We start from the raw sequence: 123,105 nt of genomic DNA, 5'->3' as shown, positions 1-123,105 counted from the left end.
TAGCGCAAAGAATAGACGCTTACACGGCTGCTGGTGTAGGCACCTCGCGGTACTGTGCCCAGAAAAAGCGCGACGAACTCATCTGATTGAAACATTTTGATCCGCTTCTTTGACAGAATGTAGACATATTCGCCGCGCATGCCCACTTCACAGGATTACGCTAAACGATTGCAACGTGTGACTGTCATGGAGAATACGTATCATTCACAATAAACGGGAAATCTAAGCATTACATGCTTTATTTGGGTAGGAATGCGGACCATGTGCACTAACTGTGCAGATATATTTGAACCGTTTGATTTCTAACCAGTGGCTGATACCGCGTATATATATATATATATATATATAGAGAGAGAGAGAGAGACTTCCGACTCCCCTGCACCATTATTCGAACAACGCATCGAATTTATGCAAGCGGAATGAGCCCATTACTCTGCCATTTTGAGTGTAGGATTACATATTTTATTTAGTGACGAAGGTATTGGATGAATGCGTCCTTTTATCCGTGTCGGTCTGTTATTGAATAGGCCGCAGACAAAATGCTACAATAACGCCGGCTGAGGAGATATCTCTGGCCGTGAAAACCGTCGCAACGAGACCCCTAATGGCGCGGAAACTGTCGCTCCCCGTTGATGCATGTTAGCATACGCGATGGCAAAACGATAGCAGGCCGACTTTAAAGACCGAGGATTCAACCGAGCTTCGTTACGCGTTGTGAGTGCAGCAATACACGTGACTGTACGTGTTACGAGTGCTGCCCGAACAAGCAATGGCGCTGAAGCCCAACGTTCGGACAGGGGCCCTTGTTTTCTAGCAGAACTTGTTGTTGTGCGAGTTGGTGCATATTAGCGAACACTGTTTAACTGCGCTAACAAACGAACCACAGAGACAGCATGGGACAAGGACAAGGACTTGTTTTCGCCAGGGCAGGAACCCTGACAAAGTCCTTGACGAAGACACGTCAATCCTCTTGTCAAAAACAACAACAACAACAACAACAAAAGAGAAACGTTGGCTTCATTGACATTGCCGTGTCCTACCAATGTTGTTCTGCCAACTTCGAGCCTCCAGCTTCCTGAGAACCTCTCTTCTGTGACATGATACACACATGATATGACATGATATATACTATATATATATATATATATATATATATATATATATATGTCAAAACGGTAGGGAAGAAATGGGATGGTCCGAAACAATATTACTAGTTCGTAACTAACGACTTGATTCTGTGAATTTAGAAAGGCGCTGAATCTGAAGTACAGAAATGCACACTCACTTTCTCAGCACGAGCGGCGGTATGCTCTGACCCTTGATGGTTTCAAGGTACTCGAATCTGATCTCGCCGCCGAGCTCTTCCCTGGACAGGAGGATCTGCACGAAGAAGCGGCTCTCGTCCGACATCAGCAGACGCACGGTCGCGTGGGACACGGTCGCGTTGATCACGTCGTACTTGTCGAAATCCAGGAGTTCGAAGCCCTCCGAACCTGCGTTTCAGCACCGCGGCTATATAATACCTCGGGGTGCTCGGCCATCTGAACGCGGGGAATAGGTGAAATCGCAGTGCTCGACTGTCGCTCAATACACGTTTTTGACAAAAATCTGCTGCACAGAAAAGCAAAAAAAAAAAAAAAAAAATCTAGATTGTACCCAGTTGTGCGGTGCCCATTTTTTTTTTTTTTTTGGTTCGGGCGCTTACTTGAAATAAAGAAAAAGTTGTTGAAATAAAAAGAATAACGAAGAACAAAACGACAAACTTTACAACTGCACAATTGGGAAACGATTACAACAGATATGGCGCGATAGTGGGAATAAGCAAACGTGTCAAAATTAGAAGCATACCACCACCGAAATCGTGAGCACTATACGGAACAGGTGTAAATAGTTGAGCAATTTCCCGTATAGGCGGCGACCTCAGATATTTTTGTTCTTTACAGGCACCCGCCGTGGTTGCTCAGTGGCTATGGTGTTGGGCTGCTGAGCACGAGGTCACGGGATCGAATCCCGGCCGTGGCAGCCGCATTTCGATGGGGGCGAAATGCGAAAACACCCGTGGTACTTAGATTTAGGTGCACGTTAAAGAACCCCAGCTGGTCGAAATTTCCGGAGTCCCCCACTACGGCGTGTCTCATAATCAGAAAGTGGTTTTGGCATGTAAAACCCCAGAATTTTTATTCTACAAAATACAATATATTTAGTCCTGAAAAAAAAAAAAACGTATTTTAAGCGTATTCTGCCTGGAAGCGTCTTCTGCATTCAACAGAGATAAATGACACTAAATTAATTTCTCGCCCTTTTCTAGGTGCTATGCACAAGCCTAACGAAAACATATCTTTTTTTTCGATAGCCCGATTTCGTACCTTGAGACGCTAACACGGCCACAACGGTTAAGCGCCAGATTAGGCGCTCAAACTCGTGACGGGAGGCGTTGGCAGAGGTGGCCTCTCTGTCGGCCAAGGGTCCTGCAAAGTGGTACTACGACATAAGGCCTTTTTACGTTAGGTCACTATATGAGTGCAACCAGTGCAACGACTTCGTATAACTTGCACATGGAACAGTATATTATGTTCGATTGCATATACCGGAGGCACGTATGACTCAAGAGGCTTCAGACAAGCGGGTGCTCGAGGTAGGGCGAAAGGAAAAGCGTAAGTAGCCAGTAAAGTTGAAGCGCCTCACTTTTATCAGTGCTGCACAAAAACAGCCTCTCTGCGGGCACTTGTAAGCAGTCTCAGAATAGCTGAGAAGAATTATGCCTATCTATCCTCAGGCTATCTATCCTCAGCTTTCTCAGGCGGTCCTAGCTTCTCACCTTCCCCTAAGCCAAGTGCGATGAAGAGCTATACAGCCAAGCGATATCACATTGGGAACTAGGGGGTTTTTGCATCCGGCTAAATAGCCAGGTGATCACACTCCGACGTCTACGTTTTCGCTGGAGGGGTAAAATTGCGCTGGCGCGGAAGACTTTTAAATGGTCTCGGGATGCCATCACTGAACGATGCCGCACAAATCGGCAGACTCCAGCTTATCTCGGCGAACAGTTCTGGCCAATCACTACTACGCTCGAAAGCCTTCGCGAAATTGCACTTACCGGCCATTGACGATCGAGGCTGGGCGCAGTTTGCAGCTGGACGAGAGAAGCTTCCGAGCAGCGGTTGACAGCAGCCACGGCCGCCCCGATCGACGATTCTTCTTCTACTTCTTTTTCACACGTGCACCACTTTCACGCGTCGCCATTGTACAGAATGAACACCAAGAGAAGGGAAGCGCAGTCGAGGACGGCAGAAGGCTAGGTGGGGCGATGAAATTAGGAAATTCGCGGGTGCTAGTTGGAATCGGTTGGCGCAGGACAGGGGTAAGTGGAGATCGCAGGGAGAGGCGTTCGTCCTGCAGTGGACATAAAATATGATTATGATGATGATGATGATGATGATGACGACGACGACGCTGCAATGATGGTTGCGTCTTCCACGTGCAGTTTCAGTCTTTTGACACATGACGACCACGACGACGGCAGAAGCAAAACAAGCTTAAGACAGACAGACACAACAAGCAGAAGTAGATAAACAAGCAATAAGATTGCCCGATGCCTAGAAAGTTGCAAACGACTGTTAAAAACACATATCTTGTTCTTGTGTCCAAACACTGGCTCATGCTCACTATGGGGGATTGACCTGGAAGCAGGTGGTGTCAACTGATTCAATTAGGATTGTCGTTCACTATTTTTCTATTGTAAATTTTACATTTGTACTTTTTCATGCATAAATTTTGCTTATGCTTTTTTGTGTGCTAATTTAGCTCCTTTTTCGTGTTCCTAAAGACAATTCCGTACATTCTCTACTTTGTAACTGGTTGCTATTCTGTTTTATGTTTTAAGAGTCATTATAACTTAAACCTTAAACTCTGAAATATGCGGACGTATGCTTAAGATTGTGGTGACTCGACAGCTGCGTAAGCTTGTGCGTCACGGGCATATTACGCATATTTTAAATCAATAAACTGAACTGAACGCTGGGTCACCTAACGCAAATCGGGCAAATAAAGAAATAACCACAAGAACGGCATAGCATTGTGATCGTGCTTATAACGATAAGCTGTAAAAGTTAAGAAAGAAACGCCCAAGTGTCGCGACATTCAACACAATGGCGACACACTGCAGCACTTTATCGTCGTCATGAGCCATTTAAGTCCGCTGTTGGACTCAATTTTTCAAGGCGCCCCTGCCATCCGACAGCAGAACTTATTGGACGCCCGACTGCTTTCGTAACTTAGAATGAGAGAAAGCTGAGCTAGTTGGTAAGGATTCATTACGCAAAAAAGGTGAGGCGTGCAGACAGGACACAAGAGAAGTGGCGTTCGTGTTGTCCACTTCTCTTGTGTCCTGTGTGCACGCCTCACCTTTTTTTGCGCAATGCTTTCGTAAAGTCGTCGTTACACCTAATTTTGATCTGGCAGCAACTGTGCTTCCCTTCTTTGCGAATCCGCCTTAAACTTCAATAACCTTTCTGCTCTTTTCTCCCTAGCTGCCCACCCGTTTAAAGCTTGCATCTTTTACAACGGCGGATTGACAATACTTGATCTTTCCCGCTTCAGTTCATCATATGGTATACTATTATTCTTTCCCATTCAGTCTGTATCTTAGACTTACATTTTCATTCTTGTGCTAGGTGCACCTTTCAGCCCCAACTACGGCGCCAAAACGCTGGGAGCAGTGGTCTCCACTGTGTTATGGCGGGGATCAGAGCTTAGGAGTCGTCTTCGTGATGCAGTGAACATGCGATAGGTTAGTGATGATGATCGTGCGGCATGAGGCGATCGCATGTGCGAATGGCTTCTCTCGTAAAGCCATTTCGTTCGACTCTATTTAAAGGCGCCGCCTGCAGTGGAGACAGAAAGAAACATAGTTGTCCTGCTCGACAGAAAGTGACGTATTGCGACGCCGTCAAATACCGCCATGTGTTACTTAGTTTGAGCCAATCAAAGAAGGCGTAGCTGTCTGCGAGCTAATTATGGACGACCAGAGCGCGAATTCAACAATGTCGCGAAATTTGACGCCGTCTAGAATGCCACAAGGAGCTAGAGAGAGAGACAAGCGTGATGTGAACGATAAAGTGGTAAAAGTTATCACGGTTCAACGTGATAGCTTCTGAGGTGCGCGCAACCTGGACATTTACATGCATCTACGATACATTTGACAATTTTCCGAATGGCACCTTTGACAGACAAGCATACGTGTTTTTCATGTGATCCAGTTGTTTCTTTTGCTTTGCTACTATTTTTCTGTATATTTTATCCTACTAGCTGTTTAGAATGTTCTTTTGCTCTTGTTTCTTTTTTCTTTCCACTGCCATTGTGTGGTGAACGTACAATGTGGTGCTATAGAGGCCTATAGTCAGGCGACCTTTAATGTCGCCTTTAGTCTCCTGCACCACGACAGTCATGTGTTGTCAAATAAAATAAATATGATTAAGTGCGCCCAGCATAGTAAGCAGGATGCTCTTATCATTGTGCAGCGTTCAGAATAGCACGGAAGGTTAAGGTAGACAAGCGCATAGCGATGCATTAGATTCATAATTTAGAACTGAGGTTGAACAGCGCGAATAAAACTAAGACACGAAGAAACAAATACCACAGACAAGCACTGAAACGGCTCTATAACCTTTAATGCGTTGACAACAAATCTGTAATACACTGAACAATGTCCCCTCGTATCATGACAATGTCTCACTCCATTAAACTCCTCGAATATTTAATTATCTGGTTTGTCCACTTCACGTCCTATGTACTGCAGACGGCACTTCACAGCAGACTCAAATGAATATAAATAATAAATGACCGCATGGGCACGTAATATACGTAATATTTGTCTGATACTAAGATTACAATGAATGTTCTTCATAGTAGTCAATTTGCTCGACGTTGTATTTCATTGTACCTGGTGCCAAAATGGATTGAACGCCTTCAGCTAAGGAACGGTAATTTACTAATCAAAAAGCGCGAATCACTATGGAATAAAAACGAATTATAAGCAGCTGCTAGCTTTCACAAATAGCACTTCCACGGAGTCCCGTTATAAGGAATTGACTGGCTAGAAGGACGGGTCTTCTTCCGCCTGGTCGAACATCTTGGCGATCTCCATCTGCTCGTTCTCGGCCCGCTGCGCCAACAGGTAGAGGCAGCCGCCGAACGTGATGAATACCACTATCAGTGCCAGCATGGCGGCCGACAACCAGAGGAACAGACGCAGGTTGGTGGATGTCTTCGGCAGCTTGATCTCTGCACGATAATAGAGAGTTTTAGGGTAACGTACAGCAGCGGACGCAAGGAGTTAGCATTAGCGCTGCGCGCTCCACGCCGCGCATGCGCTGCGCGTAAACGGTGCTGGAGCAGCTTATGTACAGGCGCCGAAAAAAGTGGTGTACTCCACGCAGCGGGAGCCGGAGCAACGGCAAACTGCATCGCAACGCCATCTACAGGCAGCATCTGGTATCGACACAGCCAATGGGCGCCCTTTATTATCTGCAAGCATGTCGATCCCAGATGCCGCCTGTAGATGGCGTCGCTATGCAGTGTGCCGCTGCTCCGGCTCCCGCTGCGTGGAGTATACTACTTTTGTCGGCGCCTGTACCTACGCTATTTCCGGAAGTTATCGTTCACCGCTAAGAGCTTTATACTAGGGAAGCATGGCGTCGGCCGTCGATGTGAAAGCCGCGCGCTTCGCATCTGTCGAGTCATCGGCGCGCACTGTATTCGTTCGCCACTAATGCTCATACTTGCTTGATGTTGGTATAATCGTGCTTCGACGGCGGAATATATTGGTGATAAACTGGCGCTGTTATCGCAATACGTTATTCGAATAGCGGTGTATGTAGGCTTAACGAGAGTGACTGCTCATGCTTGCTGTAGTCGCATAGTGACGGCTCCAAGGCATGTATCTACTTTTTCTGGTTCACTCGCCCGTTTCAAAGGATATACGTCCGCTATACTCAAGCCGAGACGCGTCACGTTTACCGCGGCGAAACAAAGTGATCTGTGGTCGGTGCTTTGAATCGGCTTCACTTGCTGACACACTTGCCGATTCAAAAATGGGTTAGCTCGACATTTCACATGGGTTTTGCGCGTCAGTACTTAGTTTCTTTACATCTATACGGCGCCGTACATGCTTGCGCTAGTGTTAGCGTTTCGCTTCTTGCCGCTGTTTCAAGACTAGTTTGTGTCACGCAGTGTAGCCAATCTCAGCGTTAGCGTTGCGTCGCGCGCTAACGCAAGCGTTTTACACTACTAAAGCACTCCACTCACTCGCTTTCGGCAACGATTGATAATTTTAGTGTGTCCGGTATCCCGGTTCACGGAATGGCTTTTACGTAGTACCGGGCTACCGGACGCCGGTATAGCGACATCGTGTCAGGCTTCGCCTTCGCCTAACCCAATGCCGTATCGACACGTCTTTGTAGTGTATTTGTAAAAAAAAAACATTTTAAAAGGCAACGTGTTAACGGTTACACCGCTGCAGAAAATTTACGCCAGCAGCGAAGTAGAATCAGCTTGGCTGGTGTAAAACTAGCTCTGCGTCACCAAGTAGCGCCACCAAACCCACCGCTTGCGTTTACGCGCGCGTTAACCCAGTAATTCGCAAACGCGATGGCGTACCTGCCGCAACACCATAGGCGTCTGCGTGCGCCCTTTCCAGAGATAGGTTTTTTGGGGCTCGACACAGTACTCGAGTGCATTTCTAAAGTATTAGAGCGGAAGTCTTTATAGGTGTTCGCAGACGCCTTTCACATACAGCGTTAGCTTTTATGACCTTTTCGCAGCACTGATAAGTTACTGCTTAGTGATACTGTTATCTAATGTTACTGTTATTTGATAGTTCCAGAATCATTTATAGATACCTTTTACAGCAACAGTACCCGAGGCTCCTTCGAACCAGTCGTAAATCATTACTTTCTGTTTGATGAGGTGATTGCGGAGGTGATTGTGGGCACGTTCTACAGACACAGCATTTTCAGGCTATATCTCCAGTACTCGTGAACCACCAGTTCTATTATACGTATAAGATGGACGCGGGCACTCACCTACGCACACAAGTTCTCTGCTGAGCTCCTTGCCCTTCGGACATTTGCAGAAGCCGTCATCGCATACCTCTCCGGGGTAGCACTGGGTGCTCTCCATGCAGGCGCGGTCCACTGTCGCGGTGTCTGCACGTGGGTAGCACAGGACAGTGCCTAGAATTAGGTAGCCTATAGGCTATAGAATACAGATTAAGATCACTAACTCCATTCACAGGCGACATCTAACACACTCGTTCGCTACCGTGTAGTCTGAACTCGCCTATACTCTGTAAACACTCGCGATTGAAGTTCAAGGATACCAATTTTTCTGTAGGGTGTCCATATACTGTCAGTACATCAGACATTCCCCATAGGAAAGCAGTTGACGTCGCATAGCCGTACCTGCCAACTCATCCTAATATTTTCCTGAGGTTTACGAATTTCAGTTCGTTCTGCTATTTTGCGAATGCTACGTCATGCGTTAAGAAAAGATAAATTCAATTCGCGAGAAAGGTTTAAAGGTTTTGAAACAGAGGCGGATGCGAGATTGCAAAAAAAGTATGCAGGGGAAAAAATAAATTGCGATGGTACTCACGCCGCTTTCTATTTGTAGCGCAAGACACCATTTACTACAGCAGGCAGCCTAATTGGTCCGAGCAAATTTATTCAGGCGAGCTCCTCCTGAACCACGCGAAATCGGCGTCATCAAAGTCGCTATAGAAGTCACTGTGACCTAGACAAAAAGCACTAAAAAAACATGTTACTTGTCAGTCACTGTTGTGCCAAGTTCGCTACTGCTCGTGTCCTGCGTGTAAAGCTAAATCATTGATAACAAAGTGCGTATGTATGTCACCAGTGGTGTGGGCTCAGGGCCAATTAAGCTTTTAAAAATGTGTGCTACATACCCCCATCCCCACCCCCCTCCCGGCCACGGAATTTTTGCGAACTTTAAAGTTCGAAGGTTGGCAGGTATGCATAGTAACGCTACGCACAGATACATACACACGAGAAACAGTGCACCCGTCTGATGCGGGCGTCTCAGCGTGCGCGCAGTGTCAATGTGCGCAACAACTTCCTTTTTCTAGCGAGCCCGATCAATATGTTCTACATGAGTATACCGTCTCGAGAAATTGCCTTTTGGGGGGCAGACTCCTTGTGGATATTATTTCTGGACTTTCATTTCAGAAATGTGTAAAGAAGTTGCTATAGACTCGATAAATAATTGAATTGGTGCAATTTTACGACTCGATGCTGCACTGTTTGCCACGGCGGAGGCCGCGAAGAGGTGGGCTGTGTATTAAAGTTCACTATATATATATATATATATATATATATATATATATATATATATATATATACGCGACCATATAAAGGCAACAGACAATGAAGCCAAGAAAAGCATAGGGGAAATTAGCTGCGGTTTAAGTTGAAAGTTGAAAATATTTATAAAAACGCAAATGTGTGGACGAAAAGATAACTTGCCGCCGGTTGGAGCCGAATCGACAACTTTCGCATTAAGCGTGCGTTGCACAATCAATTGTTACGGCGACATCTACCAATACGTCCATTAACTTGGGTAAACATGTTTACAAAATCTAACCCTGACAGTGTTTCCCAGCGCCACTCAGAGCCATGGTGGGCGGATGTGGAACATCCTTTTTGTTTTGCCCGATGGCGTTCCCTAACACGTGAATTTGGAACAGCAGACACAAGGCACAAGGTGTTAGACGGTTATGTCTAGCGATTAATTTCCTGCTCTACTGTAGATGAATTGTAGGCGCCGTGTCAGTGATTTACATTTGCTAGAATGTGGTTAGGAGGAAGATTTAACTCGGGGCCAGCTCCGATGCCGCCTATAATCAAATGCAACAAATTAAATTCTGATTTACGGCCTGGAATGTTTTGCAAGAATTATGGAAATTTGGTCAGTTTAGAAAAAGATAAAAGCACGACGTTTACAAATGAGTATATATGCAACAAAGACACATATCTCAGTTCTCCAACCTGCATCTGGGAGAGCATATAAAGTACGAAAATATTAATTTACAGTTTATTTGAAAATGTTAGAAAGCTTGCAAGGGCTTTTCAAAGATTCTAGTCGCATATCCATGGTATCTTGCAGAGCTGTATATAATAGATTAATTCTGTCCGCTTTAGATGTATTACGTGCCAGTTATAGAATTGTCTTATCTTCTTATTGCTGAGTTGTGAACTAGGTAGATTTCATCTAATTTTGCTATTTTACATAACTCATTAAAAAAATGAGACGTAAGTAAGCAATTCGCTTGCGGCGGTGTCTAAATTTTGATTTCTTTTCTTTCAAATGCAACAAACCTAACAAAATTCGACGCAGTGTTTTCCCATAAAAACGACTTTCCCGCTCCCGCGTATCTATATGGGATCTCACGAGCTAATGCTTTCTCTTGAGTCATTTAGTGACTTTGGGTTAATAACCTCAGCTTGTAGACAGCTTGTGCCACCTTTCCCCCTCCACGATATTGACTTTATTTGTCGCCGAGGGTGTGTGGCAAATAAAAAAAAAGGATTACGTGCATCACGGGCAAGGCGATGCGTAACACAAGGTAGACCAATGCGTGACCTTGTTTCTCGCAGATCCAGGTGTTGCCGTAGATTCGCAGCTCGTATCCCTTCTGGCACCGGCACAGCGAGGTGGACAGGTCGCACTCGGAGTACTCGGTGGCGCAGCGACCGTACGGACACGGTCCCAGGTTGCCTGAGAGAAAGGGCGAGTAATCAAATCTGGCCGGTTAGGATGTGCTCCGGGGGACCATATGCAAGCAAGAGGCGCGTTGGGAAGGACGGTAAACGAAAACTAGGCCACGACTTGGCACCGCTAGTTTTCCTAGTATGCGTTAGCGTACTTAAAATTGTGGTGACTTAAGATGTCTAAGTATGGGGAAGCATACTTAAGATTGTATGGTGACTTAGATCTCTAAGTGTGCGGAAGCATACTTAAGATTGTGTGGTGACTTAGATAAGATTGTGTCGTGACTTATATCTCTGAGTATGCGGAAGTATACTTAAGATTGTGTGGTGACTTAGATAAGATTGTGCCATGACTTAGATCTCTAAGTATGCGGAAGTATACTTAAGATTGTGTCGCGACTTAGATCTCTAAGTATGCGGAAACATACTTAAGATTGTGTGGTGTCAACTTAGATCTCTAAGTATGCGGTAGCATACTTAAGATTGTGTGGTGACTTACATCTCTAAGTATGCGGAAGCGTACTTAAGATTGTGTGGTGACTTAGATAAGATTGTGTCGTGACTTATATCTCTGAGTATGCGGAAGTGTACTTAAGATTGTGTGGTGACTTAGATCTCTAAGTATGCGGAAGCATATTTAAGATTGTGTGGTGACTTAGATCTCTAAGTATGCGGAAGCGTACTTAAGATTGTGTGGTGACTTAGGTAAGATTGTGCCGTGACGTAGATCTCTGAGTATGCGGAAGCATACTTAAGATTGTGTCGTGACTTAGATCTCTAAGTATGCGGAAGCATATTTAAGATTGTGTGGTGACTTAGATCTCTAAGTACGCGGAAGCATACTTAAGATTGTGTGGTGACTTAGATAAGATTGTGCCATGACTTAGATCTCTAAGTACGCGGAAGTATACTTAAGATTGTGTGGTGACTTAGATCTCTAAGTATGCGGAAGCATACTTAAGATTGTGTGGTGACCTAGATCTCTAAGTATGTGGAAACATACTTAAGATTGTGTGGTGACCTAGATCACTAAGTATGCGGAAGCATACTTAAGACTGTATGGTGACTCGACCGCTGCGCGCACTTGTGCGTCACGGGCAAACTGCGCCGTACCGTAGTACCTTATTTCACCTCAGTAGGGTTGCACCACAAAGCGATATGGATTTACTAAGGCAAGACTCCTCCTCCCCTTCCCCCTCTGCTTCACCATGGTGGTCACTGCCCAGTTTTGCTTTAGGACAGCGCATAGTGCAGCACTTTTTAATGTATGCTCTATACTTTCCCTCCTCAATATGAATCCAGCGAAAGCTTAAGCAAACATTTAATATTATTAACTAGAGTGTGCGGGGGGGGGGGGGGGGTGATCGCTGTCTACTCGGTCGAGGTTATGACGTCAGTGCTGACGTCAACTGCGAGTCTGCAAGCGCAATCTACGGAACCTCGATGAGCTCGTACATGGTTCCGATGTTAGACAGCCCAACCGCGAAAACCGGGGAAAGCAGTCAAAGAAAGCCATCGCTTTAGATCTGCGTTCACCGCGGCAGGGCCAGATGAGATTATAAACGGCGACGATTGTGAAAAAACGACACAGCGCGTGTGTCGTTAAAATATACGTGAAAGACGCCGTGGTGTACCTCGCGGAAAGCTAAAAAGAACGACACTATGTAGCTCCACGAGGGTTCGCTTTAAGCGGTATACCTCCCATACGCATTCGAAACTTGTGTTCAAAAGATCCGCATGGTCGATCCAGAGAGGACACTGAACCCAAATATAGTATAATAAGCAAGATGCAGATCGAAATAATGTATTAGTGCGAAATGCGAACGCGGAGGAACCTACGGTATAACCAGGAGGCTCGTGTAACTTCCTGTCCTCTTACTTATAGGTCAAGTCCAGTGTCCTTTTTTTTTTTCATCTTTTCTGCACCGATCACAGCTTTACAGATACCCGCCGTGGTTGCTCAGTGGCTATGGTGTTTGGCTGCTGAGCACGAGGTCGCGGGATCGAATCCCGGCCACGGCGGCCGCATTTCGATGGGGGAGCGAAATGCGAAAACACCCGTGCATATTTAGTTTTAGGTGCACGTTAAGAGAACCACAGGTGGTCGAAATCTCCGGAGTCCTCCACTACGGCGTGCCTCATAATCGGAAAGTAGTTTTGGCACGTAAAACCCCATAATTTTTTTTTAAACAAAAGCTTTACCGATTGGATTGCAGGACCCCAAAAGCAAGGCCGTGTCCTTGGCGCAGCGACAGCCCCGGAGCGTTGAACCAGGTCGAATGCGCGCGCATTGCGCGTGGAGCCAGAAGCCGCAGTCCGCGTCGGTAGTGCATACTGCGGCAGGACGCGAGCGCGTGTCATTCTCTTCGTGCGCGGGTGCACCTGCGTAGCTTGTACATTTTTATTGCGAAAGCAATACTGCTCGCACTTCCGGCCCATCGGTGGTCGTGGCGCCTCCTTACACAGCTGCGCGTCACGTGACTCTGTGACGTCACGTCAGACCGAGAGACGGGGCCCCAACTCGCGGCATCGATGGTGGAGGCGAAGCCTTGCGCGCCGTGCTGCGGCGCTACCGAGAGAGGGCGCTCGCTGGTGTGACGTCACGCTAGGAGGATAAATGGGGCTACAGCTCGGCTCCTCGCAGTGGTCGGCGCGCTGCCTTGCGCTATGTCGGATGATGTATAACTATACGTTTAACAAAGGGCAACCATGTCCACATCATCATCCGAACCAAGGCGCAGCCAAGGGTATTGCTTTCGCAATCTTCCAGGCTTAACCAAGCTAAGCCTTCAGCCAATCTTTTTTAGCACCTTGACGTGTGTACCGTGCGTGCAAGAAGCGTTGAGCAGCCCGGTGCACCAGACCAGGAGCAAGTATTTACCAACAAACACACTAGCGCCGTAACTTTGATAAATTGCACGGGCTATAGTTACTTCGTCCGCAAAAGTGAAGCCGGAAGTAGTGACGTCGGGCCAATTTGGGATGAGTTATGGCAGTAGCAACAGCTACCCTGCCGGCCAACAATTCAAAATTTGCTCATCTCTACCGCCTTTGCAACATCTGTTCAGACATTGCACATTTATTTGTTCATTCCTTCGTTTGTTTCTTTATACCAACCATCTTCTATGTTTCTGCTTGCTTTCACTCAGTGTTTAAAAGAGCGCTGAAACACGTTTCTAACGAATCATAAGATGGTCTTACTATTAAATTAAGTCGTCCCACGAACCCCATACCGCAAAATTCTTTTCGAATCCTTCTACTATAAGTCGAGTTATCGTACTGCTACTGCTCCGCTAGCGCGCTGGAAGCTACACAGCGGAGAAGCCAAGAGGGCAAAGCCCCGGTGAGAGCTTGAGTCACGTGGCGGCGAAAGGGCTCGTCGCGACACCCCGCGGTGACCGCGGCAGACTAGGCTACGCAGTACGCACGTTGCGATCTCGGAGGCCAAGTGCAGCAGACGCAGCTACGCGCAGTGTCAAGATGAAATTATTTTTGCGTCGTTTTGAGATCGCAGACAAGCGGGTTTTTCATTTATTTAACTCAAAATTAACAATTATGCACTGCTGAGAATACTCTCGCGATCACGAAATCAGCCAATTGTCCGCCAGATGCTTCCGATGACGAGCTTGCGGATGCGAGAGCAAGCGACCGTTTACTGCTTTTTACGTGAGATTGCGAACATTCCCTGCTGCATACAGTGCAATTATATTTGGCTAACATGTTCACCAGAGCCTCGTAAACAGATCGGTAGCGTTTATTTTACTGTGTTCAATAAATGTTCTAGGGCCATTTAATTTATTACTCCATTAATGATTACGTAAACACTCTTTTTCTACTTTTCTACACATCTTCCTGTTATCTTTTGTTTATTCATTACATCCTTCGGTAGTTATCTTATTCATTGATTTTTTTCTTTCATATGTAACAATTCATTCTTATAATAAGGAAGAGAGAAGATGGAGTTCCAGTAACCTTTAACTGTCCTTTATTTGTCAGTCAATCAAATAAATTAAACAGTCAATCACACAAATCTATTTTCACCGAAAACAGTACGTTCTTAATTCGAAAATAGGTGACCAGAAACAAAATCCGCATCTGCGCAACTTGATTAAGCTCTAGCCACCCGTAAAGCAGCTGGGACACTGCGATTTGCTATATGGTTCAGCTATACGAACACACCAACAGTTATAAAAATAATCATACAATACCTATTATACACATGGGTACTTACAAGAACAGTTACATGGTATGCATATTTCAACGTACAATTACACACATTAGGAATTCAATAAGTTGCCCAAACAGGTGAAATAAGTTTACTTATTAGTGGCTAGGACCTCAACATCTTTCCTGCATAGCTGATTTAGTATGGTTGCCAGCGCGTATTCAATTATTTTCCATAATGAGTGCGGGAGAGAGGAACGTAGCACGGCAATTCGTACTTCAAAGGATAAAAAATTGTATTTTTCCTAAGATTCCTCATCCTCGCCTTCCATCGATCCTAGTGCAGCTGTTTTATTACTCTACATTATTATTGCGATAGCACTTATAGCGACACTGCAGGCGAAATTCCACCGTCGGCGTCGGCGTGATGTTCCGTATAAAGTCCCCGTATAAAGTGAGATATGTGCTCATGCGTGTCTGTGCGCGCGTGACACCGTGCTCGTTATTTAGTTATTGTAAGCGAACGCTTGCAGTTCGTATGGCCGATATAAAACTACTAACCTTACTTCGTATAGCTGTCTAACAATTTTGCTATCGCAATCAACGGGCGCGTTAAGTTACCGCACCCTCCGAACTCCAGAGCCACGCACTCGAACGCGTTTGGGCACGACGCCTTTGCAGCGTAGCTTAACGGCGATATTTTAGGCGACTGCGCCCGCGAACGCCCAAGCGTCATCTGGTGTTGGGCTGCTGAGCACGAGGTCCCGGAATCGAATCCCGGCCACGGCGGCCGCGTTTTGATGGGGGCGAAATGCGAAAACGCCCGTGTACTTAGATTTAGGTGCACGTTAAAGAACCCCAGGTGGTCGAAATTTTCGAAGTCCTTCACTACGGCGCGCCTCATAATCAGAAAGTGGTTTTGGCACGTAAAACCCCACAATTTTTTTAGCACAGCGTCATCTGACGAGGGTTACGTCGCTTCCGCATTCGCTATCGCACTTAGCGCGCTTTGTGAACGTGGAACCACTGACATAAAAGTTGTTACAGCGCAAATACACGCAACCACAAAGTATCAAGGAACGGGACACAAGCGCTTGTGTCCCGTCCTTGATACTTTGCGGCTGCATGTGTTTGCGCTGTAACAATTTTTATGTCAAGTATGCACCAACTCGCCCAGAAAGAAGTTTTAATGATGCACCGCTGACAAGCCACTGCAGTTCTTGATCCACGATGGTGAGCTCGAAAAACTGGACGTGCGGCGACGGAGGCAGCAACAGCGATCTGCGTTTGTGAGGAGCAAGCTGTTCGCTCTGCTATCAGAGGTACCGCACACCGCAGGAATTGTGTCTGCTCCGCGGTATGCCGACTGTGTAATAATTCATTACATTGTAAATTTGCATTGCCAAGGCTGGAGTGATAAAAAAAGTGACGTCAAAATCACCGTTGCGCACAACGGAGCATCCCCCATTAGATTATACGGCAGTCGGGCCACTAACATGACGTCATTGATACGAATGACCAGGCCTTGTGCTATCTAGGTGGTGCTGGCATGAGCCTCCGCGCACCATCTCCCAGGCTGGTGCGCCTAGAGCTCGCTCCCTCTTCGCGCACCGGAATTCGCCTTCCGCCGCTTAAGTTTACTTGGAGCGCGCTCTACCGACTTGAGAGAGTGCGCTTGAGCTCCTAACCCTAACGCGCCCAGTGTAATTCGCTATAGTTTCGCATTTCCGCCGAAGCTGCGACTTTTTCCCCCCTCCTTCATTCAATCCTTCGTGACTTTTTTTTTTTTGCATGTGCTCTCAGCGATGTCTTAGTGTGCTCCGGAAGTTTCGAGAACGTGCTGCGTTACCGTGGCGCTCGCAGACGGCAGCGCTTGCGGTTCCTACGCCCAACGAGCCCGCGGGGCAGACGCATCTCGTGTCCTCGCATATGGAGCCACTGGTGCAGGTGGAGTCCTCGATGCAGCCTGCGAGCAGTCGACGACACATAGCGTACGGTGGCGCCATTGATTCACGCAACGCCGCCGCGTGCTGTGGCAAAGCCTGACGTCAAGAATGCACTGACGCTGACGTCGCATTCCGCGAATGCATATATATATGCAATATATGCAATATATATATATATATATATATATATATATATATATATATATATATATATATATATATATATATATATATATATATATATGTAATATACACTAGAATCGTGCGCGTAATGCGAATATGCGGGATTGTTCAGCTGCGGCAAGTTTTTTTAAATCCATTTGCATTGCCATTAATTTATCATTTCTTTAATTCAATTAGTAAATTAGTAAGCACGAGCAATTATCCCTATGTTGTCCTTGGTGTCTTTGTTGGCATCATGTGATACATATATATATATATATATATGTATATATATATATATATATATATATATATATATATATATATATATATATATATATATATATATCAGGGTGTCTACCAACCGGAAAAACAGGAAATTCGCAGGGATTTTGGATAGTCCGAAATACTCAGGGAAAACTCGGGGAATTTGTGCTCCTATCAGGAAAAATTAGCTGTAATTTTATTTAAAGGGAAAGAAAGTCACCGTAATGCTGGCTCGAGTGACAGAGACGAGTCGTAACGAAACATGTCTGTCACCGTGTCGTCCACTGGAGGAGTTGCCAGTGTATACAGTCAACGACCGGCTTTCCGGACGCCCGATAAATCGGACGGCTTTTCGGCACCACCACGTACCTCGTAGAGTCAATGTATGTAAAAAAGTCTGAAATTTCGGATGCAAGGACCCTTCGCCGTCTGATTTTCTTGCGCTTTTGCCGTGACCACAGGTCCGAAACGGCAGTAATCAAAGCCACCACCGCGGCAACGCTAGGCCTAGCTACTTTGACGTTCGCTATTAAGCTTCTTGCCGTTCGGTGCCGTGTTTTTCATTGAAAGAAGTCACCGCTGTCAGCAATGTCACCGACTCCGCCTTTGTGGTCCTCGCGATTACCTTCGAAGCTCGGAATGTACGACGCGTTGCATAATGCCGGTTTCTGAAAGTTAGCTTCGTTTCAGTACAGAACTGTTACGCGGTGAAGCACACGCAAAAGTATTGCGATGAAGCGTAACAAGCGGGGGAAGGGACAATTGCCACGGGGACACAGTATGTATTCCTTAATTATACACGCGTGCACCCGCATCTCCTATTCCAGTACGAGCACCGGTATGCCTAATACGTGTATTGACAGGCCTTCAGCGCCTTTTCGGATGTGCCTAGGGTGATTTGAGCTCTTAAAGGCAGTGAAAAACATGAATTCATTTTTTCAAACAGCCCGACTTTTCGGACGTTTTCGCGGCCCCTAAGGAGTCCGAAAAATCGGACGTTGACTGTAAAACTGACCAAGAGGATGTCCCTCATCTAAACGAAAATAAACTTTTTAAAGCAGTGAAACGCAACACTGAGATGTTGTGCGCGGGCTAAAAGTGTGTTAGGACAGTTGAGGTCGACTTTCCAGCTGTTGAGGAAGAATCTCACTTGCGACAAAGTTCGGGCCTCATACCAATGAATTCGCTATCAATTGCTAGAAATAGCTCATATTCAAAAAAATATTTGCTTTTTTATGCATCTCCTTTTTATTCGTATTTGAGAACGTTCGACTCGATTTGTAATGGGTTTTACCATTTTCGCTGTGCATTCTACTAACCGATCCCTTCTGCATTCTTTTTGAATAAAACAAACACTACCTCCTTACTATTCAAACTGTATTAAGTCGATTTTTAATTTTTTTAACATGCTTACTAGAGAGTGACAGCATCACGTGACATGGCGTCAGCCCGTCTTGATATAAAACAAAGTTCTGGGTCACTCAGCGAGTTTTGAAAGGGCTCTCCGGGAAAACCTGGACAACTGAGGGAATTTGGAAATGTTAAATTGGTAGACACCCTGATATATGTATATATATGTGAACGAGAAGAAACGGAACCGAGTGGCCCGATTTTTATTTATCATATAATGAGTCGGCAAATATATTAAGGATAAACGTTCATGACAACTGTATCGGTGCTTGAGTAAGGCTTGCAAATAGGTTATGCGGAAGCCCGCAAGGCGAGAAAAGTTTCATCAAAAATAAATTTGTCATCCAGCCGACTGCGCAACACTAAGAAAACCCAAACGAATTTCTCAGACAGAAAGCTCCGCAGTTGACGATCAGAGGAATTGTTTCGTGAAAGTGAAACCCGTATTCCAAGAAGCAGTGGGCACTTTCGTATCACATAAAAGAAGCCTATAAATATGTGCACAGTCTTTTATCAACCACCGTTTCGTCCGATGGGGCGAGGCAGTGGCGTGCAATAGCAAGCGCGTGACACTTGCGCTGCTGGTCTCCATCTCCTTTCTTTTCTCCCCTTAAACCCCTTCCCCATGCGTAGGGTAGCAAACCGGACTTGCGTCTGGTTGACCTCCCTATCTTTCCTTCCTTCCTTTTCATCCCTCTATCCTTGCGCTGCTGGCAGCGTAAACAGCACCCCACGGGCTACCGCACGCCTCATAGGTATCCATCCGACACGATGTTAAGTGCGCGTGCGGCGAAATTGCGTCGTTAGAGCTCTGGAGGCATCGCTCTCGCTCGCCCATGCACGGGTTCATATGTGACCCAACGCAATGCCACCGCGAGGTGACGGTTGTCGGGTATCACTTTCGAAACAAACAAACAGACAAACGCGCAAGGAACACGTCAGAAACACCATCGCTTTTTGGACGCCGACTGAGTTAAGTCGCGACACAACTTACTGTAGTGACAGCATCTTCACTACCCCAGACTCCCGGCAACCTTTTCTACCGAATTACTGAGTGATAAAACAAATCCTACCTAAATGTCCGCTATGCAGCAAGTGTAGATCATCAAGAGCGCAATTCCTTTAATAAAACAAACATTTCTATCGATTGCGCGCCTATTTTTTTTACCATTAGCTAGTCACAAAACGGCAATGTATTGACCGCCAAGCCAATTCTAAGCGCTACCATCTTCACTACCCTTACAGGTGTCCGAGATGCCCGCCATCTTTCTGCAGGTTTACTCAGTGATAACACCCATGGTACCTAAATATTCTAAATTGCTACGAATATACGTCATGAAGCACATTGTCAATTCATTTAATAAAGCAAACCTTTCCAACCTTTAACTGCCTACTTACCTAATCATTACGTAGCCACAGAAACGGCAAAGTATTGCCATTTCGCGGGCTAGCGTGAAGACGATTGCGTGACGTACGTAAATGGGACGGGCTTTCGGTGGAGCCCGGCGTAAAACGCATTCCGAGTTAAAATCGTTCTGTTTCGGGCATCGAAGACGCGAGATTAACCTGATTTCCGCGGGGCAGTTTCAATACCGTCCCGAACTAACCAGGAGAAATAGATAGTAAGACCTATAGGCCGAAATAATCTACAGCTTGAAGCACATCGGCACTGAATGTGGCAATTCAGTTGCCACATTCATTACCCAGAAGCATTACTTCTGAGAATAAAACTTAATTGGTAGAGCATCGCACGCGAAATGCGAAAGTTGTGGGTTCCGTTCCCACCTGCGGCAAGTTGTTTTTTCATCCACTTTAATTTCCATTAATGTATCGTTTCTTTACTTCATTTATAAAGCACAAGTAATTTCGCCCATGTTGTCCTTGGTGTCAGTGTTTGTTGACTTCTCATGATATGAGTAATAAAAATCGGGCCCCTCGGTTAACCCCCTTCCTTCTCGTTTATTTCTGAGGATGTTATTCAAGAACAACGTTACATCATGGGGATTATGTGTCCCGGTAATCTTTTTTTTTCGGATTTACGCAGAAATCGCTTTGGCAAAGCGTTTCGCGCGAACTTGCTTTATTTACCTCTCGGGTAACCGCAAATGCCACCCACCAGCACCGTGCCGACGATGCAGGTGCATTTCCCTAGTAGGCACTCTAAGTTCCGCGATCCAATGCCACCCGTGCAGTCGGCCTTGTCCTTGCAGACTGTTACAAAGAAAAAAAAAAGACGAATGGAGAGGACGCGACGAATCAGTGTCGATCTCCAGACCTGATAGCAGGGCGTTGAACAACTACAAACGCAATTTTATTGGCGGAGCCAATATATCCGAGGCTGTTATAGGAAGAACGCAGCGTAATCGAACATGAAAGGCAAAAAAAAAAAAAAATGAAACACCATATGAAAAAGAAAACAGGAAAATGAAGCCAGGGACAGCATTGGGAAAATTTTTGTTTAATGAAATATGCAAATAATAGGGAAGAGAAACGGAAAGGAAAGCGCGCGAAAAGCCAGCAATTTGCCACATGTGCAAGCTGTGTGCTTGTGTGTGCGCGTGTGCGTTTGTGTTTTCTTGGGGTGCGTGTAAAGACGTACGTAACCAGCCGTTGCGCTACCGTGAAAACGATGGGTATAATTGCCCGGATTAGCCTATAATCGTTCTTGCAGCTGCGGACGTCCACATGGAGTTCCTTTTTGCGCCTCATCTTTCTCCATTTGCAAGCTATACTAGTTTTATAATTCCAACAATGTCGTATGAGAGTCTGCACGTGCTTAATAATTGCAGATTGCATTTATAGCGCCATTTTCTGTAGAAAACGATCAAGTTGCAGTGTATGCAAAGTCGCCCGAAACGAGACAAAGCAGTGTTTAGGCCAGTCCGCGTACTACGCTCAATTACAATGTAGACCGAACTGTCAGACTTCCAGCCCAATGGCACCGAAGTTCCTGCTGTAGCGATTTCTCTAGGAAACTCCATGCAATTTCTACACGTAATTGCCGTGCTGACTGAACGGTCACACTTCCAGACCTCGCGCAGGCAATAACACAGAAGTTCCCGCTAGCAAATATTGTTTTCTTCTAGGAGAACACATGTATGATTAAAGCAGTCATGCAGATAATCATGAACCACAAAGTGAACTCACGCTTGGTGCAGTACAGCTCGCGGCTCTGGAACCTGTTGCCGGCCCCACACTCGCAGCGACCATTGGTGCAGTTACTCATGAACCTTCTGCAGTCCCAGTTGTTTTCGCAAAAGGTGTCGCCAGTGTCTGCGTGCCAGTAAAAAAAAAGGATGATAAAAACGGCGTGCAGCGCGAAGGACACAAGGACTGCGAGAGACGACATACACTACGCTGTGTGTGTGTCTGTATGTGAATCTCAGTCCTTGTTCCTTCGAGCTGTACGTCGTTTTTATCATGAATCGCCAACTAGCGTGTGATCTCAGTCCTTGTTCCTTCGAGCTGTAACGTCGTTTTTATCATGAGTCGCCAACTAGCGTGTGATCTCAGTCCTTGTTCCTTCGAGCTGTAACGTCGTTTTTATCATGAGTCGCCAACTAGCGTGTGATCTCAGTCCTTGTTCCTTCGAGCTGTACGTCGTTTTTATCGTGAATCACCAACTAGCGTGTGATCTCAGTCCTTGTTCCTTCGAGCTGTAACGTCGTTTTTATCATAAATCGCCAATTAGCGTGTGATCTCAGTCCTTGTTCCTTCGAGCTGTAACGTCGTTTTTATCATGAGTCGCCAACTAGCGTGTGATCTCAGTCCTTGTTCCTTCGAGCTGTACGTCGTTTTTATCGTGAATCGCCAACTAGCATGTGATCTCAGTCCTTGTTCCTTCGAGCTGTAACGTCGTTTTTATCATAAATCGCCAACTAGCATGTGATCTCAGTCCTTGTTCCTTCGAGCTGTAACGTCGTTTTTATCATGAGTCGCCAACTAGCGTGTGATCTGTCCTTGTTCCTTCGAGCTGTACGTCGTTTTTATCATGAATCGCCAACTAGCGTGTGATCTCAGTCCTTGTTCCTTCGAGCTGTACGTCGTTTTTATCAAGAATCGCCAACTAGCGTGTGATCTCAGTCCTTGTTCCTTCGAGCTGTAACGTCGTTTTTATCGTGAGTCTCCAACTAGCGTGTGATCTCAGTCCTTGTTCCTTCGAGCTGTACGTCCTTTTTATCATGAATCGCCAACTAGCGTGTGATCTCAGTCCTTGTTCCTTCGAGCTGTACGTCGTTTTTATCATGAATCGCCAACTAGCGTGTGATCTCAGTCCTTGTTCCTTCGAGCTGTAACGTCCTTTTTATCATGAGTCGCCAACTAGCGTGTGATCTCAGTTCTTGTTCCTTCGAGCTGTAACGTCGTTTTTATCATGAGTCGCCAACTAGCGTGTGATCTCAGTCCTTGTTCCTTCGAGCTGTACGTCGTTTTTATCGTGAATCGCCAACTAGCGTGTGATCTCAGTCCTTGTTCCTTCGAGCTGTAACGTCGTTTTTATCATAAATCGCCAACCAGCGTGTGATCTCAGTCCTTGTTCCTTCGAGCTGTAACGTCGTTTTTATCATGAGTCGCCCACTAGCGTGTGATCTCAGTCCTTGTTCCTTCGAGCTGTACGTCGTTTTTATCATGAATCGCCAACTAGCGTGTGATCTCAGTCCTTGTTCCTTCGAGCTGTACGTCGTTTCTATCATGAATCACCAACTAGCGTGTGATCTCAGTCCTTGTTCCTTCGAGCTGTAACGTCGTTTTTATCATGAGTCGCCAACTAGCGTGTGATCTCAGTCCTTGTTCCTTCGAGCTGTACGTCGTTTTTATCATGAATCGCCAACTAGCGTGTGATCTCAGTGCTTGTTCCTTCGAGCTGTACGTCGTTTTTATCATGAATCGCCAACTAGCGTGTGATCTCAGTCCTTGTTCCTTCGAGCTGTAACGTCGTTTTTATCATAAATCGCCAATTAGCGTGTGATCTCAGTCCTTGTTCCTTCGAGCTGTAACGTCGTTTTTATCATGAGTCGCCAACTAGCGTGTGATCTCAGTCCTTGTTCCTTCGAGCTGTAACGTCGTTTTTATCACGAGTCGCCACTAGCGTGTGATCTCAGTCCTTGTTCCTTCGAGCTGTACGTCGTTTTTATCATGAATCGCCAACTAGCGTGTGATCTCAGTCCTTGTTCCTTCGAGCTGTACGTCATTTTTATCATGAATCGCCAACTAGCCCAAGCAACCAGCCTAAAAAAAAGATGGCCGGGCTTGACGTGCGAGACGTGAGCCGGCTTGTGCCGGAGTCCCTGGGGCCCTTTCGTCTTCCAACGTAGACGTGCTCGTGCGCTTCGAGTATGCGAAGCTATTAACTTTGCACGTTCTCTGATTAAGCTGCCTGCCGAGATGTCGCTACCGGCGTATCCGCTGCCATCGCCTCTTCGGTAATGTGGTATTCCACAAACGGTGGTGCGTCTAAAGACAAGACGAAACTCTCTGCTCCCTGGAGAGATTTGGCGCTACCGTATTACTATGCACAAGCAGTTGTGAGCCGGTGTGCGGTGACGGCGATGACGATTTATTGGCATCACCTTTGAAACTGGGCTGTAACAGCTAGTCACCTGGACTGCTTGAGTTAATCAGCTATAATATTGCATGCTTTTTATTCTAACATTTTGAGTACGATTCCTTAATATGCTTCTTTCTCAAAACTTCTCTGTCTACCGTGTACCGCTTCCTACGCCTGTAACGGATCTGGTCGTATCCGTCTCTTTCCCTTTTTTTTATACTTCCATCCACTTTACATCCAAGCGCGTATGGAAGGTGCACGTCACCTATGGGTCTCACTGGGTGAATATTTTCGCGTTCTATTACGATGGGCTGATATGTCTCCTGAATGTCGCTGGAGCAGAGACATGCGCCATCTTGTTGCGAATATTTGTTCTGACATGTTATTATCCTCAGGCAACCATGTCGGAAACAACGCTGCAGGTTAGCGACATCTTCTGACACCTCGTCTAACCACAGGGCCTTAGACACGTTTTCCTCTTACATGAGTGTTCTTGACATTGTTAGACACATTTAGAATAGCGTTAGTCGCCATGCGTACGTTAAACGCAAGCACCTTTGCGGGAAGTCACAACGGTGCGCTTGCTGTGAAACTTTTAGTTTGACGTGTACGGGAACGCAAACGTAAGGAACACAGGGCCCTGCATCTATCGCTGCGCCTGTTCGAAAACAAAGTTTTACGCTCACCGCTGCACTGTTATTCCTCAAATCTTGCGGAAAGATCGCATTTTGGAGTCAACGTCTTTTAGTATAAAACGCACCACAGTCAATTTTCCGGTGTTCAAGAAAAAAAATGCGAATTCACCTTCGCTGTAGCAGCTCGCATCCCCTTTAGTGAAGACGCTAGCGCAAACTCACGTCGCCGCCTGCCGGCAGCTGCAGAAAGCCGTCGGTCAGGGCGGTTTGTTTGCCGCGTGTTCCAGGAGCGAGCAAAACGCGGCAAACCTCCCTGACCCTTCGGGAATTTTCGCTCACGGACACCGCCGGACGCCGACACCGGCTTTTGCGAGACGCGGGTCCCTGTAACGCTGCCGCGTCACATTACTCGCGGCGCCCAGCGCGCACTCACACGAGAAGGGCGTGACGACGACCGTCGCGTTGACCAATAGCGTTCCGTTTGGGAGCGTGTACGAAAGACTGGCGGACGCCGTGCGGCCGCCCAGGTCCATCCGGGAACTGGCGAACAGCAAGTTGCTAGCGCTTGGGAAAAAAAAGAAAAAAAATAGTCTCACATTATCGCGCATCTTGACCCTTGTTTAAAGTATACAGTTCTTTTTTTTAGACAATACATTTTTTTTATGAAAAAGGCTATGACAACGAGACAACTGTCGTCTTCGCATACGAGATCTACGGCGAGGCGGAAATAATTTGCCGCTGCTTAAGTTACTCTTGGAAGACTAACCCCCGTATTCAGAAATGCATGTTAACTTGAAGCCTACGCTTGACGTGATTTAAGTGACCCCTATCGTGAACGTCCCAAAGGAAACACCATGAGCGTCTTGGGCACGTTCACGCCACGCGTCAGTTATATCAAGTCAAGGACGGGCTTCAAGTTAGCATACATCTCTGAATACGGGGGTAATTAACAAAAATTGGTCAATTAACTTTTGTATTATTATTTACGTCGCGGCAGTTATTTACACAGAAAACCTTTATGGGGCCACTATTTATGGCATAACAGTTTTATAGAAATGCAAAGAAATCCCGCGTAATTTCAGACATTCATAACCAGAAGTGAAGCCCAAATCCAGGCAATGTGGAGACTGAGTGCATCCCGCTGCGCCTCAGATGTCAGCGCCCCGTAAAGAAGTGTGGAGCGACGTTTTCAGTGCTAGCATGTCGCGAAAAAATTCTTACATGATAGACAGATAGACGTGATAGACGTGATAGAGGTCAAGATCCACAAAGTTCCATTATGTACTTTCCACGAAATTGTTTCCCATTATCGACTGGGCAGGAGGACATTTCCACCCCCTCACCCTAAATTGAACAAACCTCAGGCTAGCACCCTCAGACTTCTGCAAACCCGTTCGTATCCCACTCCTCGGTCTCTTAACAGGATAGATCCTGCACACTCACAGTCGTGCCCCAAATGTGGTCATGACTCATGCTCTTTTGAACACATGCTCTGGCTGTGCCCAGCCCTTAACGTCTCTCCACCCATCACGAAAGAACAATTTTCAATTCAATTCAAATTTATTTGCCACCATGGTACAGATGATGGCGGGGACCCGTAGTAAAAGCTGCCGTTGGACAGCTTGACAAGGCCACGGGCCCCCACTTTGACAGCAATACAGTGGTTGTTTTTTTTTTTTTCTTTTTTTCACACACACAGGGATGGCAGGGATCTCTCAAGAGCAGCAATCTCCACATGCAACTCCAGGCTGTCCAGAGGGCCCACGACACTGCGGCGGGACTTCATCTTCCGGTCCCATCGTGGGTGGCGCCACCGACTTGATCTTCGGGAGCCTTCGGTTTTAGCCCCCCAAGATCTCAGTACCTCAGGACTCAAATAAAGTTCTTGTCGTGCCATGTCATGATAGACAGCGGTATATGCATGCTTGCCAGGAAAGCGTCCCGTATCTGTAGCTGCCGCGAGCTGGTCGAGACGTTTGGTTTCAGACTTGATCGCGCTAGTCGTCGCGAGGCGTTTTTGATTGGCTTACGCCCGTTGTTAATCCGCCGTGGTTGCTCAGTACCTATGGTGTTGGGCTGCTAAGCACCAGGTCGCGGCATCGAATCCCGGCCACGGCGGCCGCGTTTCGATGGGCGAGCGAAATGCGAAAACACCCGTGTGCTTGGATTTAGATGCACGTGTAAAGAACCCGAGGTGGTCGAAATTTCCGGAGTCTCCCACTACGGCGTGCCTCACAATCAGAAAAAAATTTTTTTTTGCCTGGTATTGCAATCGTAGGGTAGTTGGAGAAGTATGGGAGAGGCCTTTGCCCTACAGTGGCCGTAACCGGGCTGATGATGATGATGATGATGATGCAGTCGTAGGAGCGGGCCTTCCCTCTATTTATTTAGTTTATTTTTACACCGCAAGAGGGAGCAAGAGTTTGAAAAGGGGCGTTTAGATCTGATGATGATGGCGGGGCCGTCCTTCCTGCTCTCCCGCGGCGCCTTGTTCCGGCACTGCCTGGATTTACCGTTGAAATGTTACGATATGTACATATATCTCGAATTGCGTACAATATGAAAGATCCTTAAAACATGAGGGTGCATGAAAGTGTGACTGTCTTTAAATTCCCTATTTCAACAACTGCCCCTAGAGCACTCATAGAAGAAGAATTAAATTGGGCGGGGCGAATTAGTCATCCGAAGCTCATTCTATCAGCGGCAATGTAATTCCGCCTCGCCTGTGAACTCCTCTGCAAGAACGCCACGTTTTTGTGTCTGTAGCTTGTAAAGAAAAAACCCTGTAATTATAGATAGAGGATACATAAATGTTATAGATGTATTATTGTCGCATCCCTTGATGGCACGTGGTGTCGAGCTCAAGATACGCTTTGTTCAGGACGGGCATGAGGGGCTTGCGAAGAAACGTAAATCCGCAGGTAAATGGAAACCCTCGACAGATGCTTGGAAATTTTGAGCAACTCGTACATAAAATGCAGTGAAGGTGCGTAAGGGAGTTTTCGCACCCTTCGGGAGCCTTAGGGCAGGGGCTGTCAGCGAAATCTCTTCGAGACTTTACAAACGCTTCACTGCATCAGCTACGATTCCTCCGCTATATCCGAGTCCCTTCTAGCGGCGCTTCGGTATACGAGTTCTTTGCACTTCGCAGTTTGCTATTTCTGACGCTTGTTCTTGCGTGATGCGCTCGCTTCGCTCGGTATCTATGCGATTGTGAATCGTCGATACAGACTTCGCCACCACACACTCCATCACCGTCGCCCACTGCCTCCGCAAGAAAACCGTCGTGAAACTGTAAGCAGCTTCACTGCAATTGTTTCTCAAATGCGGACCTCACTAAAGACTCAGTAAATGTACGGTGTGTTCGATGAGATCTCGTGTAGCGATTGGTGTGCAGTGTGTGGTAGACGTGGCAGGCGTCGCACGCGACCCCTGGTGCACCGAATTCAAAACTACAGTAAGCTGACACGGCCTCCGAGATCGGGCGCGGCGATAATCTCGGAGGCCATGAAGCTGATAAAAAGAAGGCGTTGTCGCGGGACGGCGCGCGTCGTGCGCAGACCACGCGCTTAAAGGACACTTCACCAGGTATGGCCATTTTTGAGCTGGCAAGCGCCGTGCATACGATGCGCGCTAACGACCGTGCCTACTAAGTATTACATCCCTATGCGATTCGGAAAGAGTTTAAATTTCGTGCCAAACGCCGTTTGCCCTTCTCCTAGCGGCCGCCGCGCTCCGAGCCGGAGAGATGACGTCAATCGCACGAGTGCGCCTACGTACATGGCAGTACTGTGACGTCACTCAGAGTGACATGTGACTACGAGAATTGTTCAAGGTAACATCAGTTATTTGTTTCACATGTTGCTTCAACAGACGAATTAAAGTATAGAGAAATAATATAACATACAAACCGAATGCCTGCGTGTTTTTGCTTTACTTAGTACCGTAGCGAGAGCTATGCACTTCCGTTTCGTCTGCTTGTTTCCACATCATGCAGTCGCGCGCGCAGAGAACGAAACTATGCAATTTTTCACCGTGTTCCAGTGCCCCGATCATGCTCTTTAATCCTCTCGCGTCTGTCTCAGTGCTCGTGATTGTGCCACTGACTTATACCACTAATACGTTTTGGAGGTGTTACGGCAACAAGATTAGCGCCATATCATAATAAGAAACTAGTAAGAAACTAATAAGAATAATAATGCGCTAGGCAAGTGAGACGTCGCTCTTAACAGAAAAATGACTGTCGACTTACGTGACGCTGAAAAAAGAACGATCGAACGGGACAGTCAGTGAAAAAAAAATGGCAGCGTTGTTAAATTTGAATGCCCCAAGGCTACCGCTAGGACTACTTGACTGCAACACAGCAGTAATTAGCGATATGCGTGCACAAGACGTGCGCTGACCGCTGATGCTTGGTTCAAATACATTAGAATTCTATGCTCCCTTTTATTACACCGAACGTTTCTATTTTAGGAAAATAAGGAATTAGCTAAAGAAAGCAAAGTTGAACGAATTATTAATCGATGCCGTACAAGTAAATTTCGATTCTGCAATAACAAAGCGGTCACTTTGAAAGTGACAGGAAGCTTCCTTAGATAGAACATGACGCAAAAGGTGAAAGGCGAACAGCGAGGCTGCCCCAAGATTTTCGCGCCAGCACGCTGTGACGTCACATAACCTTACAGCGTCTGCTTGGACATAGCTAATCATTTGATACAAAAATGACCATTGTATTCTGACTGTACCAGACACCGAACGATTGAAGTTATGAAAACTTTTGCTGCGCCGAAACGGACCCGAAAGGAGGAAATACTTTGAAAACCATGAAGTAACACCTGTCACCTGTGACTGAACAAACGATATCTCTGCAGCCAACGTTCAACAACAGGACTTGTTCTCGTCAGATCCTACAAGTGACGTTTGCCTTTGTTGACAAGACGATTTAAACGTTGGCATGAGAGGCACGCCTTTTGCACCCTAGCCGATTGTGTCAAGTCACCAGCTTCCAGTGAACCACCATCCCGATTTAATGATGCCAAAGTGGTTTACCGACGCCGTTGTTCCTGGATAAGATACGAGAGCGTGAAGTTCGGCCTTTACGTTCTAAAGTAGTGTAAAAAAGTTTTTGCTAAGTAAAATTTATAAATAATGATCGATATCTTTCCAGTCTTACATACGTCGGCTCTATAAGTGGACACTAGCCCATAATCACTCGCTAATTATTTTTTAGGGTTATAAACTTCCCCGCTTTCTCGTATACTCACACGCTTCGGTACCTACTCATACTTCGACTTTTACCCACATACTCCCAACACTCACTCGATCGCTTGCATGCTCGCGTTCATTCACAATTTCGGGCACCTGCTCGCTCTCATGCTTGTGTCCAATGATCACCATTGGTCACCGCTTACTAGCCTTCATACTCAAGCCCACTCGCTCGTCGCCGACAGTCCCCCACGATCACACTCACGTCCATACAAACTGACTTAACATTGACAGGCACTCACTCTCCATATACGCACGTTCCTTCAAACTCACTGGCAGCTCATTTCCGTTCATACGCAAACACACCCCTTCGTAACTCACGTACCCACCCATCCATTCATTCAATCGCTCATTCACCCACTTACTCATCAACTCACTCAGCCACCCACCCATTGACACCTCACTCACTCACTCACTCACTCACTCACTCACTCACTCACTCACTCACTCACTCACTCACTCACTCACTCACTCACTCACTCACTCACTCACTCACTCACTCACTCACTCACTCACGCACCAACTCACTCACTCACTCACCCGCCTACCCACCCACCAACTCACTCATTCACAAACTCACTCACACACACACACACGCCCACCCACTCACTCACTCACTCACTCATTCCCTCACTCACTCACTCACCCGCCTACCCACCCACCAACTCACTCATTCACACACTCACTCACACACACACACGCCCACTCACTCACTCACTCACTCACTCACTCACTCACTCACTCACTCACTCACTCACTCACTCACTCACTCACTCACTCACACCTGAAGAAGGAGCCGCTTCAGCTCCGAAACGTCGGGACTTTAACAAACTTTCTTTGGTGTTTCTTTGCTCTTTCATTCAGCATAGAACGAATATGACTCGTTCTTACACTCACGAGTGAGTATGCCGGCCTGTGCCGGTCTTAATCGATTCGGCGTCGCTCTTTCGTGCGCCGTCAGGCACTCTGCGGATCGGATACGTTCACACTGGCTGCGGCCTTACTTGTCGATCGTGAGTGGCGTGAGCGTCGCTCCCTTGACGGGTTCCAGGAACGCGAAGCTGAACTTTCCGTAAAGCTCGTCCTTGGTGAAGTCGACGTTGAGCACGAACCGGCTGCTCTCCGTCATCACCAGGTGCACCTTGGCGAAGGGCGCGCTCGAGTTCACGATGCCGAAGTACTGGCCGTCCTGGACGTCGAACGCCTCGGCGGCTGCGCGCGCGCCATTTTTATTGCGAAGCAATGCTACTTTAGGTCGCACTTCAGCCCGTTCCGTGGCGAGGCGGTGGTAGGCACCATTGACCTTTAGCGTGACCTCGCTGCGTGACGTCACACCACGTGACCTAGAGTGACGTCACACCAGCTGTGTAAAAACGGGGCCCCATCTCACGCCGTCGCGAGGCGAGGCGGTAGCCACCAACGGCGGCCTAACTCCCGCTCCTCTCACCAGGGGCGCTACGGTCGGTGTGACGTCACACCAGCTGTGTAAAAACGGGGCCCCATCTCACGCCGTCGCGAGGCGAGGCGGTAGCCACCAACGGTGGCCTAACTCCCGCTCCTCTCACCAGGGGCGCTACTATTGCTTTGCAATCACCAGGCTTAACCAAGCTAAGCCAGGGCCGCTTTTGTTTCCCGCACGGTGGCAGCACTTTGAGGTCACTTTGGAAAAACTTCCGGTCGCACGCTTTGTCACCCAAGTCGGCGAAAAAGAAAATGCATTTTTCTAAGGCGTACTTGGCACGTGCTCTTGGTCTGATCAAATAAAGGAAATAACGTCTCGACCCGCCGTGGTTGCTCAGTGGCTACGGTGTTGGGCTGCTGAGCACGACGTCGCGGGATCGAATCCCGGCCACGGCGGCTGCATTTCGATGGGGGCGAAATGCGAAAACACCCGTGTATCCTTAGATTTAGGTGCACGTTAAAGAACCCCAGGCGGTCGAAATTTCCGGAGTCCTCCACTATGGCGTGCCTCATAATCAGAAAGTGGGTTTGGCACGTAAAACACCATAATTTAATTTAAATAACCTGTCGTTCGTCCACTTCAAGCGAAATGTATCTATAGAATTCTTATGCATCTCGGAGTATACGCATTTATCCCAAACCATTTTAATCGCTTTGCGATACTGGTGCCACCTATTGGGCAGCATATACGAGTATATAAGCCGGTCATTGCAAATTCTATTCTCTTCCTGACCCGCTGAATTGTTACAGACTGCCAAAACGAAAGTCTTCTGGAACGTGCGTCCCAATGGCGACAAGTGATCTTTTCGTTCACTTTGATTTCCTCTTTTCCTTCATCGTTTTCTACATTTCAATTTCAGCCACAGTTAATTACTCCTACGCATTCCTTGGCTTCGTTGCCTGTTGGTTTTATATGGGCCTTCTTATTTTGCCACCCAAAATCGTGTGCACACATTTTTTTTATACGCGATCCCTCTTTCGTATGGGCGCAGCAGCAACGTATATCGGCGCGTCCACCACGTTGCACCATTCTTAGAATCAACTTGTTCGTTTAAAGGCTCTTCGTTGTATTCTTGGAGCCAGCCTAATAGACGCGTTATGTATATTTTAATTATTCGCAAATTTCATTGTAATCGCCAATAAAAAATTAGTTGTATGTTTGTGCTTCGGTCTTTCTCGTCACTTGTCCCCATTCCATAGTTTGTGTGGAAAGGCCTCCCGTCACGTGTCCTTTTTTTTGGCACTGTGATTCTTCAACGTCATTACAAGGTGAGACGTAATACATGCTGTTCAAATTTGTCACATTTGCAGTTCTGATTGGCTGGGAGGACGTCTGCACTATCTCTGATTGGCCGAGAATGCCAAGAAGGCGGAATTTGGCATTGTCTGAGATGGTATCCAGCGAGGGAGCATAAATCAGGTACATAACACTGACGTCTCGATTGCCGCTCGAACGTCCGTGCGACTGCTATCGGAATAAAATCTTAAGCAGTGAGTGCATTCGGTTCGCGAAGGAAAGATAAGAGAAATAGTTATCGGCGGTAAATACAGCAAAAAATTAACTCTATAAACGAACCTTCGATAACGAGCACGGCAGCTGCCAACAGCGACAGTGGGCGACGGCCACCAATCCTGCACGTGGCTCCACGAACAGCGACGTTTGCTGCGTCGGGTACTTCGTGTCGGAATCTTGACCCTACAGATAGAATTTTCAGTCAGTTAGACGATCCTGTTTCAGTTTATAGTATAGGGGTGGTGCGAATGCTCGAAGTTTCGAATGCGAATCGAACGTTATATACACCAAGTATTCGCATTCGAAAATTAACTATTCGGTATTTTCTAATATCGAAACTATGGAAATGTTTGGCGATAAGCTACCAGTGAAATCGGGTTACTCTGCTTCGTCTGCTACAGAAACGATCACGAGTTATGACAAGTGGAACAGCGACAAAAGTTTTCGAAGCGATGCAGAAACGAAAAATCGGTAATGCAAGCTTTGTTTTCAATTTCGTGGCGCAACCCTACGTGATAACTTGTGATTTTATTGCTTGCTGTGTGTCATTTAGTGTTTCTCGCGGTCTAGTCACGTGGGAGTTTTATCTTTCACGCTAAAAGCAGTGATGCCTTCCTCGTTACGGACACTTGCACATGTGTCTGCGGCAGAAAAGTCCTTCAGCAACTGTTTTTATTTTATTTTTCAACAACTTCTGGTCTTTTTTCAACAACCACTTATTTAATGTTCTAGTTAAGTTAGCCATAAAGGAGCTATTCATTGTCAGAAATCTTGTTTGCAAGAAGGCTCATAGGAATTCGAAATGCTATTCGTGCAGTTCTGTTAAAGACAATCAGTAATCTTGTGTTTAAAACCGGTGCTAATTGTTTTTAATTGCTAGCTAACTTTTTTTCACTGCTCAGTACGAGCGTGAAGGCTAAATATACCGAAATAAATATTCCCGCTATAAATATATGCGTCTTATTTTGTCTATTCCATATTCTATTGACATTCGATACTGACTTTCGTGTTCAATTCGCATTCAAAAAATTCGATGCTCGCCCACCATAGCGCTCATTCTTGTTTTTTAGAAAGACGCATAAAACTTTTAGAACAGTATCAGACTATCTTTTCAATGCCCGTTACACACTGCAATGCACACTGCCCAATTGATGGCGGGCGCTGGAAGTTCATCGCTGAAACTCTATTAATGTTCTGCTTGTGCGGCCTTTTCTTTTATTCCTGCCTACCATACTTCACGAAAGAAAAATGCAAGAAAACGATAACAACGTTACACTTGTCGACCATTCTACATTTCAGAAATTTTCATTTCACCTAATTTATATTATCATAACAAAAAAACAGTACACCAAAACGCCATCGGGCTAATAGGCGAAACTGTGATGGGAGACCATGGTCACATGCAGACTTTTGGCAGCGCACAGTTTAAATAGTAATAATCGCAGTGCAGATATCTAATGAATTTAGCACAGTCGACAAATGATCAATGTAGTTAAACGAAGGGAGCACTAAAGTCAAGAATCAAAGTTTATGGGACTAGAAAACTGCAGCGTCAGTGCAAAATATAGCAGTCACAAACGGACTTGATGGGTGCACATTCCTACGTTTTCTGTGCTATGTATTTGACGGCAACGGAAGAAACAAACAGGACCTACACGACCGATTGTGTGAAGGCGCAAACACAAAATCGTTTGTGTATTCCCTGTTCACTTCTTTCGTTCCCGTCAAATACACAGCGCAAGAGAACCCGGCCGAGAGTCTAATGTTGAATTATTACAGAAACGAAAAAAGCAATCACTGACAAAAATATAATGTTCGCCGTAACTGCACGCAAAATATGCGGAGGTAATTGAAGAGGAAATAGAAACCTAGAGCAACAATAATGACATGCAGAGAATTAACAGCGGTGGAATAATTTTTATTTTGTTAACAAGAAAATGTTTTAATTGAAACAGCAGAGTAGATATTTCTTCCAATATCGGGTGGAAGTGCATTTCATATTTCTGCGCAATATTCTTCTATAATAGTCGTTCACCGACACATCTGACGTGCTGACCACTACGCGCCTTGGTTACTACGTTTTATTTCCGGCAATTGTACATAGCGGGAAAGGTATGTTTTCCATAGAGTCACTTGTCAATTTGGTAAGGTTCGGTAACAAATGCCCTCTTTACCATCTTCAATAAAAAACACACACACAAAAAAAGCAGGAGAATAATGAATTGAGGTCTGTCGAGAAGATATGCTGAACGCATATTTGCATTGCGCACGTGTGTCGTGAATGAAATCGGAACGAGATGGGTTGCGCATTAGTGATGCAGGCAAGCGTAGCTTCAGGATGCTCTTGAAGATCGAATCATCCTTACTTAGTTGCTACATTCTATATATGTGTAACTAGTTTCTTCCTGTCTTCGTGTCATCTTTTCTACTCTTTCTCTCTTGTCCTCTAACGCCACTGCGCCCCCCCCCACCCCCCACCCACGCTCACACACGTAGACACACACAACTAATTTCTGACCGCCTATGAGGTGTCGGCAGGCTCTGCTAGACAGTTACAGTGCCGTTAATTAGTTTAATTTCATTTTGTTATATTACAGACCAACCAATCACATGTACCAGATACATAAATCATCTCTATTGTCCATTAAACCACCTGAAATACACCGTAGTTTCGGCAAAATAAGAACGAGAACGAAGAGACACCGCAACGTATTAGAAAGGCGTGTTTTTAATCCTTTTTTTACAGCATCGCCATATTACCCGTGGCGGATGTCGAACTGAGAGTGACGCTGAAAAATTAACAAGCCTAATTACTTAAGTGTGTGAGAATGGATAATTGCCTTATTGAGAAAGAAGTGCGATCACAAAACTGAAGCCAGGCTGTATTCAGTCTGGCAGGAACATCGTTCTATCGGACCCCAGGGTGTGTGGCGAAACACGCTGGCGCTCCGAAGACAGTAATTGGCAATAAAACACCTTCCGTAGCAAGAAGATTCACTTCGCAATCTTTGGAGTCCGGAATCTTCAAATGGACGCCTGTCTGAGGGCTTTCGTGGCCGACGGACACGATGACACCCACAACAGCTGGCTTCAAATCTCTAACACGACCTTTAAATCTGCTACACTAATCCAAAACTATCACATGCACTTTAGGCGTCCTAACCGTAGTTAACATTGTGTAATGCCACTATTACCTTCACCGTCTGTCGTCCGGAAGACAAGCCTTCCAATCAAAAGGCCTGCACCGGAAGTTTTCTTCATTTGCTTGAACCAGTTTCACCTCTAGAGAGCGATTATTACGTCTGTCTTCTACAAGCCGAAGGCTGTGTTCAGTAATCCTGAGACAGCACTTGGCAGGGAAGCTCGAAGTTAGTGTTAGCGAAGGCAGGCACCGAACGGACATGCATAAGGCACTTGTGTAACTTCGATCGTTCCTCCTAGAAACCTAGGCGATCGCAACGCTGTCAGCAAGCATTTAAAGTGCGCCGCACCACTGCTGTGGACCTACCAGTCATGACTCACGCACGCTGTCTGAAACCCGGAGATGATACGAGATGAGATCATCTGACGGGTCGTTCTTCTTGTTCTTGTTACAACGGGATGGCACTTACCCACTGCTATAGGGGTACTGCGAGGAAGCACTTGCTTTTTAAATAACTTTTATATAATATTATTCTAGTCAATTTAAAACGTGAGATATGAAATTATGCATGCGCATATTGTGCGGCAGTGGTGTGCAGTATATAGGTCCGGTTAACCGGGTGGTTTGCTGCAAACGTCTAGTGCAGGGTGTGTGTTGCGGCGAAGCACCCCGATAGGCGAAAACACGACTCTTGATCTGGAAGACTCCACCAAATATGTAGGCTCCCGATTTGGAGCAAAAATACATGCTTACCTCCCTCTAGCAACACGACACATAGAGCTTGCTAGGTCAAGAAAATTCCATACATTATAATATTCTTCCACTGAATACTTTTGACTTCTTCAAACTGCCACCGAAGACAAGAGGCGCGTCTTCTTCATTACAGGAGCGATAATTTCCACTTGATGGGGAAACTTAAAGCGGGGGACCTTTCAAAATTTTTAACGTGATTACGGGCAATGTTACAAATACTAGTAATAGCAGTTCCATAGCGGAAAGCTAGTGAACAAAGGGGCAAAACTGATTGGAAAGCCTAACGAAAGCCCAAGCCTGCGAAGCGGTAGGTAAAATATTATTGCATTGAATTTGCGCCAAACGATGTGTCCAGCAAGGAATGGTATACAGCGCACAGAATAATCCATTTACAACTGCTTTATTGAAGTACGGCAGGGACCTATTAACACGAGTAGCTTTCTTTGACCTTTTCACCCCGTTTTCGCTAACGGTGTTTGGTGGCGGTCGGAATCTCCCTGCCGATAAGCAAAGGCGCCGATACCAAGGGAGCGTGCTCCCGCGCAATAGATTAGATCTGCGATTATAGATTAGATGGATTAGATTAGATCAGTTCTAGATTAGATTAGATCCGTAGATCTGCGGGACGCGTTAGTTGCCGAACGGCAACACTGGTAGAGCTATTTCCTTTCCCGCGATGCAAATTTTTACCGTTGCGAGCGCCCGTATAGTCGCCGAGCACCAGACTGGGACAACAACACCTATAGATAGCACAAGGCTTTTTCACTCCTATCCGTGACGTCATGTCACCTGGCCCGACTGCCATAGAATCTAACGGGGATGCTCCCGAATAGTCAACAGTGATTTTGACGCCCCCACTTTCGTTACTCCAGCCTTGTCAGTGGAAATTTCGGGCCAGGTAGCGGGACGGTGTGGATCGGAGTAAGCAGGCGTTGTGCTATCTAGGTGGTGTTGGCTGGGAGGGCACTTGTACATATTTTACCGGTAGGCATATGTATGCAAAGTGGTAGTAGTCGTCTGCCTCGCACATAAGCGGCGGGAGCCCGACAATTTCCACAAAGCTGTGATGAGTGTTAATGTTTGCCTGCACGTGCGTGGCACTTTGCATGGTAGTCTTAAATTGGCGAGCGGATATGAAAACTTCTTTATTCGGCCGATAATGCTGTTAACCTTACGCAGTTTTGTCCTATACTACCTTGCTGTAGCTATCAACGCTTAGCCCTTTCGACGAAACTACGACCTGTCTTTCTTGTTTTTTGACTTTGAGTTTACCAATTAATCATACCTCTTTAAGTGGATGTAATTTGCTATATCTAGTATGTATACACTGAATAATGTAGTTTTAATTATAGCTAAGGTGTTGCTACCACTCGGTCAAGCGGGTTCTGGACCTTATCAGGAGGCCAGCAAAGCTTTTTTTTTCCTGGCCCGAGGATAGTGTTACACATAAAATCCTTAAGAATAAATCTTTATTAACGTGTAACGACCACGCTGGTTTTCTTTCGCTTCTAAAGCATAGTTTCTAACCATAGTGGTTATTTCTCTGGCATGTTAAGCACTATGCTACATTACCTTGGGCTACCCTATTCTTATCCAGTCCCCGAAATATTTTCATTACACTTCTAAATTACAGTTCTGTAGTCCCACGCTCCACTATTCAAATCTAGTTTCGCTTTACTTCTAAGCACATGGAAAACCGCCTGCTTCTTGGCCAATCCACCATAGTGGGTATGCGCCATTGATACATTAGGCTGTCGATCCACGCTTGCACGAGTAGAGGCTCGAGGTCGAAGCATGCGCAGAAGAAGAAGCAGCAGCAGCGCAGCCAGCGGGCACAGTCGGGGGTCCGGCGGCGTGCATCGTCTTCCGGCTCACCCGACGTCAAGCGGATCAAGATGGCGGCTGGTGAGGACGTGGAGGCGAACAGCCTTCGCTGTGACGGGGGCGCAGACGATACATAGAACGAATCGCGATGGTTCTCGAATACGTAGACACCCCCGCTGCCGTCTGCTATGTAATCTCGTGGAACTACTTTAACGAAGAAATTACTTACGTGGGTGACGTTATTCCACGTAAAGATCTTTGTTCAGTTGGCGGCTGCGATACGGTGCGTGCTTCGAACGCCAGCTGTCATCATTCAGGGTGGAGACAACCTTGCTGGCGCCGCCATATTGGTTCACACGAGCTCAGTGGCTGAGCAGCCAGCCTGCTCGGCCAGGCTCAGCTGCGCAGGCGTTAGTTAGCAGCGGCGCGCTTCAGAGTGCTTTGACTGGAACATTGTTTTTTTTACCGGCATGGCACTGCGCACATTTTAACCCACAATAGCTTCCAACTCTTTTGAGGGTGGAATACTTAATTGTATGGCTCCGCGAACAAGTGCCAAGTGGTCGAATTCGTACGCATGTACCATGCCGCGTGTACGTTTGAAAAACTAGTTTCTTTTGCGCTTCGTTCCTCGGCAATTGCTGCCACCCCCGCGTGGACGTAATGCTTCTTTTTTTTTTCACCACAGCATTTTGGTTTTCACTCTGCTCTTTGCATACGTCCGCGCGTTGTCAGACGCTCTCGCTCGGCGCTTACTTCCGCTTCCGTCAAGCCTGCTGTTTGCATTTGTTGCACTCGCAAAAGCTGATGTCTATCTGGCTTTTTTTTTATCACTGAGAAGGACACCACGAGATGCTCGCCCACGTCTTGCTTACAAGAGTGCAAAAGCATCTACTATATATATATATATATATATATATATATATATATATATATATATATATATATATATATATATACACCTGGGCATACTGTGTTTTTAGGCATTTAGCGTCCGTCACAGAAAAGCCACCGCGATCGGGTACGAGCGCGAGCGAGTGTTGCTTTAACGTAAAACACAGTACAAATATACGCAAGTCTAAAGGAATCAGCTGTTCACTGTGACACCATCAGATTCGCAAGGTATCAGGGACTGAGAGCTCATCTGCAGTGAAAGTCAAGATGCTTCGTTTGGCACCGACACAAGAGCCGCTCTCTCCAGACGAAGCACAACGTCCTTTCTTTAGACCCGAAAACGAAACGCACGCACGCACACACGCACGCACGCACGCACACACACACGCACACGCACGCACGCACACACGCACACGCACACACGCACGCACACGCACACACGCGCACGCACGCACACGCACGCACACACGCACGCACACGCACGTACGCACACACACACACAAATACGACTAGTGATTTACGTGAAAATGTAAGGTAGATGTAAAGTAGTAGTAGAAATGTAAAGTAGATGCCCACGCGACGATTTGTTGGTAATTTTAGAATATTCAGCGGCTGAGCATCTCGGTCTGACAGCAAAATTATGGTAGTCCTCGCGTAGAGAGAGCACCTATCAAAGCAAAAAATGCTTATGCTGACATTCACTCGCCAACATGTACGTTACTCAGGCAGCACGGGCGCTCACATGAGAGCGGATCGGAATATACGTTTTTATTTATGTGAAAAATTCGGGGAAGCAAGAGTAAACTGTATTGACACTTACCTCGCCTATATGAGAGCTGTAAGTCGCTTCCCACTGATCCCGCTTTACGCGCGCGTCTAACCTCTTCCTTCGCTCTGGGTTCCGGGGAAAGCGGAAGCGACGTAGGCCTCTACGTGTTGATCCACGCCGCACATGCGAACCGCACAGCCCCTCATGTTGACTCGATGGACTAGAAATGTCATTAATGCGGTCAAAACATTGTCCAGCAAGTATAGCCACTGGCGAGGCTACCGCACGCACTGTGCCTCGTACAACGCAAGCTGTGTGCTTCTCGCATCAAGCAAGTGCAACCGCCCGCGCCGTGATTCAAAATGGCGTCTCTGCGAGAAAAAGGCGGCGCGTGGGGGCGGTCGAAGGTTGGCACCACCTTGAACGACGGCGCTGGCGTCGAGGCACTCTTAAAGCCCCTTAAACTTCGTAAAGTAGCGACGCTCTCCTCCTCCGCCTTCCCTCTTCCTCGTTTCTCCTCTTTTTCACTCTCCCTCCTTGAACGTGGCGCCGCCTACACTGCTCGAGCGTAGCAACGGCGCCAACATGCGCTCCTCGTCACTCCGTAGACGCTTCTCAAGCAAAAATGGCGCTGATGCACGGCGTGAGGGCCCACGTGATGCTATTAGGCCAATAGCGACGCGGCATCGGCCAGAGCGCGCGAGGAGGAGGAAGGCATTCTTCAAAGAGTGGCACTACTTTATGAAGTTTAAGGGGCTTTAGGCACTCTGATTATGCGCGTAGAATGTCGCCATATGGAGGATGTCACACGTTGCGTCACGTCACGTCATGTTTTCTCAATCGTGGAAGCGCATCCGATGCGACACCGCGTGCGCTTCAATTCGGGGAACCACATTCTGGGGCCATCTCACCTCTCTCGCCACAGACGGCGTCAACGAGGCGAATCTGAGAAACGAGCTAAGGAAGAAAAACTAACGCTTTATGATGTTCTGCGCAAGTGCCGAGTGTATTCCAGCGTGGTTATACGAGATTGACGGGCTCCACCATGAACTCTGTCAACCCTGTCATCGCGGAGTTTCGCAGCAGTAGCACCTTTGGCACAACCTCGTTTCGCGTGAATTCTCACGGATAAGTTAAACCGCATTAAACTGTTAATTCAATCGTAACTGCATCCACGTTACCCAGCCTTCCCGGTTAAGTTGTCGAAAAAAAAAAAAAAAACACGAACGAGTGGCCTTGCCCGAGGCCTTTGTTTTTTACAATGGACAGTCTAACGTGCTGAACCGCGTAGCTCTATCGCCATGCCCCCGCGGTCTGGAATCGAACCCGGGACCTCATACTCAACAGGACAACGCCATGTTCACTGAGGCGGGTAGCGGTCTTGAGCGTGTCTTCACGCATCGGCTCTAACTGCCGCAAAATTTAAAATAAAGGAAGTCTACGCTGTAACACGTATTGATCTACGACAGACGTCATCTCTATATAACGCAGTTCTCTCCGAAGCCGCAATTTTGAGACTATAGTATGGATACTCGCTGGTTTTCTTTCAGCATCCGAGGAAACCATGATGCTGAGCTCCGTCAACATGGCCTCGACTCCGTAAGTAAACACACACACTCGACGACAAGACGTCGTCGCTCGCTGGGTCTTTGCGTTGGCAAGGCGCTTGTTGGCCGACAGAGCGTATGTGAGGTGCCACGAATGCGTGATTTCGATGTCTGCGGCGCGTCGCTTCAAACGCGATTAACGCGAGAATGCCTCTTGTGTTCGCCATCCGTGCCCTGAGCGTCGCTGGCTAATCGACTCAAAGCTAATCTCGTATACTCATACACATCATCATCATCATCATCTTTTATCTCCACTGCAGGCCGAATGCCCCTCCCTGCGGTCTCTCATTACCCCTGTCCTGCGCCAACCGATTGTAACTAGCACCCGCAAATTTCCTAATTCCGTCGCACCACCTAGTCTTCTGCCGTCGTCTACTGCGCTTCTCTTCTCTTGGTACCCATTTTGTCACCCTAATGGTCCAACGGTTCCCTAACCAGGCACTCATAAAAATATCCCCTAAAGTAGGCGGGAGCATGGCGACGCCGTAGTATGATTGACAAAGTAACGCATGAGTAATGCGGAACATGAGGGTTCAGCTTCCACGGGCGGCAACATATCTTTAATTCCCTTTCATATACGTCCATTCATGTGGTTATTTCTGCATTTAACTAAAGGTAACGAATAACTTCGGGTATGCTGTCCGGGGTGTGGCTTGGAGCAGAGGTAGAACACTGGTTCTTCTAATCTGAAGGCCGGGAGCTCGAGTCTTCGACCAGTCCGCTACATTTTCAGTCTTGGAGTTGCGCTTGACACCGCCAAAAATGCCGAGAGTTAGTGGGGCTATGTTAGTCCGGAGAAACCGAATACGGAAGGTTCACTTCAACAAAGACACTCCTTCAGCAGAGCAGGTATTGACCTCCCTGGCGCAGTATTCGACCACTACTTCCCTCACGACTCTTGCAATTAACCCATGGCCCCCGGTCCCCAGAAAAAACGGAGCACCTGACCAAGGTGGCGGTCAGACCTGCGACGTGCCAGATAGTGCTAAGAATCTCTGTACCCGGACAAGCCGACACTGGAAACTGAACCTGGCAGCGTTTAACATGTGGACCCTCTCGGGTGAAGCGAGCTTAGCAGGGCTCTGATTAATTATCAAGCGTTGCCTGGGATATTACAGGCCTTAGTGAGGCCAGAGGAACTGGTGAGGCTTATCCAGCGCTGACTATAGCGGCCGCGTCCTCTGCTACGGAGGTTTGTCAGATAAGAAAGAAAACGGGGTGAGATTTCTAATCCACAAGAACATAGCGGGCAACGTTGATGAATTTTACAGCATTAATGAGAAGGTAGCAGTCGTTGCAATCAAGCTAAATAGGAGATACAGATTACAGGTGACACAAGCATGCGCTCCAACCTCCGGTCACGACGATGAAGAAATACAACAGCTTTATGAAGATGCTCAGTTAGCAATGAGGAAGGTGCAAACTCGTTATACTGTAGCCCTGGGTGACTTCAATGCAAAAGTGGGAAAAAGCAGGTTGGGAAAACAGCAATTGGTAAATACGGCATTGATTCTTGGAATACTGGAGATGTTGGTAGAATTCCCGGAAAGAAATAGACTCTTTTCCCGGAATTCCCGGATAGGAATATCTTCTTCAGGAAGCCAAGTAAGAGGAAGTAGACCTGGAAAAGCGCTAACGGAGAAACAAGAAGTTGAATAGATTTCATACTCTCTGCCGGTCCCAGCATAGTGCAGGGTGTAGAAGTGTATAGGTAGGTTAAAGGGCAGTGAGCATAGGTTAGTAAGGACTAGGATTTCCCTCAATTTGAGGTGGAAAAGAGTAAATTTCGCCGAGAAGAAACAGACCAACCTGGATGCAGTAAGGGTAAAACCAGACGAATTCAAGCTCGTGCTCACAAATAAATATGCAGCTTTAGTGCAAGAAGATGAACTTAGAGGGAATGAATTAAACCGCAACGAGGGGCTTACTTCAGAAGCAGCGAGTTTGGAGGTAAGGCACCAAGGCAACCAGTAGGTAGGCTCTCACAAGTAACAAAGGACCTATTAAAGAAATGACAAAGCATTAGAGTGTCTAACTCGAGAGATCAGATAGAATTCGCTGAACTATCAGAACTAATGAAGAAGAAAGTAAGGGATTCGGAATTATAACGTGGGAAAGATTGAAAGAGCAGCAAAAGACAGCCGCAGCATGAAATCAGTGAGAAGAAAGCGTCGCATAGTACAAGGCAAGATGTATTCAGTGAAAAATAAGCAACGTAATTATTGTCATCTGCAATTTCGATGACATAGTAAAAGCAGAGCAGGATTCTGTATTGATCTGTAGAATACCCATAGCAGCCATGCTACCTTCATTTGAAGTAGTGATGAACACTATACAGAGGCTCCTTACATAACTAATGATGAAGTTAGAACGACGTTGCAAGATTTGGCTCGGGGAGAAGTTGCAGGAGAAGTTGGAATAACAGTCAATTTAATTGGATGAGATATTATGCTTGAAAAGCTTGCGGCCCTTTCAACGCAATGCCTCACAACTTCAAGTGTACCGGAGGGCTGCAAGAACGCCAACATTATACTTATCCATAAGGAAGACGTTAAAGAATTGAAGAGTTATAGACCAATTAGCTTGCTTTCAGTATTGTATAAAATATTCACCAATATAATTTGCAATAGAATCACGGCAATACTTGACTTAAATCAACCAAGAGATTAGGCTGGCTTCAGGAAGGGATATCCTGCAGTGGATCACATCCATGTCATCAATAAGGTAATTGAGAAATCTGCGCACTACAATTAGCCTCTTTGTATTACTTTTATAGATTATGAAAAAAAAGCATTTGATTCAGTAGAGACACTAACAGTCATGGAGGCATCACGTAATACCGGAGGCGTACGTGAATATCTTGCGAAATATCTACAAATGTTTCACAGCTCTCTTGTTTCTCCACAACAGAAGCAGAGAATTACCTATCCAGAAAATGGTCAGGCAGGGAGACACAATTTCTCCAATGATATCCACTGCATGCTCAAAGAAGTATTCAAGCGATTAGATTGGGAAGGCTTGGGAGCGAGGATCAGCGGCGATATATCGGCAACCTTCGGTTTGCAGATGACATTGTCCTGTTCAGCAACACTGGAGATGAATTGCAACACACGATTGTGAGGACTTTATCAGAAAAAAGTGCAAGAGTGGGTTTGAATATTAATATGCAGAAGACGAAGGTAATGTTCAATAGCCTTGCAAGAAAGCAAGAATTCATGATCTTCAGTCAGCCTTTGAGGTCTGTACGGGAGCGTGTTTTACTCAAAGGCGATCCTGACTATGAGAAGGAAAATTACTGAAGAATAAAAATTGGTTGAACCCGCCATGGTAGTGTAGAGGTTTTGGTGTTGCGCTGTTGAGCCCAAGAGCGCGGGATCAAATCCCTGTCGCGGCGGCCACATTTCGATGGGGGCGAAATGAAAAAAAAAAAAAAAAAAACGTCAGTGCGACGCGCAGTGGATGCACGGTAAAGAACCCCAGGGGGTCGAAAATAATCCGGAATCCCTCATCATGGCGTGCCCCACAATCATGCGTGGTTTTTGCACGTAAAACTCCAGAATTTATTCATAAAAACGGGTTGAAGTGAATACCGCAGGCGTGACCAAATGCTGACTATGAGCTTACCACTACCGTTGAAAAGAAACGTGTACAATCAGTGCATTCTACTGGTACCAATATAGGGGGGTAAAAACTCTGAAGATAATTAAGAAGCTCGAGAACAATTTAGGTAGCACGCAAAGAGCAATGGAACGAAAAATGTTAGGCGTAGCGTTAAGAGACAGGAAGAGATCGCTGTGGATCAGCGAGCAAACGGGAATAGCCGATGTTCTAGTCGGCGTTAAGAGAGGTTCCCCGACGATTCTACCCCCTAATGTGAAATTTGAGCGCAGCTGTATACGTGTTTTGATTTCGCGATATATTGGCTGGTGCGAGCAACCTGTCTCGTGCGGCACTTTCCAAACGGAGCGAATTGGGGCGCGACTGCTTCGTTAATCGGGAGATCGCGAGAAGCAGCGCGCACCTGGCGCGTGGGCGCGATTCACAGGCGCCGCCGCCGCAGACAGACTTCCGCTCACGCAGCGCTTTGGTGAACAGACGGCGTGTAGAGCGCCTTGATGCGCGCGCCCCCGCGAACAGAGCGTAGGCGAGTGAGCGTAACGAGGCGCGCTATCGTCGCCGTAGTCCGTCTTGCGCGGTACTACGCTTTTCTTCTCACGTTTCGCCATACCCACCTCTTCCACTTTCCCCCTCATGGTTCCGCTGCAACCGGCTCCTCTGTTTTCTTCCTCGCGCTATTTTGTCTCTCGCCGTCTTTCATCGCTCGCTGCGCTCCGCGTTCGCTCTCATCTTTCTCTGTGCTCGTTCGCTCGGTTACGAGGTACGACGCCGACGCTCGCCTCAGGAACGGACGCCCAAGAGTTGCGCTCTAAAATGCACCTGAGCAGGCCATGTAATGCGTCGGTTAGGTAACCGGTGGCCCGTTAGAGTTACATCATGGGAGCCAAGGGTGCAGGAAGCGCAGTCGAAGACGGCAGAAAATTAGGTTGGGTGATGAAATGAAGAACTTTGCAGGCGCAAGTTGGAATCGGCTAGCGCAATACAGAGGTAATTGTAAATCGGTGGGAGAGCCGCTCGTCCTGGGCAGTGGACATAAAGATAGGCTGCGGCTGATGATGATGCCTTCCCGGCCTACTGGGTTTGTTCGTATGGTCGGGAGTCAAACAATAAATTGAACTCCGAGGAGTTCAATTTACACCACGACGTGTTACTCGCGTGGCAGCTGGGACCGGCAGACACCCGTGCTCGCTTGCATCTGCAGAATTTGCACCGTAGAGCGAGTAAGAACGTGCTTAATAGAACTGGCATTCCGGAGAGTCGGCTTAGCTTCATCTTGGCTAACAGCGCAACACAAGAGAGAGAGAGAGAGAGGGGGGGGGATATAAGGAAGGCAGAGATGTTAACCAGTCAAGAGTCTGTTTGGCTACCCGATGCTGGGGGAAGTGAGAAGGGGAAGAGAGAGAAGGTAGAGAGAGAGGGCATAGAGACATGCACAGACAGTCATTGAGTCAAAGCCGCTCGTGCAAACCAGACGTTCTGAGAAAGCGCAAATGTGCCTTCACTGCCTTCTGAGCCGTTGATCGGTGGGGACGGTGCTCCAGTACTGATCTGTTCACACAGAGGACGATCATCTACTTTTCCTCAATGTGTTGGACAAAGGTTGAGTGCAACACAAATGCAGACAAGAATGAAGGCAGCGAAGACACAGGCGCCGAAATCACTGTGCTTGTAATCAGCTCATCGTAGAAATGGTCGAGGCTCACCATATATGGAAGCAATAGTGTTGTGCATCACTCATTCCACAGTGTCTTTGCTAGGCGAAGAATTGCGTTTCCTTGACAACGCTTTCAAGGATCAGGCCTGATCTTTAATCAACTCATCATGGAAATCGTCGACGCCCACCACATACGGATGGCAAAAGATTTGTGTGCCAGTCGCATCCCTCGCCGTCGTGGTCAGGCAAACAAGTTGATTTTCTTGACAACGCTTTGAAAGATCTTTGCGCGCATAATCTTGACGCCCGGGTCGTGTGAGCATGCACCCGCAAATTGTCATTACAGTTGTGCTTGTTGTAACGCATTCTTGGAGTTCAAAGTGGCTTGATTGTGTTTATAAAATTGTTTTCATTGCAATAAACCTCCAAGTTTCGAGTTCGGCGACTGTCTTGTCGCTTCTGTCGCTCTTGGCCGTATCTTTCTTGAGCTATTACCGGAGAAAGAAAGTCTACGTCAGGTACCTTTGATCATTGCGTTTCCTTTGCTTAAAACCTAACATTTCTCCTGCGAGATTTCTAGAACGTGTGGCCATTTCTGTGCATCTACTACTATATTAGCTATGCCGTAGATCGAGCTGCCCCAACAAGCAGCAAGTATGGAACGTACACCGTTATGGTCCTTCAAGTAACTATACACTGCACGATGCATCTGGATAAATATTCTGACACCAATCAAATCAAAATGTATTATTATACTTTAGACATACCGATTCCTTGCAACGATCCGTTTTATTCTTCTTTTAAGAATGATCCACGTTCACGTTTCGGTGCTGAAATGCGCGCGTGTTCAGAAAAGCACAGCAGCTGTACATTTGTTTTTTCCCGGTGTATTATTGATTTTTTTGTTTCGTTTTACATCATGTGATTTTATGTCACTGCGTGAATCGACTCTGTTTTGCTTTTACTCACTAGCGATTTAAAAAAAAAAGTGATCATGCGCATTATGTTTGTGTGTGGGCAATCTCATGAGAGTTGTCACCCAGTGCGCTCATGTTTTGCTCACCCTCCGTGGTTATTTGTTGGTTTCGATTCTACCATTTTTCTTACGTTATCGACTTACCCTTCTTTCAGTGGCTCTATATTCTTGTCCATCTTTTATGACCTGAAATTTGTATTATGCGTGATCTGACATTTCCTATTAGCATCACGTGTATCTATGCATTTAGCGTTATATACGTGCAACGGTTGCCTCTGTACTAGAATGGTTCCTTCCACACTGTAATGTCGTGTCGCGGTAAGGGGAATAAATGCATAAAGCAAACGTGGCGTCAGCTGAACCCGGCATGTCCCAAAGAAACGTTAGTCGCTTTTCTATCAGGGCAGCACACATAGAGTGCACACATAGAGTGCACATAGAGTAACATTGACCACTAGAGCTGTTCACGATTGCTATTTAATTATATTGTTTCAATGTCACTATTACTAACCGTACATTGTTATGAAATGTGCTGTCATTCGATGCTGAGGTGAAGTAAAGTATGTTAACGCATGTTGCCCTACGTAGGACAGTAACTAATGTGTTTAATTTTATGGTTTTGTCAAGGTTTATGGCAATGTTGTGCTTAATATGATGGTTTTGCAAAAGTGTGCGACCATGTGAACAGGACGTGTGTGCCTCTGCTGTTGTCTTTGCCAGCGTGGGGGCGAAGGACTCCCTCAAGCCATCCTTGAATGGCTTTTCCCTTCGCCTCCCATCACATGTATATGTGATAAACCAATAAAGAATCAATCAATCAAAGAGTGTAACTTGCCCCCATAGGTGGTGATGTCGTTTCACTTTAGGATATATTTCCGTAACGAGTTCCTAATACATCTTACCGACATCAGTACGTGCGTTACACAGCGGCTCGTAGCTATACTGAATTTGGAGTGGAGGACGAGTGCTTTTCGTAGACCCACGCATCAAGCTACTTTCGCTAAGTTGGAGCAGTTTAAGAATTTGTGTTCAGATCTGGGGAATGTTATGTGGGAGTCCTGGAGTAAGCTTTTCCCCTCGCTGTGCCCTCACTTTTCTTATAGGCCGCAGTCTGAGGACGAAGATTCGTACCCGGACGAAATCATCCCCCTCATATGCTGCACGATCCTGCTCCTGCTCATCATCATGATTATTCTGCTCATTATGGTGTCCGGCGCGTACGCAAGTAAGTGCGACCGACACTTTTTAGTTTTTTTTTTCTCAATATTTTGGTATCTGTCAGTCAGCCAGTCAATCGGTCGGTAGGTCGGTCAGAAGGCCTTATTAAAAGAAGATGAGCCCCATGGCTTCAAGGGGGTGAAAGGTAAGAGGTAAATGCATCCACGGGGTGATGAAGTATGATCACCACTTGTGAGTAGTCCGGTTAGGCCAGAGTAAGGTTCGGGGGTCCTTAGTTGGGCTATTCCCCTTCTTCAAACGTGCTGGTGCAGGTGCCTGATGCATCCTCTCAGGTTATCTCCAGACAGTCGCACGGGAGGTGTGGGAGGGTGTCAACGTGCAGTTGTCGATGGCAGATGATATCGGCTGAGAAAAGTTGGGAATAGCGCCTTCTCGCCAGTGACAAAATACGCCTCGAATGTAGCACGTGTTGAATTGTGTTCATACTGCTTGCTGCGAGCCGCGTCTAAACTCAAGTTTGGTTTTCGAAACTGGGAGTCGTGAAAATGGGCGGCTTGGACATCACGAGCTTATGGGTATAATCGCACATAGGTCTGCTACACTTGCAATGCACAAGATCCCGCTATCTATCGAATAACTCGGTTAAAAAATAAAGCAATGCCTGCACATTTAGCATACGCAAACATTTTCGATGCTGTTCCTGTCAGAACGTTTCCTATATTACCTGGTCATCTCGGACATTGCATTTCAGACATACGATGCGGCAGCCTGACCATTTGGTGTCGATAAGGTGAATGTGTACATAAGACGGCCATTGCCTGCAAAAGCACTCGTCACGCTTACGTTGCACTTGTGAACCGCTCTATAGTCAAATGTAGCCACTGTAATAATGCTTAAAAGAAAGAAATAGGCGCACATTTCGGACCATTTTATCGGCTACTTCTGTGTGAGCTTTCTGAAACAATCACTCAGAAAAAAGCTGTTGCATAACTCTCGATTTCCTTAACAGTGATCGCCTCGAGCTACGTGGCGCAGTTAACATCGAGAGCCAAACCATCAAAAGCGATTAGAGATGCTTTATATTGGTCTACAGCAGCCTGAGGCTATGGCTCAAGCTCGACTAGGCGGATGGCGAGGAATGTAAATCGTTCATTTTAATGTACTCTTCTTCGGACTCCCTTTGAGCTTGGATAAATAAATAATTGAATAGGCAATCACGTTGTCGACACGATGTTCTTGCTCAGTGGCCGATCTAGCGAAGACGGGTTGAACGACGGTTGGCAGACTTGTTTCGTCGGTTTCGTCGGTGCGCAAGTCTGCCACACAAAGACGACTCGCTGTCGCAGGTGGCGCCAGCGTCGTCCCAGCGTGACAAAATGTCGCTCAGCGAAACGGTCTATAATCTAGTCAGCCCAGAGCTGGCGTCGGCATCATGTCGACGTCATGTCGGTATTGGTGTCGTTTCCGCCATGTGCAATCGCACATTTAGCGTTTACACAGAGCTGGCAACCGTATTTCGTTCCTAAAAGTCGCGACTCAACGTTCCACTGCACCGCACGACGCAGACGCGACGCCTTCCATCACGTGTCTCTACATCCGTAAATAATTTTTAAGTCACCTATGGCACGTGATATTTTCTATGTCTCCAGCATTACTGAAACAGGAGGGTATTGCTCGCATAAAAAATATCGAATCGAAAAGGTCAGTTGAAGTGTATCGCGAATCAACTTGTAATCACCCACGTTTGGACTCATGTTTGAATTGTAGTGATGAAGGTGACTGATGCCTAAACGATGACGAAGTGCAGAACTTTCAAGACTAATGGTAGTATAAATCTATCCGTTCTCGAAATCTTGTAAAATATGCACTGGCACTGCGCCTAATTTCTCCCCTAACAGCGTGAAACAGGCGTTTAGCGTGGTATTAACTGAAACACCGAAGTATACGCAGCACTTTTGGGTGGACGCTATTCTCGAAAGTTATGTTGGCCTAAAGGCTTCATGCTGAACAGAAGCTCGGTTCTAATTTCAGCATAAATTATAAAGTTAATTAGTGTAAGGTTATGAATTAGATAACCGAACACGGCGACTACTTGTTCTAGTAATGTCCGAAATTCACCTGAACACTCTCAGTCGCGTTACATACTAAATACGATTTTTAAAAGATTGGTTCAATCAGAAAGACAAAGGACGTGTTTTTCCGGCGTAACCCAATTATATCGAAGACACTGCAGCGAGAAATTACAGAACAGGCGGGAGACCATGAAATAGTGGTTTACTTCCAGAAAAGGCAAAGTATTTGCAAGGGGTAAACACTAATAAGAATTACCGGTGCACACTCTTCACACATGCACGCCGGCAAATACACTGCAGAATTTCTTGTAGCGAGAAGGACACGGATGCATGCTTTCACATTTATTTAGTTATTGTGCAATGAACTATGCCTCAGCTGTAGCTCTTTAAATCACATATAGCTTATTATAAATAATACTATGAAGAACTTTGGCTCTACAGCCCTTCAACTGCTACGTGATGGTTAGCATATAAACGTGTAAGACTTGACTTTAATCAACCAAGAGAACAGGCAGGCTTCAGGAAGGGATATTCTACAACGGATCCCATTCATCGATCAGGCAACTGAGAAATCTGTGGAGTGCAATCAGCCTCTCAATATGGCTTTCATAGATTATGAAAAGGCATTTGATTCAGTAGAGACACCAGCAGTCATGGGGGAATTGCGTAATCAAGGAGTACAGAAGGCATACGTGAACATCTTGGGAAATGCCTACAAAGATTCCACCTCACCTCACTTCAATAGCGAGGCATCCAACCACTGTGACCACCAATTCCTTTGGGTAGCCTGCTTTGTTAGGACATTCAGGGCCATCCCATAGGGGCAGGATTTGAGAAGACTCACAATATAGTAGACCTTTCTCGCAGCGGTGCACACGTGGCCTTTACTGAAGACGAGAGAAATATTCAAGAGCTGCAGCTGATCGCCAAGAGGCATGTCGCGAGTGAACTTCAGACCTATGGAGCACTCCACACAACCGAAAGAACATTTTGAACATCCTCTTCCGTTAAATCTGCTTGCACTTGTCGAAATAGTGCTTAGTAACCGTCCATACGTAGCGTCACGCCTTCAGTGCACGAATGTCTTCTTATTAGCGCTTCAGTTTACCTGTCCCACTAGGCTTGGGAGATATCGCTTTTCATTCACGTATACCTTGCCTTTCTTTTTCTGGAAGTAAACAACTGGTTGGTAGACTAGCGGTTGTTTCGTCTTTTTTGTCTCTGTCTCCATGTTAAACCATTACCGCTGGAACAATGGATCCTTTGAACACAAAGCAACTAGACCAGCTTGTGTACCCTTACTACTGACTGACAACGGACAACACGCTGTCACGACGTCAGATCCTCGAGCCTTGCGTTGCGTTGTGATAGACGATGGGGGAAAACTGGCCATGGGCGTGAGAAGGCTAAACAGCCGGGCCAGGACAAGACACAACTTTTGCAAAAAGTTAAACATTTCTTTGAATTATGAGCGATAGATTGAATAAAGAGTGTAAGGGAGAGACGTAACCGCTTATGTATCCTTCGAGGTCACCTAACTGTGCCGAGTTTCCTAGCTGGTGAACAAACATTGTTCTGCCGGTTGTAAGACGGGTCCACTACTTGGTCCCGTCTTCATCATCATCATCATCATCATCAGCAGCAGCAGCAGCAGCAGCCTGGTTACGCCCACTGCAGGGCAAAGGCCTCTCCCATACGTCTCCAACAACCCTGGTCATGTACTAATTGTGGCCTTGTCGTCCCTGCAAACTTCTTAATCTCATCCGCCCACCTAACTTTCTGCCGCCCCCTGCTATGCTTCCCTTCCCTTGGAATCCAGTCCGTAGCCCTTAATGACCATCGGTTATCTTCCCTCCTCATTACATGTCCTGCCCATGCCCATTTCTTTTTCTTGATTTCAACTAAGATGTCATTAACTCGCGTTTGTTCCCTCACCCAATCTGCTCTTTTCTTATCCCTTAATGTTACACCCATCATTCTTCTTTCCATAGCTCGTTGCATCGTCCTCAATGATCCATCATCTCCTCTCCGAGGGGACATTATCCCCTTTCCAAGTGACTGGGGGGAGGGGGGTGATCGTTATACCCTTTTAGGTGGGCTAAGGAGTCTTCTCATGCCAGTAGTAGCATGTCTTTCTTTTTCCGCGTGACCCGAAGCACCGTAGAAATCCCCACAAAGTCGCGGCAACTGACGTCAGCGAGCACCACGTGACACCCAAAACACACAAACCGCGAGTTACGCACCACAATTGTGACGTAGGGGTCAGTTATAACAAGGTGTCGTTAGAAGCAAGCCCAGTTGGCACAGCAACTCTATATAGAATGGTTGGCATGCTGTTACAACGTCGGCCTGCCGTCGGCCTTCAGTGCATAGCCTGTGTACCTAATGTGTGTTTCCTTCGTTTCTCTCGTAGACGCCGAAGATGGGAGCGGAACAAGTAAGTCATTCGTTATTGTTTGCATTTTGGTTCAGTAGTAAAGCGGCCATTGGCCGTAATTACTCAAAGAAAAAGAATTACATTCGCAATCATGGGACTGTCAACAAGGGATCTCTAAGTCCTCGGAACGCCAACATTTTCTTTTCTGTGATTGTAAACAAGGGATATCGAAACCAGAGCGACAGAAAGCTGAGCTAGTTGCTAAGGGTTCATTATGCAAAAAAAGAGGTGAGGCGTGCAGACAGGACACACGAGTAGAGAAGTGGGCAACACGAATGCCACGAACATGGTCACGAACGTGAGAAATGGACAACACGAATGGCGTTCGTGTTGTCCACTTCTCTACTCTTGTGTCCTGTCTGCACGCCTCACCTCTTTTTTTGCATAATATTGCTACGGAACAGCCGCCGCAGTGTGGCTGCACTGAGGAGAAGGAAGACGACGTGGTCACCGCTTGATATAGCGTCGCCATCATTGCCACCGTTTGTCTACGTGTAAATATATTGTAAGTAGACTCGTACGTCAGCTACACGTAACATTAATTTGGTGGAGGTGCGGGGTAATAGACGTACGAGTCTATTTACAATATATTTACACGTAGACAATGTAGAAGCCAGAGATCCAAAAGCTTTGTGATCAACAACTATGGATATTTTCTTTGCACTTCACAGTGTTCCATGACCAGATCTACTGATGGTGTTTTCACGTGATAAAACGGTGTCCCGTCGAAATTTCGATTACAAAACCTACGTTTATAATGAAAAAAGCCATATGGCAGTGACGTTCTCATTCTGCCGGATGAAGTGATTTATGACGTAATTCATTATAGTCGATCATCTTTGAATGTGGTTTGATAACTTGGTCTCCCCACTATCATTATGTAAACAAGCTCGAATGCATGAAAAAAAAAGCAATACGATTCATATACGGCAGCCACGATCGCCACTTCAAACCCTCGTCGCATTTTCAACTGCTATCTATTCAGTCACCGGCTTTGAGGCGTACATATGAACGCCTTATCATGCTTCATAAGATTTGAATTATAAACGTGCTGCGCAAGATGCACAAGAAAAGAAAAAAAAAGGACAGGACGGAGCGCTGACTATCAAGTCTATTTCATGAAACGACAGAATGCCTTTATGTAGTCAACCTAATCACAAGCGCCACCCGGATGCGCAAAACCTAGAAAATAATATTGCCACCACCAACACGAAGTGTGCACACTATCTTTCAGTTTCGATTCTTTTTTGATACAGCATAAAAAAATACATCCTTAAAGGCCATCTTAAAGCGCACCAACAACAAAACCGAAATAAACCGGGGAAAATATATAGGAAGGACAATAGAGCACGCAGTAAAAATGAAAAAACAAACACAACTGACAAAACGCATATGCAGGGTTAACTATATCTGACACCAAAAACCCACAGAGTCTCTTATGTTATACCTAAGACGACATGAAGGTGGAAGCCCAAGTGCCGATGCATTAAAGACAGAAACACGACGTACACATCCGCCTAATTCGCTTAGTCATCCCTCTTAATTCGATCACACATCAAGCTTAATTCTATTGCCTTGAACTCGCATGAGTCATCCCCTTAATTCCCTTTATCACCCATCTTTTTCACCTATCTTGCTTGCTTACGGGGGTACGAGCCATTGATGATGATAATTTTTGTACCTTTCGTGTAGACGACACATTTTCGCTCAAGGACTTTGAAGGTCGACCGAATGATGAGACAAATAAGGTTTTAACCTTAATATTAGAAAAGCAGATGATGGTGAGAGCAACGTTCATGACGAAAAGGAATGCAGAAACTTTAAAACTCACATGTGGCCATCGAGAAAAGCAACTTCCTTGTCTGAGAGTGAAAAACGAAGGCGTGTATTCGCACTCGTCCTTATGATGCGTGAGGAAGAAAGCTTGAGTAATTTCCTTTTCTGTCCTATCACGTCCTTCTGCCTTCACTCCAATTCGATCGAACTGTGGTGAGCAGCCGCAACTCCTGCAATGGACAGCTAGATGTGCACCATTGTTACTCCTTACAGCCAGACTGCGCTCTCGCGTGCGATCATTAATACAGCGCCCCGTTTGCCCAGCGTACTCTCTCGCACAAGATAAAGGAGTACGCTAGACAGCAGCGCATAGACAATTCGTGAAAAAAAAAATAGTATGCTTCTTGACGCACTCACTTTCTCTTGGGACATCAGCGAGCAAATCTGTCCTAACTTGCAAGGCACCGGAAAAACTACCTTCACGCCGGACCTACTCGCAACCTCCTTAACATTGTCGAATAAATTGTGCCAGGTGTGGGATAACTTAGACTGTCTTCTTATCCCTTTCCTTCACCTTAGGGTTGCATTCCTTGTACTTTTGAAGCGGACTCTCACATGCGCTGAAGACTCGTTGTCCCACTGGGCGTTGAAACTATGCTGCATCTGGTGCGGACAGGACTTCTCGAGGGCTGCTGTGCAGGTTGACAGAATAACAGTTTTTACGAGCTTAGAGGGTGCGCTCTCATACAATAAAATACCTTTCCTGGATCTTGGGTTGTACCTCCAACAGATTTCTTCCAACAGGGTCGGAAGAAAAGTGGACTAAGAGTTATCTACTGCGCTTTCATAATTGCCAATTACTTTCCTTGTAAAGCAATTGGTAACTAATCAATTACGTTTATGATGAAAGTAACTGTAGTTGCATTCGGTTACTTTTTTTTCTGTTGTGTGTATAGGTCCCGTGGTTCGTGGTTTCAGTTGGGACTTGGGTGGTGTTTCTTCATCGTTCACGTTAGTTTGGTTGTTGACTCATGCCCCCGCGCCCCCCCCCTCTTCCCCGTCCCTCCTCTTCACGGTCCATGTTACTCAGTTCGTGGCTTGTTTCATGCTTGTTCATGGTTTCTGCTAGTAAGTAGTTGGCTCCTTTTTGTTCATAGTTCAGGTTTCTTAGTCGCTGTTGGTAACTCCTGTATCATGATGCTTTAACCTGTCGAGTCGTACGCATTACAGGTGCTTGTTTCATACTGGTTTATCGTTTTGGTTTATTGGCAGTTGGTTCGCACTTTATTGCTAATGATTATCTCCAGTTTGGTTATTGGCTAGTGCTTGTTCACGGTTTAGGTTCACTAAGCTTGTGGCTTGTTTCATACTGGCTCATGGTTTGGGGGTTAGATGGAAGTTCGTACCTGTTCACAGATCATGTTACTCCTATTAGTTACTGCAGGTAATTGGATTCCCATGCACCTGTGCCAACTTGATTGGCTGGTGCTGTATGTAGGCAGGGTGATCAGCGTAAGCTTCCTTCATCTGTGCACCTCTTTCTTGTGATCGCCTATCATTAGTATCGCTTTTGTTTTCTAATCAAGGTGAGGACTGAGATCACTTTGGAGCTGCGCTTGACAGGCTCGATCCTTGTTAACAGCTTTGCCGCGCGTTAGGCTGTGGACAGATTGATTACAGGGACTTTCACATTTACGTTGTTTTCTCCCTTCTTATTTTGCAGATACTAATAAGGAGAGGTACCTTGACGTAGAAAAGGGAAGTGGTAAGTTTCTAAATTAAGTATGACGCAACCTTATCGCTTTCGAACGATTTAGGCTCTGTAGTGTGAATACGCATCGGACAGTTGTTTAGTAACGCAAAAAGTGGTAACAATAAAAGAAATGTTGTTTTAGTAAAGTTCAGAATAATTTTTAAAGGGGTATACTGACATCATATTTTCGGGTATCCGTTTTTTTTTATGCTATAAGTGAAGCTTCTACGCCACTAAATACTAAAAGAAGATAGTGGCTAGCCTCAGGGCGCCATAATTAAATTATTGTGACAGCTTTTATACAACCAGTTTTGGTTTCCAGGAAGATGCGGTGTCGTGACAGTATGTGGTCGTGTGGGTGCAGGACATTGCTATGTTTTGACGCTCGATCCTACCCACTCTGCCGCCTCATATGCCGCCAGTCATTGTGAGCGCCGGTGTAGCAGCAATAGCGGACAACCGATTGAGCCGGAACGTGTGCCAAAACGCCGCACAGTACTGCTGCCACGTGATAACACACTGCGCCATGACGTCACAACCTAGCAGAAGCGAAAGCGAAACTAACCGTGGAAAATTCCTTGCCGTTTAGACTCCTGTAAGGGCCGCACTTGTTTTTCTCGTGACTTTGACGAGGTGCCTAGACGAGACCGAATCATTTGATCTAATTTTTTTTTCCGACTGCGAGTATCAAGGCCCGTAGTAATCCTCCGTCATCGCCCACCCCCACAAAAGCGAACGTTCTCATTTTCATACTGAATTTACTCATTCATTCTTGCGCGCTGAGCATTCGGCCACTCGTCTTCGCTCTAGCTGCCACTACTGCTTGAGCACGTCTGGCCAACGCATTCGCGGATCAAGGTCTCTTCCGTGCTATCCATGGCAGGGAGAATACCGGCATCGTACGCCAAGAAACGCTTCCTCTTCAGTGCGGACTCCCAGCAGCTGACAGATGAGGCAAAGCAAGGACAAACCGCACATCCAATAATAAAAAGCAAGATGGCGCCGACGAATTTGTGCGCAGCTACGGATGAAGACGGAGGAGTCTGTCGGGGCCGCGCTCCGTACGTCATAGGTCAAGTAGGGCACCTCGATACTAAGCCAGGCATGGTATCGAAGCACCGGTTGTCTACCGTGCCTGGTATAGGCAGCGGGCGAGGGAGAGTGTCTGCGTACCCGTATGCACGTCTCGAAGCGTGGCTTGGGTCGCGGTTCAGATAGTTTCTCGGGAGATGCAAAAGCATGTCGGATTTCTCGGCGTGTGACTTCAGCGGCCAAAGCTGACTGTGAGTGTCTTCGGCGTCGCTGTTTTGCCTTCGCAATCTCCTCGCACACAGCATAACCGCTCTAAAACGTACACTTGAACAGCTTTAACTTGCTTCCCACCGGATTACCTCTCGTCTCTGCTTGCTTCCCACCTTTATTACCATCCACACTCCAGGCATTATCTGTTAAATCCACCCTTACGTACATCCTCTCGCCAAAGCCACAGTCGTCCCATAGCACACATTAGCACCCGATCATCTGCCGTGAACACTTCGTTCTTCCCCGACGCAATAACCCATTGGAACAGTCTCCCAGAAGATATCGTCTCATGCACTGACCGTAAAACGTTCCGCGAAATGTTTAGTAACCACATTAAGTACCGATCCTACCCACCCTTACTCCAACACGATTTTCCCCTTTTTCCGCAATTGTTCCTGTTCCTGACTTGTTTTTGTTTATCGTTGTTTCTTTACTGCTCTGTAAATTTGTCCTAACATTCTCACAAAGATTATAGCCCTCCTTTAAGTAATGCCTCTGGGCCTTTAAGGTGAAAATAAATGAAATGAGGCATCCCTTATCAGTTGGCGCAGCGAGTTCTCGTCGGCCATGGCCAGTACTGCGTGGCTCATGTGGTCGCACCATTAGTGAGCATTCGTTCGTACTACCGGCAACGATGCCGGAGCGCCCACTCGATTGCTGTGGCACTTCTCCGTGAATTCGTTCACGGTTGCATAAGTGGGTTGTACACAAGAGCAGCGAAGAGCTGCTCGTTGACGCCGTGCACGAGATGGCTCAGCTTCTTTGAGTCAGGCATATTTGGACCCGCGCGGCAAATTAAACCTTCCATGTTCCTCGGCAAAGCGTAGACACACTTTCCGTGGGCTTTTTAATACTTCGCTACTCGAGCAGGCGTTGTGCATCATCTCGGGTGACCAGTCTTTCCGAAAGCATCAAGCAACCGACGACAAAACTACTTTCCACGTCGGCAAATGACACCTCGCGGTTTTTACAAAAGCGTGTCGTTGCGCTACCTTCAAAAGCGAAGTGCACGTTGGAAAGCTTCCTGGTCGGGACGCCACTGATTAATCTTAGCTGAGCCTTCGCACTGCACCAGCCACTATTCCGCGTCTTCACATGTGTCACCGCGAAAGCTCGCGGGCATTGCACTCCTTTGAACTGCCACCTGTGTTGGGCTCGCGAGTGCCCATTCTCGAGCAGGTGAGGTCGTGGGCAACGTTCCTTGCAAGAGACCGAATTCGCAGCGGTTTGCGCGGTCTACGCGTCAGCGTGTCTGTCTAAAATGGCCAAGCGTGGTTAGGGGGCCTTTAACGTGCCTGCAGCGCATAATACACGGGCGTTCTTTTTTTTTTATTTCGTCCTCATCGAAACGGGACTTCCGCAGGCGCGATTCGATCCCGTACACTCAGGCGGCGCTAAAATAGGCCAATACCATGAAAAAGCAGGTACACAAATGAGCACTCGTGTGTGTGCTTTTTTCGTCACTGTTTGAGAGCTGTTATTTTTTTTTTCAAGTATGATTCACGGCTGTGCTTATAGTACACATGCCCGAGCACCCACGAAAATGGAAAGGGAACAGCCAGCGCCGTATGCGAATAGATCATTGCGCGCGCCATGAAGATGTAGAGGGTTCCCCTCCCTGCAGCACTAAAAAGTATTGTTTTCTTCTAATATTTCTAATAACGTTACAGGTTAACTGTAATAAATTATTTCACCTGTGCTTGCCGGTAAGCTACTTTGTCCGCAGGCTTCATATGATCGTTACGATAAATCGTGTCCCTCCGTTGCCATGAGGCATCGCTGTATTCACTCTTTCCGTGTTCTTACTAAGTGGACATGTCGTGAGCGTTCACTAGGCTTTCAGAAGTAGAAATCGCGTTTTAAAAGTGTTCAGCGCCAGCTTTACGGCAGGGATAGCTCCAATTTCCCTATTCGAATACTTGCACAATGCAGGTACGACGTCACAGAAACAACCGCCACACTTTTTTGAAATACGCGCGTTGCATTTAAGCTATAGAAAACTCACTTTGCTGACTGCAGGAAGCAGCATTTTGATTTGGTCCTGTGGAGTGCTCGCGAGAATTCCTGACCACCAGTAAGATGAAAACACACACACGCACACGCACACTAAAGCACAACGGATACACCGCAGTTCTGTAAACTGCGTCTAGTTGCGCTTCTTAACACATACAAATGCGATACACAACCGTTTACAGCTTACGCTGAGATGTCCCAATGTTTACAAGGGCTATGGAAATGCCCTACTCACAAATTCGCAGACTACTTCCGAGCTGTGTACAGTGCGTGTAGCACATTCATTCACGTTAAATGCCGGATAAGGTACAGTTTTCAATATTGTGATACCGTTTTTTCTTTTGCTCAGTAATTTGGCGCTTAGGATTGATTTTTCCTAAATATTCTGATTTCCAAGTATGTTTCTACAAAACTTAATGGCCAAAATTAAAAATCTACTTGCTACAATTGGCAGAGCTATTTTTTGAAAAACGCTACAAATCTCATAAAGTCCCTTTCCTATGTGAGCTTAACAGAACAATTTAGCCGTTACTGTGTACTTAAAGAGCGAGGGGCTCTTTAACTGTGGCTTATTCTTGAGTACTTATTTATCTCTTTTACCGTGTATTTCCTGATGTCCACCGGCACGATGAATGCGCCAAAAAATGTAGTCTGTTTATCTCTCTGCACTGCGTTCAGAAATTACCGGCAGCGTTCGCTGAAACACCAGATAGCGATATGGCGACGGGGTTCTCGGAACGCATGCTAAGAAGTTCGACACTGCCGTGTTTCTGAGCTCATCCGGCATTATATTCGACTTGCTCAGTTATTCAACCATTTATTCTACCCATGACCGATGATGTTGGCTCATTCTCGCACTTATCTTCGTTCTAGGAACGGCGACTACACCTCGACCGCCACATACGACAAGTCAGTCAACTTCGAAGTCGCATATTATAATGGCCCCCGTTCCGCTGTACTGCAATACGGTGTTGCGTAAACGACGGGGGCGGGTGTATTTATTTAATTATTTTATTTATTTAGTTAGTTGGTTAGTTGGTTAGTTAATTAATGCGTTAGTTAGTTAGCTAGTTAGTTAATTAGCTAGTTAGTTAATTAATTAATTAATTAACTAATTAATTAATTAATTAGTTAGTTAGTTAGTTAGTTAGTTAGTTAGTTAGTTAGTTACCTCACAGGCTCCCGAAAGAGTATTGCATGAGGGGAGGATGCAGGCAATTAGCAAAAAGAAAGGAGTTCTAAGAAATTATTCATGGTTAGCGAGTAAACATGAAAGAACAAATATCTAACAATATAAATGACGCGATAAATGAAACAAAACGACTGTGTGAAGTAGCAAAAAAAAGTGCACCAAGAAATTATACAAATGGTAGCTGGTGAAGATGAAAGAACAAGTCTCTAACAATGTTAACGCAATATAAAACAAATGACACTTCCGGTTCGTTCGCGCTCAAATTTCTCCCAGTGGACGAACTTGGTAATGCATTTTGCTTCGTCACATGTTCAGGTGCAATACCTTATCGTTCCGTCAAGATTGGATCTGGAGGCTTCTGCTTCACTGAAACGTTCATAACGCCGCCATCTTTGTGTTTGACATTTTGTGTTTTGCAGTTATAAAACCCGTTGGTTCAAGATTTTGCCCTTAGGGCGCGTGTTTCAGGCATGCGCCTGTTGTCTTTTAACCAGTGAGATCACGAGATTCAGCGGTCTAAATTTCGTTTTTTTTTTCGTTTTTTAATGATTTATTGACACGTTATTATAGGCTGTCTTAGGGGACACGGCTAAAGGCAGCCATTTTCCTGACTGGAACGTGCTGCCCGTACAGTAGCAGCAGTATGGCAACACTGTAGAAAGACACTCAACAGAGCACGTCTGAAACTAAACTCGCTATACATGTATAGTCCACTTCAGCCGCTAATGCAGTTTTTTTTTCTTGCTTATTTGAAATTATTCCTGTTTTAGCTCGTATTTAATGCCGAGCTCTCTTACGTGTCATTGGAAGTCCAGCGAAAAGTTGGAGAAAAACAAGTTTCGGAGATATTTCACATAAATTCCGATAAATATACTTGGGGCAGCAGCAACTTCGCAAAAAACGACGCAGGCTCGACAACAAAGTTATGTGCAAATAGAATATTTTATTTTGTAGTTAACGCAGGTTTTCTTAATCAGCTGTTACAGCCAAATTCTACGCCTTGAGCAAGATTATACTCAAAGAGGAGAAATTACTCGGGTATATAAGCGTCTGTTCAATCGATTGGTCGGCAAACATCTTGTGGAGCCCCCCCCCCCCCCCCCCCCGCCCCCCTCCCTGGAGCTCTTTTTCACTAGCCCGACGTTTAGACTTAAACGAGAAGTTAGAACGAACTGCAGCAGATGTTCACGTTCCTCGAATAGATGGACCATGTATGTAACGTAAATAAAGTAAAGCTGCGTATTATTCAGCCCTAAGAACACTGTACGTATGCTACAATTGCAACCTTTAACTGTGTAAAATTCACGTATCAGTCTGATCGGAACACGCATGTTTAATGGGCAAATAATTCTGTCTGCAAAAGCAAAAAAAAAAGTATAAGAGTGTGAGTTATGAACATATTTACGCCCTTGTTCACTTTTAAGGGTATAAACTTATCTTACAGTGTTCATCAAAGAACTCATCGGTTGCAGTAATCAACAAATAAATGTGTAGTAACAGCTTCTAGCGCTTATAAAGCACGCCTTAGAGAGCTTCCGACAGAGTTGCGCAAATGTGCAAGCTGGCTATGTTCACGTGAGTTAGGCGTACCCGCAGTACAGCGCTATTTAGTTGTAGGAAGGAGGTAACTCATGCACACCTTTTCATCCCTTTGGACAATGTCGATTGGACACCGCGGGCATTTACTATAGTTAACGCCCAAATTGAAGTGCTTGTAGCTGAGTTTTCTGTTACAGCTTGTCTCGTCAGTAAAGTCACTGGTCACATGTAATTGGTTACTGAGGAAAAAAAGTAAAAAAGAACAGCGATCGTTACGTAGTAAACAAAGTAACAAAGTTAAATTACGAAAACAACCAGAAAGTGTAACTGACGGCGAGCAGTTCATCATCATCAGCCTATTTTATGTCCACTGCAGGACGAAGGCCTCTATCTGCGATCTCCCATTACCCCTGTGTTGCGCCAACTGATTCCAACTAGCACCCGCAAATTTCCTAATTTCGTCGCACCACCTAGACTTCTGCCGTCCTCTACTGCGCTTCCCTTCTCTGGGTATCCATTCTGTCACCATAATGGGCTGACGGTTATCTCATCTGCGCAACTTATCTGGCCAGTAGTTAATTATACGTAATTGGTTACGCACATGTGTCACGCAGAGCTATAATTTGCCTACTGTTGATACTGCCGATAGTTTAATAGCTTTCGCACTGACAATAGCAAAATAGAAAGAGAGAGATAAAAAGGAAGGCAGGGATGTTAAGCACTATTCTGCACTGGGGAAATGGAAAAAGGACATAGAAAGAACGAAGCTAGAGAGAGCGAGAGAAAGAAAGAGAAAGGAATGCGGTCAGTGTGAGGCGCTCCCACAGGTCAGTCCTTCTCAGAAAGCACAAGAGTGCCTTCACTGCCCTCTGAGCCGATTATCGGTCGGGACGGCGTTCCAGTATTGTCTGTTCACGCGGCTGAAGATGCATCTAGTCTGCTCAATGCGCTCGACATAGATTGTCTTTGGTGTTTCTAATTGAGGACTGCGGCACAATAGATGCGTCATTGTTTTCACCGCAGCAGCAGGCATCACATGCAGGATTGTCAGCCATTCCAATTAGGGTTCAAGAATTATATTTAATACTACCGCCATAGTACAATGCAGTCCAGTAGTAAACAGAACACCCAGATGGGCGATGTATCTTTCTATTACGCTATGATGACGAGATTGATAATGATGATCTTTAAAGCCTGGTTGCAAACAATCTTTCCAAGAATGAATAGCTGCTGCACGGCTAGCTTTCCAAAGGCGGCTAAGTAAACAGTTGCCAAATAAAAAATCGGATGTTGTGGAAAGAGAACAGAAAAAGCTGGTCGAAGGGCCTGTGTGCCGTAGACACGTGTAATAGGGCCTGTTGCGAGGAAAACATCACTGATTGTGGTATAAAATATAAATCTGCTACATGACTGTAGACCGCCGCAAACACTGAATGACAGACTGCAGGCAACAATCGCAGGTTCTCATGTAGGCTTCAGCCGTGAAGCCGCAAGCAAAGCTTGCTTAATACTCATTTTGTTTCTGCGTTGCTTCGAAGACGTTTGTCGTTGTTTCACTGCTGATCGTTTGCGATACTTCGTTCAGCAGGCAGAGAACAGTATAACCACACAAACAGCCGGTTTCTGCGAAATATTAGGTTAGTTTCAAGCGTCGAAAGTACAGAATAATTATTTCACTTTTAGAATACGAGATGTTATGTTGTAATATTCGAAACGTCAATATTCGCCAATCCTTAAACAAAACCCCTTCCCTGAAATGTGACAAAAAATTTCTAAAGTTTCGCTCTGACGCTTTCGGGTGTTTCCCTAGACGACACAAACTACCTTCGCAGTTGTCTGCACTGTTTCCTAGAGCGCTCGATCACCTCGCTTCAAAGCAAACGGCGCAATAAGGCGTCCGGTGAAACGTTGTGGAAGCTACGCAAGAGTTCGGCAACGAGAATGTATCACTCCGCGCGTTGCGTCCGTGCCTCGTTGCGCGCCAAAGGTGTGCGCTCGCGCGAGCGTGCACGTGACGTTGCCCCGACGGGCTGCCAATAAGAAGAAACCCGAAAAGAAGCGCAATGAAAAACAAACTGATCTAAACTAACACGTTAAATAGCAGTATATAGCACAGTTGCTTTCTTTCTAAGAATTAAAACGTTTTTCATTCAATACTGAGCCCATACAGAGAACAGTTTAGCACAATTACTATTAAGAACATCAAACTATTTCTAAGTGCGGACGCAGCCACTGCAATAAGGTCTCTCTGGCCTCCACAGCGTTGCACCTGATGTCTGAAACGGAGTATAGGTTTACCGGAATACCGCGCCCGATAATGTGGCTCGCGTGAGTGGCGTACCATGTATATCAAGCCTTTCAAACCAAACAGCTCAAAAATATCGTTTCTCTTCATTTCGTCTCGCAGCGCACTACACAAATGCGTTAGGGAACGGCGTAAGCTTCTGTAGCGTTATCAGAAACACTGTACACCTGAAAAAATCCGAGGACACCTAAGCACTCCTTATAAACTAATGCTCAAGTGAACGCCGCTGAGAGGTCCTGTAATTCGAGTTTTGCGTCGCGAGTAATGTACCATGGCTGTACGGGCTGCCCGAGCCAGAAAGAAGCAGCAGCAGCCTTCCCACCTCTGTATGCCACCGACGTCCTCCGCGACGAGAGACCGAGGAAGCAGCAGCGGCCACCAGGGCCGGCAGGCGCGCGAGGCAGCTAATCCCAGTGGGGGTGAGAGAGAGGGGGCGAGGAGAGGGATAGGGAGAGAGAGCGAGAGATACGGAAGACGCCCCGGCTTCCGAGAGGGGGACGGCGGCACCCGCACGCGCGCGTCACGTGAGTGCCTCGCCGACGACACCGCCATCTCGCTCCGCGGTCTCGCGTCGACGTAGCTGCTCCGTCTAGGCGCGCTGGTGACGGGGCGTCGCGGCGACGCCCTCTCCCCTCACGCAACGCGGTTTCGCCCGCTTTGATCTTGTCGAGATGCGCTCGTAACATGGCGTCGCGGCCAATGGGGAATTTAGATGCCGTTTTGCAGCTTCGGACGCCGCCTTGTTTCACTCCGCGGGCCATCTGATGCCTTCGGGTCGATTATTGTCCCGTTCAACTTCGCAGGTGCTCCGCCGGTCGTCCCAAGCACGCAAGCGACTGACCCTCCTGTAGCGCCACCGACACCGCCTCCCGTGACCATTCCGACGACACCACGGCCTGTCCCGCCGACAGCGCCTCCCGTGGCCCCCACCACATCACGGCCCGTCCTGCCGTCCACACCGAGAAGCACTCCCAGGGCGCCACCGAGGCCGATACCAACGCCACCGAGGCCGATACCAATGCCACCGACGCCGATACCAACGCCACCGACACCCAGGCCAACGACACCGAGGCCAACGACACCGAGGCCAACGACACCGAGGTCAACGACACCGATGCCAACGACACCGATGCCAACGACACCGATGCCAACGACACCGAGGCCAACGTCACCGAGGCCAACGTCACCGAGGCCAACCACACCGAGGCCAACGACACCGAGGCCAACGACACCGAGGCCAACGACACCGAGGCCAACGACACCGAGGCCAACCACACCGAGGCCAACCACACCGACGCCAACGACACCGACGCCAACGACACCGACGCCAACGACACCGACGCCAACGACACCGACGCCAACAATACCAATGACACCGACTACGACACCGACTACGACAACACCTTTTCCGGGAATACGTAAGTGCATGTGGAGCTTCTATACTCGTAAAGGCCGCATTCAGTCGGCGGTGCCGCTCTTGTCTCGTCTTTCGTACCTTGTAATAAATTGTGCCTAAAGCGTGGCGGTTACGACGTGTTTCCGACTCTGCGTATCACTTGCGGCGCATGCAGCGTACAAAAGGCATAGCCTTCGGGATTTGTTTACGATGCTCGGAGGAACGGGCACGGATTCGAACACCTTTTGAAAGCTTTCACCTCTGCGTGTCACGTGATACTCCACCGCGGTGCGTTAACCGTGAAACGCGTTGTGCGCATGCGCGTCTTCAGAGTGGTTGCATGACGTCACCGCAGCCTCGCGGACAGCCTGCTGCGATTTTAATTTGCTCTTGTAACTTGATGCCCGTCCTCGCAGCAGGAAATAGAGTGAAATCAAGCATCGCCTATAGCCTTATCTCGTGTGGGGAATAAATAGTTAGCGCTATGTCTCGTTGCTATAATTCATACTAGCGGTTTCCGTTTGGCGTAAGCCTAAGGCCCAAGTAGAGACGCCACCGGGCAGCGTATTTTATTTTAAAGGTATATTTATTTCTGCCCTACCAGAGGACGCCACAGCTTGAACAAAACTCAATATGTGCTCGCCTTAGCCGCGCTAATAATCACGTGGAGGGTAACAGTGATATATTTGTTTAGATCAGTTTGGATTAAGACGACGACCGTCAGCTTGACGAGGTCCACGGAACCTTCGAATTTACATTGCAGAGGCACATCTACGCGGTGACCATTCTTTATCTTTCAATTTTCAAACATCGACTGTCGCACATGACATAGTTCTTGTGTTTGAGCTGGATTATTCAGACAGGTGGACATTACCTGCACGAGAAATCGAAACGCATATGCAACTAATTTAAGCTTGCTAATTAACTTTTCTTGGTTATTTTACTTTCCGGCACATACTGTAATTAGCAAATTGCAGCTGGTGAGTTTGCAAGGCGTGTCCACTTCTATAATGAATTTCGAGGATGAGGCCAGTTTCGACATATGTGCCAACAAACTCGCCGTAGCATATGCACTGTTGTTCCAGTTATGGCGAGGCTTATAGCGCACGAAAAGACGAGGGTACAGAAAGACGTGGTACGCGCGTCTTTCTGTGCCCTCGTCTTTTCGTGCTCTATAAGCCCCGTCATGTCATACCAACACGCCCAAAACGCTGCGTTACTGAGTGTTCGAGTTTCTTTTTCAGCGGAACGCTCTTTTAAGCTCTGAAGCACAAAAGCAAATTGGAACGTCCATGTATCTCGTCCCCCCCCCCCCCCACCTTGAGAAATAATACCTCGTAACTGATACCATCCTGGAGATACATTTAAAGTGGATACATCTTGCATTCTCACCAACGATATAAATTCGCAAATTCCAACATGTGCCGTAAAGTAAATAATTGAGAAGCTAATTAAAGGGTTTACGTTAATCAGTCGGACATGCGTTTTGATTTCTCGTGCTAGAAATGTCCGCATCTCTAGGGGGGGTATTTTGTAACAGTCCACCTGTGGACTCTCCATTTCGGCCGCTGCTGATTGGCTAGGGCCGCTTGTCTCCTCCTTTTTTGTACAGCTGCATCCAATCAGCAGCGGCCGAAATGGACAGTCCGTTAGGTGGACTCTTAGAGAATACCCGCCTCCCCCCCAGCTCAACGACAAGAATTATGCTCTTGCCACAGGCGATTTATAAAAATTTAATAAAACTGAAAAATGATCACCCTGTATAGTAGCAACAGCAAAATGGAGAATGCTAAATATGCACAGAAATACGCGCTCCTTTAAAGGGACAGCGTTAAGAACTCCGTGTCGCAGAAAATCTGGACTCGGCGTCCCACGTTCGGCGTCGACCGTCTTTAAGCGAAAAATTATTCCGAACCTCGCATACCCAACCATGTAGGCCTTCCGGGTAGCGCAGAGACGTTACTGAACTAATTGAATTTCTCAAAATAAAATTCATCAGAAAAATCGTAAAGTACGACTGACACACAACCTATAGACATGATAGCGTCGGACTGTAATTTGAATATGCGAGAAAATATAATTCTCTTACGCGGAAACCAAACGCCTTTCCAGCGTTTCTACCATTCACAGAGCGGCGCGCCCGGTTCCTTGCAAACGCTCCATATGGCGCTTGCCTCCGCAAATCCGTGGCCCATGCAAGAAGCCGCGTTTCTACCAGAAAGCTCGCCTTCGTGTATAGCGCTCGTCGCCAGCGTTTCCCTGTAAACGTTACGGTTAGGTAAGCTGCAGTTGCTGGGAAGCGTGAGAAGCGATCAGGGATCTTTGAATGCTATCGCGTTTCACTCTCAAAGGCCAAGCTTAAGAGTCTCCCAACTTCTTTGCTTTATGCTTAGACGTGTTGAGGGGCGTGTTCTTGCTAGCCTTGGTATACGTGATGTCTATGATGTTGTATTACCCTTTGCACATTTTAGAGTGTCAATTTGTTTTTTGTTTTTTGTTATTGCACGTTATAATAAGCTCACCCTTCGTTTCCTTGATTTGAGTCTCTTGTTTTTTACTTTTCAGCATCGCGACCCGGAAAACCACCACGTAAGAATGTCGCTCTTATTTCGATTTACAATGTGCTACTCATGTCGCACAATATTGCTCCCTGTGGTGACTTATACCTGCCACGTCCGTCGACTAACAGCATTCTTCTTTGAATTGTGCCTGAGGGCCCTTTTTTTCTTTTCTGCCGGGAAACGTTATTTTCAATCACGTGGTTGGATTTCGCGCAACAGGCAGCATCGTTCACCCGTGTTAGCATGAACGCTCGTTTTCTGTAATGAGAAATTCCAGCTTCAAATTCGTCACTAAAGTTTCTTGACACAAACCCTGCAGCACGGACTACGGTTAACTGTAAATAATTTTTTTATTTTTATTTTGTTGTATCCTCAAGACTGAAGTATTACAGAGTGTAGTGGGTAAGAAACATATACATAATTAAATAACAAAGCAGTGATAGGTGGTTAGTTATTACAGAAAAATGTATTAGTTAATTGTATATGGGAGTGATGAAGTCTGATAAGGCCGAACGAAACTGAGTTGTCCTTGATTGCGACAACTGCGCCAGGAAGGTGGTTCAATTTCTGAGAGGTCCTAGGAATAAATAATTCGTGACAGCTTCTGGGGTGGCATTGAATTATTCCAACCTTACGGCTATGATCAATGCGAGAGGAAATGTAGGTTGGAGATGATATCGCGCAGGTAGGGAATTGTGGAAATATAGTTTATGAAATAAAGCAAGGCGAAATCACTTACGTCGGGCTGAGAGAAATGTGCCGAACTCGCGAACTGCGATCTGAATATCAAGTTTATCTAGACTACGTCAAAAGAATGCTGAAGTGCATGATAGGATCATCAGTTTGGGCACTTTATAGTGAGTCGTCATAATTACGTTCTCTAGTTCACTAAAGTTCACTCTACAGTTAACTTTAGTTGACTAAAGTTCACTCTACAGTTCACCCTAGCTAACTAAAGTTCACTCTACAGTTCAGTTAAGTTCACTAACGTTCACTCTACAGTTCACTCTAGTTCACTAAAGTTCACTCTAGTTCACTAAAGTTCACTCTAGTTCACTAAAGTTCACTCTAGTTCACTCTACAGTTCACCCTAGTTTACTACAGCTCACTAAAGTTAACTCTACAGTTCACCCTAGTTCACTAAAGTTCACTCTACAGTTCACCCTAGTTCACTACAGTTCACTCTACAGTTCACTCTAGTTCACTACAGTTCACTAAAGTTCACTCTACAGTTCACCCTAGTTCACCCTAGTTCACTACAGTTCACTCTACAGTTCACTCTACAGTTCACTCTAGTTCACTAAAGTTCACTCTACAGTTTACTCTAGTTCACTACTCCTCACTCTACAGTTCACTCTAGTTCACTCAGCGAAGCTCTGGCCATACGCATGCGCCTGTTGAAGTGCGTGCGCTCACACGTTCCAGCACGCCTGTTACCAGTCAGGCCAGAATCTGGACACGTGCACCTAAAGAGGAGCGGTGAAATTGATGGCGCCAAGTCGCAGCCTATGCAACTCACTGAAAACTGCTTTCTCTTCTCGCTAGGCTGCATGTTATTGCGCTGATGTTGGCACGCGAAGCTTCGGCGCTGGTTGCCATTAGCAACTTGTGTAAGAAGAAAGTGCATGATCCGGAGGTTTAGATGTTGTGGTCGTTGTGCACAGCGTTTGCAAGCCGCCTTGGCAGGCGGTGGCGGGGCATTGCTCATTGCCGCCCCGTCAACTACTGCCACCATCTCACTAACGTCGACTTCCTGTAAACTGTAGTAGGGTAGCCAACCGGACCTCCCTGCCTTCTACTTTTCTCTTCCCTCCTCCTCCTGTAAACTAATTGAGCTTACTTAGTCAAAAGCCCTCAATGAGTTTCTTGAAGAGAATAAAATTCTAACCAACTCTCAATATGGTTTCAGAAGGGGATACTCTACAGTAAAAGAACTAGTGGCGCGGTCATTTACACTTTTGTTTCTTCTATTGAACATTACAACCAAATTGATTTAGTTTTTTATGGATTTTAGTAAATCTTCCGATGAGGTACCTCGTTCCAAACTAATATTTAAGCTAAGAAAGTAAGGCATACCAAAAATTCTCGTTTCTTGGATCGCTGAATACTTAAATAATCGCGAACAGCTCATAGATGTAGGTAGGCGTCACTCGACCTGTCTTCCACTCTCATCTGGGATACCACAGGGAAGTTGTATTAGCCCTTTGTTTTTCCTCCTGTACATGAACGAAGTTGTTGATGTTGTATAGTCGGATGTTGAAATAAGACCATTTGCAGATGATTGTATCTTGCTTAATGAAATTATCCACAATAGTGACCAAGATGATCTGAATGATAGCCTCAGTAAAATTTTCTACTGGGGCACTCCATGGGGGATGACCTTGATTTTTTAAAAGAGTGTTTTTCTTCCAATTTCCCGCAAGAAAACATCTTTGTGTCTCTTATGGTTACATGCTAGGCTCTTCTGAACTTAAGCTTCTAACCATAAATATTTAGGTGTCATCCTTTGCCAGCAACCTGTCCTGGAACTTTCATTAGCAAAACATATCTTTCTTTGCTTTTCGTAAGCTGTGCTTTCTCAAATACAAGCTTAAACGCGCCACATTCTCTGGTAAACTACTCGCTTACTACTATTTAATTCGACTGAAGCTCGAGTGCGCCTGTATTATCGGGATCCCTGCAATCAATGTAGCATAAGGAAACTTCAACAAATCCAAAGACAGGCTATCCGGTTTGCTTACAGCAAATTTTCGACATTCGACTCTCCAACTGAACTAATGAGGTCTAATAGTATTCCTACACTTTATTCACTTCGAAAAAAATTACGACTCGACTTAATAACAAGCTGGCACTCGACCCGGCAATATACTTAAGTCCACTAATAAAGAGACCTACTCGACAGCATCACCAAAATGCTCTAACCCCGTAGTTTGACCGAACCAACCTATTTAAATACTATTTCTTTCCGCGCACTATTAATGCCTGGAATGACTCGCCTTTACACAAGTTGTATCAGCATTGTTTAGTTTTTGTATCAACATTATTACTGCATTCTTGCAGCATTTTGTTACATTAGTATTGTTTTATTCCTCGTGACCTAATATTCTATTTTATTTACCCTGCATGGACTTAGTGTCTGATTATGAATTAAATAAATAAATAAATAAATAAAGTTGTCAAAGTCGGTCGAGGAGACGCACCGTTTACCATTGCCGGCGCACTGCAGATTTTGCCTTCACTGACTCCTACTGTGCTCGCGATCTGCATTAGCTTTTTTGCGATGGCAATTATATGGACACTCCAGGCGTATTTATGCCGTCGCCGTCGCCGTGATGTTGTGTATGAAGTCCAAGAGCGATAACACCGTCGCGGCGCGCCGTATACTGTATGTGCGAGTGAAAGCGTGCGAGGGTGAGCCGACGATCGCGGCTCAGTCTCGTGCGCGCGAGGGAAGAAAGTGGAGAGAAAGCGCGCCGTCTTCCGTCGCGCGCACGGCATCGGGGGAGGGGAAGTACGGAAGGGGGGTGCGTTTTACTTCGGTAACAACTGCGTATGGCACGGTCGCGCTGGCTTTATCTTGAAAGCGATCAGCTTTGGGGGCACAGTCTAGAATGGCCGACGGCTCGTAGCTTTGCGTGTGCTGTGTTCTCGACGCTCAGTTTGCGTTGAAGCGATAGACAGCACAAAGGTCACTTCGCTCGCAGCTGCTGCCGCGCTTCATCACGCCAGCACTTTGACAGCGAGTGTCCGCACTCATCGAGTGCGAGGCGATGTGCACGTGTTCATGTTTGCCTGTGCACGCTGACACCATGCTTGTTAATTTATTTAGTGAGCGAATATTTACAAGTTTGTACGGCCGTTAAAACTACTATTCTTGTCTACTAATTTGCTGTCGCAATCGATGCTTCGCCTTTCGGGCGAAACTGCGACTTTTTTTTTTCAATTTCCATCAAGAGCGCTGAACGCGCTACTCCGATTTCTCTATTCAAATAAATTTACAACGCAAGAATACTTTAATGAGACGATCACTGCACGGATTTTATTTAGATGGGCTGCGCTTCAAAGATATGTCTTCCACGTTACTGTTACCACGTAATTGTTAGTTACTTCTTTTGTTAGAGCCTTGGGAGCACTTTCTGCGATTGTAAGTCTGAAGGCAGTCACATTTTAATACATCGCGTACGCTCTTTTTTTAATCGCGTACGCTCTTTTTTAACTGTCAATCGCGCTGCTTTTATTTCGCAGGTCGCTTCACACTCATCTGCGTGTTCGAGTTTATCAGCGTCTGGGTCTGGGGTCCGGTTCACCAGTGCACCGACTACGTCTATATCCGGATGTTCAGCTACACGTACCACAGGACTGGGGACCAGCGTATCGAGTTTTCAGCGAAGAAGCTGGAGACCGGTGAGTTGCAGCTTCTTTTCTGAAACGCGAGATAGTCCACTTCAAATTAGGTGCGCACACAAGATGGTAAAAAAAAAGAGAGAAAGGAACTCGCGAATGGCGACCCCCTTCGAAAAGATTCAGAGGTCTACTTCACTGTAATATGTATAAGCCGTGACATTCGAATTAGCAACAATGTTGCTTGCGCAACGCCTTTTTTCGCATTGCCTTTTTTTCGCAACGCCTTGATATATAAGGCGCTTTTTGTTTATTGCGATAGCCATTATACGGACACTCCAGGCGCATTTGCGCCATCGCCATTCCCTATGAAGTACAAGTGCGATAGCACCGTGGCCGCACGCCTTTTGCTGTAAATGCTAGTGAAAGCGGCCGAGGTCACGTGAGCCGAGGATGGCGGCGTAGGAGGGGAAGAAGCACGCTGTCTTCTACCGCGCTCAGGGCATCGGAACAGGGGGAGGGGGAAAGGGAATGCAACTCTATTGGCTGCGTACGACGCGGCTGAGTGCGTCTGCGCGAGCCCTGTCTCGGAAGCGATCTGCAATGAGTACGTATTGTAGGTGCGCCATGGGCTCATAGCTTCGTGCACGCTGTGTTCTCGACGCTTAATTCACTTTGAAGCGAGAGGCAGCACGAAGGTCAGCTCGCTCGCTGCAGCTGCTGCTCTTCCTCACGCAACCGTTTTGACAGCGAGTGCCCGCGCTCATCGAGTGAGATGTCTTTGTGCGTGCGTGACACCACGCTTAGTAATTTGGTTAGTAGTCGAGTGTTTACGAGCTTATGCGGCCGATAAAACTACGATCCTTGCTTCGCATAGCTGTCTACTAATTTGGTATCACAATCCATGCTTCGCCTTTCGGCCTAAACTGCGACCTTTCTTTAGAATATACAGATTTTTTAAATAAGAGCTATGAAGGTAGGGAACATTGACTTTTCGCAAAGGAGTTTCTAGACGAGGCGGACATTGTCATTATCATCAGCCTATCTGTATGTCCCATGCCAGGACGAAGACCTCTGTCAGCGATCTCCAATTACCCTACTGTTACCTTAGCGGATTCCAATTGGCGCCTGTAAATTTATAAATTTGATCACCCCACCAAATTTTCTGCCGTCTATATATATATTATAATTATCAGTGAAGCGTTGAATCACAGGACTCGGCAGTGAAATAGTTCAAAGAATAGACGCACGCAGGAAAAAATAAATGACTTTACTGCCCTTTCGACCGTGGGACCGCCGTTCGTCGGAGTGATGGACACATGCAACGGTGGCGATATAGGGCTACCTCCTCATTGTTACCTCATATATTGTCACCGTTGCATGTGTGTACGCCGGTACACTCCGACGTACGCCGGTACAGCCGACGAAACGTCAGTCAAGTCGCGTTATTTTGGCAGTGAAGCTGTATATGGCTAAGCGATTGGTCCGTCCGTCCGTCTGTCTGTCTGTCGCCTGTACGCCGAAAACTCCTCCTGTGCAACCCCCTGCGCATGCGCGAAAACAAAAGAGAGGCGCGCAATTGGCTGCGCCAGTAGTGACGTCGTTGCTCTCCGTCGCAGCCGAGCACGCGCGCAGCAGTTTCTCTCCGGCTCCGAAATAGGTAGGCCGCGCGTCATACATACTCCTGAGGAGCAAACAGCTTTCAATCAGCAACGACGCGAGCACAACCGGGAATGAGCTCGTCTGCCCCATGATGATGCTGCATCCCGGGCACAAGAACAGGCTCGTGCAGCCGAGCGCAAGCAGAAACTGCGTACCGAGGACCCGGCAGCCTGTCAAGTCGTCGTGTAATGAACCATCGGGATTAAATCAGTGATAACCACCGGGGCCGAACGTTTCAACTTCGCTGGTTAACAATCTGTAAGGAGTGCTTGGGCACTGTTTTTTTTTTCTACGTGCTTCTATTGTCTCATATATTCTCCGATATAGAAGAGCTCCTGCTCCTGTGCCAGCGCCGATCCGCAGAAAGCAGCTGTGATTGCAAGATTCCCGCAGCCCGTCGACAAGAAGGCAGTGCACAGTTTTCTTGGCTTGTGTGTCGACTACAGGCGCTTTGTAAAACACTTCTCCCACAACGCCGCGCCTCTGACTCTACTCACGAAATCAAACGCCAAGTGAGAAACGCCGCAGTCCGAATCATGTCAAGAACTGTCAACAATGCCTGCAGTCGTCGGCTGCACTTGCGCACTTCGAGGAAGACGCGGATACTGAAATCCACACCGGCGCAAACAGCGTAGGCCTCGGCGCGGTGTTAGCCCAAAGAAAAGACGTTCTTTAAAAGGTCCCGGCTTACGCTGGGCAGTCGCTGTCGAAAGCGGAAGCCAATTACTCTACGACGGAAAAACGTGTGCCGTTCCGTCATTTGGGCTACGACAAAATTTCGGCCTTGCCTATACGACAGACCCTTCAAAGTGATAAGCCACTACCACGCCTCTGGTTGGCTGCCAGATTTATAGGACCCTTCGGGCCACGTCCGCTGGCGGGGTCTAAGGCTCCAGGCACTTGACATCACCGTGATCCACGAGTCAGTAGGAAATAACTCTGGTGCCGGCTGCCTGCCCCGCGCCCCTATTGACCCGCCGCCACAAGACAACCAAACAGACGACACTTTCTTCAACAACAACAAGCCGACCCGGCTTTAAGAAACCTTGTGGAGTGGAGTAGGCAAGACCGATTCGGTCCCTTACATATTGAAACGTGGATTATCTTCGTTTTAACTGCAAATTGACGTCGTTCTAAAGAAAAGTTCTCGCCGAGCCGTGTAAGCTACCTTCCCGTTATGTCCTCAGCACTGCGACCAGAGGTTCTGCACGCCGTGCCTGACGATTCATCCCCTGGGCCCCTCAGGATCTCCCGTACGCTCGCGAGGACACAAAAGGAGTGGCCGCACCTGGTCGCCGACATCGCCCATTATGTCAAGACGTGCCGAGACTGTCAGCGATGTAAGACACCATCAACAAGGCCTTCGGGATTGTTGAAGCCTATCTGACCCCTCCTGGCCGACACTTTCAGCAGGAGGGTGCTCTGTAAGAGCCCACTTAGTGGACATATCCATTTTGTCTGCTGCTGAAGTGCTGATTGGCTGGGCTGACGTACGCGTCAGAAGGGAGGCAGGCACTCCAGCCAGTCAGTACTTCAGCAGGAGACGAAATGGACATGTAATGCGGGACGCGAGCGCGGCTGGAAATCAGCAGAAAGAAGCGAGTGATGCGTCCCTGAATAACAAGTAACAACTCACTTTATTTTTGTGTTCGTTCACCCTCTACGGCTCGGTTGCACACCCTCGCACCACTTCCCTTTCCCGCACACTCCGCGATAATATTTTATCGAGTCAAAAGGGGAAAGGGTGTCTGGCTGCTGCTGTGCGACCGTGAGGCCGCCATAGACATGTCCACTAGGTGGACTCTTACAGAATACCCCGCCCCCCCCTTCCCCCTTGATCTGGATGGACTTACTGGGGCCCTTTTCGACGTCGCTATTCGGGAATAAGAGTATTGTAGTGGCCACTTTATCTGCTACGGCGAGACGACAGCGCTGTCTGAATGTAGTGCTGCCGAATTGTCGGAATCCTTTGTCGAGAATTACCTTCTACGACTGCATCGTGTCCCAAAGTCCCTATCACCGGCAGAGAAGCGGTTTTTTTACAACGGAGCTCGCACATGCGATCCTGCAGTACAGCTGGACAAGTCACCGGAGGTCGACCGCCTACCTCCTGCAGTCGAATAGTCTTACGGAGCGCATAAATAAAACACCGCAGCCGACATGTTCGCGACGTATGTCGGCGTCGAGCACAGGACGGGTGATATCATTCTTACGTATATAACCTTTGCCTGCAACACGGCAGTGCAGGAAACATCGCAGGTGACAGCATTCCAAGTGGCTTACGGAAGGAACACCCTGACCACGCTTAACGCCACTCTATACCACACGTCACCGGTGAATGCAACCTCAACGTAGCGACCCACCTCCAAAGTGCGGAAAATGCCCGACAGCTCGCTCGGCCCCGCGCACCAGGAACAAGCAAATTACTCGCAGCCAACATTACTATCTTCGACGGCACCAATACGCCTACGTGGGCTCTCGGGAAAGGCTCTGCGACGCTATTTCGAACAATATGGGGTGCTCCGACGTCTTGGCGCACTGGACTATGGAGGTCGTGCCCAACGGTATTACGCAATACCGTCGTGGCGCGCACGACCTGAAGTGACGCGCGCTAACGAAGTGCACGCCTTGATTTCTACACAGCTTTGTCATTCTTCATTTTTCACGCGTACTTTTTATTGCGATAGCCATTATACGGGCACTACAGGCGTATTACCACTGTGGTTGTCGCCGCCGCCGCCACGGTAAGGTCCCGTGTAAAGCCCAAATGCGGTAAGGTCGCGCCGCACGCTGCATGTCCGAGAGAAACCATTTGAGGGCGTGAAGGATGGTGGCTTGGTCAACGCTTCCGATAGCAAAAGGCCTGTGCACTTCAATTCATGACGTCATGCTACCTTGCCCGGCTGCCATGCAGTCTAATGAGGAGGGTCCCGAGTAAGCTGCGGTGGATTTGACGTCACCGCTTTCGTCACACCGGACTTGACAGGAGAAGTTTCGGTCCAAGTAGCATGACGTCATAAGGCAGAGCGCACAGGCCTGCTATCTAGGAGGCGTTGGCTTGGTGCGGCAGCGTCTTCTCGCGCGTGCAAAAGAGGAAGGCGGAAACCGTGTGCGCCGACTTCACGGGTGCGCGAAAAGAAGGGGGGGGAAGGCGGGGGGGGGCACGGGTGCTTGCGTGTCCGCTTCTATGCTCCGGCCGCGCCTGCGCAGGGAGCGGTTGAGTGCGGTCGTGCGCCTCCTGGCTTGAGTGGCAACCTGCGATGGGTTCGAAGGATAGCCGACGCGAGAAGGCTGATGGCTGCGCTTGCGCTGCGTTCACGCGCGCTTAGTTCCCGTCGCAGCGAGAGACAGCACGAAGGGGAACTCGCTCGCCGCTGCTGCCGCTCTTCCTCACGCCAGCGTTTCGGCAGCGAGTGTCCGCGGTCATCGAGTGAGACGTGTTCATGTTTGACGGGCTGCGCGCGCTTGACACCGTGCTCGCTAATTTAGCTCGTAAGCGATTGTTTACGACAGTTTACACGGCTGATAAGACTCCTAGCCTTACTGCTTATAGGTGTCTAATGATTTGCTATTGCAATCAGTGCTTCGCCTTTCGGGCAAAACTGCGGCTTTCATTTTCAATTTATGTTTTGTTTACAGCGCCCGGGGAGGCGGCACTGACATGCGTACTTGTCTTTTTTTTTTTGCCGGCGACCGTTTTTGACCAGCTAAAAGCTGTTACAAAGTTTATCTCTCGGCACAAGACACGCTTTAGTGAATTCGAATCCTCTCGACATGTCTAACGCATCGAACCAAATACTTTTTTTTTCTCGTTTTCTTCACATTGCCAGTTGTTGAGCAACGCTCTTGTCTAATGTGTCTTGATGTGTGTTCATATATCTACTATTGCGACATGATGTGTGTTCATATATTTACTATTTTACCATTTGAAATTATATAATTCAGTGCCGTACTTGACACACCAGTCGGTTTTCTGCAGTTCCATTTGTTTGTACGCGTGCTCTCTTTGTTGTTCAGGTACATTTGTACCGAAGTGTAACCCACTCCTGCTTAAGGCCTGGAATTCAGGCTAGCAGTACTTAAATAAATAAATAAATAAAATTCTCCGACTCTACAGCAAGGCAACCTTGCCCAATCAAATCGCACGCGTGAAGTCAATAGTGCTGTGCATTGTGGAGCGCACGCGAGGGCCAGCGATTGCGCTGGAACCTAAGACGAGTCACGTGCGTATGACGGTGCTCGCCGCCATCTTTGTGCTGGAGTGGCCCTTCTGTTTCTCGGCACCCAGTTAGCCCAATAAATGGCGAGCTTATTGCGCCATGCTTTTCACAGGGCCGTATCTTTAACCGTCACGCATCTTGACAATGCGCTTTCCGTCTCTACGCGTTTCTGTCAATCTGTCGATTTCTGTCCTTATATATGCACTTTGTGTGTCTGTGCGTGTCAGTGTTTCTGCCTGGAAACCGGTATACCCGCCTATTATCAATCAATCAGTCAATCTTTATTTCGGACACATGTACAATGTAGTAGGTGTGTCCACGAGGCGTGGCAAAAGGAAGCACGTATGTTTCCTGACAGGGCCTTCGCGATCGCGAGTACACATCAGACAGCATTTGCACTAAATCAAATACGGTGTGCAATAATATAATACAAAATAAGTAGAACAACACAGAGATATTATAATACATAGGGAACACAAGCAAATGTACACTTGATATAAGTTATAATGAACTGAATAACACACAAATAGTAACAAGTCATACGAAGTAGTGCAATACGATTGTGTCACTATATAAATATGAATATAAAGGGATGAACGCACTGCGTATATGCACTACATGCAACGATAAATTTCATTACCTATTACACACAGGTCAAGCACCAAATAAAATAAGATAGGATCGGGTACTTTTAACAATACTAGTGTAATAAGATGATTTATTACGGGGCACTAGGCACAGTCTAGTAGCACTGGCAGTAGATGAACGCTGATCACGCGCACAGCCGACACAAGAGCTCCTTCTTCGTCTTCCTCTTCACCACAATGGCCCCCGGGAGAGAAGAGGAGCCATCCTGGCGACTTACGGCGTAGGTAGGATGAGGGGGTCATAGTACGGCTTAAGTCGGTTGACATGAACCGTGTCACGCCCGCGATGCCTATGGTCGGGTGAAGGTGTCACAGGTTCTACAATGTAGGTGACAGCGGAGGTACGGTCTATGACGCGGTAGGGGCCATCATAGCGTGCAAGGAGTTTGGTCGAAAGGCCAGGGCTGTGAGGCGGGACCCACAACCAAACAAGGGAACCAGTCGGGAAAACTGGTGTAAGCGCGTCACTATCACGCCGCAGCTTTTGACGACCTTGAGCAGCGGTCGTAAGGGTTCGCGCGAGCTGCCTACAGTCCTCGGCGTATTTGGCGGCTTCAGACACAGGCGTGCATTCGGAAGCGTCAGGTCGGTATGGGAGCATTGTGTCCATAGTACACGAGGGCTCTCGTCCATACAGCAGAAAAAAAGGCGAAAAGCCAGTGGTAGCTTGTGTGGCCGTATTATAGGCATACGTGACGAACGGCAAAACAGTGTCCCAGTTACTGTGATCCGAGGCGACGTACATTGTCAACATGTCACCGAGTGTGCGGTTGAACCTCTCTGTCAAGCCGTTCGTTTGCGGGTGGTAGGCTGTACACTTGCGGTGAACGATGCTGCATGCAGCGAGAAGGGCTTGGATGACTTCGGACAAGAAGACACGTCCCCTGTCGCTGAGCAGTTCGCGTGGTGCGCCATGTCGAAGAACGAAGTTCCGCAAGATGAAGAAGGCAACTTCGCGCGCAGAGGCTGCCGGGAGTGCGGCAGTCTCGGCGTAGCGCGTCAAGTGGTCGACACCTACAATTATCCATCGGTTACCCGAGGAGCTGCAGGGAAGTGGTCCATATAGGTCTATGCCGACGCGATCGAAGGGCCGAGCCGGGCAGGGCAGCGGCTGTAGCTCACCAGGAGGGCGCTGTGGAATTTTACGCCGTTGGCACGCCGTGCAAGCGCGTACGTACTGGCGCACGAAGTGATACATGCCGTGCCAGTAGAAACGCTGCCTTAGCCGAGTATACGTTTTCAGAACACCGGCGTGACCATTATGAGGAGCAGCATGAAAATAAGCGCAAATGTCAGAACGCATGTGTCGTGGTATCACCAGCAGCCATTTGCGACCATCAGGCAAATAATTTCTGCGGTAAAGAACGTTGTCGCGGACAGTAAAGTGAGCGGCTTGGCGACGAAGTGTTCGAGAAGAGGGTGTGGCGGATGGGTCGTGGAGGAAATTCAGCATAGTTGAAAGCAGGGGATCCTTACGCTGCTCGTCCGGCATATCAGTGACGTTGAAGGCTGACATGGATGCGAAGAGCGGAGACACGGAAGCCACATCAGAAGGTAGCGGCGATCGGGAAAGCGCATCGGCGTCAGAGTGCTTTCTGCCCGATCGGTAGACAACGCGGATATCATATTCTTGTAAGCGGAGTGCCCATCGCCCTAGGCGACCTGACGGATCCTTCAACGAGGACAGCCAGCAAAGTGAATGGTGGTCGGTGACGATGTCAAAAGGGCGACCATATAGGTAAGGACGAAATTTGACGAGCGCCCAAATAATGGCCAAGCACTCCTTTTCTGTTACTGAGTAGTTGGCTTCTGCCTTCTTTAAAGTTCGGCTCGCATACGCGACGACGTACTCGTCATAGCCGTCTTTCCGTTGTGCGAGGACTGCACCAAGTCCGATACCGCTGGCGTCCGTATGTACCTCTGTAGGCGCTGTGGGATCGTAGTGTCGAAGAATCGGTGGCGAAGTAAGTAGGCGACGTAGTTGCTGGAAGGCTTCGTCACAGGAAGTTGACCACGCGGAGATGCCGTTGGTAGCGGTAAGCAAATTGGTCAGTGGTGCGATGATAGTCGCGAAATTGCGCACAAAACGCCGAAAGTAAGAGCAGAGCCCTATAAAGCTGCGAAGTGCCTTAAGAGTAGTGGGCGTCGGAAACTCTGCGACCGCGCGAAGCTTGGCTGGGTCAGGAAGCACACCGTCCTTCGATACAACGTGACCCAATATTGTTAACTTGCGAGCAGCAAAACGGCACTTCTTGATGTTAAGTTGGAGGCCAGCAGAGGTAAGGCAGGTCAGTATCTCACGCAAGCGAACGAGGTGCGTCGGGAAATCTGGCGAAAACACCACGATATCATCAAGGTAGCACAGACATGTTTTCCACTTGTAGTTGCGAAGGATGGTGTCCATCATACGTTCGAAAGTAGCGGGCGCGTTGCAGAGCCCGAATGGCATTACGGTAAATTCGTACAAGCCATCGGGCGTGATGAAAGCTGTCTTCTCACAGTCATCATCTGCCATCGGCACTTGCCAATAGCCGGAGCGAAGATCCAAAGATGAGAAGTACTCCGCGCCTTGCAAGGAGTCGAGGGCGTCATCTATCCGAGGCAGCGGATAGACATCTTTACGAGTGATCTTATTGAGTCGACGGTAATCCACACAGAAGCGTATTGACCCGTCCTTCTTGCGTACTAATACTACAGGAGACGCCCAAGGACTGTGGGAAGGGCGAATGACGCCATGGTGCAGCATGTCGTCGACCTGCTCGTTAATGATCTGTCGCTCGGCTGTCGACACGCGGTATGGTCGCTGGCGTAAAGGAGGATGGGAACCAGTATGTACGCTGTGAGTGACGGTTGCCGTACGCCCCAGAGATAGTTGGTCACAGTCAAACGACGAGCGAAAATTCTGAAGAAGCGCGAGGACTTGCTGGCGATATGGAGGCGGCAGATCGGCGTCTACGACAGATTCAAGAACGTCTGACGACGACGACGACAATGATGATGATGATGTGCACGGCACGGGAGAAGTGAGGGCGTCGAGTTCATAACAGGCCGTGTCGTCGGAAACATCGAGAATGTGAAGCGGGTCAAGGGGCTGAACACGACCGAGTGATTCGCCGCGCAGTAACGTCACATGGTAGTGAGACGGGTTACACACAAGCATTGAGGATAATCCAGACACAGTGGTGAGGACGGCAAATGGGAGAGGTAGGGCCTTGCGACGTAGAAAAATCGGCGACGGTGTAAAAAGTACTGTAGCGTCTGGCGCGGTAGAGCAAGAGACGGGCACAAGCACACACATGTCGGGTGGTATGTCCGTATCGGACACAATAGTGAGCTTGGAGGCTTTTTGTTCAGAGGGGTCAGGCAGCGGGGCATCGGCAAGCGGAAAAAGCGCTACTTCGGCCCGGGCGCAGTCGATGACGGCACGATGGTGAGACAAGAAGTCCCAGCCGAGTATAATGTCATGTGAACATGATGATAACACGAGAAATTCAACAACGTAGACAATGCGTGCGATGACCACCCTTGCAGTGCATTGAGCGAGCGGGGCTATATGCTGCGCAGTCGCGGTGCTTAGAAGCATACCAGACAACGGCGTTGTGACCTTATGGAGGCTGCGACAAAGCTTTTCGTCGATAACAGAAACTGCAGCCCCAGTATCAATAAGCGTGATTGCGGCGGTTCCTTCGACCAAAACATCCAATAAATTGCGTGGCGACTGTGCAGGCCTTGTAGAAGTCGCGAAGCTTGCAGTTCGTGCCTGCGGAACTGCAGCAACTAGTTTCCCTCGCTAGGTGACTGGCGGCGACGTAAGGGGGAAAGTGAGCGACGACGAGGTGATGGCGAACGATGGGTGCCGACAGGGCGTCGAGGAGGCGGCGAAAACTCGTGGTCGGGAAGCATCGCATGCCCGCTGGGATCGTGGGAATAGGCATATCCAGGTGGTGCGACAGCAGCGTTAGCAGGTGGCATACGACGATGGCAGAAGCGCGCAACGTGGCCGGCGACACCGCAAGCGAAGCATATGGGTCGGTTGTCGCGTGTGCGCCAAGAGGTCTGAACTGGGCGTCGAGATGGAACGGGAGGCGACGCGGGAGGAGGTGCAGCTTGAAGTCGCATCGGCGCCGGAAACGAGAACGTCGGCGGCGCAGGTCGCGCGGCGACTTCGGCATAGGTCAGAGGTGCAGCCACGGGAGGGCAGGGTTGGGCGAAAGGTAAAGACCCAGCAAGTTCCTCGCGAATGGCCCGCCTCATGGGAGCAGCCAGAGATGTGTCAGGCTGGGGAGGTCCATCGTGGAGAGGCAGCATAGACAATTGGCGCGCCACCTCCTCACGAATGAAATCCTTAACCTCAACAGACAGCGATGCTGCTGGCGTGGTGTTTGAGCGAAGCGTGAGGCCCGAGAGAGAGTCGCCAGGTGCAAGAGCGCTGCGCGCAAGGACCCTTTGTCGACGCAGCTCATCGAAGCTCTGGCAAAGAGTGACGACAGCTGCGACAGAAGTAGGGTTCCGCGCCAGGAGCATTTGAAATGCGTCGTCCTCGATGCCCTTGAGGATGTGCTTCACCTTGTCTTCTTCAGTCATGGTGGAATCGACGCGGGCGCAAATATCAACGACATCCTCTATGTAACTAGTATAAGTCTCACCGGGCTGTTGAGCGCGTTGGCGGAGGCGTTGTTCAGCACGGAGTTTTCGCAAGGCTGGGCGACCGAAGACTTCCGCGAATGCAGTCTTGAAAGCGGACCAGGTTTGTAGTTCCCGTTCGTGATTGTGGAACCAGAGGTTCGCAACGTCAGCAAGATAGAAGATGACGCTACGGAGCTTCGTCGGGTCATCCCACTTGTTGTGTTCACTGACGCGCTCGTAGGTGGAGAGCCAATCCTCTACGTCAGTCTCACCTGATCCGCTAAAAACAGGAGGGTCCCGTTGCCGTTGCACGGCGCCGCACATGACAGGAGCGGCAGATGCGCCAAGCGGATTGTTGGGAGCGTCGTTCATAGTAGCGGCTGGAGCAGATGTTAAAGTTCGGCTGCGAAGTTCCAGGGTGAGGTCGGGGAGTGCAGCACCTTCCACCAAATGTAATAAGATGATTTATTACGGGGCACTAGGCACAGTCTAGTAGCACTGGCAGTAGATGAACGCTGATCACGCGCACAGCCGACACAAGAGCGCCTTCTTCGTCTTCCTCTTCACCACACTAGTTTTATTTTCCTGTTGTAATGCCAAATATTTTTACTGTTGAGAGCGTGATCAATTATAGAAGGATGTCTGTTACAAAGGGATACTTGATTATGTATTGTTTGGGTACCATATTGATCCGGGGTCTATGTCCAATTAAAATATTCGTACGTAAATTATATACTGCGTCCCGCTTTAAATATTTCCAAGTATCTGTCCGTGCACTCATTTATCTGTCAATCTATCTGTCTATATATCTATCCACCTGCACGTCTGTATGTCTGTCTCTGTGTGTGCATTTTTCTACTTACGTCCATCTATCCATCTATCTGCCTCTCTCTCTGGGATAGCAGCCGCACCTTTCTGGGTGCCCCGCGGCATCGCGTGACCAAAGTGAATGTCCCCTCTCATCTTGTTGAGCTCATGCAAATGTGTACTTTGAGTTCTCCCTATTGTCTTGTTTGTGGCACGCAGCGACTAAAAGCCGGATCGACTGGGACACCAGCTACCAGTACGGGCACTACTTGTTCAAGGGTGACGTTCAAGTCAGGCGCATCTGGAAGCAGTTTCCTCAAGGCGATCTTTACTTGGGCATGTGGGGAATGACGTACATGCGAATCCTGTGAGTAGTCACTTTATTTTTTTCTCTCGGGGAAACTCATTGCCCCACTCTGGCTCGCTTCTTCCATAACGGGACGTTTAAGGGAAGGGCGAATGATTTCACCCGCGTTAGTGAATTAATCTCGCTCGATACCAAGTATTGCGACGAAAAGAGGCTCGGTAAGCAAGAAAAGCTGTAAAATAGAAATGCACCTCGCCCCAGTTTAACCGTGACGTCGTAGATTTTGACGGCGCTGTGAACGCTACGGCAGAAGCGATGTCGTTCACTGGCAGCCCGTGTTCCCGATAGAGGCTACAATTACACATTTTGTTGCAGGAATAGCCTCTGGACGTATGCACAGATTCACGACTCGATATACGCCTTCGTACGCTCGAACTTTTCCGTCTACTTCGACGTCGCCAGATTTGAAGGGTTGGCCATCATCAACTCCGTCCTCAGGAACGACAGGGGCTGGTTCCAGTCGAACGAAACATACCGGGTAAGTTTTAACGATGCACGTGGCAACGCGGAAGGTCCCTGATGAAGTCGCTCGCCTAATGCCGTAAGGGGGTCGCGTAGCAGGGAACCGCGGAATTCTGTTTCTAGCCGCGATCCTACAAGTGCGGCCCCCCAAGAAGTCAACGCTGGAACCGCGAGGAATCACGTAGCGGTGTGTGCCGGTTGAACTTTGACCATCTGGGATATTTGGGAAAAGCACTGTCGCGGCAGTTTCGACGTTATGTTTTGTTTTCTCTCTCTCTCTTGCTCTTTTCAAAGGGGCCGGCCTGCTACTTTTTTATTGATGTGGTGAGCAGCACTTCACGGGAAGAAGCAGGATCTGTAAAATGTTTCGCAGCAAAATGTGTTTAAGTGCGTTCTGCAGAAGCGTAGTTATCGGTAGTCCAATAAGGGCGCCGTCATGCCCTCTATTCGGTGCTTCGTTCCGTCTTCAAAGGATTTCACTGCGGCGGCTACGGCGGAGCGCTTCCGTCCGCAGCGCGCATGCGCGTTGAACGTCACGGTGGTGCACAGATTTACACGCGGGCTGGGATGTTTACGTAGACTCCGCTGCACTTCCGGTTTTGGGCGCCTATGCGACGCGTTAAACTCCGAGGCTGTCTGTGTCCCTCAACCTAACGTTTGGGCTGATTTGGGGTCTTACGTGGCTCCAAATCAGCAACAGCAAAAAAAAAAAAAAAAACGGTGAGCACTATGCACTATATATATATATATATATATATATATATATATATATATATATATATATATATATATATATAGAGAGAGAGAGAGAGAGAGAGAGAGAGAGAGCTTTGGCGTTCAAGCGTCTCTATTGAATGTCGGCTGCGGAAAGAGCGTCGGTCTCACAAAACTGTGGAACGGCCCCTTTCGCTGTTTGGATATAACCGGGTTGCCCGACAACACCCTTCCCGGAATTTCCGGGTCATTCCTGCTGTCCTGCTGAACAGGCACGATCCATCGCGTGAGGACATGTCGCGCTAGTTTCACTTTGGCCAAGGGTGCACGAAGAAAATGGGGGGGGGGGAGGGGGTAGAATGCTAAACATTACCCCTGTCCCTTCGCGTCGTACTTCTTTCGGCATAGATCTGTCCTCGTCACACTAAAACTCGGCAAACGCCACCTTCCTTGTGACGTCTAACAGTGTATTTCTTTCGGCATAGATCTGTCCTCGTCACACTAAAACTCGGCAAACGCCACCTTCCTTGTGACGTCTAACAGTGTATGTATTCGCACGAACGGCTGTTCGCATTTTTCGGTTTCTATTATGAATGGTGTAGCGCGTAAATGCTACTCGTTGCGCAACGTTAAACTTGTGACCAATGCAGGTGAATAAGCGTTAGTGGTGAATAAGCGTTAGCGTAGCATTGGTTTACAAGTTGCGCTGATGATAACGGGGACAATTAAACGCATTATATTTTGTTTTATGGCTAATTCAACAGGCACCGATATGATACTTCGGACTGTTCATGTTGTTGCGTTGACTGAAACTTCTAGACCACTGAACCCTAAAAAAAAAGTAGTAACAAAGCCTCAGAGCAACGCAAATAACATCTCTTCGACAGCCAGTTTCGATTGAATTTGCCAGGAGGATGCTGTGTCGTGAAGTCAGCTCCCAGGGTGCTACTACTGGCTTTAGGGCCTATGTAGCAGCACAGCGGAAGATCGAGTGACCTGGACCAAGTGTCAAAATGTCATATCCTGCTCCCACGTGACCACATTATGTATCGTGACGTCACGACACAGAAGAAATGAAACCGATGTTGGCTCTGAGAAAGCTACTATAGCAAACTATTTAGGGTGCTTTGAGGCTTAACACTATCTTTTCTGTGGTTTGGAGGTACCAGACCTTCATTTAAAGAAAGAAAAGAAAGAAACTAGACACTACAGTGTCAGTACCCCTCTTTAGGTAGTCACTTCGACGATGTTTCGATGTAAGAAATCCCTATATGTATGTTGCATCTACGTAGTATTTTTAGAGCCCTATGAGAGACGGCTGAAGAAATGGTGGTATTAGAGGGGGAAACCAATACGTGCCTTGAAGTGGCTTTTTCTAATATGAATTGCCTTAGTATAGAAAAATGAATTCAAATTGAACACTTTATGAGCAACTAATCTTTTCTTTTGCAGGATTTCGCAGTTTGTTAAGGCTAGCCGTAGTATTTGAAAGGACACTGAAGGAAAATATCAAGTTTAGCCAGACTAATAGATTATTCGTTTAGAAGTCTATCATCGTCTTCTGTGTGCCAGAATCTATCGATGCTGCTGCTCAAATTTAAATGACCATGCCAAAACGCACAAGGTAACATGTTTTCGACGTTACCTCCCTCTATGCCGCTCTCTGTGTATCAATCAGTGCTGGCGTCGTGTGCGATGTATAACACATATATAGCAGACAACAGGCGGCATCATTTCGATTTTGATCACTTTCTGGTTCACAAAACCTGCGCTGTCGCTACGAAGGACGAATTCGTTGTTACTGAAGCCTAAACTTTCCTACTTAATATTTCTCTTTAGAGCCCCTTGAAAAGTCGGTAATAAATGCAGCAAGCTGCAGCCAGCCGCTATACGCTCTTTACAAGGGCATGTTCACGGTTCGCTCAGCCATAAAAGAAAGAAAGGCGATGAAATGCCTATTTGTTCAAATCACCCCAGAATCACAACACGCTACTTTATACACTATATGTATGACCGCCATGTTCATTGCAGTTTAACATGTTCAAGGATCCTGATACCGGCGTCCTCCCGCCAGGCTGGAAGTTCATCCACACGTGTAGTATCTGGCCAGATGAATTTGTGAGCATGAGTAAAATTATACACACCATCAAGTGAGTATTAACGTCTTTCTGTGCTGAGAGAGCTCTGACATGGACTTCAGTTTTTTCTTTGTGCGCCGTATTTTTTTCTATTTTTTCGCTGCTGCAAATTTGAGCGTCTTCCGGATGTCTCCTGAAACGCAAGAGCATCGGGGAAAAGCACGATTTGCTTGCCCTTGTCAGTGTTGGTGCAGATGATTACGGGCGGGAATGAACAGAGTTATCGATTAAGTCAATCAACCGGCCTATATACTCTCCGGTCACTTCAGCATATCGGTCAACCTATGAATGCCGCCGGTCTGTTCACCAAACAATAAACAAATGAAGCACTCACTAGGTGTATCAGTAATGCAATTGGCTAGTAATACAAATGTATCAATTAGCCAATCAGGTAGCCGGTCAGTCAATCAATCCACCCATTTAGGCAAAGGCTCGCCGCAAAGCACTGGCTATCGGCGCAACATGAATCGCACTTCTACCGCCTTGGAACTCGAGAAAATGTTCTCCCCGTTCATAGCACCATCTCTTTTTTTCTTTATTTCCGAAATTGACATTAAAACGTCCCAAAGCAACAACGGGGTTGCTAGAGACGACTGTCGTGGAGGGCTCCGGTTTAAACCTGCACTTCAATCTAAGTATACAGGCGCGTATTTTTCATTTCGCCCTTTGTGGAACTGCGGCTGGTAACCGAACCCAGGACCTCGTGCAGGCGTCAGGATGTCGTAGCAGCCGTATATCCCAGCAGCGGGTCCACCATTGCAGTTTCGTGCCCGTCCGCAGTACTGCAGAACAGCATCCGCGGTGCGAGCGAGTTTTGGCGGTGCTTATCTGTCCCGTCTAGGGTTCCTCGATACCCTCCTCGCACGCGCTGAGGCCCCCTAGTCTCCTCTTGCTTTTCTCCGGTTTCCCCTGCTATATTGCGTTACATGCCGGCGTCAGCCGACGGGAGATCATACGGGGCCGTTAAAAGGGACTATGTGGGTCATTTTTTGAACGACCACCGCAGGCAGAGGAGATAGTGCCTCGAAGTGAAGCTTTGTCGGAACCAAGTAGATTTGCCGGTGCATGCCAACGATAGTTCTAAAGAGTGTGTCATTTAATAAAGCCTTTCTTTTTGCAAGTTTGCTTTCTTGCATTGCTTATTTGCCGCGACTAATGGCAACACCGGTCACGGTTCAAATAAAGTCAAAAATGTTTGCTGCACGTGCAGGGTATTTTTTCTCTTTCGCATGGTTTCGTGACGACAGCCGGGCTTACGTTTTTTGTTGCGATAGTAATTATATGGACAATCCAGCCGCATTTTCGCCGGCGCCGTGATATTCCGTATTAAGTCCAAGAGCGATAACACCATCGCCCCGCGCCGTATTCTGTACGTGCAAGCGAAAGCACGCCAGGGAAGCCGGCAATCGGTGTTCACTCTGGCGCGCGCAAAGAAAGAAAGCGGAGAACAAACGTCCTCTTTCGCGCCGTCCTCGTCGCGCGAGAGGTCGAGGTCGAGGACGGGGACGGGGACGGGCGGAATGGAAGGAAAGGGGGGGGGGAATGGTGGCGTCGTGCTCCGGCAGCAGCTGCGTATTTCACGAACGGGCGCAAGGGCAACTAAAAAGCGCGGCTCAATTTCGCGCGCCATGGATACGTGGAGGAAAGCGGGGAGGCAGCGTGGTAGGAACGGGGGAGGGGGCGGCTTCGAATCCGCGTGCAAGTGCGTACTTTGCAATGCCGCGCGCGGTCGCACGCGCCGTATCTTGAAAGTGATCAGCAGACGGCTCATACTTTTGTGCGCGCTGTGTTCTCGCCGCTCTTGCATTGAAGTGATTGACAGCACGAAGGTCACTTCACTCGCTGCTGCTGCCACGCTTGCTCACACCAGCGTTTCGACAGCGAGTTTCCGTGCTCAACGAGTGTGATGTGTTTGATTGTGCGCGCTGACACCATGCTTGTTAATTCTCTTGGTAAGCGAATCTTTTTCCAAGCTTGTACGGCCGATAAAACTACTATTCTTGCTTCGTATAGCTGCCGACTAATTTGCTATCGCAATCGATGCTTCGCCTTTCGGGCGAAACTTGCGACTTTTTCAAGTCATGCCTAGTCAAGATGCATTTCCAACATCGAGTTGGTGGTCCCTGAGTGAAAAGAAGTCGCAGACATCTTGAGCGCATCTTGATAGGTCCGTGTCGTAGTACCAGCGAACTGTTTTTTTGCACGTGCAGATTACAAAAAATGACTGTCACATTAGCTCGGCAAACTGCTTCTTGTGAAAGCTAGCTTTACAATGAGGAAAAGAATCTTATAAAGTAATTATCCATGTTTAAATTGGCCTTTGTAACCCTTACGAAAAAGAAACTTGCAAGAGCTGGTAAGCACGCAACTGTACCCGCCCTGGTTGGTTACTGGCTATGTCGTGCTGCTAGTTAAATACGAGGTCGCGGGATCAAACACCGCCTACAGCGGCCGCATTACAAAGGATGGCGGGGGGAGAAATGCAGAAACGCCCGTTTACCGAGCTTTTGGTGCACGTTACGGAACTCCAGGCTGTCAAAATTAATCCGAAGCCCTCGCCCTAAGGCGTGCGCCTCCCGATGACATCGCTGATTTGACACATATGAAACACCAAAGAATCTCGTTCGTTCGAACGCGCAAGCGCGAAAGCTTCTTCTTCTTTGACAGCGGAGATACTTCCTGCAAAAGAGAAATGGCGGCTTGTCGCAGAGCTTCTTTCCTCTTGCCGCAGCTTTCCCGACATCTTTGGAATCAGCACGAGCAACACAACGGAAGAGCACAACGTCGTGTGGCACGATGCCTCGTACAACGACCCGGTAAATTGGATTTCTCCTCCAAACCCCATTGACAGGGTGCACGACGAAACCAGAAGCATGGTGAGTTCGTCCAGCATAACAGGTGACCTGGCCGCCAGAGTAGAACAAGCTGCACAGTAAGATAATTTACCCCCTCCCCCAGATGCTGACACATGAAATGGTGTAAATCGGCCTATAGCTCACACTCTTGCACGCAAAAATTATTTAAAGTGAATAAGGGTGTAAATCGGTCCATAACTCTCACCTTCGCATCCAAAATGGATGTACGGGTTTCAGTTGTATATAGACATATTTACACCCGTATTCACCTTTGAAGGTGTAAAGTGAATAAGGCTGTAAATTGATCTATAACTCCCACCTTTGCGTCCAGTAGGGGTGTACGGGTGTGAGTCGTGTATAGACAGATTTACACCCGTATTCACGCTTGAGGGTGTAAAGTCAATAAGGATGTAAATTGATCTATAACTCGCACATTTACACCTAATAGGGGCGCGCGAGTGGGAGTCGTGTATAGACAGATTTTCACCTGTATTCACATTTGAGGGTGTAAAGTGAATAATGGTGTCAATCGGTCTATAATTCGCGCATTTACACCAAAAATGGGTATACTGGTGTGAGTTGTATACAGACATATTTACACCCGTATTCGTGTCTGGAGGTGTAGAGTGAGTAAAGTCGTAGATTGATTTCACTCTCACCTTTACACCCAATAGGGATGTACTGGTGTGAGTCGTGTATAGATAGATTCACACCCGTATTAACGTTTGAGGGTGTCAAGTGAATAAGGGTGCCAACCGGTATATAACTCCCACATTTACACCAAAAATGGGTATACTGGTCCGAGTCGTATATTGACAGATTCACACCCGGATTCACGTTGAAGGGTGTTAAGTGAATAAGGGTGTCAATCGGTCTATATATTCACACATTTACACCCAAAAAGGGTGTACGGCTGTGTTATATGTTGTCGCGGTCCACTGGAGGCCAGAGCGGGAGACATATTTAATGGAGACAATTAGAACAAGGGCTTAGTTCAGGTGTATTATTCTCCAGCACTTCGCTCGCACTATCGAGGTAGTCGTCATCGTCGTAAACGTGGTTCAGTATAGACGGACTTACGCCTGCATTCACTTTTAAGGGTGTAAAGTGCATAACAGTGTAGTCGGTCTATAACTCGCACCTTTACACCCAAAAAGAGAGTGCAGCAATGCGAGATACGTGTAGACAGATTTACGGCCCTATTAACTTTTAAAAGTGGAAAATATTTTTACGGTGTACACAGGAGTTCCTTTCAAATTAAGTTTAAAGGGACAATAAAAATGTAATCGCTGCAAATTTGCAAGCGAGGTGACATCTTGAGAAATATGTTCCGCTTGTGTAGTGGAATTTAGCTGGAACAAGATTCACAGTGTGCAACTCCACACGGATTTCTCTTTTTCTTTTTTTTTTTTGCGCACACGGTCCACATTATTTGCGGAACTTTTGTGACACTAGGTCAACTTTTTCTGATGCCCAAAGCTTTGCCAAATAAGACTAAAATATGCGGTTTTCTATGCTATAGAGACGACTTTCGCAAATGGCTAATCATAGAAGCTACCTTTTGAAAATATTCCCGTGGAAATAGGCTCTTCGCGCCTAGCCCGATGCCTCATGCTAGCGGCACCGTTACTTACGGCCGGAAACCCGTTCCAAATTGCGGTCGAAGTTTTAAGTATGGGAGTCTATGGAAACGTTCGAATTCTGGAGGCTTTCTTTGTCTAGTAAAAAGCGATTTACTGTGCAACAATTCCACCGATTGGCGAATTCCCGAGGTCTTGACAACTTCAATGACTGGCTTCAGCTGGTTGCAGCAGCAGTTCTTGAAATGGCAAAAATGTCGTTCGAAAATCAGTTTTAATGACAAGGTCGCGGTATTTATTGTGGTAGATATATAAACAGGAGCAGACGGTCGAAGCGATAGCCGAGCGCTTTGAACAATGACAGTCCAAAAGCGCTGATACGGCTGATACCTCCAGTGCGAGTTAGCAGGCTCGAAGCCGGCTGCACCTTGCTTTTTTTATAACTTTGTCGCTGCTTAGTCTGGCAGTTTTCCGCTAGATGGCATGTAAGGAAATGCAGGTCATTTAGTTACGGTTCTTGTTTTCTTTCTTTCTATCTGCGCCAACATCTTTCGTACAAAAATTAGCTGGTTGGCCTCGTGAGCATGCGAACGTCCTTCCAGACGTATTTTGCGCTTGAGGTATAAGATATTTTTGACAACAAATTCCGATAACGTGTTTTGAAAGTTCATTCCTTTCTTAAAGCGAAGATTTATGAAAATGTCACTAAGACATATTTTTACCTCCGCAGCGGTGTCATAAAAGGCGTCTTCGTACGACTTTTGTGCTGCTTGAGACGTACCAGAAGAAAAGGATTAGGGTCCAGTGTCCACAAATAAGAGACAAAAAGTAGAAAAATCGCCAGTTGCCGCAGACGTAGCATTCGTACAAAGGAATGTAGTTGAAGCCATTTGACGGAGTACATTTTGCATTATAGCAAAGCAGGGTTTTCCCGTACCTTATGTTGGGTGCAAATGAAGGCTCTCCGAATGGTTGCAGATGTTTGTTTGCTTAGTGCAAATTGGTACCTCGAAACTTAAAAATTATATCCTCAATATACAACGCACTTGTCTTATCATTTGAACCATTCCCATATAGCTTCACAAAATTTCAGAAATACGAAAGTTCTTCATATCATTTTACCACGAAACACGCAGAGGAGTATTGGAAATTTTATGCGGAATGACACAGGGACGTGTTAGTCTAGCCTGAGGTGTAAAAAGAGAGAACGTTTCCAACCGCAGACTCTCTTTCAGTTATGCTCACAAAGTTTTGCAAGAAGACCTTGTCCTCGGCTACAATCGCCGCAGATGCTATAGCATTCTGCTGTTCGGTTCTTAACACACTCTATTCCTGAGTCAGATCACAGCACCGTGATATAATTACTGGCGCAATTCTTCCATTCTTCTGTAAGAATATTCTTCTGCCCTAAATTTAACGTGTTTGAACAATTGAAGAAACATGAGAAAGGGCACTGAGGCTTTGCTAGAAATGCTCTCTTATCAGAATCGTTTAAGACCCATATGGGCACGGTGGTTTTCTAATGATCACGTCAGCGCCCACTGAACAGCATTTATCGTTTTCTCCACTGACATTAAATAAAATATAAAGGTTTGGTTCGTTGTGCTTGGTAGCGCAATGGCAGCTGAGCCTTTCATATGGTCCCATATGAAATATTCATATTCCCTATCTTGCCAAGGTGCCTCAAGACACGTGAATTTCGCCCTGTAATTTCGTCCTTTCGCTTTCCCAGAAAGCTTGGCGAGGTACACGAGACAATAGGCAAAGTTTTGAAGCAGTTCTGGCATTTGAGTGAGATTTCACGGCCTTTTTTATTATCCTTCATTAGTTTACATTATTATTATAACTAATTTGTGCTAATAATTATGTAATACGTGAGAGTTGAGCTGCTACAATTAATACGTCAGGTTTGCGATGGCTGACCTGAAAATGAGCCAGGTGTAATCATCGTATGACGTTGGCTGGAAGGCCATTCGTTTAAAGAACTGTGTGCAGAATAAAAAAAGAATGATGCTCAATGGCACAGTCGCTGTTAAAAGTTTATGCGGCCAAGTTTCTGCGAATAAGTTCATGTTCAGCGCAGCTAGGTCCGCAACCAGTAAAAAGACTATCGCAAAAGTGTTACTTGCTCTAGACTAGTCCATACTGTAAATCTGAGTACCAAGCTGCGTACCTAGGGAGCAGAAATATAAACCTTTCTTCAAGTTCCGCGATCCGTGAGCTTTTGAGGCTGACTATACGTACTCAAGGCGAGGCTGGTTTTTTGGCTTATACGTGAAGATAAAATGCTGGAACTTATGCAAGGTTGGGTGATTTCAGGATGCCTATCCAGCGATAGAAGCTCGGCTTACTTTTTGGTTAGCAACATTGATGAATGAATAGTTAGAGTAAATGAATCTTGCCGTCCGATTCCGGACCGACTCAAGTGACTGCATAGGTTCCATATCGATGAATATTCCGTACTATTTATTTTATTTTTGTTTGGTAAAGTACCTGGGGGGGGGGGGGAGGGCAGGTCCAAGCAGGTGAGGGTGCCAAAAAAAAAGAAAACATCCATGTTAACACATCACAAAGTATTACGCAGTAAGGGAAGAAGTTGATGGTAATGAATTCCATCTAATTATACGTGCGAAGAATTAATATGTGTACAAGTTAGTCCTTGCGAATACAGGCTTGATGTAATGACTCTGTTTATGACGTGAGGCCCGACCAGCGTGTTTCTCCAAGTAGCCGTAAGGTGTTATTCCCAGCTTACGAAAATAAAGAGAACCTAAGAAATTTAAGCGCGCTGTTTCTCTCCTTTGAGCTAGTGGTTCAAGTTCGGACAATGTTAACATCGCCGAAGGTGGGCCAAGACGTTTGAAATGTTTGTAAACGTAGCGGACGGCTAATCTTTGAATTTTTTTTTCAAGTTTTTCTGCGTTTGCCTGTGTAGAAGGGTCCGGAACAGCACTGCCGTATTCCAAAGAAGGTCTGATAAAAGTTTTTTATGTCATCAATCTTAGAGAGGGGAAAGATTCGCCCATCTTATGTTTCAAAATGCCTCTTTTTTTTTTCGGGCTGTAGAGCACATGTTATTTTTATGGCTAGACCAGCTAAGACTGAAAGCTAATGTCATTCATAAGTATTTGCATTCCTGAACGTCTTCAAGGGGTTGTTCTTTATATGGTTGGCAAAGGGATGTTTGTACTGTTTATTAGTGATGCACAGGTGCACAGTTTTCTGATGGTTAATTACCATTTCTCATTTAGCACAGCATTCTGCCAATTTGTTTAAACTGTTATTAAAGGTGATTTGCCCAAAGGCCGAATGGACAGGGGTAAATAGGATGCAGTCATCTGCGAATAAGTTCAAAGATACAGACGAGTCCGTCACGTCCACAATGACCCACCGTGGTTGCTTAGTGGCTATGGTGTTGGGCTGCTAAGCACGAGGTCGCGGGATCGAATCCCGGTCACGGCGGCCGCATTTCGATGGGGGCAAAAACACCCGTGCAGTTAGATTTAGCTACACGTTAAATAATCCCAGGTGGTCCAAATTTCCGGGGTCCACCACTACGGAAATGCTGATAATCAGGTCGTGATTCCGGGACGTAAAACCCGATAGTTTAATTAGTTTTTAACGTTATCATTGCTTCCAAAAGAGAGTGACTGCATAAGTTTATCGCTATAGGGCATAGTTCATTTCGCCTGGGTACCACCGCCAGACCTTTATATTTTTAAATCTGCCCCGATGGCCTAAGATATGTTGTCGAATAATTATAACAGGATGAACAATCGCAGCATTACGAGAAATCCCGGTACGGTGGCGCGCCTCGTCATATGTGATAATGATAAGAGCGGTAGCTTGTCGTTAAAAATTACTTGTCACTCCCCGTTTCTTTTTTTTTTTTCTCATGGACACAACTAACCCGTAGAAGGGTAATGACGTCATATCGCGACCTTTCAGCTGCCGGATGAGTTGTCGAATGGCACGTGGCACCGGATAAAAAAGAATACTGTAGTGATGATTAAAAAGTGACTTTCTAATCATAAAATTTTAGCTTATGGTAAATGGGGAAAAAAAAGTCAGCGCGCCCCAGGAAGACATATATTCAATTATACGATATTACCTGATATTGCAAAAAACAAAATTAAATGAGAACGAACATACTCAGTAATTAACGTATTCAGATTACGCAACGTGCGCTAGTTGATGTTGCATGAAACTTAAGTTTATTAGTACTCTTTAGGATTCATTTGTGAAGGTGATTCCGTTCAAGGGATGTGCGAGGCCAAAAAGAGCTTAAGAAAATTAATGTGACTAGATTGGATGCCATCTTTATGCAGCTGATCAATACGATGCGCTACATGTTGCCATGGAGATGCCAGTTTAAGAGTTGGAAATACAATGTTTTATTTGCGAGTAGAGTAGGTATTCGATCATAATTTGAACATATAAAACGAGTGGAGTAATTTTGAATAGTTCTAATGAGGTAATACGTTTCATGGAATCTCACACGGTGGATGCATGTTGTAATTCTGTTCGTATTAGTGTTTTCTATAGTAGTTACTTGAGAGGGGATGGTGGCATTTTAAGAGTAGGGGAGCAAACAACGCAATGTTTCATTCGCATTGTTACTAATGTCGACATCAGATGACCAGGGGAGATAAGCGCTGATAAGAACGTGTACTTTTATGAATGTGCAGGCTCTAACGCAGTGTTGCTAATTACCTCGAAGAGCTCTTTTCAGTGGGAGTTGCTTAGATAATGTTGCTGCTACGTTTGGAGTCCCGCAAGGCCCCGTTTGGGGGCCGATTCTGTTTCTTGTTTTACAGCGAAGCTGTATATGGCTAGCTGATTCGTCCGTCCGCCCGTCTGTCACCAGTACGCCGAAAACTCCTCCGACGCATTCCCATGCGCATGCGGAAAAAAAAACGAAAGAGAGGCACGCGATTGGCTGCACCAGTAGTGACGTCCAGCTTCACTGGTTAACCATATGTACGGAGTGCTTGGGTGGCGCTTTCTTCCTTCATTCCTACTACGGGACGTACTCGTCGATGGGCTTGGTGGATTCCTGGCCCGAACGCCCACCACAAGCTGTAACAAACTATACTCGCGGGCCAGCAAGCGCTTTGAGACGATTGCCGTGTTTTCATTTGACCTTACCGTGGCACAGATAGAACGCAGGCGAGAGCTTGCGCGGATAAGCGCGGAAAGATACATTTCACCAAAGGGACTTTCATACTTTCGCATTCACACATGTAAGCAGTCTTTAGTGAATTTGCCGAAATTTCTTTTCATTTCTACTAGAAACTGACCACCCCCGTTTCTCTCATGCGCGCTACAGAGGCAGCGAGATAAAAGTCATGCGCGCTGTGCCGAACTTCATCTTATTGTTTGTTTACTTTTTGCAAATTACTTAGACTCACCGAAATTTGGGAAACAATTTACGGAGGTAGCCAGAACCACTACAGTGGCTGTACATAATAGTATCATCGTAGCACTGCCTTTATTATTGGCTCCATTTGGAAGTTGAGGTCCTCCGCATTCGTTTGTTACCCTTATCAACGCTTAATCATGCGGAAAGGCAATGGACAAGATCGGGCGCTCCAGCGGAGCTCAGCGGCCGAACCCACAGACGCGCGCGAAGTGGTTGGCATTAAAGCCTGAACCGTTGCGGTTTCAGTTTTACGCTGACTGTGCTGATTGGCGCGGCATTTACTTTTGCCTCTGCTGCTCAACTACGTGCTGTCTTGGTGATGAATCTTTTTTAAAGCGAAGATTTCTTTGCCTCTTCGACCTTCACGCTGCTGCTGCTGCTGTGATCTTGCACGCCACAAACGCCGGCCACGTCGTGACGTAGTTGAAACGCACGCCACTAACGCCGGTCGCGTCGGGAAGTGGTTGCGACGTGGCTATGTCACAAAAAACATGAAAGGCATGTGCTGTCGGTGTATTTTTTTTTGCGACGTTTATGATCTCTCGTTCTGAAAATACTGTGGAATAACATTGTAAAGGATATAAGACAAAGAGTATGCCACGTGGAGGGCCTACGTGGTTGTGGTTCAGAATGAGTACTCGCCAAGCGACGCCCGCGGCGTTGACACCGGATTTTCTGCTACACGGGTTTCTTAATGCTGTCGCGTTGGTACATAACAGGAGTGGGGCACAAAGGAAAGACGACCCGAGGTCCTCGCGTCAACATTTGCGTCGCGTCGCATGTGCACAATGCCCTGTGGACGCCGTAATTAGGCGTGACACCCCCCCAAATGCAGTGCAGGAGCTGCCGCGCTCGTCTCCGTGCCCACCCGCAATAGGAGCGACAGTAGAGGAAAGAGGTGGGTAGAACGTTAGCGAGGGAATAGAGAGAGAGAGAGAGAGATGAGGCAGTTTCGTTAGCTACAACGCTACAACACAGAATGGCACCGAAGCATGCACTGTTGGGGTCTCGGTGCTGACGCCCGTTATTGCCAATGGGTCGCAAGCCCCAAGGGTAGCGTTGGCCTGGCGGCCTGGGGCACTGGAAACATCCGAAGGTCCCGGCAAAGCAAGAGTAGACTGGTAACAGAACAACTTGTTTATTCTAGCATAGCAAAAGAGCGGCCGGTCAGGTCGACCGAAGTGGAGAGACGGGAGAGCACGTAACTCAACAGTACAAATCGGAGCCTCCCTCCTGGCGTCCGGGGGCAGCTGCTCTTATACTCTCGGCGTCGCGGGCCAGAAGGAAGGTCACGGGATGAGCCCACGTGACGGCGGAGCATGAGCCCACGACGGCGCGCACGGTCGAGCCGAGAGACATGCTGAACCGAGTGTAGTGACGCATCGCCAACCCGCCGACGGACAGACCTCCTGGCACCTCACTTGGGGAGCTCCGCTCCCCGGCTGCCGCGCTTTGACAAGCGTGGGCACACACACACACACGCACGCACGAAGACACGTGGCACTGAAACACGCCTGGACACGCTTGGCGGGGAGGCGTTGCGGCGGCGTCGAACGGCCCAAAATGTCCGCCGCTTTGAACGAAGCCCCGGCGTCCGTTGCATCCGCGCCGGCATTACCGCGCGTTGTAGGCGAAACGTAACAGACCGCCCCGCCGGGGGAAGGAGATCCCGATGGTCAGGGGACTGCATCCGCTGTCCGGAGGGATGTCGCTCGATGATGCTCATAACCGAAGTCGGGCGTCCTTTGGCGTTTCTTGAGCGCAGCGCACAGAGAAGGCCTCGTTCTCACGTTCAGGTGCACACAGGACACTGCAAAGTGACTTCGGGAGAGTTGACATTTTTGTTCTCGTTTCCGGCAAGCGTTAGAACTACGCCGAAAGTCAACCGCTCAGTCAGCAAGCACGGCACAACCCTCACTAAGCCCTACCAGGCTCTTTCCCCTTTTATACTGCTGCCTAGTTCCTTACAGTAGTTTAGCAGCACTCAGAACGCGTCCACAAATCGGAAAATTTGCACTAGAAAGCACATCATCATTTTGAAACACTACACGAAAGCAATAAGTTAAAAAATCCTGCCTCAGGAAGAAAAACATCAGTAACAAGCAATTTTGAGGCTGATTCCCACGTTAGGGGCTTCGACTTAAGCCATCGGCGTTACCGTTGAGACTCCCCTTTTTGTAACGCACCTCAAAGGAATATTGTTGCAAAGCGAGGCTCCAGCGCAGGAGGCGGCCATTTTTGGGAGAGATGGTCTGCAGCCATTGGAGAGGGCAGTGATCCGTTTCAATGATAAACCTCGAGCCGGCTAGGTAACATGACAATTTCTGAACGGCCCACACGATACACGCACACTCTTTCTCGGTGGCGCTATACGCCTGCTCACGACTCGTCAGCTTACGACTAGCATACAGGACGGGGTGTTCTACTTCTCCATTTTCCCGTTGGCACAGTACAACGCCCATGCCTCGCTCACTAGCATCACACTGAACAACGAACCCTTTTGTGTAGTCGGGCGATCGTAGCACAGGCTGGCTTGTTAGGGCGCTCTTTAGGGCGCTAAAAGCTCTTTCCTTTGTCTCATCCCAGACGACTGTTTGCGGCTCTGTCTTTCTTAGAGCATCCGTTAGGGAAGCCGCGATATCAGAGTACCTGGGGATGTACCTCTGATAGTAGCCGGCGACACCTAAGAACGACCGAATATCGGTCTTCGTGCGCGGTTGCGGGAAGTCTCGCACAGCGGCCACCTTTATTTCAGAGGGGCGGCGACGACCCCGACCAATCACGTGTCCGAGGTAGACAACCTCGGCCTGTGCTAACTGGCACTTGGGAGCCTTGACTGTCAAGCCCGCATCGCGCAGGCGGGTTAGCACTGCCCGCAAGTGCGCCATATGCTCAGGCCAGGATGAGGAGAATATCGCTACGTCGTCTAGATACGGTAAAGCGAATTCTTGCTGTCCCCGCAACACTTTATCCATGAGGCTTGAAAAGCAGTATGGCGCGTTCTTCAAACCAAAACTCAAAACTTTAGGACGGAATGTCCCCATTGGTGAAATGAATGCCGCATACCTACTAGCCTCTTCTGTAAGTGGAACCTGCCAATAACCCCTGACAAGATCTAGGGTGGAAATAAACTGAGCGCTACTCACTCTCTCAAGGCGCTCCTCGATGTTAGGGATCGGATAAATTTGATCCTTAGTGATGGAATTAAGCCTGCGGTAGTCGACGCAAGGACGAGGTTCCTTGCCCGGTACCTCAACTAAAATCAAAGGGGAGGTATAATCACTCTCACCTGCTTCAATAACACCGAGCTGTAGCATTTTCTTTACCTCAGCCTCCATAATATCGCTCTGGCGGGGTGACACCCGGTACGCCTTGGATCGTACTGGCTCTGGGGAGGTAAGTTCTATGTCATGAGTAAGGACAGAAGTCCTACCAGGCCTCTCAGAGAACAGACCTTGAAACTCTTGTAAGAGCTGGTGTAGTTCGGTTTTCTGCTCAGGCGACAGCGATGCTTTACTTATTAAGTCACTAATGACTTGATCGGTGTCTTTCCTGTTCGTCACTGAGCCTAGTCCCGGAAGCTCGACCGGAAGCTCTTCTAACTTTCCCGCATCGGGAATTTCCTCTCCAGTATCTGGTGCCTTTAACGCTACAGGCTCAATTTTATTCAGTTCGGGCGTGCTCTGAATACCAGCTTGCTGCGCCTCTGACCCTTTTTCATCGTTCAACAACGTCGGCCCCGCAACTACCGCCTTTGCAGCGAGCTCCCGAACCTTCGATCTGGTTAAGGCCTGAACGCTAGCCTCACCAAACAAAAGCCCCTTCTCGCGCAGGAGGTGATCGGACCTGTTCGAAAATAGGTACGGGTACTGGGGGGGGCAGCATAGATGACACTGCGGCCTCCGTCTCAAGTGCTCCGAAAGGTCCTTCAATAAGCACTTTTGCGACCGGCAGACACACGCTATGAGCTTCCACTGCTTGCTTGATCCATGCGCACTCGCCCGTGAACATATCGGGTTCTACGTAAGAGGGGTGAACTACATCCATCGTAGCTGCGGTATCGCGAAGCACTCGGCACTCTTTCCCGTTCACGAGGAGGTCTCGCATGTAAGGCTCGAGAAGCTTGATGTTCTCGTCAGTGCTGCATAATGACAAAAACACGACTTTTGGTTTTGTTTCTGGACACTGCGCCGAAAAGTGACCCGGCTTCTGACACGTATAACACACGCGCACTTGCCTCATCTCGAACCGCTTTCTGCGTTCGGCTTCGGCTGCCGCCGTCTCCTCACGTTCGGTCGGACACTGCGCCGAAAAGTGACCCGGCTTCTGGCACGTATAACACACGCGCGCTCGCCTCGTCTCGAACCGCTTTCTCATGGGCGTGAACTTCGGCCTCTCAAACTTGGAGCCAAATTCACCCTTTTGACCGTCCTTAGCTCCACGAGCCCGACGCGTCACAAACTCCTCGGCTAGCTCAGCGGCTCGAGCCACCGTACTAACGTCTGGCCTATCCAAGACCCAGTACCGCACGTTCTCAGGTAACCGACTATAAAACTGTTCTAGCCCGAAACACTGCAGAACTTTCTCGTGGTCACCAAACGCTTTCTCTTCTTTGAGCCACTCCTGCATGTTTGACATAAGCCTGTACGCAAACTCTGTATATGACTCACTTTTGCCTTTCTCATTTTCCCGAAACTTCCGACGGAACGCCTCCGCTGACAGCCGGTACTTTTTTAGCAGACTCGATTTCACTTTGTCGAAATCCTCTGCCTCCTCTCTCTCCAAGCGAGCGACTACGTCGGCCGCCTCGCCGGGTAGCAAAGTGAGCAAGCGCTGTGGCCACGTTTCCCGAGAGAACCCCTGCTTCTCGCACGTTCGCTCAAAGTTAACCAGGAACAAACCAATGTCCTCTCCAAGCTTAAACGGCCGCATCAGGTCAGTCATTTTGAACAATACTCGTTCTCCTGCACCGTGTGCCTGACTTCCATTACGAGCGCGTTCCATCTCTAACTCGAGACGCTTCATTGCCAAAGCGTGTTCGCGCTCTTCTTTTTCTTTCTGTTCTTTTCGTTCACGCTCATGTTTCTCTTTTTGTTCTTTTAGTTCGCGCTCCTGTTTCTCTTTTTGTTCTTTAAGTTCGCGCTCCTGTCTTTTTGCCGTCTCCCTCTCCTCAATGGTCTCAAGGCATTCCGACAGCTCGTCATCCTCAGCTTCTAACTCAAGAATAGCCCTTAGCAGTTCTGGTTTTCTGAGTTTGTCTGAGACATCCAGACCCAACTCTCTTGCAAGCTCCAGCAATTTCGGTTTGCGCAACGACTTCAAATCCATGGCTGCTCTGAATGCTGCTTTCTCTACTGCCTACTATTGTCTTGCCGCAAACTAACCCGGCAGCAACGACAACCACAATTACCAGCTCTGTTTCTGACACTAACAAAAGCCTGGCAAAACTCAGAAGAAGAAAGTCCCGCACTCACCAAACCTCGCAGCCAAGACTTCAGCGCAGTCGTTCCGCTGCAGGCAACCAGTCATCACACAGGGCTCGTTGCACTGCTCCCGGATGGTCGTTGTGCTGCTCAGCATACAGTCAACCGCATCTCTTCGCTGCTGGCCTCCGTTGTCGCGATCCCACCGCTGGCAACCAGATGTTGGGGTCTCGGTGCTGACGCCCGTTATTGCCAATGGGTCGCAAGCCCCAAGGGTAGCGTTGGCCTGGCGGCCTGGGGCACTGGAAACATCCGAAGGTCCCGGCAAAGCAAGAGTAGACTGGTAACAGAACAACTTGTTTATTCTAACATAGCAAAAGAGCGGCCGGTCAGGTCGACCGAAGTGGAGAGACGGGAGAGCACGTAACTCAACAGTACAAATCGGAGCCTCCCTCCTGGCGTCCGGGGGCAGCTGCTCTTATACTCTCGGCGTCGCGGGCCAGAAGGAAGGTCACGGGATGAGCCCACGCGACGGCGGAGCATGAGCCCACGACGGCGCGCACGGTCGAGCCGAGAGACATGCTGAACCGAGTGTAGTGACGCATCGCCAACCCGCCGACGGACAGACCTCCTGGCACCTCACTTGGGGAGCTCCGCTCCCCGGCTGCCGCGCTTTGACAAGCGTGGGCACACACACACACACGCACGCACGAAGACACGTGGCACTGAAACACGCCTGGACACGCTTGGCGGGGAGGCGTTGCGGCGGCGTCGAACGGCCCAAAATGTCCGCCGCTTTGAACGAAGCCCCGGCGTCCGTTGCATCCGCGCCGGCATTACCGCGCGTTGTAGGCGAAACGTAACAGCACTTAGTGCCGAGGAGACGAAGGCTTGCATAAAGCGTCGAGCGGCGCAAGAACAACCACAATCGGAGCAGGCAAGATAACATTTCACATCACGTCACGACTGTCGTATGCCGTCGATATATCATCGCCAAATAACGTCCACAAACGCAAACAGCAGACAAAGCTTCGCTTACGCCGATTCCCACAGTGCGGGGGATCTGCATATTTTTTATTTCCTTTTGCCTCTTTCTTCTTTAGAGTGAAGCTGTTAGCCTCTAGTTTGTCAGAACTTTGCGTGTCGATGTCCGTGGGCAGAAATGTGGGCCAATCTCGGAGGTAGCGCAATACCAGGCGGACCCCCGGCAGAGCTGAAGCAGGCTTCAAGCACTGAGCGAAGGGAAGTGAAAAGTGGATACATTCTTTGGAATCACGCATACAACGCACAAAACAGCATTCGTTTCAATAAAGAAAGAGCACAAAACAAACAATCGAACCTCATTACCGAGGATAAGGCCCTCCTGTAGACAACGCGAAGCAAGTAGCGCTGCCCGCATACGTTTCGCGGTAAAGATTAGTGTTGCGCAAGCCGCAGCAGCAAAGGCAGCTTGCGACGTAGGGGATGACGTCACTAGCCTTTCGTATATAAGAGAACCAGCCTAGAAACTGATTTCATTGTTGCTGCAGCACCGCTACGAGTAGTGAACGCATAGTTAGGATTCCCGAGGAGCTGCGTGAATACGAGGAGCGGCAAAGGGAAAAAGAAAATACATTACGACCATGGGTGGCGGGCTGTCAAAATTACCATTACTCCCACTAACACCATTAATCGAAATTACCATTACTAGCATTACTCTAAAGCAATAATTCATTGCATACCCCCTCAGCAGTTGCGTGCTTTCAATATTACTATTACTCCCACTAACACCATTACCCTAAATTACCATTGCTAGCATTACTCTAAAGCAATAATTTGTTTCGTACTCCCCTCAGAAGTTGCGTGCTTTCAAAATTACCATTACTGTCGTTAAAATAAAGCATTGCATACTCCCCTTAGAAGTCGTAGTGGTGGTTTTCAAAAGCTTCGCTGGCCAACCACTTTCGCATTGCCGGGATGACGAGTCAATTTTTTTTTTTTTTTACTTAGCAAAATAAATATATCTGCGAGTGATCTTTACAAGCCTCCATTGAAACTATCCTCTGTGCAACATGAATTTCATAAATTAAACGCAAGACGCGTTGAGAAATGAATCCGCTCCATTAATTTATTATTATTTGTGCTGTTATCGAAACCGAGATACAGTTCTTGCGGATGATTGTGTACTGCGTGCAAGGACATGTGGGGCGTTATTGTTTTCTATTGCCGGCCAACCCGGAGCGAAATAAGTTGAATTGAATTCTGGCGTTTTGGGTGACAAAACCAGGATTTCATTATGAGGCACGCCATGGTGGAGGACAGTACGGGATAGTTTCGACAACCAGAGGATCTGTAGCGTGGCCCCCATGCACGAGACACGGGCGTTCTTGTATTTCGGTCGCATCGAAACGCGGCCGCCGTGACCGGGATTTGATCCCCTGACTTCGCGCACACCAGCACAATAGGCGCCTTGTCCGTCGTACATGTTGTTCTTTTAGTCCTCGTCTTCGTAGCGCTCTTTTCGTCAAGTATGCAAAACCAGCGCAATAGTGCAGCCGCTAAGCCACTGCGGCAGGTAACCTGAAGCGCGTAGGAAATTGGTGTGTCACTAATAACACGTCCTCGAACATAAAGCAATAAGTGCACGTTAGCTTCTCTAGAAAAAATCAGCTACAGTACAAAATTAGGTATAAGTATTCGTTAAGTGGGCCAATAAATAAAAAAAAAATATGACTCAAATATTTAGATGTTATGCCGTCAGAGGATGGCTTTTGGTCATAACATGTTAATACCGTAGTTAGAAGTGCAGGGAATGGCCTTGGCTTCTCGCAACATAGTTTAAAACACGTAAGCGTTAAAGTAAAAAAAAAAACAGCATATAAAATACGTCCTACCAATTTTGTAGTATGCTTATCCCGTGTGGTATTCGTTTTATGATGTGCATATTAATGCCCTAGAAAAAAAAAAACTAATTCGTTACGGCAAGGTTGGTCATGGGCAGATACAACCGCTTACACTTCGAAAACTGTAAGAGCTAGGAAAAGGAGAACTTGACTGGATCTTTTTTGCTTTGAACAACGAAGTAGGTCACACCTTAAGCTGTTTTGTTCAATCTTCCATGATCATATGAGAATCTGCTCATCAGACTATCCGAAGTAGAACACTGCACGGGCCGGTTCTTCAGGCACGGGCCCAGCCAGAGCCCGAAAGTACCACGCGTTGGCTCCGCGAGCCTGGCCCCGTGCTTTTTAAACCTGGCCCAGTGCTTTTAAACCTGGCCCGGTGTTTTTGAACCTGGCCCATACCCGGCCAGGCCCGGTTCTGTTGGACCCATTAGCCCTTGAGCCTGTGCGAAGCTGGGTAAAGTTCTCTGTTATTGTGATGATACTCTCGAGTGATCAACGGTCGCTTCAAGCTGCATCAGAGCAGCTTTTTGCCCTTGCTGGCTATTTTAACTGTGAGAGAGATAAACATTTCATTTCATTACTAGCCGAACACGCACAAATTATTATGTGAATATTTGGTATGAAACACACGCACATTATACAATAGACAGCAAAATAGGGACGGATCAAGCTGGCAACAAGCCACCGGGAGTGGCACAACGCCTGCTTCGATTTTAGGAGCAAGATGTAGAAACGTACATCCGTTGATCACAACACTCGGACTTTTAAAGTATGACATGAGCGCCCGTGCTACATTTCCGAAATGGTTGTGCGGCAATATAATGTAGCGAAGGCATTGGTGAACACTCCCGTACACGGCGCCAGACATTTAATCTCACTGTTGAATCTCGTATCTTTCATTCCGATTTGCAGTCGTGTGACTCGAACCAGTGAATTTAGCGCGAATGCATATTTAAGTACGATATTCTACTGACTCTCAGGAATGCCATAATACACGGCCACTGGAAGCTTTTTTTTTTTTTCTCATTAAATGGCAATTCGTGTTCCGCAAGGCAAACGCTCCTGTGCAATCGCATTTTCACACGGTGCACGCCATTTTTATTGCGTCACTCGGCTTCATTAAAATGTCAGTTTTTTCAGTCGACAACATAGGCATCCTTGTTTCGTTAAATATGGAAATTTGGACTCTGTCTACCTTTGCTCCAATACAGTGCGCGTGTGACGCAGGCAATATGGTTCTTGTTATCCCGTCAGATCGGAATATGATCTGTTTGTTTGACAATGACAATGACAATGCTGTTTATTTTCGCAGAAGTGCAGTGTAAGTATATGAAGCTTAAGTACGTGTAAGCGTTTCGCAGGGAACCAACCTAGTGCTATAAAAACATATACGAAGCTCGTAACACGAAGGTTCAGCCACCTAACGCGCGGAAATAGGATTCAAGAGGAAAAATCCCTGAGACAATAAGAGTTTCTGTGTTCTGTTTTTCTTTGAACATTCATCTCTCCAATGTGGAGAAGTTTTGCAGCATCCGAGTAGGCTTAAAGTATTTATCTAAAAACAATTGAAACCTGAAAATCTAAAGTTACTAAATTAGATGGACTAACTATGCAATAAACTATCGCAGAATATTGAACTCGCTTGAGAAAATAATGAAGTAATGGAAACCAGTAGTGAGTCGCCCTATGCTCTAACACGCAAAAAAAGTTATAAATTAGCTTTTCAGAATTTGTGTAATACAACTTCATTTAAGTACTCTAAGAACGTGTCGAAAATTTATTTAATTTTTGTTATTCCCTTAAAATGATCACGCACAAGCAATCCATAGCGGCGCATCAGTGACTGCTCTCAAAAATCTACAAATTCTTGTGGCGCAACAAGATATTGCAGGCGACTCTGTCTCTAGGCACGTCTTCCGCTTTTGAAGAATGTACCCGGCTGTACCGAAACTCGTCTCATTGATTGCCCTTGTTGCTAGCCGAAGGATAGCTTGGATACCTGAAGACAGTATAGTGAATTTTTTTTTTTTTTGCTTTCAGTCTGCTATTAAGTAGTTTCCAATCTAGTTTGATTCGGTTCCGGGATGTTTAGCAACTCTCGAAGATGAGCGTACGTCGGCGAAACTAATACTGCAGTAGGTCAAACGTTATGCAGAACTGCTGGTGTAAAGCGTTGGTAGAAATGCAATTGTTAACATGCAGTACTCCTCTAATAATTTTTTTTCCGCGATAGCACTGACGCGACGCAAAAAAAAAAAATTTCCGAAGAGATTGTAGTTGGACAAAATGCCGCAAAGTGTCGCCACTGCTTCAGCTTCGCTGCTGCCATCCCCGACTCCCGTAATTCAGTCATTTGCAAACGTCAGAAGGTTGCGGATAAACCCAAGCTCTCTATATATTTTCCTTTAGTCTTCGATACACATCCCAGACAAGATCATGTATATGTATACGCCACGCTTGTTTCTCTCTTATTTTTCTGTTCTGTTTGCAGCTCGACATCATTGCCGATTTCCCAATGTGGAAGAAAACGGTGAACCAAAGCAAGGTCTGTTTCTCGGTCACCACGTCCATCAACTACGCGCACGCCACGTCTATCTCCATCGACTTCCACACTGAAGTTAACACGTGGCCTTTCAATGTGGTTCGGTTCCGTCGCTATAACGTGAGTCGACACTTATACACTAGATTTCTTTTGAAAAAAAAGGAGCAGGAGAAAAGAGGAGGGGCGTTTTCAGCAGACATTCCTCAAATCTTGAACGGCGGCCTTCTTGGCATTACACGCAACTTACACACGCATGTACTCGCATGTAGTTAGTAGCCAAGAAATGCGTTAGGGGAATTATTGGCTGTTTTATTGCGAGAGCAATTACATGGACACTCGAGGCGCATTTCCGCCGTCGGCGTCGCCGTGAGGTTCCACATGAGTGAAAGCTTGCGAGGGTGAGCCGGCGAACGAGGTTCAATCTCGCGTGCGCGGGCGAGCAACGCAGCCCGGATGCCAGCCCTCTCCCGTGGCGCGCGAGCGAGGAGGCTGAGGCGAGGGAGGAGGGGCGTTCTTCTCCGGCGGCTGCTACGGTGCCTCGATGTCCTCCTCGCCCGCCGCTCCGTACAGAGTGGAGACAACCGCGGCGTCTACTACGGCGTTGGCCCCGCGAGTCGCCGACACCGTAGCAGACGCCTTTGAGGGACGCCGTATAGGGACGCGTTGCCTTCGCTTGTGTGTCTTGAGAGCGATCCGCGACGTGGCCGTAGTGCGCTACTACGCGGGCCTCGTCTTCAAAGCGATCTGCGATGTCTGAGGAGTGCGTGTAGTGCCGGTAGCTTCGTCTGCGCTGTTCTTTCGACGTTCCGTTCGCGTTGAAGCGAGATATGCACGAAGGTGAATTGTCTTGCTGCTGCCGTGATTCCTAACTCCAGCGTTTTCACAGACAGTTTCCGCTCTCATGGAGCGAGATGTGTTCATGCTTACATGTGACCACGTGACACCGTTCCTGTTAATTTAGTTGAAACACGTTGGCAGGCTAGTTGGTTTGAATCCATGGTAGAATGTGTAAGCGCGACTGAACAAAGTCGTAGAAAGAAGCAGACACACAAAGACAGCGCTGTCTCTGTGTGCCTCTTTGTTTCTGCGTCCTCGTTGAGTCAGCCTTGCATATTCTATGATTGTTAATTTAGTTAGTAAGCGAATGTTTACAAGTTTATACGGCCGATAAAACTACTATCCTGACGACCGCGTTTCTCACCTGAAGGCCATCAAGCAGGCCGAAGATGCCGCCAAGGGCTCGAGGCCGTCATCTAGGTAGGGAGGCCTAGGTCTCGCAAATCTGTTGTACTACAATAAAGTACATTCCTCTTCCTCCTTATCTTGCAACTTGATCCATGAAATTTCTCATAATTGCCTTCAAAACACATTTTGTAAATTTTTCTTTGTGTGTGTAAGTGCGTGCATTGCCCTGCCACTATTTCTTTTATATTTGTATTACACGTTTACAATGAGAAGTTATTGTGTTTGTTGTGTGGTTCGCTCTTTGCTGCAGCGCGTGTTCTTTGTTTTTTCGAGTCTTCCTTGTAAATAGCTTTGCCCTGTGCTGTCTCTTCTTGTGCGTACCGCTGTACGGGTGTATACACGGGGGAAGGGAGCACCGTCAAGCTGCGACTTAGCGGCTTTTCTGTCCCTTCAACGCAGCCGTGTACCTATGCATTCATGTCTGGAATAAAGACTAAGACTCACCTGAAATAGCTCATCAAAAAAAGCTTTGCTATAAAGCGACGCAATAAATCAGTCGAGACTAATAAAGCATTGTTTGAGAACGCTGCAGGCAGTCATTTCAAAATAATAGTTTGATTATTAGATGAGAAAATGGAGGTCGAAGTATCAGTATTCGAATTTCGAAACCCCGACGCCAATACGTCAGTGTGACGTCAGGGATTCCAAACCATGTTTTCGCATTAGGGCCGCGTTGGCTGAGTAAAGGTTCCCGAAACTTGCCATGTTTAATCTTTGGTTCATTTAGAACGCAATGTGGTCAATCTGTACCGCTGTATAATTAGGCAAGCCCTAGAATATGCCATCAAAATTCATGACGTCACAGCGGCCAGGTGCGGGAACTTCGAGGAGGCGTCGCCACCAGTCTTTCGTTCTTGCGCTTTTTCTGGTTAACCAGTCGTCTTATCGTGGAAAGAGGGGGCGTTTTCGGTTTCATAGAAAGGTAATTTACTGATGCAGAAGTCATTTTTCTCTTTAGTGTCCCTTTAAAACGAACGAAAATATTGATACATGCATATTGCGTGTTTCTTGTGACCGATGCCCGAGGGCGCCCCGACGAAGACGACGAACGCTCTCTGGCTCTCGAGCTGTCGGCTCAACTGGCCAGCGCTGCAGTTACCTTTTGTAAACATACTTTTGTAAACAGTCTCCAGTCTTAATCCTTTGTTCGCGCAACAATATAATTACGGTCTGCAAACGTGCGAATGCCAACCAATGTTCTGCCTATGAGCACGCCTTCGGGAGATTCCCTAACGTACACGAAAACAACTTTTCACGGATCCGTGGCTCTTTCTTGAGGCAAAGTGTCTATTGCGTCATGAACGCATTGCTTTTGTGTGTGTGGCCCTCAGTTCACAGGCAAAAACGACGGGAACAAAAAGCTAAACGTGGACGACATGGAGATGCACTACCGGTTTGAGACCAGGACCCAGACCCACATGTGGGAGCACACTAACAGTGCAGGCAGATTTGAGGTCTTCCTCTACGACAATGCTGACACTCTGGCCCCCAAGGTACGTGCACGTGACCTCCGCTGCATGGTGTTGACATTGCGCTACCTCAAGGGAAGGTATTTATCTATCGTCTATTTATCTAGATATGTGTATTTTTATCTGTCTATCTATCTATTTATCTATCGTCTATTTATCTAGATATCTGTATTTTTATCTGTCTACCGTCTATCTCTCCATCTATCTAAACGAGAAGGAAGGGGATTCACCGAGGGGCCCGATTTTTTTATTAGTCATATCATAAGCAGCCAACAAACACTGACACCAAGGAGAACATAGGGGACATTACTTGTGCTTAATAAATGAAATAAACAAACGATAAATTAATGGAAATGAAAGCGGATGAAAAAAACACCTTGCCGCAGGTGGGGACCGAACCCACAACCTCCGCATTTCGCGCGCGATGCTCTAACAAATGAGCTATTGCGGCGCCGTTTCCCCGTTTACTTTCTTGGGGTATTTATGTTTCCTAGTAGAACCCTGGGAGTGTTAGCCAGCGCCACCACTCGCAGACCTTGGCGGCGGACGTGGAACGTCCTTTCTGCCGCAGGCGTCACGAGAACGTGATCTTTTTGGGTGAAGGCGACTGGTCAATCAACCCACACATGCTACCTGAAGGCATCAATGTTATGGATTCGAGACCATCGTTATGTAATAAACAAGAAGCAAGGGTATTAACCGAGGGGCCCGATTTTTTGTTAGTCATATCATAAGAAGCCAACAAACACTGGCACCAAGGACAACATAAGGGAAATTACTTGTGCCTAATAAATGAAATAAAGAAACGATAAATTAATGGAAATGAAAGTGGAGGAAAAAACAACTTGCCGCAGGTGGGGACCGCGAAATCCAAAGGTTGTGGGTTCGGTCCCCACCTGTGGTAAGTTGTTTTTTCATCCACTTTCATTTCCATTAATTTATCGTTTCTTTTTTTCATTTATTAGGCATAAGTAATTTCCCCAGTGTTGTCCTTGGTGTCAGTCCTTGTTGGCTTCTTATGATATCATCTGTCTAGCTATCTAAACATGTGGATCCAATATAAAATAGAACAGAACTGAAATTAAGAGCTATTGTTGTGATGAAAAAAAGCGTGTCAAAACCGTCGACATGAAAGAGGACGTTAGGCACGTAGTACATGCACGAAGATTGTGACAGTAAATGCGAGGCGATGTCATAATCGCGCGATGATTTTGTATCATTTCCTTGGTTTCATTGTCAGTTCTTCGATTCTACTTCGGACCCTCCATTTACTGCTTTCATGTGGAGCCTATTCAGACGCTTCTTCTTTCAAGTGCACCTTCAGTGAAGCAATTGAAACGTGAAACTTCGAACACGTGGCAGCTGGCACCTTTCTTTCTTTCTTTTTTATTCCGAAGCAATACTACTTTAGGTCGCACTTCAGCCCGTTCCGTGGCGAGGCGGTGGTAGGCACCATTGACCTTTAGCGTGACCTCGCTGCGTGACGTCACACCACGTGACCTAGAGTGACGTCACACCAGCTGTGTAAAAACGGGGCCCCATCTCACGCCGTTGCGAGGAGAGGCGGTAGCCACCATTGGCGGCCTAACTCCCGCTCCTATCACCAGGGGCGCGGCGCCCGAGTCATCCTCGCGTGTCGCGACATCAGCAGCGGCCTCCTCGCAGCCGCCGACGTTCGGCGGGTGTCGAGCATCGAGAACGTCGTCATGCGCTACTTGGACCTCTCGTCCTTCAGCTCGATACGGGCGTTCGCCAACGGCGTGCTCAAGTCCGAGATGCACCTGGACGTGCTGGTGCTTAGATGATTCACTGTAAGCCGTAACACTAGCATAACCCAAGACTACCACCAGCCATACTACCAGCTGATCCGAGAATAACACACTATTGCTTCGCAATCTCCAGGCTTAACCAAGCTAAGCCACGGCCGTTTTTTTTTTTGAGCCACTGGTGAGCACTGAAGACACCGCGAGCTATCGCAGTTTTATTTTTATTTTTTTGGATCACGTGAAAGCGACAAAACCTTTTATGCATAGTGGCTGTATTTAGGGGCTTTCAATGCTCAGCCAGCGCTGACCGGAGGCGCAAAAAAGCGTCCGCTGCCTAGCGGTAAGTGCATCGCCTTTCATTCGCTGAAGCACTTCTGCGTTGGCGTTGTCTTCTTTAGCGTCGACTTTGGTTGACACACATTTCTTCCTTCTTTTCTTTTGATTTCTGTTTTTGCCGCGAGCCCAGACGGTCCTACTACCCAGAAGGTGAAATGCCTAGTGCAACGTGACCAATTTTTTACTCTACTGGTGCCAGTTACGTCCGTACCTTTGATTTTACCTACCGTGCGACTAAGTCTCTTGCCTCGTTCAGACCTACGTTCGAGACCTATATTTTTTTTTCGACTCGCTAAAACGCGCTGGAGGCGTCAAAGGACCGTGCTTTTTTTTTCTTTAGTAAGAGGCCACATAGACACCCAGATCCGACGCGTCACACCCGTACGATGTGGCCACGGAACACCCTTTCTTCAAAGTGACGTCAAGGAAAACTTATGGGCAACCATCATCACCATCATCAGCCCATCTTGTGTCGAAGATGGGCTGATGATGAGGACGAAGGCCTCTTCCCTGCGATCTCCTATTACCCCTGTCCGGCGCCAACCGATTCCAACTAGCGCAATTAGCTATTTTAATTACTCTTATTAACGACATTTCACAGTCGTCGTTATGGCACTGAGGGGCACTGGCTGAAACTCTCAGGGCTGTGTTTGGTAAAAGCGCCAGTGCCGAACAAAGTGAGCGGAGCGAAAGTCGTTGTTGTCGTTGTCGTCGTCGTCGTTGTCGTTGTTGTTGTTGTTGTTGTCCGAAAGTCGCATCCCCCCCCCCACCCCACCACCCTCGATTGGCAGAGCATCACGTGCACAGTGCGAAGGTTCCGGGCTCAATTTCCCATTAGTGGCGAGTTGTCATTTCTTTCTGGTGTTGTTTCCTTTTTTATTCCTTAACTAAGAATACAAGACTTACTAACGCTTAAGGAACGCGTATTCGTTATTGTTTCTACATTTGTGAAGAAGGCAAAGAAAGTTAGTTTTCTCGGTGCTTTACTTGGCACTGTTGTCTATTGGGTTCATGTGGTGTTTGCTAGAAAACTCGAGCCTCTCGATTCCCCTTATTCTTCTAGACCTGTGCCTCTCAGTCTACATTTCAATACTGTAAAAAAAAAAAAAAAACGTGTGGGACAGCAGATGTGCGGGAGGCTGTGCACTCCATGAGCAAATCAGAATCAAGTTTATTAAGTTCATAGCAAAAAAAGAAATAATAAACAACGTGGAGGAGGTCCGAGGGAGGAGGTCCGAGAGCACTAGGATGAAGGGGGACCTCCTGTGCAAGATTATAAACAAACGTAGTGGCTAAACTGACAGCATTATAACAGCAGTAAACGTTGTTGTATAGACCAAGGAAATTCACGCAGAAGCCAAAACTCCAAACATAGAACATTATTCTAAAGAGATGAATATAAACTATAATAATTCAGTAAGTAAGAAAACAATCCCTTTTCTTTTAAAGTGCCATGTGATGAACAATGTTTGAGATAGGTCGTTAGAGTGTTACAAATAGCTAAAGCAGAAAAATGTGCGGTGCGTTGACAGACCATAATAAGTCCGCGTTACAGCTAGCGAAAAATTTCAGTCTGACGCAAATCTAGCAGGATTAAGTGTTGAGAAGACCAACAGTACAAAATACACTTGACGGTACGAGATCATTCATTGACTTGAATAGGATATTGTCGAAATGATATTTAATTAAACTAGAAACTGAGATTTTATCAAAACTATATATGAAGCCGCGAAAGGGCACTGCTGCAATATGAACTAAACGTCAGTATTCTCGTGGCTTGTTTTTGTATGTGCTGCATAAGGGATGGAGTACCTTTTGCTGGACTATTACTTTCGGTCTTAAATGTTTGACTCCGTCTTCAACACTCTCCTTCTCCCTTCACAGTGCGGTGGTTATTCCTGCGGAAAACAACGAAAGACTACCCCTTCAAAGAACGCGAGAACTCGCACACACAATCTCACGTATCTCATGAGCAGTTACTCCTCTCTCTCTCTCTCTCTCTGTGTGTGTGTGTGTGTGTGTGTGTGCGCGTGTACAAACAATAATTCAAGCAGAGATGTGCGAACAAACATGTATGTGTAAGCTAAACAATTAAAAAGCCTCCCATTTACAATTTCTATTATAAAAATGAACGAAGTAAGGGTGAACAGTGAGCTTAATTTGTCGCGCTCATTTACGAGAGAAAACTTTGAAAAAGATCACTGCAGGTAGCAACAATGCTAACAAAATTTAAAACAAGATTACAACAAAATATTACAGCAAGATTGTAATGATTTTGCGGTAGTTTAGTGAAAATGAAAGTACCCTAGTAATACGAATGTATTCGATTCCTTAATTTCTGAACGTTACACGAAGCCCATTTTCTTGAACGTCAGTTGTTTTGACTATATTTCTAGGAATATGATTTCATTTCGAAATGGCTAAGTAGTGAAGGAATGAAAACTGCAATAGCTTAGTTCGTGAAAATGCAGGTTCGACCTTACAGACGTGCTAATTCATGGGATTGTCTTTTTTGGTGGGTATGTGTACATCCGAAGAGAGATTAGAATGGAGATAAAGCAAAGTAGACGCCAGGGCTGACTGCGGGAGGTGCGTGGTTCGAACCCTAACGCCGCACGCCCACCGGCTTATAAGACGGGTACAAGCAGCGTGCAGACAAGGCACCCGGCTTTCCAGGGGTGTGTCGTTCGGAGAGGTTCGTTTAGGTCACTACGCCTGCTTTGCAAGAATACAGGAAAAAGCGCTAAACCTTTTCAAAAAAGAAGTTCGACGCTCCCATGCCGCCAACTTGCTAATACGTGGGTGTCTTTCGGAGTGTCTGGAACTCCCGTAGTTGCTGAGCACATGGTTGCGAGCGCGCTTGTTTTCCTATTTCCCGGATGCGCAGGACATTTGACTCCAGGATATTTAACTCCAGGATATTTAACTCCAGGATATTTAACTCCAGGATATTTAACTCCAGGATATTTAACTCCAGGACATTTAACTCTAGAACATTTAACTCCAGGACATTTAACTCCAGGACATTTAACTCCAGGACATTTAACTCCAGGACATTTAACTCCAGGACATTTAACTCCAGGACATTTAACTCCAGGACATTCAACACCAGGACATTCAACACCAGGACATTCAACTCAAGGACATTTCTCTCCATTTAACACCAGGTCATTTACCTCCTGGACATTTAACTCCTGGACATTTAACTCCTGGACATTTAACTCCAGGACATTTAACTCTAGAACATTTAACTCCAGGACATTTAACTCCAGGACATTCAACACCAGGACATTCAACACCAGGACGTACAACTCGAGGACATTTCTCTCCAGGACATTTAACACCAGTTTGATGAGTTACTTCCTCCAGTGGAGAGTGCTCGCTCCGGTGAAACACGATGCAATGCGGCTCCACCTGCGAACACGAGAATTGTTCACACAAGCAGTCAAATACGGGGCGAACAGTTACTCGCGATAGGGAGTTTCACGAACTCCCCTTGTTCCTTGAGTGCATCGCAACCGATCCTAAAAGTTGTCCCACACATTTACGTTCCCTAGATGGTAGTGTGGAGGCATTTAACTCCAGGACATTCAACACCAGGACATTCAACACCAGGACGTACAACTCGAGGACATTTAACTCCAGGACATTTAACTCCAGGACATTTAACTCCAGGACATTTAACTCCAGGACATTTAACTCCAGGACATTTAACTCCAGGACATTCAACACCAGGACATTCAACACCAGGACATTCAACTCAAGGACATTTCTCTCCATTTAACACCAGGTCATTTACCTCCTGGACATTTAACTCCTGGACATTTAACTCCTGGACATTTAACTCCAGGACATTTAACTCTAGAACATTTAACTCCAGGACATTTAACTCCAGGACATTCAACACCAGGACATTCAACACCAGGACGTACAACTCGAGGACATTTCTCTCCAGGACATTTAACACCAGTTTGATGAGTTACTTCCTCCAGTGGAGAGTGCTCGCTCCGGTGAAACACGATGCAATGCGGCTCCACCTGCGAACACGAGAATTGTTCACACAAGCAGTCAAATACGGGGCGAACAGTTACTCGCGATAGGGAGTTTCACGAACTCCCCTTGTTCCTTGAGTGCATCGCAACCGATCCTAAAAGTTGTCCCACACATTTACGTTCCCTAGATGGTAGTGTGGAGGCGGCACCTTTTGTTGGAGAAACTGCTTCTCCAGCATTTAACTGTAGCTTTGTGTTACTCTCGCGCGAGATAGTGCGTTTGGTCTAATGGAAAACGAGACAGGACTGCTCCACCATAGAGCACGAAAGCTCTCGCACAGGACATCGATTATGGTTGAGCGGCTGCTCCCGCTCATAAAGACTTTGTTCGCTCTTGCTCTCTGATTGCACTTGGTCCAGCGCACTGTCCAACACGGTCCCGCACTTTTAGACGAGAGTGCTGGCAACTCTCTTGCGGGAATGAATACTATTCCACTTTCAAGAGCTACATACTCGATGAATTGCTCCCATACAATGAAGTACGAGTCAAGCGCATTCGTACGAATAGTAAGATTACTCTCGCAAATAAAGGTAAATACGGGATTAAGCACTTACTCCCGCTAAAGAACTTACCGGTGCTGCATGTTATACACAACTCTAGCGCTCAATTTGTATGCTGCACTATATCTGTACGTATGTCCACTGACGACGATTTTAATATATAGCGACGTTCTAGTTTAGACCGTCGTGGTGAGGTTGCGTCAGATGAGATATCACTTCGTCGCAGTTGGCACAAGCATTCTGACCGACTCGTGGCCACCAAATGGCACCGTTTGCAGATCGAAAGGCTACTGGACGCTTGGCCAGACGACAAGTGCGTCGTTTTCGACGACCTAGGCGAGGACAGCATGGAAAGCGGATTCACGTTCGATAACCAGACGGTAAAGTTCGAAAAATTCGGGATGTTCAACGTCGTTTCCGGGGCCATGATCAAGAGATACGGCGGAACCGCCTTTCCGGAATCGTATCATCAGAAGGTACCAAAGTTAACTGGTAGTGGATGAGGCTCAGAGCAAATTTGAAACGAGAAGAAAGAGGCGACCGTGCACGCGTCGGACAAAAATCATCTGCCACAAATAAACTTTCTTTTTTTTTCTTCATTTTGTCTCTTTGTCACGTCAGTTGCCACAATAAACGGAACTCTTGCGCACGCAAGCGCACGCACACAAAAACGCTTGCGATCCCAACTTCACATGTATGGCGCACACAGTGGCTCGGTTATTGCCATAGCAATTGCACGGACACTGCAGGCGCTTTTCTGCCATGGTCGTCGTCGTCGCCGTGATGTTCGGTATAAAGTCCAAGGGCGATAATATCGTCCCCACGCGCCGTTTGATATATGTGCGAGTGAAAGCGTGCGAGGGTGAGTAGACGACGGCGGCTCCGCTTAGCGCGCACAAGGGAGCAAAGTTGGGAAGAAGCGCGCCGTCTTCCGTCGCCCGCAAGGCACCGGGGGGAGGGGTGTGGCGGAGAACGGGGCGTTCTAGGGCTGCGCGTGGCCACGCGGGTCATATATTGAAAACGATCTGTGATTGAGACAAGGGTCTAGACGAATCGGGGGCCGATAGCTTCGTGTGCGCTATGTTCTCGCCTCTTAGTTCGCGTTGGAGCGAAGGGCTGCACGAAGGTCGATTCGCTCGCTCCTGCAGCCGTGCTTCCTCACTCAAGCGTTTTTACAGCGATTTATGATGATGTATGTGCGACTGAAAGCGTGCGAGGGTGAGTAGACGATGGCGGCTCCGTCTAGCGCGCACAAGGGAGGAAAGTGGGGAAGAAGCGCGCCGTGTTCCGTCGTCCGCAAGGCACCAGGGGGAGGGGTGTGGCGGAGGAGGGGGCGTTCTAGGGCTGCGCGTGGCCGCGCTGGTCATGGCTTGAAAACGATCTGTCATTGAGCCAAGTGTCTAGGCGAACCGGGGGCCGATAGCTTCGTGTGCGCTATGTTCTCGCCTCTTAGTTAGCGTTGAAGTGAAAGGCAGCACCAAGGTCAATTCGCTCGCTCCTGCAGCCGTACTGCCTCTCTCGAGCGTTCTTTTACAGCGATTTGCCGCAATCATCGAGTGAGATGGGCTCATGATTACTTGGGTGCGACACCACGCTTCTTAATTTAGTGTGTAAGTGAATGCTTACAAGTTTACACTGCCGGTAAAACTAATACCCTTAGTTATTCTTATAGCTGTCTACAACTTTGCTATCGCAATTGATGCTTTGGCTGTCGGATGTAACTGCGACTTTTTTTACGTCTTCTTGCTTATCAATCGCTGCTTGAACAAGGCACGTTGACGAGGCTGCACCATCGAGGGGCAGATACTACGCGCCTTGCTTGAAACTCGAGGGCACATAACAAGGACGAATGCACAGACACGAAGGGCGTGTTTGGTTCATTCGCTCCTGCTTTTTTGCCCTCTGGTTTCAAGTGTACTAGTCGTGGGATACCAACAAGCCTGTTCTCGGGTCTTGCTATACCACAGTTTCCTGCAAAAGCTCACTTATCATACATACACTCGTAAACCTCCTCCTCTTGCTGTGCTCCTCCTGGTGCACATCCCTATCGCCATCCCTTTTGGAACAGGACGGTGACAAATGGTCACCTAGCCTGCTTCATCGAAATTAAGTCTTACTACATCTATCGCAATATATGGTTCTGCTTACCTCACCTCCATCTTGTGTTTCTTCATGTTAATACACCTATCTCTATATGGTATACAGTTATACATCTGCCTGTAACCCCGGCTCGATCGACCTCCTGTACCTGCTTTTCTTCCACCGATGCTGTAAAGGCTACCTCTAGCTTGTCTCGCGTTTATATCTGAACCCTAGCGCTTCTCGCAGGCGCACGTTATCTGTAATATAACGTGAAGTAGCGCGAATGGACGAGGACAGGAACCTCCGCGCTGCCTGTCCAAATCGTCTACTCATCCTCGCACGCTTTCACTCGCACATATATCAAACGGCTCGCGGGGACGATATTATCGCCCTTGGACTTTATACGGAACGTCACGGCGACGGTGATGGCAGAAATGCGCCTGCAGTGTCCATATAATTGCTATCACAGTAACAGAGTCACTGTTATCAGCTCACCCAAATTTTAGTTGTTTCTCTATAACCTTGCTTCCATGTGAATATATGGGCAGTATACGATGTGGTAAGTCGTCTCCCGACGTTTGCCGCAAAAGAAGCACTCCTTGTCGTGTAGTCAATTTTGCTGCGGTATCTCTTTTCATGAGGGAGCTCTTACGGCCTCATATATTGAGGCACTGTCTTTTTGTTTTATCTCACAAATATTATCTGCTGATTTGTGTATTGCGGTCATTGTAAATATGTGTCTCTGCTTCTCTTGTTTTCCCTTTAGATGACTCCATGTTGTCTTTTTGCTCAAAGACTGTCGTATTGCACGCTGACAAGGAAGCCGCTTCTATGTATGCCCCGGCATGCTGCACTGTAACTAACCGATAGGGAACGCGTGGTGAACTTGTAGCAGACGATAATCAAAAGTGCCTCGTCTGGTGTACGCGTATCACCTCTCCGCCATAGTTGTTCTTTTGTTATTTATTTGCGTCTTCTTTTTAAATCAAGGTGGTGTTCTGACTATGTTTTTATATACTTTACCTTTTTTACTTCTCACAAAAATTTCC

At 47.2% G+C, this 123,105-nt stretch overlaps 2 protein-coding genes across 2 annotated transcripts; one reads left to right on the top strand and one right to left on the bottom strand.

The window, feature by feature from the left end:
• Window positions 1-5,648: 5,648 nt before the first annotated feature.
• Window positions 5,649-33,333, bottom strand: LOC129383381 (uncharacterized). Its single transcript, XM_072284176.1, has 8 exons — window positions 33,216-33,333; window positions 21,881-22,006; window positions 20,822-20,944; window positions 16,798-16,914; window positions 12,987-13,118; window positions 10,657-10,791; window positions 8,082-8,204; window positions 5,649-6,282 (listed from the first exon to the last, which is right to left on the bottom strand). Exons 2-8 carry the CDS (start codon window positions 21,957-21,959, stop codon window positions 6,095-6,097), a joined length of 897 nt encoding a protein of 298 aa, XP_072140277.1. The 5' UTR covers window positions 21,960-22,006; window positions 33,216-33,333; the 3' UTR covers window positions 5,649-6,094.
• An 8,765-nt stretch (window positions 33,334-42,098) lies between these two features.
• On the top strand, window positions 42,099-120,561 carry LOC126526076 (uncharacterized). The gene is made up of 14 exons (XM_072284135.1): window positions 42,099-42,133; window positions 49,493-49,614; window positions 54,054-54,077; window positions 57,577-57,618; window positions 66,761-67,375; window positions 69,919-69,942; window positions 74,160-74,318; window positions 86,437-86,584; window positions 86,900-87,062; window positions 89,792-89,910; window positions 92,630-92,774; window positions 110,555-110,725; window positions 113,182-113,343; window positions 120,253-120,561. Exons 1-14 carry the CDS (start codon window positions 42,099-42,101, stop codon window positions 120,475-120,477), a joined length of 2,154 nt encoding a protein of 717 aa, XP_072140236.1. The 3' UTR covers window positions 120,478-120,561.
• Window positions 120,562-123,105: the final 2,544 nt, after the last annotated feature.

The sequence above is a fragment of the Dermacentor andersoni genome, chromosome 8, assembly GCF_023375885.2.
Source record: "Dermacentor andersoni chromosome 8, qqDerAnde1_hic_scaffold, whole genome shotgun sequence".
Classification (NCBI taxonomy): domain Eukaryota; kingdom Metazoa; phylum Arthropoda; class Arachnida; order Ixodida; family Ixodidae; genus Dermacentor; species Dermacentor andersoni.
This window is presented reverse-complemented; position numbering and strand designations above follow the sequence as displayed.

Bases quoted from the DNA above. Each gene is read 5' to 3' on its own strand.
- LOC126526076 (XM_072284135.1), top strand. From the start codon at position 42,099: ATGATGCTGAGCTCCGTCAACATGGCCTCGACTCC. The intron at 54,078-57,576 runs GTAAGTCATTCG...CTTATTTTGCAG, and splicing joins CGAAGATGGGAGCGGAACAA to ATACTAATAAGGAGAGGTAC. The intron at 110,726-113,181 runs GTGAGTCGACAC...TGTGGCCCTCAG, and splicing joins TTCGGTTCCGTCGCTATAAC to TTCACAGGCAAAAACGACGG.
- LOC129383381 (XM_072284176.1), bottom strand. From the start codon at position 21,959: ATGAGTAACTGCACCAATGGTCGCTGCGAGTGTGGGGCCGGCAACAGG. The intron at 10,792-12,986 runs GTAAAGCTTTTG...CCTTTCTCTCAG, and splicing joins GGGGTCCTGCAATCCAATCG to GCAACCTGGGACCGTGTCCG. The intron at 6,283-8,081 runs GTGAGTGCCCGC...ATTATCGTGCAG, and splicing joins CAGAGAACTTGTGTGCGTAG to AGATCAAGCTGCCGAAGACA.